This window comes from Rana temporaria, chromosome 3, assembly GCF_905171775.1.
Source record: "Rana temporaria chromosome 3, aRanTem1.1, whole genome shotgun sequence".
Classification (NCBI taxonomy): domain Eukaryota; kingdom Metazoa; phylum Chordata; class Amphibia; order Anura; family Ranidae; genus Rana; species Rana temporaria.
The window spans coordinates 349,386,075-349,530,253 of NC_053491.1; the positions used below are offsets into that span (position 1 = coordinate 349,386,075).

A 144,179-nucleotide genomic window follows, 5' to 3' on the forward strand; every position below is an offset into this window, starting at 1 on the left:
ATGTGATTTGGAGCAGCAGTAGAAAACCATGTTGACCCCTTTGAGGTCAAGAGATCCTTCATACTATGAGATGTAAAGGGGTCCAGTGATGCAGGGTGCTGTGTAATGTAAAGGGGTCCAGTGATGCAGGGTGCTGTGTAATGTAAAGGGGTCCAGAGGTGCAGGGTGCTGTGTAATGTAAAGGGGTCCAGAGGTGCAGGGGGCTATGTGATGTAAAGGGGTCCAGTGTGTGCAGGGGCTGTGTAATGTAAAGAGGTGCAGGGTGCTGTGTAATGTAAAGGGGCCCAGAGGTGCAGGGTGCTGTGTAATGTAAAAGGGTCCAGAGGTGAAGGGGGCTTTGAGATGTAAAGGGGTCCAGTGATGCAGGGTGCTGTGTAATTTTAAAGGGGTCCAGTGATGCAGGGTACTGTGTAATGTAAAGAGGTCCAGAGGTGCAGGGTGCTGTGTAATGTAAAGGGGTTCAGTGATGCAGGGTGCTGTGTAATGTAAAGGGGTCCAGTGGTGCAGGGGGCTATGTGATGTAAAGGGGTCCAGTGGTGCAGGGGGCTGTGTAGTGTAAAAGGGTCCAGAGGTGCAGGGGGCTATGAGATGTAAAGGGGTCCAGTGATGCAGGGTGCTGTGTAATGTAAAGGGGTGCAGTGATGCAGGGTACTGTGTAAATTTAAAGGGGTCCAGTGATGCAGGGGGCTGTGTAATGTAAAGAGGTCCAGAGGTGCAGGGTGCTGTGTAATGTAAAGGGGTCCAGAGGTGCAGGGGGCTATGTGATGTAAAGGGGTCCAGTGGTGCAGGGGCTGTGTAATGTAAAAGGGTCCAGAGGTGAAGGGGGCTGTGAGATGTAAAGGGGTCCAGTGATACAGGGTGCTGTGTAATTTTAAAGGGGTCCAGTGATGCAGGGTACTGTGTAATTTTAAAGGGGTCCAGTGATGCAGGGTACTGTGTAATTTTAAAGGGGTCCAGTGATGCAGGGGGCTGTGTAATGTAAAGGGGTCCAGTGATGCAGGGGGCTGTATAATGTAAAGAGGTCCAGAGGTGCAGGGGGCTGTGTAATGTAAAGGGGTCCAGTGATGCAGGGGGCTGTGTAATTTTAAAGGGGTCCAGTGATGCAGGGGGCTGTTTAATGTAAAGGGGTCCAGTGATGCAGGGGGCTGTTTAATGTAAAGGGGTCCAGTGATGCAGGGTGCTGTGCAATGTAAAGTTGTCCAGAGGTGCAGTTGTGGAGAGGGGTACACAGTAGTAACAAAAAGATATTGAAGGATGCAGAGGTATGCAGGGGGCACAGTGGGGTGTTTTTACATTTTAACGTGGGGGTGCCAGATATTGGATCCGGCCCGGATGCCAAATGCTCTAGGTACGCCCCTGGCCTATAGGCTCCTGAGATGTGAATTCCGGTTCTGGAGAAAGAGAGGTGGGGGAGGGGACAAAGAAAAATGGAGAGAAAGAAGAAGGGATAGAACGCACAAGAAAGATGGATATGGAGAGAGAGAAAAGGGGAAGAAAGGAGAACAGAGAGCAAACAGTAGGATAAAAAATATTTGAAAAATGTTATTGGGGGGGGTGACACCATATTTTACCGCACCAGGTGACACCAACCCTAGTGACGCCACTGGTTCAGCTTTAGTGCGGGTTCACACTGATGAAAATTTGTTGCGAATTTAATATGTTAATAAAAAGCCTAGATTCACATATCATCCAAAAACACCCCCAATGGGTTCAATGACGGTCGTTCATATACTATAGGTTGCGATTGCGATGCAAATGTGATGCGGCAACAAAAATGGTCCTGTGTGAATTTACTGTGGTGCGGTGTGATTTTACTCTCCATAGACATCAATGGAAACCTCACTGAATTCGCATCTTGTGTTCAGATGTGTGCGAATACTGCTTTTTTCTGTGTATATTTTTACTTATTTGCCCCCCCCCCCCTCCTCACTTCCTATTTTCTGTCTAATGTTTGAAAACGCATTACAATCGCACTGTCTATAGCACAAATAGATATGCAAAATTGCACTGAACTCCAGTAGTGTGAGAATCGCACCCATTTGGATCAAATCATTGTGAACCCAGACTTAAAGTGAAACCAAAGTCTCTGTTTTTTTTTTAGCTAAAAATAAAAAACATGTTATACTTACCTGCTCTGTGAAGTGGATTTGCACAGAGCAGCCTCCTCTTCTCGGGTCCCTCTTCAGTGCTCCTGGCCCCTCCCTCCTTTGGAGTGCCCCCACAGCAAGCAGCTTGCTATGGAGGCACCTGAGCTGAGACACAGCTCCGTGTGCCCATTCAGACACGGAGCCACATCCTGGCTCTGCCCCCTTTCTCTTTTCATTGGCTGACTGCCTTTGATTGACAGCAGCGGGAGCCAATGTCGACACGTTGCTGTCTCAGCCAATGAGGAGGGAAGTCCTGGGCAGCAGAGGCAGTCCTACAACATTGATGGATCTAGATGGGCTCAGATAAGTATTGGGGGGGGGGGGGGGCTGCACACAGAAGGCTTTTTATCTTAATGCACACAATGCATTCTGCCTTTACAAGCATTTGTTAGTTAATGTAGCGCCTGTGTACTTTTCAGTACAGGTGCTATGTCAAATTTAGTGGGATGAGAGAGTTATTTGCTCTCATCCATGTTAATTTGTTTAAATTCGGCTGTTGCCAGCCCTGAACTGTCCGGTGGGTCATCCTGTGCTCCAGAGGTGTAGTTCCACCTCTGGATGGCAGGTGGCGCTAGAGGGGTCCAGGCGGAGGCGCCCTTTCTCCAGCAGCCAATTAGAGGAGTGTTTCCCTCGCGGGACATGCTGGGGGAGGGTATTTCTGTGGCAGACGCCATTTTTCGGGGTTCTTCACGGGTTTCTGGTTTCAGGTGCGGCACCCACCTTTAGGGTGTGCGCACATCACGGGCCCCCGGCAATATGGCCTACCAGGTCGGGGCGCACGTGCTACGCGGAGTTCCTGACTCTGGGCATTAATGGCCCTGAGCAACTGATGCTGCCAAGGGGCCCCAGTGACTTACTGGGTCCCCCATCTCTATTAAGAAGATCCCAAGTGAGTTGTGCTGTTCGGTGGGGAATCGGTCTGAGGAGAACCCGGAGGCAGGTGATTCAAAAGGGCTTAGACGAACCATTGGGGATCTGGGTGACTGGACACTGACAGGTTGTATGCTGCAAACTGTCAGTTGGTGGCCCCAAATATAACAAGTCTACCTGAGGAGGATTCAGGCAAATTCTTGACTGGGAGGATTCGCTCTACCATCCATGTTCTCAAGTACTAGGCCTGTGGCAGAGGTCTCATCACAAATCCTAATTCTATTGGAGCCAAGTCAGTGGCAGAGACTTGTCCCTTCCCAGAAGTTCTAAGTGACGCTCTGGCTGCCAGGCCTGTGAGAGGGACCTGTCCAGGGGCACTTTACCCACTTCGGCTGGAGTGGCGATGAGGAAAGTGTTGCTAATAGAAGCAGGACTGCTTCTGTTTATCCATAGGCCTGAATCTGAAAAGTTTCTCCTTTTCACCAACCTGCTTCTATCTACCTCATTTGACTGTTGGTCATGTTGGACCAGTAATAAAGCATAGAAAACTTCACCCTGCTATCTGGACATTCCGTTATTGCTTCTAACCATCATCATCCCTAGATACATCACAGAGGTAACATAATTATACCGATCCCAAATCTAACCAGCGGTCCCTGAGGCCTCGTACACACGACCGGATCTGTCCGTTGGGATTTATCCGCGGATCAGTTCCAGCAGACAAATCCGGTCGTGTGTACGGCCTAGCGGACATTTTTCGGCGGACATTTCTCCAGCCGACAGTTTTCAAGCGGATAAAAATTTCTTAGCATGCTAAGAAATCTATCCGCTGGAAACCTGTCCGTTGGACTGATCCGGTCGTCTGTACAGACTCACCGGATAAGTCCAAGCGATCCCCATCCCTCGCATGCGTCGAAGTGATTCGACGCATGCGTGGAAGTATTTACCTTCCAGGGTCGCGCACGTCGCCGCGTCATCGTTGCGGCGACGGCGCGGCCACGTCACCGCGTATGTTTTCCGTGGGGATTTTGATCTGATGGTGTGTACAGCCATCAGATCAAAATCGGGAGCATAAATGTCCGCTGGAAACGGTCCGGCGGACCGTTTCTAACGGATATCCTCCCGTGTGTACAGGGCCTGAGGGGGTAGCGCTACATTAACGAAAAACTCTTAGTGAATTGCACTTTCACAATTGATTTACCACAAGCGTTTTTCTTCCTATGTGCCAGATCCTAATCCATGTGTGTCTCTACAATAGATGTGACCCATGCTAAGGCATAAATCTCCCCCGGCTTATCGGTAATTGTTGATTTTCTTCTTTTACTTCAGTCTAAGATTAGTAAAGATTTCAGTGGTAATTAAAGAGGTACCGACTGGCATTTGGCCACAACGATGAAGGAAGCTTCATGCGTGCTCTGCAAATTGGGTATCAGGAATGAAGCTGTAACCTCACCCTACCATATGTGCCAGGAGGGATATTTTAGGGCCAAAAGAATGTGTAAAAAGCTCTTTCCCTTACAAAGGGCACCTTGTAATGAATCTCCATATGGAGGAAGCTGCTACAGGCCACAGCATAGGACAAGAGGCTCATCTACCCACAATGCTGCGGGTGTCAGGTTTCCGGCACACAAGGCCATGGCCAAGAAAGATACTATTTTAAAAATCTGTTCACGAGACCAGAGGCAATAGAAGAGGAGCCCTGAAGGACTGGTCATTATCTCTGTCCTTCTTACACCGTCCAGAGGAACTACTACAGGTAACGCTTCTTCCTTTGAATTAGGAATACCAATAATCACATCAGTTACGTTATTCTACATGTTAGTCTATTACTGTCAATTTTGGATTTTTTATTTTTTTTGCTGTTATTGTTGCTTATCTGGCTAAAATGTTGGTGTAATTATTACGTTCTATTAAAATAACATTTGTTGTCAAATGTATAGAAATATGTATATATTTTTTAAGTTTTGTGGTTTGTTGTAGTTTAATGTATGTGTGTGTGTGTGTAATATATATATATATATGTATGTGAAACCACTAATAAATTAATAAATAGACTTTGTTAACTAACACAGATTCAGCTTTTTCTTGTTTCAGTCAATGTGTATATTTTTTTTAACATGTACATATTTGTGTTACTGCGCATAAAAGGTTAGTCAACTCAAAACTGATATTTGAGTTATAGTTAGATCCCTATGGTCTTGGCTTGGTCATGGCTTCTTATATGTTTTGGATGTACCAACAGTGAGATCTCTCTGTCAACTCTGTTCCTGTCCACCTGGGAGTTTTTTCTCTTGTAGCATGCCTGTAGTCTCTGATTAATTCTTGTAGCATGCCTGTAGTCTCTGACCATCTCTCTGACCATCTCTTGTAACATGCCCACAGTCTCTGACCATCTCTTGTAACATCCCTGCAGTCTCTCAACATCTCTTGTAACCAGGGCTTTTTTTCAGTGGAAACACTGGGGAACGCACCTCCTGGACTGACTGTATGTAATGGCAAGGGGTGCTGGGGTGTGTTGCAGGGTATTGATGCTCACTGCTGGGATCTTTTGCAGGGGGGTCTATTGTTTCTGGGGGGGGTCTTATGTTGCTGGGGGGTCTGTTGTTTCTGAAAGAGATCTACTGTTGGGGGAGGGGTCTATTGTTGATGGCAGCCAGAGAGTCTATTAATGCTGGATGTGCGGAGATCTGTTGATGCTGCCGAAAATCTATTGTTTCTGGGGGGGAAATTTTGTTATGGGTGGTCCATTGTTGTTAGGGGGATCTATTGTTGCTGTCTGCGGGGGATTATACTGCTTTTCTTGATATCATTACCAAATTCCATACAAATTACTTAGCGCCACAAAATGATACTTGGTTCTATATTGTCTAAAAGGGACGGTACTGGGAGGTGGGTAGGGGCGAAAAAAAGGGGTGACTCGGAAAGAGGGAGTTCCTGCACCTATTGTCTGAGAAAAAAACCCCTCTCTGTAAACTCTGTTCCTGTCCACCTGGGAGTTTTTTAACATCTCTTGTAGCATGCCTGTAGTCTCTGATTAATTCTTGTAGCATGCCTGTAGTCTCTGATTAATTCTTGTAGCATGCCTATAGTCTCTGACCATCTCTCTGACCATCTCTTGTAACATGCCCACAGTCTCTGACCATCTCTTGTAACATGCCCACAGTCCCTGATCATCTCTTGTAACATGCCCGCAGTCTCTGAACATCTCTTGTAACATGCCAGCACTCTGACCATCTCTTGTAACATCCCTGCAGTCTCTCAACATCTCTTGTAACCAGGGCTTTTTTTCAGTGGAAACACTGGGGAACGCACCTCCTGGACTGACTGTATGTAATGGCAAGGGGTGCTGGGGTGTGTTGCAGGGTATTGATGCTCACTGCTGGGATCTTTTGCAGGGGGGTCTATTGTTTCTGGGGGGGGTCTTATGTTGCTGGGGGGTCTGTTGTTTCTGAAAGAGATCTACTGTTGGGGGAGGGGTCTATTGTTGATGGCAGCCAGAGAGTCTATTAATGCTGGATGTGCGGAGATCTGTTGATGCTGCCGAAAATCTATTGTTTCTGGGGGGGAAATTTTGTTATGGGTGGTCCATTGTTGTTAGGGGGATCTATTGTTGCTGTCTGCGGGGGATTATACTGCTTTTCTTGATATCATTACCAAATTCCATACAAATTACTTAGCGCCACAAAATGATACTTGGTTCTATATTGTCTAAAAGGGACGGTACTGGGAGGTGGGTAGGGGCGAAAAAAAGGGGTGACTCGGAAAGAGGGAGTTCCTGCACCTATTGTCTGAGAAAAAAACCCCTCTCTGTAAACTCTGTTCCTGTCCACCTGGGAGTTTTTTAACATCTCTTGTAGCATGCCTGTAGTCTCTGATTAATTCTTGTAGCATGCCTGTAGTCTCTGATTAATTCTTGTAGCATGCCTATAGTCTCTGACCATCTCTCTGACCATCTCTTGTAACATGCCCACAGTCTCTGACCATCTCTTGTAACATGCCCACAGTCCCTGATCATCTCTTGTAACATGCCCGCAGTCTCTGAACATCTCTTGTAACATGCCAGCACTCTGACCATCTCTTGTAACATCCCTGCAGTCTCTGACCATCTCTTGTAACATGCCCACAGTCTCTGACCATCTCTTGTAACATGCCAGCAATCTCTGACCTTCTTTTGTAACATGCCCGCAGTCTTTGACTGTCTCGTGTAACATGCCAGCACTCTCTGACAATCTCTTGTAACATGCCCGCAGTCTCTGACTATCTCTTGTAACATGCCCGCAGTCTCTGACTATCTCTTGTAACATCCCTGCAGTCTCTGACCATCTCTAGTAACATGAAATTTGTTATGTGCAGTCCTTGGAGCCCTCTATATAAAGTCTTTGACCACCGCTGACATACAGTGTTATACCATTTTAGATTCTGTCTAAATAAATTCAACTTTATCAGTGAGTTTTGTGCCCGGCTTGTCCTTTGGCTGCACACATTTCTGGGCTCATTAATCAAAGTGTCTAAAATGTCATCTCATCATTCTGTATGTCTTCCATTTCACAGCTGTACACACATCGCCATCATGTCTGACAGGTAAGCCTAATTTATATTCTTGCTCAGTTTATTTGCACTGTGTGATCATTCAGAATCCCAGTAATACAATGACTCTACTAACATGACATTCTGACGGCCTGGATACATTTATTTTACTTGTTTATAAAGCGCTGATGCTTTTTTTCCTGCCGAAAATTCACAAGAAGCATTACACCGCTCTACCTGCCTGCCACAAAGGAGCTCACAATCTAATATCTCTAACATAGTCACGCTAGCCATAAGCAGGGCCATATTTATCCATCGTGCTGATCTAAGTACACCTGAATAATGGGCACCCTTTTGTACAAGTGCCAGCCCTTGTGCCATGTCACATACCGGTACATGCTAGAATGAGCTATTGGCAGAAGCAAGATGTCTCAAGCTACTTTTAACTGTGCGGGTCAACAAAGAAAAAAGGGATATGGTGTCATATGCTGGTCTGACCTTGAGCATATTGCAAGGCAGGTTTAGTTACATCTGCTTCAAAGTGTCCTGATAGTTAACTTCAAATAGTTAGCAATGGCCCAGATTCAAGAAGCACTTGCGCCCGCGCAACCATAGGTTACGCAGCGCAAGTGCTTACTTGCTCCGGTGTAACGAGTGCTCCTGATTCAGGAACCTCGTTACACCGACTGCAGGCTAAAATCTGCGCGGCATAAGGCTCTTATGCCTCGCAGATTTTAGGCTGCATTCTTGCGGGGGCCGCTAGGGGGCGCTCCCATTGTGTATCAGCGTGTAGTATGCAAATTGCATACTACCACTGATTCACAAGCTTGCGCGGGCCCCCGCGCAAGCCAGGTACGGAGTTTCCGTACGGCTACTTTTAGCGCAAGGCTGCCCCTTCTAATAGTAGGGGCAGCCAATGCTAAAGTATAGCCGGCCTTCCCGCGCCGTGAAATTTGAATTTCACGGCGTTTGCGTAAGTGAAACGTGAATGGCGCTGGACGCCATTCACGTTCACTTAGAAGCAAATGACGTCCTTGCGACGTCATTTGCCGCAATGCACGTCGGGAAAGTTTCCCGACGGAGCATGCGCTGTACGCTCGGCGCGGGAGCGCGCCTAATTTAAATGATTCCCGCCCCCGGCGGGATCATTTAACTTGCGCGCGCTTACGCCGGGCAAATTTGCCGGCGCGCCCTCGCAATTCACGGAGCTACTGCTCCGTGAATCGAGGGCAGCGCAAAATATTTGCGGGGGCACAGGGCAAAATCGTTGCCCTGCTCCCCCGCAAATATCGCGCAATTCTACTTGAATCTGGGCCATTGTGATTAACAGGCAAAAGGCTAACAAAGCAAAATATGAATCCTTATTCTTTAAAAAGTTAGTTATCCTAAAAAAAAAAAAGTTACAGTTATTTTTTATCTGAGTGCAGAGGTAAGAAAATTACATTCATATGGATAAAACAAATAACCTTATCCCTGTGTTAAAGCTTTGTGATTTTATCCAATTGCATGCATTAATATTGTAAGGAATTAATAAGCAAAATAGCTTTGTTATCCTGCGTGAGTTGTAATAAATAATAGTGCCCCATGCTGTCATCTAGTGGTTCAAAATCATATTACTAACAATACTAGTGCCCTGTGTTGCCATCTAGTGGTTGAAAGTAATAAAAAAAATATTATTATTGTAATTTCTACTACAGTTACTACTATTACTACTACTACTAATAATAATTATTCTCCTTATTATAACAACAACAATAATAATAATAATAATAATAATAATAATAATAATAATAATATTATTAACATTTACAACTGTTGCAACTGACAAAGAATACAAACAACTGCAGAACAACACATTGACATGCCTTGACATATGTGCAATTGATCCAATTCTTCCACATTATAATAAATATCTACACTTACATAAGTACACCCAAATCAAATATAAGTTTAGATGCACATACAGAGGGGAAAATAATTATTTGATCCCCAGCCAATTTTGTAATTTTGACTACTTACAAAGAAATAAAGGGTCTATAATTGTCATCATAGGTGTATTTTAACCACTTCAGCCCCGGAAGAATTGGCTGCTCAATGACCAGAGCATTTTTTGCGATACGGCACTGCATCGCTTTAACTGACAATTGCACGGTCGTTCGACGTTGCACATAAACAAAATTGGCGTCCTTTTTTTCTCACAAATAGAGCTTTCTTTTGGTGGTATTTGATCACCTCTGCAGTTTCTATTTTTTTGCGATATAAACAAAAAAAGAGCGACAATTTTAAAAACAAAATGAAAATTATGGGACTACAGCGCTACTAAATCCAGATACACCACACAATTAATGATTAAATGTAAAAAGCTGCAGTATGTGAAAAAAGGTTACCAACCAAACAACAAATGTGAAAAATATGTTCATATTTTTCAATTTTGAAAACACAATATTTTGTACTTTTTGCTGCTTTTTGTACTTTTATAGCCCCACTTATAAAAAAAACAACACCTGTTTTCTCAGTTTAGGCCGATATGTATTCTTATACATATTTTTGTCCATAAAAATTGCAAAAAGCGTATATTGATTGGTTTGCGCAAAAGTTATAGCGTCTACAAAATAGTGAATAGATTTATGGCATTTTTTTAACTGCGATATTGCGGCGGACAAATCGGACACTTTTGACACATTTTTGGGACCAGTGTAATTTATACAGTGATCAGTGCTATAAAAATGCACTGATTACTGTATAAATGACACTGGCACGGAAGGGGTTAACACTAGGGTGTGTTCATTGTATGAACACACAATCAGTCTCCTTGCCCCTGAGAGAACCGGGATGTTTGTGCTTACACACACACATCCCCGTTCTCATTCTGTAACGAGCAATCGCGGGTGCCCGAAGGTCATCGTGAACACTGGGCACTCGCATCGGCCCCGGGGAAATGCTTCGGGCATGCGCACCTCCGGTGGTATGCGCATGCCACTGGAGGCGTCTTAAAGAGCAGACGTACAGCTGCCATGGCTCGCGCAGGGGAGCCAGCCTGCCACAGTATAACTGTGGCGGCTGGTCTGGAAGCGGTTAAATGATAGCGACAGAATATCAACCAAACATCCAGAAAAACATATGATGCAAGTATTATAAATTAAGTTGCAGTTCAGTGAGTAAAATAAGTATTTAATCCCCAAGCAAAACATAACTTAGTACTTGGTGGAGAAACCCTTGTTGGCAAGCACAAAGGTAAGATGTTTCTTGTAGTTGGTTATCAGGTTTGCACACATCTCAGGAGGGATTTTGGTCCACTCTTCTTTACAGATCTTCTCTAAATCCTTGATGGTTCTTGGCTGTCGTTTGGCAACTCGAAGTTTCAGCTCCCCCCATATCTTTTCTATAGGATTAAGGTCTGGAGACTGACTAGGCCACTCCACGGCCTTAATGTGCTTCTTCTTGAGCCACTCTTTTGTTGCCTTGGCAGTATGTTTTGGTCATTGTCGTGTTGGTAGACCCATCCACAACCCATTTTCAGTGTTCTGGCTGGGAGAAGAAGGTTCTCATTCAAGATTTTACAATACATGGCCCCATCCATTGGCTCCTCAATGCGGCAAAGTCAACCTGTACCTTTAGCGGAGAAACAGCCCCAAAGCTTAATGTTTCCACCTCCGTGCTTGACTGTAGGGATGGTGTTCTTAGAGTCATAGTCAGCATTTTTCTTCCTCCAAACATGGCAAGTCAAGTTAATGCCAAATAGCTCAATTTTGGTCTCTTCTAAACCCAACACTTTCTCATTATCCTTCTCTGAATCATTTAGGTGTTAATTGACAAACTTCAGATGGGCCTGTACATGTGGCTTCTTGAGGAGGGGGATCCAATGAGAGAAAGAGCTGGAAACACACCGCTCAAAGCCATCTGTGAGGATCTGATGAGCTGCTGAAGAGATCCGGGTGCCTGCCTGGTGCACAGCCAGAGAAATCCAATGAAAACAAAGAAGAATGGCGGCACATCCGGAAGTAAAATCAAAAGAATTTCAGGAAGTTCATAAAATCAAGCGAATATGACAAACATCAATCCAAAAACTGAACACCTTTTTTGGATTTATGTTTGTCATGTTCGCTTGATTTTATGGACTTCCAATGAGTTCTTTTGATTTTACTTCCGGATGTGCCACCATTCTTTTTTGTTTTCTTAAGGAGGGGGACCCTGTTGCAGGATTTAAATCCATGGCGGCGTATTGTGTTACCAATGGTTTGTTTGTGTGACTGTGGTCCCAACTGCCTTGAGATCATTCACAAGCTCCTCCCGTGTAGTTCTGGGCTGATCCCTCACTTTTTTATGATCATCTTTACCCCATGAGGTGAAATCTTGCATGGAGCTCCAAACCAAAGACGATTGATGGTTATTTTGTATTTCTCCCATTTGCGAATAATCGATCCAACAGTGGTCTCCTTCTCACCAACCTCCTTGCTGGTGTACTTGTAGCCCATTTCAGCCTTGTGCAGGTCTATAGTCTTGTCTCTGACATCCTCTGACAGCTCTTTGGTCTTGCCATGATTGTGGGTTTGAGCTTCTCTGCCTTTTGGCTAAGATCAAGTTTAGTATCTGTTCTTATCAGTTGCCAGTAGGTGGTGCTATGCTAACTGTCCTGAGTACATGGCGAGGTGGAAAGGGATGGCAGTTGGCAGAAGCTAAACCTGCCGGCGTAGAGGTGGAAGCCTTCTGATTTGGACGGAGAAACATGAGGTCAAAGCTGCGGGGCCGGGCCCCTGGCCTTCAGCCTGGATTTTGTGTTGCCTGCCCCGGTCAGTTGTTCGGGAGAGAACACTTGCTCCTCCTTCCCCTTGGGGGGAGCGGTTAGTATTTCCCGAACGTGATTAGGAGGGAGTGATGGGAATAGTGGGAGTAGCCTTGTAGAGTGGGCTCTCCTCAATCTCCCAGAACTCCTACCTTCCTGGCTGGGATGGGTGCTGCTGGTCCGGGCTGGGGGCCAGGGTCCGTTGAAAAGCCTGTGGAGATAGTGTCCCTGGAGTGGCAGTCCAGGGGTGCCATACCTTGCACAAGTGTTTCGAGAGGGCACTTTCAAGTGTGGCACCGTGGTCACATCTCCACTTTTTTAGCACCTGCCTCTAGGGCCGGGCCTTTTGGTTGGGACCAGAGGAATTTTTGTTTCCTGTCGGAGGGCCGGCCTTCCTATTGCACGATGGTCACTTTCTACTCACTCTCCCACCTTCCTTCTCCCCCACTTTCTTTTTTATTTTACCATTGTTTTTCACTTTATGTCTTTTTTTGTTTGGTGCACTTTATGTACACTATGTGTGATTAGTAGGGTGCCGGTCCTCTCATGGGGTCTCCCTTTGGGGGAGCCCCACCTAGTACTGGGATGGTTCTGTTTTGGCAGACCCTCCAAGGAAGTTGGGTCCGTGTCGGCTTCTGCTGCTCCGGGTGGAGTTTTTGGGTTGTGTTTTGCACACCACAGGCTTTTCATTAGAAAAAAATAAAATAAAAAATGATTGTGGGCTTGAGCCTAGGTTCACAGTAGAACTCGCATAATTTCAACCCGGCAATGCAGTCCGACTTCGGGAAAGACATCTGACAGAGATCTGTGCGGGTTCATGCACAGATGTCTATATAAATCGCCTCCCGAAGTCGACAAAAGTAGTACAGTAACTACTTTTGGGAATCGGTGCGGCGCCACAAAGTCGGAGTCGCACCGATTCGGACAGTGCCATTGCCGGCAATAGCTGATGATTTGGCATGCGATTTGACATGTCAAAGTTCAATGTGAACCTAGGCTAAATGGAAGAAACTGATTCTGTGGACAGGTGTCTTTTATACACTAACAAGTTGTCATTAGGAACACCTTCTTAAATTGACAGGACTAATCTGTGTACCACATGAGCACATACTGTAGCCAGTCTGTGGGAGCCAGAATTATTGTTGGTTGGTAGGGGATCAAATACTTATATTTCTCACTGAACTGCAACTCAATTTATAACATTTTATTTCATGTCTTTTTTTCTGGATTTTTGGTTGAAAGTAAGTGGCCAAACTTACAAAATTCGCAGGGGATCAAAATTATTTTCCCCACTGTAATCACTTTTAATTTTCAGTCTGTAAACACTTCTACATCTTCATCTTCTATTTCTACCTCTTCCACTAAACCTGCTCATCTCATTTGAGAACCATTAGTGAGGCATCTGGGAAAGGTCAACCACTGACCTACCTGACACTTGCATATCAGAATACCGCATAGTTTGGGGGTACTCGAGAATGCATAGGGTGGAATGTGCAGACTTTGGAGAACATTTGCTATGCATTCCTGTAGCCGATTTAGCATATCTATATATTGAAAGGATTGATTTATTGTATGCGATAAAACTGCTTTTGAACAACCAGAGCTGTCAAACATAAATTATTTATAATGGAATTCCATTCTATTTTTGGGGGGACAGATGGGGTAGGGGACATACTGGGGGGGGGGGGGTAGGATAGAACTTCTGTTTTACTTCTGCCTGCATTACCATTGAAGAAAATTCCTTTGCTAAAAGAAGAGTGTGAAGTGAGACAAAATCTCCATAACAGTGACACAGACAGCAATAAGACACATTTTTGGGACAAACTAGGCTTTCTTTTGGCACTATTGCCTAATGCCTGGCAAAACATTTAATTTTTTTTTTTTTTATATATATATATAAATGCATTTTTTTCTATTTTGACCAGTGTCACTGTAAATAAAAAGTATGATTTGTCCTGTTTGTTTAAAATTACACAAGAATTATCCCTAAAATTTCCTTTTTTAACTTGGTTTTCTTTCTTCTTTGTTGCGTTCTTGAAACAGAGAGGTAAGTTAAACATTTATTTTTGTTTAATCATTAAATACCCCTTGCAGTCTACCAATGTCTAATGTTTGATTTTCATTAATTTCAGAGGAAATCTAAAATCCCTGCTTCCAGGAAGCTTCTTCTGAAGGTATGTTGCATTAAAGATTAATAAAATGAACTGGCTGATGTAGTACCGAACAAAAATGTTCTCATGTTTGGTAAGCAGTACATATGTAATGCAAGACATTTGAAATTAAAACTCAACAAATAAAGTCTTTATTTTGTTTTAAATAGAAAAGGGATGGGTTAAAACTACAGTTGAGTTTTATGTCCCCATCAGATCAGGGAGATTATTCTTAATTTTCTGTTCTGTGGAACACAATACACTAATACACAAAATGAAAAAAAAAAATCTCCCCAAGAGGACAAACTTGGATATTTTTTTAACTATATACACTTACTCTTTTTTTTTTTATCATGAACGTCAGTGGTAGCTATACTCAACGTTAGGTTTATTTTTATGGTTAGTCTACCTAGACTTTTTAGCCGAGTTTTTGGTTGTACAGTATTCAGTGTTGTATGAAAAACCAAACAATAAACAAAAAACAACTACCAGAAAAGTACTCACATTTGCAAAAAATCTAAGCTAAAGTTCTACCTGTGTCCCCGTTCGCTCTGTTTGTCTTGGTACCATGGGCGTAGCATAAGGGGTTGCAGGGGTCACAATCGCAACCCCACCCCTATCTCTAGGGGGCCCCTGAAGCCTTCCTGTCATATTATCATATCCTCCACAAAGTCCAGCTCTGATCTGATGAAGGGCTGCACAGCCATGCTCCAGTACTAGGCTTCCACTTTGCCTTCCACAGTCCACACCCATCTGTTCTCATTGGCTGGGGACAAGCTGTGAGCCATTTCCTGATTGAAGAGGAGCACAGGGTAAGAACAGCACAGGGGCCAGGTCAACTTTTGCATCGGGCCCACAAGCTACGCCTCTGCTTGGTACTCAACGATATCAGGAATATAAGTAAGGGAAAATACTAAACTTTAAGTTTACTGCAAGTCACCAGAACAGCAACAGAGGAACAATCCTCCAATTGAAAAGTGACAACTGTGTGTGTGTGTGAGTTCCCCCAAAATTGGAGATTTTCTCCTACTTCTTGTTGTGTCCATAGGAAGTGAAGAGAAATCTCTCCAGCAATCTATAAAGACACATTTTTTAACCCTTACACACTCTGCCTGTCACTTACCTTGGTGGAGGCCAAAGTGATGAGTGGGCTTCCCTTGCGGATCTGGTCCAAACACACCTTAATGTGAGAACAGGAATGCAAGGCTCAATTTAGCATGGCTGTCAGAAACCTGGAGGGCAGATGATGATTAGTAGAGATGGCGTGCGAAAATAGTGACAAATACAGCAGAAGGACACCTCATGATCAATTGTGGCAGGCAGTCCGCGCACTGGTAGTACAGAATTGCAGCGTAGGAGCAGGATGGTAGGCAGGGTAGCCAGGACCTGATAATAGTAGACAGGCAGACGATATCTGGAGGCTGTGCCAAGGTCATATATAGTCAAACAACTGGAAGAGGGGTCGTGGTCAGGAGTCAGGCCAGGGTCAGACACAGGTAGGCAGAAGTAAAAGAGGCAGGGTCCAGTGGCAAGCCAGAGTCATGCACAGATAAGGAGCCGATAACAGAAGCAAGGTTTGGAGATCAGACAGGAGTGAGTTCAAGCAGGAAACCAAGGTCAGGATCAGGAGAGAGTCAAAGAGGTATTCAGGAACAAGCTGAGTCAGAAATGGGTTGTCAAACAGCTAGGTTACCAGGAAGCACAGGGACAAGAATCACAGGTGGCTGAAGATCATCCAGCGATTAATGGTCACCCTTCCATGCCTTCAATAGGTCGCTTGGCGCCAGACCTGAGATTGGACGTGCACAGAGGTGCACCAGTGCTACAGCAGGAATCAGAAGATTGCTGCCGCTACAATTCACACCGAACTTATTTGTGAATGTGAAATTAGCCTAAAGCCCCATACACACGGTCACACTTTTTGCCTACCAACTTCAAAATCTGCAAGTTTTCTAATTTGTCTGACCGTGTGTATGCTCCATCGCACCAACTTTTTCGGGTTTCATCCAACAAAAAGTTGGGTCTGCAAACGGACCAACTTTTCGGCAACTTTTCGGCAACAAAAGTCCGATGGTGCCTTGTCTGACTGTGTGTACAGCAATCCAAACAACTTTTGGACAGAGTGCAAATACGCATGCTCAGAACCAATGTTAAAAGCAACAAAGTCTGACTGTGTGTATGCTATGGGTGTGGCCGGACAAATCAATTAGGATAAAAATCCAAGGGAAATTTTGTTGGATGTCTAACTGTGTGTATGAGCCTTTACACTTCGAGCCAATGAGACCATGGAGATTCTCTGGGGTGTAAAAGCCACCTGCCTGGGAACCAGAAATTCACATCAACATCAGTACTTTAAGATCATAGGTGTGCGCAGCCTATTGCATTAGGGCAGGGGTTTATGAGAAAAAAAAACTAATTTTAACGTATATCCCTACAGGGTGATACAGGGGGTATAATAATGTGCCATCGTCCTGGTAATGTATAGATTTTGACTGAAGACTAAAGTTGTGGACTTTAAAGGCACATGGTAGATATATTAAGAGACTAGATAATTTATTTTATAGAAATGTCATAAAAAACATTTACAAATATAAAATCAAAGAAATTAGATCAATAACTGGTCCACAGAGGTTATCACAGTCATAATACAGTTGTATCATAGAGGACTCAAATAAGAGTATAATCAATAATTAGCTGTACGATGTGTAACCAGGCGGCGGGTCCAGAGCAAAAGGAGGGCTCGCGCTACATGTTACGCGTTAAAAACAACGCTTCCTCAGGAGCATAGACATATGGATATGGTTAACCGTGTTGGAGGTCGACAACAGTCGGTCTTTTTTTACCCTAAAAATGGTTGTGGTTTAAGAACCGTGTCCGGTTAGGGAGATGTTATCATAAATATAGAATGATGGTGGCATTTAGCAGGGCAGTCATGTGCTGGTAAGCAACAAATCAACCAACAGGGAACGCAGGGCTGGTCACGTAGCAATAGCTGTATTAATAAGGCAAAACAGCAGTAATAAAGGAGGGTATGTGTGCGCATGTGTGTATATATACTGATGATGTCAGTAGGGCAGAGATGAGTGTCTGTAGTTTTTAATTGTATTATTAAAAAAAATATATATTTTTTATTTTTAGGAGCCCTGTTAGGGGGTATTGGAGAAATATCAGGTGTTTAAACAGGGGGAATCTGCGCTTCACATGGTGATTAGGGTGTACCCAGGCACACCTGGCACACCCTGTGCACACACCTATGTTTAAGATAGTGATACCAATAAGATAACCTTACAGGTTACAGGTTATTTTTCCACTTTCCTCAACTACTCTTGGTCTGTGGTCTCCTTTACAAAGCAGTCTTCCACAGATACAGGCAAGTTTTATAGGGAGGGGCTACTCTTGAATGGAAATGCATTGTGTGCATAAACTTGACAGAATTGGGATATTATTGGATATGTACTTCATAAACTGCTCCAGGACAAACATTCTGGAACAATGTGATTATGTACCAATCAGTGAGTCTAAAGACGAGACTTAAGCACAGGTAAAAAGTTTAGGGCTTTACATATTATTTGTCATCAACACTAGCAATGAAATAATTGAAGGCCCGAAGCAGATATTTATTTGCCAGAGAATCCAGTAGGCACATGTGGAAAATTCCAGAGTGATTTCAAGTTAGGAAAGAAAAACAGGCTTTATTATAAAAAAATTGGCATAGGCTCAGAGTTCTGATTGACAGGTGTGAGTTCAGCAGATGTGACAACAACCTCAGGGCAGCTTACTACACATCACTTCTGCACCAAGTGTCTTTGAAGAGCTCACTAAGCGTGAAAGGAACGCTTCTGTACTGTGTTTATGGTGACAGCAGATGGGCCTAATGTGTGTGACAAATACAGTCTGAAGCCATTTTGGTCTCTTAAAGCAGACATATCACTTCTGGACTGGCCATGGTGCCATTTTGTACCAGCATTACTATTAGAGAGGAAGGGAAGGAAGAAAAGAGGGGGGTAGGGATGGTAGGAAGGAAGATGGGAGTGAGGGGGTATGTAATAAAGGAAGGAAGGAAGGAAGGAAGGAAGAGAGAGGGGGAAGGGAAGGAAGGTAGGTAGGATAGAAGCAGAGAGGAAGTAAAGGTAGGTAAGAAAAAAAGAGGGAGGAAAGGTAGGAAGGAAGGAGAGAGGAAGGAAAGGTAGGAAGAAAGGAGAGAGGGAGGAAAGGAAGGAAGGAAAGAGAGAGGGAGCAAAGGTAGGAAGGAAGGAGAGAGGGAGGAAAAGAAAGAAAGGAAGGAAGGAGAGAGGGAGGAAAGGTAGGAAGGAAGGCGAGAGGGAGGAAGGGTAGGAAAGAAGGAGAGAGGGAGGAAAGGTAAGAAGGAGAGAGGGAGGAAAAGAAAGAAAGGAAGGAGATAGGGAGGAAAGGTAGGAAGGAAGGCGAGAGGGAGGAAGGGTAGGAAAGAAGGAGAGAGGGAGGAAAGGTAGGAAGGAAGGAGAGAGGGAGTAAAGGTAGGAAGGAAGGAGAGAGGGAGGAAAGGTAGGAAGGAAAGAGAGAGGGAGGAAAAGAAGGAAGAAAGGAAAGAAAGAGGGAGGAAATGAAGGAAGGAGAGAGGGAGAAAAGGAAGAAAGGAAGGAGAGAGGGAGGAAAGGAAGGAAGGAGGGAGAGATGGAGGAAAGGAAGGAAGGAGAGAGGGAGGAAAGGTAGGAAGGAAAGAAAGAGAAAAGGAGGAAAAGTAGGAAGGAAGGAGAGAGGGAGGAAAGGTAGGAAGGAAGGAGAGAGGGAGGAAAGGTAGGAAGGAAGGAGAGAGGGAGGAAAGGTAGGAAGGAAGGAGAGAGGGAAGAAAGGTAGGAAGGAAGGAGAGAGGGAGGAAAGGAAGGAAGGAAATAGGGAGTAAAGGAAGGAAGGAAAGAGGGAGGAAAAGAAGGAAGGAAGGAGAGAGGGAGGAAAGGAAGGAGAGAAGGAGGAAAAGTAGGAAGGAAGGAGAGAGGGAGGAAAGGTAGGAAGGAAGGAGAGAGGGAGGAAAGGTAGGAAGGAAGGAAGAAAAAAGAAAGAAAGAGAGGTAGATAAGGAAGCAAGGCAGAGAAGGAAAGTGGGATATAGTGAAAATATGAATGAAGAGAAGTAGAATGGGAGGTGTGAGGGTGGGAAAGAAGGAAGGACATCATGTCCCTTATAATGAACAATTATGGCTGCAAATGTGTTTCTTCTTTTTGTTTTCTATAAAACAGAGTTAACATTATATTAATATGTAACATAAGAAAATGATTCCGGACAGCTGCACTTCCAAAAATCCTTTTATTGAAGCTTCATATGACAAGTGGTTGACAGATGGAGCAGGGGACAAAAAGGTAGACACATTTCGCGCAAATGTTAGCGCGACTAAGCGCTAACATTTGTGAGATACACGTCTACCTTTTTGTCCCCTGCTCCATCTGTCAACCACTTGTCATATGAAGCTTCAATAAAAGGATTTTTGGAAGTGCAGCCGTCCGGAATCATTTTCTTATGTTACACAGCATGCGAGCTGGGCTAGCACCTGACTAGTGTGTGTGGAGATTAACCAGAGACTCACTCACCTGGAGCGGATTTTCTTGTTTCATAATATTAATATGGTGAGACAAGTACTAAATTTACATTTTGAGGAAAATCATTATACAGTATATCACCTTTATTAATAATTTCTCACCAGAGAAATAGGGGCTATTTACTAAAAGCAAATAGACTGTGCACTTTGCAATGTGCAGTTGCACTCTGCAAGAGCAGTTGCTCCAGAGCTTAATTGCCAGATTCACTTTGCAAATAATACACAATCACGTGCAAGGGGGAAAAAAACAGCATTTTTGCTTGCACATGATTTGATGATAAAAGTCAGCAGAGCCTCTGCTCATTTACTAAGCTCTGGAGCAACTGCTCTTTGCCTTTAGTAAATCAACCCCATAGAGTCCGGTGCTGACTATCTGAAAATGCTAGCTGCCTGGCTAAGGTTATCCTCCAAATTCAATACTTTCTGTACCACAGACCTGGACCAAGCATTTAGAAAATGACAGAGCAAAAGTCCTGATCAGTATGACAGACAGAAAAGGGTTATTCTGGCTGGTTGAGATGAATTATTACATTTGGCTTTTAGCCATATTAATTATGCCCCAGTGTCTATTTCTCAATGATACCATTCGTTTAGCAACTATGGGAATTCACTAGCTTATAGGCTTTTTGCTGATTCACGGCGTTGCTTCTTAGTGTTTCTGGTTAGAAAGATAAGGCCTGACCTGCCTTCTAAGATTCTCCACTAATATATGTTCACTGATATGTCACCAAACTGCTTGTTTTCTAGCAGAAAATACAAGGGCTGAGTTTTGAGCTCTATATCACTCATAGACATTCATGACTACTTTGTGAAAATGCTAATTTCCCTGCTGCTGAGGAGGGCAGCCAACTTGTGTCTTAGGCCTCGTACACACGACCAGTTTCCTCGGCAGAATCCATCAAGAAACTTGGTGGGAGAGCTTTTTTGCAGAGAAAACTGGTCGTGTGTACGAGGCCTTAGGCTTTTTACAATTTTTGGATGCACAGTTTAATATCCAAGCATAATGCCGCGTACACACCATCACTTTATGTGATGAAAAAAAATGACGTTTTTAAAAACGTCACTTTAAATGACCGTGTGTGGGGGAAAACGTCGTTTTATGTCTTCTAAAAAACGACCAAAAAAAATTGAAGCATGCTTCAATTTTATGTGTCGTTTTTCAAAACGTCAACTTTTACTTCACAGAAATTGACCATGTGTAGCAAAAACGTCGTTTAAAACGACGTTTTTTCATCCGCGCATGCCCAGAAGGTACTTATGAAGCGAGCTTCAATGGAAAAACGTGGTGAACGTAACCTCGCTTTGCTAGAACATTGTGAGAAAAACGATGGTGTGTAGGCAACTTCGTCTTTAAAAATTGAAGTTTCAAAAACGTCGTTTTTTACTTCACAGAAAATGTCGTTTTTTTTCATCACATAAAGTGATGGTGTGTATGCGGCATTAAAGCATGAGTTCTATAGCTCCAACCATTATTCTTAAATGCATGCTTTTTCTTCTTCTTATAATTGTGTTGCAAACAGAGAAGTGTAAGAACCATGCATATTAAAATGTCAGTGTTGTACCTGAAAGTGTAAATCTAAAACTAGGAGCAAAAGTGTAATAGAGAAGTTTTGAGAATGACACAAATATACATTTTCACAAAGTCTGCAGCTTTAGTGTTTTTAGATCTTTTTATCAAATCTTACTGAAGTATACTTTCAAGCATTTCATAAGTGTCAATGGCTTTTATTGACAATTACATTAAAGTGATACTAAAGGTTCCTTTTTTATTTTCTTTAAATAACAAACATGTTATACTTACCTCCACTGTGCAGCTCGTTTTGCACAGAGTGGCCCCGAACATCCTTTTCTGGGGTCCCTTGGTGGCTCTCGCGGCTCCTCCCCGCTAACCTCCTTGGAGAAGCGCTCTCCCGAGGGGGTTACCTTGCGGACGCACTCCTGAGTTATACACTTGACATCCATAGACGCCGAGTGTATGACTCAGCCCCCCCCACCGGCGCCCGCATCATTGGAGTTGATTGACAGCAGCGGGAGCCAATGGCTGCGTTGCTATCAATCTATCCAATCAAAGCAGGGACACCGTGGAGAGGAGGATGGCAGGGATGCGCTGAGGAGACAAACAGGCTCAGGTAAGTAAAACGGGGGGGGGCCAGTGATTGCCAGGTATTATTTCACCTTAATGCATAGGATGCATTAAGGTGGAAAAACACAAACCTTTACAACCCCTTTAAGTTTATGCTAAAAGTCAATATTTGCAGTGTTAACTCTTCTTTTTCAAGACATCTGTTATTCACCCTGGCATGCTATCAACCAAGTTCTGGACCACATCTTGACTGATTGCATAATCAATACTTGGATTTTTTCAGAATTTGTGGGATTCTTTTTGTTCACCCGCCTCTTGAGGACTGACCACAAGTTCTCAGTATGATTAAGACCCGGTTCACACTGGGGCGACTCATCAGGCGACGCAGCCGCCTGACAAGTCGCGTCCCATTCTAGTGAATAGAACTGTTCTAATAGGAGCGACGCAAGTCGCTCCGACTTAGAAAAAGGTTCCTGTACTACTTCGGGGGCGACTCGGGGCGACCTGCATTGACTACTATACAGAAATCATTTTGAAAGTCGCCTTAGATGTCGTCTTCATGTCGCCTGGCCGAGTCGCCTGGCCGAGTCGCCCCCGAAGTCGTGCCTCCCCTGTGTGAACCGGCTCTAAGTGTAACTTTGAAATTAATTGCAATTCATCTGATCACTCTCCATAACATTTTGGAGTATATGCAAATTGCCATGATAAAAACCGAGGCAGCAGACTTTGTAAAAATTTATATTTGTGTCATTCTCACGGCTGTATACTGCAGCTTTTCAGTCCTTATGGTGTGATGGCTGCATTCATTTTCTCTGTTCAGATATTTTTTCTCTTATTCCTGGCAATTACATATTTCCTATTCTAGGATTACAACACACACTCCGTACTGCATCCATCAAGGAACAGTGTTGTCACAGGACATACAGAACACCTGCCCTCATGTTATGGAGATGAGGAGAGGCAGAGGTGTTCCATAGTCCTAACATATTTCCTGTCCTAGGGTGACAACACCACTCACTATATTGTAACTATGGAGGAGCAGTCATGTCACCATAAGACAGGAGATATTTTAAGACTACAGAACACCCTGCCCTTCCCTCTATGGTCCACAGACTGTGAACTGGGAACAATTCTAGCTAATATGTACAGCAAAGACAGAATACACAGGAAGTTATCAAACTTTTTCTATTCAGTCAAATATTATTTTTAGATATATTTTAAACAACAAAAAAAGTAGTAATGAGAGATCACCATTTTTTTTTTTTTTTTAGACTCTTATGCTTCAGAAAGCCACTGAAGATCTGGAAAAAGAGTACACAGAAGCGGAAGCGGAGAAAGCCCGAACCCTTTCAGAGAAAGTTCCACCCTTACAGTGTGGAGGCCTGAACCTTCAGCAGTTACAGGTAATTAATACAATGCTACTCAACACCTTGCTGATTTCATAGTTGCTTTTATTTTATTGCAGTCTGCAAATTGACCACTTTTATTTAGAATACGTGAATCTGTGGGCAGGCTATAGACATTCAAATGTTTACATAATTTAGGCAGTAACCAAGCTTAAATATCCATCTTTCTGACCATGTTTTATTTTACGGCCATATTTAGGGTGTACCATGAAACATGGTCAGAAACTACAACTACCCACCTTCAAACTGCCCCCCCCCCTCCATTTACGGAATCAATGGGTTTCTTCTTCACACAGGCTTGTCAAATTTGAATTTGGCTCCACCCACACATCTGTGTCATTTTTTGGCAGAGATCTGTGAACAAAAAGACTACGGGCCAGATTCACAAAGAGATACGACGGTGTATCTACAGATACACCATCGTATCTCTGACGTAAACTGGTCCTATCTATGCGCCTGATTCATAGAATCAGTTACGCATAGATAGGGCTAGATCCGACAGTGTTACAATGTGTTACACTGTCGGATCTTTTTTTCAATTTAAAAATGGCGCCGGGGGCGTTCCCGCTGATTTACGATAAATAATATGTAAATCAGCGAGATACGCAAATTCACGAACGTACGCGGACCCGACGCAGTCTTCTTACGACGTTTCCGTAGCGGCGTACCCGTCGTATACTTACCCCTGCTTTCATCAGGCGCAGCCAATGTTAAGTATAGCCGACGTTCCCGCGTCGAATTTAAATTTTTTAACGTCGTTTGCGTAAGTCGTTCTCGAATACGGACGGACGTCGTTTACGTAAGCGTCGCAACCACTGATGTCCTAGCGACGTCAGTGGGAGCAATGCACGCCGGGAAATTTCGCGGACGGCGCCTGCGCATTTAAATCGGCGCGGGAACGCGCCTGATTTAAATAGTACACTCCCCTAGCCGCGGAATTTGAATTCCGCCGGGGGATTTAGGATCCGCCGTCGCAAGTTTGGAGGTAAGTTGTTTGTGAATTAGCCACTTGCCTCCTAAACTTGCGGGAGCGGATCTTAATTCACGTAGAACGAGCGGATCTATAGATCCGCTGCGCTATGTGAATCTGGCCCTACAAGTGTAATTTTCCACCGTGACAGAGGGATTTATAGATATCAATGGAGCACAGATGCAGTGATATTACTTCACTTGTAGTCCATCAATACTTCCTCCAGTTCCCTAATTGAAGGTCTGTACTTTGGTAGAGCTGAATGAATAGTATGCAGGAGCCAGGGCACTGCTTTTTTGCAAAAGGTGAAATTAGCCTCTAAGATAAGGCCTTGCTGATATCTGTAGCTGCAGGCACTGTGAAGCAATTCATCCTCAAAGTTTTTACACATTTATAGAAGAAACATACAAGTCCTTCAAACATTTATCTACTGGAGGCAGATCCGAAATAAAGTTTGCTAACATAATTCAGTTTCTAAACAAAATTTTCAACTAAACCTGAGTAACTTGCCTTAAAGTGGAAATAAGGTCCACGTTTTAACTTTTATCTGCAGGTAATACCACTTACCTGTAGGTACAGTGAATATCTCCTAAACTTGCACTGTATAGGTGATATTCACATGGGATGCAGCCAGTGATGTCACAAGCTCTAAAGGGAAGGCTGCTCAGGGGCGGACTGGCAACTCATGGGGCCCCCGGGCAATAGAAGACTATGGGGCCCCTGGGCTTACAGATGGCCACCACGCCAGGAGGCAGTGCAGAGGCGGGGCAGCTAAAATCTCTGGATTTTCACATCAGAAGCATGTTGGTTTCAGACATATCAGGGACAGATGTAAAAAAAAACATAGATTTTTACATACTGTCCCTGGTTTTACTGGGCCTGGCAACCCTGATGGGGCCCCCTAGTGACATGGGGCCCTCGGGCAGTGCCCGAGTGACTCAATGGTCAGTCCACCCCTGGCTGCTGGTGAAGTCATCACAGCCCCAGCCATTCACACAGCAGGCAAACCCAGAAGGAAGACCGGGTGAAGGTGGAAGCACCGGGGAGCCGTGACAGCGCTGAACTGGAGAGTTCCTTGTACAGGCAAGTCTGGCATAATGTGCTAGTACATTATGACTTAGGCCTCGTACACACGACCGAGAATCTCGTCGTAAAAGAAACGTAGTTTTCCTCGATGAGGTTCTTGTCAGGCTTGATGAGAATCTTGTCAAGCTTTCCTTGCATACACACTGTCAAGACAAAATCTCGTCGTTCTCAAAGGCGGTGACTTTCAACACGTACGACGGCACTATAAAGGGGAAGTTCGATTCCACTGGCGCCACCCTTGGGGCTGCTTTTGCTTATCTCGTGTTACCGCGTGTTAGTAAAAGTTTGGTGAGAGATGATTCACGCTTTTCAGTCTGTTACAGCATGACGAATGTGTTATCTCCATTACGAACGCTACTTTTACCGAAGGTGCGCTCCCGTCTCATACTTTATTCTGAGCATGCGCGGGTTTCTAAACCAGCCCGACGAGGAAATTGAGACTCCGGACGAGAAAAAGAGAGCATGTTCTCTTTTTTTCTCGTTGGATCCACGATTTCTCAACGAAAAACATACACACGACGAAAACAGTCGTGTGTACGGCCTTAGACCTCCAGGGGGGGGGGGGGGGACATTTTTTAAAATTTTTTGTGGCAGTTTACTACCGCTTTAAATTCTCTCTTGGCTTGTTCACTGGGTTATCCTCAATAAACGTACTTACACATCCAGCGAATCCAGTTTTGTCATGATGTAATTCACTGCTTTACCACTGCACACCTGGTCCTGCGCTGCCATCATTTTTATCTATGTCTTTGGGAGCTGCCTATCTTTTCTGAGTCTTTTCAGGCAACCCTCTGATGACAAGCATGCACTGAAATAGATCAGGGGGAGCTGTAAAAAACAGAAAGTGACACCCACCCCCCTGATGACATGCAGCGATGCATGCGCTGTAGAGTACCCTGCCTCCTCATGGGAGGTACAGTATGATGTCAATGACCCAGAAGGCTCCGGGCAACTGAGATTTCATTCTCACCTAGGCGAATATCCTGGAAATGCTAAAAGATGTAAAAAAAAAAGTCTGATTGTGTGAGAGGAGGGGGGTAGGAATTAAATGACAAAATGTGGGTGGGAAGGGTGAAGGTCCACTCTAATTACTAAGTTTATTTTATTTCTCTCTCTAGCAATTGTGCCATAAACTTCATAAACAGATCGATGCTGTAGATGAAGAACGCTATGACATTGAAGTAAAAGTCAAAAAGAATGATTTCGATGTAAGTCAGCATATATATTTTTATATGTTAAAGTGTTTGGTCAAAAAATTGTGAAACATCTCTTCAGTACATAGAAATTTCCAAGCATTAAAAATGCTGCAAGCACAGAAAATACCTGACAGAAATCCAGGGAACTCAAGTGACAATGCTACATCACCCCCACTGAAATGTAAAGCATGCCAAATTCTTCATTGTTGGACTACAGAACACCTCCCCATTATGATGTTATGTAGATAAGGGGGGAGGGGGAGGGTTACCACCTTTTCCCATATGGCCAGAGTGAAGTTGAAATTCTCTCAAAGCTGATCTTTCAAGTTATTCTTTTCAGATATGTAAGGAGCTAGGAAGTTATTCATCTTGCCAGGAACCGCACAAAACTGAAAAACGTGTTTTTGGATGGAGTTAGCTAATAAATAATAGACAAAGATATGTGCATAGCATAGGAGTGCGCAAACCCTAATCACTCTATACATTGCTGACTACAGTCGGCGGCTATGCCCGCCGCTGTATCACGGGAGCGCGCCCGCAAGAGCTTTCCACCATGCTCGCTCGCTCGCATGAAGGTGGAAAGCTCTTGCGGAGAGGGAGCCATGACAGCCACCGAGGGACCCCAGAAGACGTGGATCGGGAGGTAAGTATAACATGTTTGTTATTTTATTTACAAAAAAATATATTTTCTTTAGTGTCGCTTTAACAGTGTCAGAAGCCACCCGAACTCTAACTTTACATGTTGTCTCCCAGCTCCTAAAAATACCGGGTACATACCAGTGTTAAATTGCAGAGGCATGTAAGGCTGCTTTCACACTGAGGCGTGCAGCCGCGGTAACGGCTACAAATAGCGTGGCTATACTGTCGTATTTACCGCTATATTCGGGCGCTAGCGGTGAGGTTTTAACCCCTCGCTAGCGGCCGAAAAAGGGTTAATACCGCGGTATTACCGTGCTTTCCCATTGATTTCAATTGGAAGGCGCGGTGAACACACCGCTCCTATACCGCGGTAAAGATGCGGCTAGCAGGACTTTTGGTGCGCTCCTGCTAGCGCACCGCTTCAATGTGAAAGCCTTCGGGCTTTCACATTGAACACTACAGGGCATGATTTTTCATGCGGTATAGCAGCGCTATTTTTAGCGCTGTACCACATGAAAAATGCCCCAGTGTGCAAGGGGCCTTACTGAAAAAACAATGTAAACAACCACAAGGCAGTAGTTATGCATACTAAGGAGCAGGGCAACAGTGAGGAAGATGATGTAGTTCAGAAGCATTGACTGTCTGACCTGAAATGTCCTCCAACGTATGACACTAAGCCGAAGAGCTAAGAAAGAGCAAATATATATAAAAATAAATAAAAATACAAGTTTAGGATCAAATATGCAGATTTGTGCATCTCTAATGCCGCGTACACACGATAATTTTTCGGCATGAAAAAAAAGAAGTTTTTCGGCATGTAGAAAAAACGAAGTTTTTCCAACTTCATCATTAAAACGAAGTTGCCCACGCACGGTCGTTTAAAAAAAAATGCTCTAGCAAAGCGCAGTGACGTACAACACGTACGACGGCACTATAAAGGGGAAGTTCCATGCGGATGACGCCACCCTTTAGGCTGCTTTAGCTGATTCCGTGTTAGTAAAACACGATTCAAGCTTTTCTGTCTGTTACAGCGTGATGAATGTGCTTACTCCATTATGAACGGTAGTTTTACCAGAACGAGCGCTCCCGTCTCATAACTTGCTTCTGAGCATGCACAGGTTTTTAACGTCGTTTTAGCCCACACACGATCATTTTTTACAACCCGAAAAACGTCATTGTTTAAAACGTCGTTAAAAAATGCAGCATGTTCGAGAACGTTTTTTGTCGTTTTTCAGAACCCGAAAAATGATGTGAAGACCACACACGATCATTTTAAATTACATTTTTTTAAAACGACGTTTTTTTAATGCCAAAAAATGATCGTGTGTAGGCGCCATAACATTTAGGCTTCCCTAGAATTTATATTTCAGTTCTTGGTGAATAAAGGTGCATTAAATTACTCTCTGGATTTTTACATCTCTCAAGGACACCACTGGAGAGTTATACCTGCTGGGATTGTTAGTGCTGCCTCCCCACTACTGGCCTTTTATAGGCAAGCTTGAGCTTGTCTCGCTCCTCCTGCTGCATTCTCTGTAATGTATTACAAATGATCAAAGGATTAAATATTTATTTCCTAATTTCATAGATCAGTGGTTTAAACCAGAAGATTTTTGACCTTAAGGGAAAATTCAAGCGTCCCAACCTGCGCAGAGTGCGTATCTCAGCCGATGCCATGCTTAAGGCCCTCCTTGGATCCACAACTAAGGTTTCCCTAGACCTGAGGGCTAACCTGAAGTCAGTGAAGAAGGAAGATGAAAAGGTTAGTAGTTTTCAGCTAACATAGTCATGCTATATTACACCATCTATGAAAGTGTGGGCTTATAAAAACTTAAACTAGGGGAAATGGAGATTATGGCCCAGATTCTCAAAGGGCTTACGACGGCGTAACGCCATGTACGCCGTCGTAAGTCCTAATCTGGGCCGTCGTATCTATGCGACTGATTCTTAGAATCAGTTACGCATAGATAACCATTAGATCCGACAGGCGTAAGGCTCTTACGCTGTCGGATCTTAGATGCAATTTTTTTTTTCGCCGCTAGGTGTCGCCTCCGTCGTTTTTCCTGTCGTGTATGCAAATTAGCAAAATACACAAATTCCCGAACGTACGCACGGTCGACGCAGTGAAGTTACGACGTTTACGTTAGATTTGCAACGCGTAAAGTTGCCCCTGCTATATGAGGGGCAACCAATGTTAAGTATGGCCGTCGTTCCCGCATCGAAATTTAAAAATTTACGTTGTTTGCGTAAGTCGTCCGTGAATGGGGCTGGACGCCAATAACGTTCACGTCGAAACCAATGACGTCCTTGCGACGTCATTTAGCGCAATGCACGTTGGGAAATTTTAGGGATGGCGCATGCGCAGTACGTTCGGCGCGGGAACGCGCCTAATTTAAATGATTCATGCCCCCTACCCGGCTCATTTGAATTAATCGGGCTTGCGCCGGGGGATTTACGGTACGCCGCCGCAACTTTACAGGCAAGTTATTTTTGTGAATAAAGCACTTGCCTGTAAAACTTGCGGCGGCGTAGCGTAAATGACATACGTTACGCCGCCGCAGTTTTACGCCCAGATACGAGAATCTGGGCCTTTGACTGTAGCAACAAACCAAGTCCAGCTTTCTTTTGTTTTGCCAGCAGCACTAACTGGAATAGCTTAGTGAAATGAATGTATAGGCCAAGGCTTATGGGCTGCGATTTGAGCACTTTGGACCCAGCAGCTGACAGGGTGGCAAAGCATAAACCTGCAAGAACAGCACAAAAATAAATATATTAATTTTCCATCCTTCATTGGTTGCCCTGGACAATATCGCTGCTTTAATTCTTTACAGTTTTTAGACATTTATTAGAATAGAATGGAAAAGTGTTGCTGTGGTCATACAGCAATCCTGCTGGAAGTTAAATTGAGCCTGTGTTGTCCTTATTAAAGGAGAAGTATGGCCAAAGTTCTCTCTGCACTCCTGTGACCCATTTTCAGCCAACAGCGAGCTTTAGCTGGTCCAGGCTGGTGAAAGATGCTGACTTTACAGTTGGGATCCCCTCAGATTCCTGAACCGGCAGCTAGCTCAGCCTCTCAGCTGTGCCATTGGGAGACTGAGCCAGCTGCTTCCTCCCTTCCCCAACCCAGCTCTCCAGTGAGTACTGGAGGGACAAAGCAGAGAGCAGTGACTGACAGTCACCGCTTTCTGCTCAGAGCAGAGAGCAGAACTAAGAGATCAACGTTGTTTTATCGTTAAGTTCTCAGTACAGAGGCAACAAAGTACAGATGCACCGTGATTCCCCGAAAATAAGACCTAGCGTTATTTTCAAGGAGGGCTGCAATATAAGCCCTACCCCGAAAATAAGCCCTAGTTTAAAATGCTTGTAAAATCCTATAATCTACTCTATTGCAGTAGTATATAATGTACAATGTGTGTTTTTGTAATATAAATGCTGGGAATAGCGCTCTAGCGGGTCACAGAAGCGCAGAGCGGCGATATAATGAAGATATTTGGCACAATTATATTACAGAAACACACACATCCTACATTATATATTACTGTAATAGAGTGGATTATAGGATTTTACAAGCATTTTAACTCAGTACACACTGGGGATTCCTTTCAGGCAGGGGGAGAGAGGGGGAGAGAAGACCTACCCCGAAAATAAGCCGCACTATGTTTTTTGTTGTCAAAATTAATATAAGACCCGGGCTTATTTTCTGGTCACAGTAGCATCGGATTGATCGATAATGTTTTTTTTTTTTTTTTTTGTCCATTTTATTTTAAACACAAGGTAACTTGTTCAAAACAACAAAATGTGCTAATGGAATAAATGTCGGCTCAACAGCTGGGCTCCTGTTTGCGCCCAATTAATAATCCAAAAATGAAAATCTGGAGTCCCACTGTGATCCTTATGAAAAGTTTATTAGTTTAAAAAACCAAAGGCACCCAATATCAACAGTAATGCTAAGGCATTTCAACTATACAGCCTTAACAAATAGCTCCTAGCTATTGTTAAGGCTCTGTAGCTGAAATATGTTAACATTCTCGATAATGTTGGATGCCCTTGGCTTTTAAACTAATAAACTATTCATAAGGATTGCTGCCAGACTCCAGCTTTTTTGTTTATTAAAGTAAAAGATTCACTTAAGAGCTCACCCACACTGTTGCTAATAATTATGTTGCCTGTGCATCCCCTAAGAGCCATTTTTTCCTGCCAGAGCCCTATGAGTAATTCTTGTGTAAGTATGGGTTGGTGTTGGTAGGGACTTATGCGTGGCTAAGGCCGGGTTTACACTGGTGCGACAAACTCTCTGACATTGCGAGCTCATGTCGCATGGCGTGTGAAAATCAATTTTCCCTATGGGAGCTGGTCCGACACAAGTCAGTCCGACTTTGAAAATACTCCCTGTACTACTTTATCCGACTTTGATCCTACTTCAGCCCATTGAATATCATTACAGCCGGATAAAAGTCGCAAAGCCATCTTGCATGCTCTGACTTTGACATACGACTTGTGCTCTGATGATCTTGAGGGGGAACTCCACGCCAAATTTTAAATAAAAACCCGGCATGGTTCCCCCTCCAGGAGAATACCAGGCCCTTGGGTCTGGTATGGATTTTAAGGGGAACCCCTACACTGAAAAAACAGCGTGGGTGTCCCCCCAAAATCCATACCCAACCCCTTATCTGAGCACGCAGCCCGGCCGGTCAGGAAAGGGGGTGGGGACGAGTGAGCGGCCCCCCACCCCAAAGCACCCTGTGACCATGTTGAACAAGGGCCTCGTCCCGACAATCCTGGCCGTTGGTTTCGGGGGCTGTGGATGGGGGGATAATCGGAATCCGGGAGCCTCCTTTAATGAGAGGGCCCCCAGATCCCAGACCCTCATCCTATGTAATTGAGTATGGGGTACATCGTACCCCTACCCATTCACCTGGGGAGGAAAAAGTGTCAATAAAAAAATTACACTAGGTTTTTAAAGTAATTTGTCAGCTCTGGGGGTCTTCTTCTGACTTTGGGGGTCTTTTCGGCCTCTTCTCCTGCTCTCCGGCCTCTTCTCCCGCTCTCCGGTGTCTTCTGCCGGGCTCCTCCGCTATCTTCTGCTCTTTTACCCGCTCTTTTACTAGTGGTGGCCAGATCTTCTCTTTCGTCTTCTTCCCTCTTCTCTTCTTCCGATGTTGATACAACGCTCTCTCCCATTGTAATGCTGTGTGCGCGGCGCGCAACAACTTATATAGGCATGGGGCGTGATTATGATGTCACCGCCCGTGGCATGATGGGACTGTTACGTCATAAGGGGTGGGGTCACTGGGTGACATCACCTGGTGACCATGCCCCATGCCTATATAAGTCGTTGCGCATCGTGCACACGGCATTACAGCAGGAGAGAGCGTCGTGTCAACATTGGAAGAAGAAAAGAGGGAAGAAGACGGCGGAGAAGACCAGGCCACCCTTAGTAAAAGAGTGGGTAAAATAGCAGAAGATAGAGGAGAACCTGGCAGAAGACACCGGAGAGCGGTAAAAGAGGTCGGAGAGCAGGAGAAGAGGCCGGAAGAAGACCCCCGAGCTAACTAATAAATTACTTTAAAAACCTGTCTAGTGTGTTTTTTTTATTGACACTTTTTTACCCAGTTGAATGGGTAGGGGGGGGTCCCCTTATTAAATGGTACGGCTCGGGGGGGGAACTCCCTGGTCCTCACCCCCTTTCCTGACCGGCCAGGCTGCATGCTCTGATAAGGGTCTGGTATTGATTTTGGGGGGACACCCACGCAGTTTTTTCGGCGTAGGGGGTTCCCCTTAAAGTCCATATCAGACCCAAGAGCCTGGTATGCTCTTGGAGGGGGAACTCAAGATTCATACCAAACACAGTGCTTGGTATTGGTGGGGATCCAAGTCGGATCCCTGTTCATTGAAGTTGGACACGTCTCTGACATCAAGTCGCAGGGCAAAGTCAGGTCCAAAGTAGTACGACTGTCGTGTCATACCAGTGTGAACCCAGCCTAAAGCCTCATACACACAAGCCCTCAAAATTTACACTCGCCTGCTCGCATTTTAAGAGTAAATTTCGAGGGCTGGCGAGTGTGGGCTGCCTGGGAGCAGGGGGGGCGAGCAAGGAGAGGAGAGGACAGTCGCTGCTGCAGCTGCTGTCGCCGCCACCGTCTGGTTGTTCAGAGAGCAGGGAACATTACAGCTTTCAATTCAATAGCTGTGTTCCCCGCCGCGCGTGTCATATACAGCCCCTCCCCCTTGTCCGGGCACTTTGATAGACAGATCACAGGATTGGATGGGTGATCTGTCTATCAAAGTTTCCCAGGCAAGGGAGAGGGGCTGTATATGACGCACGCGGTGGGGAACACAGCTATTGAATTGAAAGCTGTAATGTTCTCCGCGGTTTGAACAACGCGGCGGCGGTTCCGGCTCCTCTCCTACCCAGCATAGGTAGGCTGCAATGTGGGGGGAACTCTGGCTGCAATGTGAGGGGAACTCTGGCTGCAATGTGGGGGGAACTCTGGCTGCAATGTGGGGGGAACTCTGGCTGCAATGTGGGGGGAACTCTGGCTGCAATGTGGGGGGTACTCTGGCTGCAATTGTGGGGGGAACTCTGGCTGCAATTGTGGGGGGAACTCTGGCTGCAATTGTGGGGGGAACTCTGGCTGCAATTGTGGGGGGAACTCTGGCTGCAATTGTGGGGGAACTCTGGCTGCAATTGTGGGGGGACTCTGGCTGCAATTGTGGGGGGACTCTGGCTGCAATTGTTGGGGGACTCTGGCTGCAAAGTGGGGGACTCTGGCTGCAAAATGGGGACATTTATCTGCACTGGGGACACATGCTGCATTGGTAGACATGGGCAGGCTGCATTTTTGGGCATGGATAAAGTTGTTGTTAATATTTATTTTTATAACTTAATTCTGCAAAAAACATTTAAGTGTCATTTCATGAGATTTATGAGGGCGTGTCTAGGGGTGGGATTAGGGGGCGGGACATGGTAGGGGTTGGGCGGGGCAACTGGTGGCGAGTACATTTAAGGCCTGGCTAGTAGCTCAGGACTTGAAATTTTGAGCCTTGATACACACGATCGTATTATCCAACAGGAATTGTGTGCTGGCAGACTGTTGTCGGATGCATCGGACAATTGTTGTCAGATTCTCCGCGGACAAATGTGGGATAGCATGCTTTAAAATTGTCTGCCAAGAAGTTGCCCAAAGGGTGGCGCTAAAAAAAAAACACGTAGTTTCGTGTTTGCTGGCTGACAATTCTTTGCCATTTGTATGCAATACAAGTTTCTGGCCAACGCCCTTCAGACAAAAGTCCTACGCTTTGTCCGCAGAAAATCCAATCGTATGTATGAGGCTTAAGAATTCTCTCTCTGCCCCACTAGTTTTAACCCACTTTAAAATCATGCAGGCTATTATGTAGGCATACCCTATGTGCGTGGCACATGGTTTCATGGCAAGGAACTTTGTTAAATACCTTTTTATGAGATGCTTTAGCAGGTATGTGACTGTAGCACATACCTGCTTCCAGGGCTGGACTGGGACAAAAATTTGGCACTGGACTTCATCCAGAATGGCCCACTTTGATAGGTCTCTCCTATGACAACTCCCGCACCCCCCCCCCCCCCGGCCACCCAAACCCCCTCTCCCCCTTCACTAGCCAGTAGCCATTCTACTTTATTAGATACTGGTACTCTTATAGGCAGTACCAGTGGGGAAGCTAGACATTATTTCACCCGGGGCAAAGAATCAATTTCCCCCTCCCCCCTTATGGGACAAGATTAGGCAGAAGTGAGAAACCCAGGCCATAGCTGTTGAGTCAGCTATCTGTCCCCTCCCCCATGCTTCTCTGTTCCCCCAGGTAAGCGATGCGGTAAGGGAGAGACAGAGGAGCGGAGGGGGGCAGCGGTCCACTGTCACTGAAGCCGGCCCACTGAGCCATCGGCCCACCGGGAAACTCCCTGTAGTCCCAATGGCCAGTCCATCCCTGCCTGCTTCTGGGTCTACAGGGCCATGTCTTTTTTTGGGTGAAGATGCTATTACTTGGTAGCAGCATTTCCCATGCTCCTTTGCTCCTGTATGACCATGTGGCTAAGGAACTCTGATCCATCAAGAATGGTAGAGAAGTAGGAGCTCATGGGCTGGCCGAGGTGTGCTGACTAAAGGGTAGACTACAGGCATAGAGTGACAATGCTACTGCTGCATTACAAAGAAGTGGGTTTGAGTTGTTACCCTGTTCCAGGAAGCCTATTAGTCAGCGGTAACTGGTTGGTTTTCTAACTAAAGACCCGTACACACAATCGGATTTTCCGACAACAATTGTGTGATGGCAGGGTTTTTGTCAGATAATCCGACCGTTTGTACGGTCCCTCGGACAATTGTTTTCGGAATTTCCGACAACAAATGTGAGATACCATGCTCTCAAATTTTCCGACAACAAATGTGAGATACCATGCTCTCAAATTTTCCGACAACAAATGTGTTCCGTCGGATTATCCGATCGTGTGGACACAAGTCTGTCGGACTAAAATCCAAAGTGCGAACACACATGCTCAGAACAAAATGGCTTCTGAATAAAATGTAGATTCCACAGCTCCTTTAGGAATACATTTGGGTTTCATTATTCTAGAATAAAAAAAAAAAAATAATGAAATGAACTGACTAATATTTTATAAACCAAATGAACCTGTTTATGTTGTTTCTGTTTTCCTTGCTTGGGAAAAGCAACCCCATAAGCCAACCAGCTTGGATAAGTTTCCGGTAGGCCCCAGGCTGCTTACTTATGATTGTTATTCCACTACAAGAATAGTATAGCCAGCTTCATTAACAAGAGCACTGCATTGTTACTGAGGCCTTTATAACAGAAGTGCCATTAATATGGATGTGTTTTTTATTAACGTATTCAAAAGGGCAAATGGCAGCAGCCTAACTGATGCAGATGCTCGTATGCCACAGTGTTTGTTGGCGCCAGCTTTTGTGCATTAAAATGCAGTTTCAAATGTTTCTGTTATTAGCAAAGGGGAATTGAGTTTCTTGGCAACTATGAAAAGAAGAAAAGTAGAGGGCATTTATTTAAAGTGAAATCGACAATTTTAGCCCCTCCCCCAGCAATTTATAATTACCATTAAAATTTTAAAATCTTGCGAGCTACCAATAAAATATTAGGCTCAAAGTCTTGCTAGAAGCATCCTATTGATGCAAGGAAATATAATAATGCCTTTCAACCGCTGACACCAGTCACACTCCCATATGTTGTGTTTAAGGGCCCTTTCACACATGTGGACCGTATGTCCGTTTTTCATCCATCCGTTTTCTGATGAAAAACAGACATACATGTATGGGATGAACATCCACTGCACCCGATCTCATCAGTGTCCGCTATGCTCCATTTCTGCAGACGGAGGAAAATCCTATTTTTCCATCCGTTAGGGGATCAGATCGGATGAACGCGGACAGGTGGACCATGTTCATCCGATCCCCCCCATAGATGCTCCTATAGAGGAGAGCGGAGATCTGACAGGGCGGTCCCTGCATGCGCCGTCCGTGGGGGTATCCCAGTGCGCATGCTCGAAATTAACCCGCAACAAGCCAATGCTTACGACGTGAACGTCATTCTTCGCAAAGCCCTATTCGCGAACGACTTATGCAAACGACGTAAAATTTTCAAAATTTGACGCGGGAACGACGTCTATACTTAACATAGGATACGCCTCATATAGCAGGGGTAACTATACGCCGAAAAAAGCCTTACGGAAACGATGAAAAAAAATGCGCCGGACGGATGTACGTTCGTGGATCGCCGTATCTAGCTAATTTGCATACTCGATGCGGAAATCGACGGAAAAACGCCACCTAGCGGCCAGCGTAAATATGCACCTTAGATCCGACAGCGTACTAAGACGTACGCCAGTCGGATCTAGCCCAGCTTCAGGCGTATCTTGTTTTGTAGATACAAAACAAAGATACGCCAATGCAAACTAGAAGTTACGCGGCATATCAAAAGATACGCCAGCGTAAACGCTTCGTGGATCTGGCCCTAAATATTCAAACCTGCTTTTAGTCTATAAAGTGCAAGTGCAAAAATAAATAATTGTTGTGTCCCACTTCATGAATGAATCTACTTCAATATAACACAATGAATATAAAAATAATTCCAACTCATATGGTGCAAATACAAAAGAATATATAAAAATATAGAATATTTAAATATGTACTATGAATAGTCCAGTGCAATAAATCAATGTGAACAAACTTTACACATAAAAAAATTCAATCTTTAAATGATCGATCGATATATATATAGTGTTTTTAAAGAAAATTCAAGGATGGATGGTGCTATATATGTGATATAAATATATAAATGTATTTATTTTTGCACTTGAACTTTATAGATTGATAGCATGTTTGAATATTTAGTTTGCAGTATTATGTAGAGATATTTACACATCGCGGCACTATATTTATCTAATTTATAATTACCAGTCCAAGGTTCCCACTCTATTGAAGCCTTTGCTTGATGTATGTGGTGGATTTTGACCTTTTCATGTGACAGGAGCTGGACCTAAGCAGCCACATGGGGGGAGCGTCCACAGCGTGAACTTTTGCAATGGGAAGTTGATTCTAACATGCTAGAAGTGCCGATTCTGTCACTAGGCAAACTAGGCAGCCGCCTAGGGCGCACTGCTTCCTAGGGCGCCTGGCCACCGGTGTTCCTACTCTGTTCTCTCTGCAGCAAGAAGCTAAGTTTACCCATCAGCAGGCAGCTGCCGCTCCACTGGCACATAGTATCAGAGGTGCGGCGGCGGTGGAGGACTGACTCCCGAATCAATGGAGGCAAGCAAACATTCATTGATGGGCACTAGCGAGTCTGCATTGATGGGCTCTGGTAGGCTGCATTGATGGGCTCTGGTAGGCTGCATTGATGGCCACTGGTGAGGTTGCATTCATGGGCACTCGTAGGCTGCATTCATGGGTGCTATTGAGGCTGCATTAATGGGCATTCGTAGGCTGCATTGATGGGCACATATTACATGGATACCTTTCCTGGTGTCGCTCACGTGACAAAATGTTGATGAGTTGCCTTAGGAAAGGTACACACCACCAAAAATTGAATACATAAATACTTGAGTGTGGTAAACATTTACCAGCAATTCCCAGACATCATTTTGACAGTCAGGACTTTATATATTTACAGATGTCAGGAGAAGTTCTTTCAGCTTCCATGGAAACACTCAACACAGTGCAAAGAAGAGATACAGGGAAGCAATGTTATTATTGCTTCATTGTAACTTTTCTTGTTCATTCATAGCAGATCAAAGGTGTGAAAGATTTTTGTTCAAACACCGGTCAAACCAGAAAAAGTGCATTTTTTTTTACATCTTTTGGCTATAGATCAGGGTTAGGCAACCTTTTGAGCACAGTGTGCAGAAAAATGTTTTCAAAGAAATTGAGCGTGCTGATTTTTTAACAACACACTCTCAATCACAAAAAGGATTTTTATTACAGTAAATGCTGTAAACTAATAGTGAGAAATTAAAATCCTGCACTCTCACGCCTCAGATCAGCCCCGATTCCTACAACTCCACACCTCAGATGTGCCCCAATTCCAGCACCTTCACACCTCAGATCACTGTCCCTCCTGCAAATCTGTTTCACCACTGTACCCCCCTGCTCATCTGTCCAACCACTGTACCCCCCCCTGCTCATCTGTCCAACCACTGTACCCCCCTGCTCATCTGTCCAACCACTGTACCCCCCCTGCTCATCTGTCCAACCACTGCACCCCCCCCCTGCTCATCTGTCCAACCACTGTACCCCCTGCTCATCTGTCCAACCACTGTACCCCCCCTGCTCATCTGTCCAACCACTGTACCCCCCTGCTCATCTGTCCAACCACTGTACCCCCCCTGCTCATCTGTCCAACCACTGTACCCCCCCCCTGCTCATCTGTCCAACCACTGCACCCCCCCCCTGCTCATCTGTCCAACCACTGTACCCCCCTGCTCATCTGCCACACCACTGTACCCCTCTGCTCATCTGCCCCATCACTGTACCCCCCTTTCTCATCTACCCCACCACTGTAACCCCTGCACATCTGCCCCACCACTGTAACCCCTGCACATCTGCCCCACCACTGTAACCCCTGCACATCTGCCCCACCACTGTAACCCCCTGCACATCTGCCCCACCACTGTAACCCCCTGCACATCTGACCCACCACTGTAACCCCTGCACATCTGCCCCACCACTGTAACCCCCTGCACATCTGCCCCACCACTGTAACCCCCTGCACATCTGCCCCACCACTGTAGCCCCCTGCACATCTGCCCCACCACTGTAACCCCCTGCACATCTGTCTCACCACGGTACCACCCTGCTCTTCTGCCCCACCACTGTAACCCCCTGCACATCTGCCCCACCACTGTAACCCCTGCTCATCTGTCTCACCACTGTACCACCCTGCAAATCTGCCCCACCACTGTAACCCCCTGCATATTTGCCCCACCAATGTTCCCCCTTTCTCACCTGTCTAACCACTGTACCACCCTGCTCTTCTGTCCCACCACTGTTACCCCCTGCTCATCTACCCCACCAATGTTCCCCCTTTTTCATCTGCCCCACCACTGTACCTCCCTGCACATCTGCTCCACCGCCATACCCCCATGCTCTTCTGTCTCACCGCTGAACCATCTTCTCATCTGTCCTAACACTGAACGTATCTGTTCATTTGCTCCACCACTGTAACCCCCTTTCTCATCTGCCCTACCACTGTACCCCCTGCTCATGTGTTCCACCGATGTACCTGCTTTCTCCTCTGCACCTCTCTGTCCCACCTCTGAACCCCCCTGCTCCTCTGCCCCACTACTGTAACCCCCTGCTCATCTGTCCCAACAATGTACCTCCCTTCTCCTCTGCCCCAACACTGAACCCCCCCGCTCATCTTTCACACCACTTTAACCCCCAACTCATCTGGCCCAACACTGAACCCCAAAGTTCAGGAAAAGCGAGATGGGGATGTGAGGGCAATTGCTGAAGCTGACCAAACACCCACCACAAAGAATATATAAAAAAGTAACATACAAAAGACAAACAAATATGCAATAAAATAACCACTTGTGAAGTGGAGATAGACAGGTCTTTTCTCAACTAGTTTTGCGGAGTGGAACCGCTTCTTTAGGAGGAGTTTTCTAAGAAACAGATATTACAGTAAGATACAAAATACATATAAGATAATAAAATCAATACAAGCATCATAACACAGCACATACTATAATGTAGAATATAGAGATCCGCTCACCCAGCAGGTCAAGACCTGCTATACAAACAGGCCATTCAAAAAGATTCCCCCGTCGCGGACAGGGGGGATTGTACGTAACACAATCTGATTAAAAAAATATATGATTTATAATACATAAAATTAAAACTGATTAAACAGTGTAGTGCTCAGGCCGTAGTAACATCTTTAGGTGGATCACCAGGGTGTGATGGCGTGATGGAAGGTTGTGGGGAGAGGGGAAAAGGAAGGGGGAAAGGGAATGGAAAATTATAGGGAAAAGGGAAAAGGGGGAGGGGAAATAGGAAAGGAACATGGGAGGGAGGGGGGAGGAAAAGAAGAGGAGGGAAGGAAGGAGAGGAGGAAGGGAGGAAAGGAGGTGGAAGGGAAAAGGGGGGTAGTGAAGGAAGGGAAACAAGGTACGTGGAGGATGGGAGGGGGGAGGGAAAAGGGGGGAGGGGAAGGGGGGAGAAGTAGGGGAAGGAAGGAGGGAAAGGGGGGGGCAGGGAGGGGACTGGGGGAGGGGGAGAAGTGGGAAATGCTGAGATGCTCTATTGGATAATGGGATGGCTGGTTCTCATTCATTTACATACAGTTGGCACCTTGTGATAAAATGTGAATAGCTGTGCTGAAGGAACCATTAATTCAATTTTTCATATTTTTTCAGGAAAAGAATGCTGAAGTTACTGACTGGCGTAAAAACATTGAAGCTATGTCCGGAATGGAAGGCAGAAAGAAGAAGTTTGACACCACTACTGCATAGGGATGGTAAGTAGTTATGTCATTTTACATTTACAGTATTTCTTTCTTTGCTCTCTGCAGCCACAGTTGCACAAAATGGAGCATGAGAGGGTGGTTGCACAGCATTAAATCATATGACAAGAGTGTGCAATCCCATCCATAAGCACTTTGACAAGAATGCAAAATTAAGCTGTATTTTTTTTCTGCAAAATACAAATGACATTAAATACAAATTAACCACGCCGATATATGTCGGCAGAAGGGCACGGCTAGGCACAGGTACGTCACCTTCAAGAGCCCAGCTATGGGTCGCACACGCGCCGCCGCCGGCACGCTCGCCACCTAGTCCTGAGCTCCGTGCCCGCGAACCCGATCGCCGCCGGTGTCCCACGATCGGATCACAGTAGCTGAAGAACGGGGAGAGGTGTGTGTAAACAAACCTTCCCCGTTCTCCGTGGCATGTCACTGATCGTCTGTTCCCTGTCATAGGGAACGACGATCAGTGACGTCACACGTCCAGCCACGCCCCCCTACAGTAAAAAAAAAAAAACACAACAGGACACACTTAACCCCTTAGCGCCCCCTAGTGGTTAACCCCTTCACTGCCATTGTCATTTTCACAGTAACAGTGCATTTTTATAGCACTTTTCGCTGTGAAAATGGCAATGGTCCCAAAAATGTGTCAAAAGTGTCCGATGTGTCCGCCATAATGTCGCAGTCATGAAAAAAATTGCTGATCGTCACCATTACTAGTAAAAAAAAAAAAATATTAATAAAAATGCCATAAAACTATCCCCAATTTTGTAAACGCTATAACTTTTGCGCAAACCAATCGATAAACGCTTATTGCGATTTTTTTTAACAAAAATATGTAGACGAGTACATATGGGCATAAACTGAGTAAAAAAAAAAAAATGTTATATATTTTTTGGGGGGATATTTCTTATAGCAAAAAGAAAAAAATATTGATTTGTTTTTTTAAAATGTTGTTGTATTTTTGTTTATAGCGCAAAAAAAAAATCCGTAGAGGTGATCAAATACCACCAAAAGAAAGCTCTAATTGTGGGAAAAAAAGGACGCCAATTTTGTTTGGGAGCCACGTCGCGCGAACGCGCAATTGTCCATTAAAGCGACGCAGTGCCGAATAGCAAAAAGGGGCCAGGTCCTTTAACAGCGTGATGGTCCGGGTCTTAAGTGGTTAAAGATATATTATGTGGCCTATGCACAGTTGTAATATTCGCTAAATAACAGCAGTTTGCTAATTAATGGGATATGATAATGTACAGAATACAACAAATTATTATTATTATTATTATTTATTTGAAAGGAATTTTTTTACTATTAGGCTCGCAGACCAGTTTCCGCGGACATGTTCGGTCATATGTAGGGCCGACCGGACAATTTTCCGGCCGATCGGACAGGTTTCCAGCGGACAAATGTTTCTTAGCATGCTAAGAAACATGTCCGCTGGAACCATGTCCGCCGGACATGTCCGATGGTTAGTACGACTCATCGGACATGTCCGCTCGGCCGAAATCCCTCGAAGTGATTCGACGCATGCGTGGAAGCATTGAACTTCCGGGGTCGCGTACGTTGCCGCGTCATCGTCGCCGCCACGTCGCAGCGTCGTCAACACGTCGTCACCGCGTAATCTCTCCGCGGGGAATTTGGTCTGATGGTGTGTACAGCCATCAGACCAAATGATCCCAGCGGACATATCCGATGAAAACGGTCCGCGGACCGTTTTCATCGGACATGTCCACTCGTCTGTACGAGGCCTTAGGTGTTACATGCTTTCTGTTTGAAATCAGTGTACACTGTAACAGGTCCTCCTTTCTAAAGCATGAGGCTTATAGGGACTGGAGGTATTGTGGGTGGCTTGCCTGGTTGAAAGTGCTCTTTTTCTGGGGTGTTGTGCTGGTTCTCGGTGTGGAATATGGAGTTATAGCAAAGTGTCTGAAGTTAATACGGTGAGTTTCCCAGTGTAAGTGGTATGCTGGATCCTTGTGGGAGAGAAATTCAGCAACAGGAATATAAACAGGCAAGGTGTGGTACACCAGATCATGCAAGAAATGGGCTTGTAAACCCTGTGATGGACTCCTGACACCCCGACTGGGTAGCCTCGCCAGAGAGCTGCTTCCTCACCTCTGGAACACAGGAACAAGGCATTATAACTTGAAATTGCTGCCAAGAACTAGATGACACTAGCTTAGGTGCAAACAGGAACAACCTTTATTGGAAATTCACACAGAATTTCTACCACACAAAATCAGATAAGAGCTTGATCACATTATCCTAAACAGTGCCTACTCCAGATAGCCCGGTGCCTACATAGAAGTACATGGAACAGAGACACCCATACAGTATATTATCAGTCATTTAGGGGGGATTCCGAGGGAGCGACGGCAATCCCAGGATACCATTCGATAGCTCCAATCCCCAAGATGATATAGTCCAAAAAGTGACATCCTCTGAGGTCCGGGAACATCTCTTATTTGCTGCCTTTTGGTCTGTTATATATACCATTGGAAGCATTTTGTTGTATGGGTTTAATAAATGCAAAACAACTGTTGATCGTCTCATAAATTTAGAGCTGTCCTGTTTCCTATCTAAAATTCCCATGTTATCTCAAGAAGTCATCATAGTTTTTGGACTACAGAGTTGGCCTTTAAATTTTAGAGTTTGGAGAGTAGCAGTGGCTGAATAGTTTAGTAAAAGATAAATGGGCAGGGCTGACACCGCCCAGTCCGAAAAAAAGGCTGTTTGTTATAAGCCCACAGCAGGTCTTTTTATAAAATGGGGCAATTCAAACTCAGTATAGTAAATGGTGAAAAAAAGGCATATAGCTAGATTCACATAGAGTTAGGACAGCGTATCAGTAGATACGCCGACCTAACTCGGAATCTGCGCCGACCTAAGTTTAAGTGTATTCTCAAACAGAGATACACTTAAACCTATCTAAGATACGACGGCTTGCGCCGTCCTATCTTAGGGTGCAATATTTAGGCTGGCCGCAAGGTGGCGCTTCCATTGCGGTCGGCGTAGAATATGTAAATCACTAGATACGCCTATTCACGAACGTACGCCCGGCAGACGCAGTACAGATACGCCGTTTACGTAACGCATTATCAGGCCTAAAGTTATTCCAACAAATAGTTGGAATAGTAATGTTAAAGTATGGCTGCCGTTCCCGCTTCGAAATTCGAAAATTTTACGTCGTTTGCGTAATTCGTCCGTGAATAGGGATTTACGTCATTTACGTCCACGTTGAAACCAATAGGCCCATGCGGCGTACGTTGCCGCAATGCACGCCGGGATATGTAGGAGGACGGCGCATGCGCCGTTACAAAAAAACGTCAATCACATCAGGTCAAGCCCCATTACCATAAAACACGCCCCCTCAGCTAAATTTGAATTAGGCACCATTACGCCCGCCCGATTTATGCTACGCCGCCGTAACTTAGCAGGCAAGTACTTTGTGAATCGTGTACTTGCCTCGCTAACTTACGGCGTCGTAGTGTAAACACGCTACACTACGCCGCCGCAAAGTTAGGGCAGCCTACCTGAATCTAGCTAATAAACATAGTTACATAGTTAGGTTGAAAAAAGACAAGAGTCCATCTAGTTGAACCAATATAAAAAAAAAAAAATATAGAAAAACTCCATATACAATACTATATGCACAGCTGGTCCAGAGGAAGACCAAAAAAATAAAGAGTGATCCAATTTGTTCCAGGCAGGGAAAAACATTCCATCCTGATCCCCCAGGAGGCAATAGAATTTCCACTAGATAAATGAAAAGAAAATTGGGCGCACCAGCCTAGGGCATTATCCCACATGTATTTATTTTGTATAAAAAAGGTAAAAACTACTCACAGGCATGAAGATGGGAATGAGCTCATATGCCTCGTACACAGGACCGAGAATCTCGTCGTAAAAGAAACTTTGTTTTCTTCGACGAGGTTCTTGTCAAGCTTGACAAAGTTCTTGTCAAGCTTTCCTTGCATACACACTGTCGATACAATCTTTCATCGTTCTGAAACGCGGTGACGTACAACACGTACAACGGCACTATAAAGGGGAAGTTAGATTCCACTGGCGCCACCCTTGGGGCTGCTTTTGCTAATCTCATGTTACTGCGTGTTAAGTAAAAGTTTGGTAAGAGACGATTTGCGCTTTTCAGTCTGTTACAGCGTGACGAATGTGCTATCTCCATTACGAACGCTACTTTTACCGAAGGTGCGCTCCCGTCTCATACTATATTCTGAGCATGCGCGGGTTTCTAAGCATACACACAAACATGTTTCTCTTCGTAAACCAGCCCGACGAGAAACACGACGAGGAAATTGAGACTCTCGACGAGAAAAAAGAGAGCATGTTCTCTTTTTTTTTCGTCGAGATCCACAACAGTTTTCTCGACGAAAAACATACACACAACGTTTTTACTCAGCAAAAAAGCTCTGCCAGCATTTTTCTTGATGGTTTTTGCTGAGGAAACGGTTGTGTGTACGAGGCAATACAGACTACTCATTCATGGCTATACAGTCCTGGAATCAGCAGTCTCCAGATCATGGGGGGGGGGGGGGGGACCTCACAGGGGCCCCTGCTGCCTGGCACATTTCAAAGGTTTCCCTTCTTCCTCAAAGCCTGAGCCAATAGGTTTTTCTTTGGATCAACTGCCCCTGGTGTTATTACCTATAAATGTTAATATTCAATAAAAAAAAAATGCATTTAGGAATGATTCCATCTCTTTTTTTTAAAACAATATACTAAGCTGACCAAAATTAGTCCTTGAGGAGTCTATTCCACATTTTCACAGCTCTAATTCCGCGTACACATGACAGTTTTTCATGATGAGAAAAATTCTATTTTTTAAATTGGTCGTTAAAAACGAGGCTCCAGAGCATTTTTCTCGACGAGAAAAATGGCCATTAAAAATGTAGAACCTGTTCGATTTTTTCTCGTTGTTTTTGTCGTCGTGAAAAACGGTCGTGTGTAGGCTTTAACGAGGGGGAAAAAAACATGCATGCTCAAAAGCAAGTTATGAGAAGGAAAATTTGCATAATCAGCCCAAAGGGTGGCACCATTCAAATGGAACTTACCCTTTATAGTGCCATCGTACGTGTTGTACGTAACCGCGCTTTGCTCAAGCATTTTGTTATCACGATCGTGTGTATGCAAGGCAGGCTTGAGAGGAATCACGTCGAGAAAAACTTTGTTTTTTTCCATAACATGAAAAACGGTCGTGTGTACGCGGCATTACTGTGAAAAAGCCTTTGTGTATGTGAATTTCGTTTGCTCCAGATTTAGGCCCCTTTCACACTTGTGCTACTCCAAAGTCGCGCGATTTCGCGGCTGCGATTTTGACAAGACAGTAATACGACTGTGGATGCGACTTTGCCCTACGGCTTGAAATACGACTTCAATGACCAGGGACGCAACTTTGATCCCCCAATAATTAGGGGGAACTCCACACCAATTTAAGAAAAAAAACGGTATGGGTTCCCCCTTGATGAGCATACCGAGCCCTTCGGTCTGGTATAGTTTTTAAGGGAAACTCCCCACGCGGGAAAAACGGCATGGGTCCCCCCAAAATCAATACTAGACCCTTATCTGAGCACGCAGCCCGGCAGGTCAGGAAAGGGGGTGGGGTGAGCGAGCGCCCCCCCCCCTCCTGAACCGTACCAGGCCGCATACCCTCAACATGCCCCCCCTGCCCCAAAGCACCCACCGCCCCATGTTGAGGGCATGTGGCCTGGTACGGTTCAGGAGGGGGGCGCTCGCTTGTCACCCCTCTCATTTTTTTTATATTTTATTATATCTTTTCATGTGACAGCACTGAAGAAATTACACTTTGCCACAACGTAGTAGTGAGTGTACAGCTTGTATAACAGTGTAAATTTGCTGTCCCCTCAAAATAACTCAACACACAGCCAATAATGTCTAAACCACTGGCCACAAAAGTGAGTACACCCCTAAATGAAAATATCCAAATTGGGCCCAAAGTGTCAATATTTTGTGTGGCCACCATTATTTTCCAGCACTGCCTTAACCCTCATGGGCATGGAGTTCACCAGAGCTTCACAGGTTGCCACTGAAGTCCTCCTCCACTCCTCCATGATGACATCACGAAGCTGGTGGATGTTAAAGACCTTGCGCTCCTCCACCTTCCATTTGAGGATGCCCCACAGATGCTCAATAGGGTTTAGGTCTGGAAACATGCTTGGCCAGTCCATCACCTTTACCCTCAGCTTCTTTAGCAAGGCAGTGGTCATCTTGGAGGTGTGTTTGGGGTCGTTATCATGTTGGAATACTGCCCTGCAGCCCAGTCTCTGAAGGGAGGGGATAATGCCCTGCTTCAGTATGTCACAGTACATGTTGGCATTCATGGTTCCCCTCAATGAACTGTAGCTCCCCAGTGCCGGCAGCACTCATGCAGCCTCAGACCAGTGGTTTAGACATTAATGGCTGTGTGTTGAGTTATTTTGAAGAGACAGGAAATCTACACTTTTATACAAGCTGTACACTCACTACTTTACATTGTAGCAAAGTGTCATTTCTTCAGTGTTGTCACATAAAAAGGTATAACAAAATATTGACAAAAAAATATATGTCAGAGAAGGACTGCAGGTAATTGTCGCCTGAGGCTGTACTGTACATTCTCTGTACTATAAAGGGCAGTGCTTAGAACTACGGAACACATAAGAGGCATATTTATAAAGCACTTAATCTGACATTTGCCAAACAACCACTTTAGGTAAAGCTATTAGGTGCATGTGTTTTAACAACTTGCCGACCAGCCCCCGCAGTTTTACTGCTGCAGCATGGCACGGCTGGGCAAAACGACGTTATGTTACGTTGTTTCGCCCAGTGGCCACTAGGGGCGCGCGCGTGCCAGATGCTCGCCCCTGGAGCCGGCGCGATCGCTCGTGACACAGCGAGAACCAGGTGTAAACACACAGATCCCGTTTTTTTCAGGGGAGAAATGACTGATCGCTGTTCATACAAAGCAGTGGCGGCTGGTGCTCAAAATGTTTGGGGGGCGCAAACGGAAAAAAAAATTGCAGCCTCACTGTGCCCATCAAATGCAGCCACTGTGCCATCAAACACAGCCACTGTGCCATGCCATCAAACGCAGCCACTGTGCCATGCCATCAAACGCAGCCACTGTGCCATGCCATCAAACGCAGCCACTGTGCCATCAATTCGCACCACTGTGCCATGCCATCAAACGCAGCCACTGTGCCATGCCATCAAACGCAGTCACTGTGCCATGCCATCAAACGCAGCCACTGTGCCATGCCATCAAACGCAGCCACTGTGCCATCAATTGTCACCACTGTGCCATGCCATCAAACGCAGCCACTGCGCCATACCATCAAACACAGCCACTGTGCCATCAATTGTCGCCACTGTGCAAATTGTCACCACTGTGCACTTTAATTGTCGCCACTGTGCCCATTGATGTCACTGTGCCCTTTAATTTTCGCCACTGTGCCCATTCATGCCGCTGTGCCAATTGTCCTCACTGTGCCAATTGTCCCCACTTTGCCTATTGTCGCCACTGTGCCTATTGTCGCCACTGTTCCCATTGATTATTGTGCCCTTCGTCGCCGCTGTGCCCTGTAAAATGCCCCTGAATGATCTGTATCTCTCAGGCCGGGTACTCACGACCAAACATGTATGGTGAAAGCGGTCCGTCGGACCGTTTTCACCATACATGTCTGCCAGAGGGCTTCTGTACGATGGTTGTACACACCATCGTACAGAAGTCCGCGCGTAAACAATACGCGGGGCGTGTCCGCGGTGTCGCCGCGTCGATGACGCGGTGTCGCCGCGACAATGACGCAGCGACGTGGGCGGCCCGCCTTTAAAATGCTTCCACGCATGCGTCGAAGTCATTCGACGCATGCGAGGGACGGCGGGCGCCTGGACATGTACGGTAGGTCTGTACTGACGACCGTACATGTCCGAGCGGGCAGGATTCCAGCGGACTGTTTTAAAACAAGTCCAGGAATATTTGTCCGCTGGGAAAAGGCCCGGCGGGCAAATGTTTGCTGGAATTCGGCCCGCTCGCGCCCACACACGACCAAACATGTCTGCTGAAACTGGCCTGCGGACCAGTTTCAGCAGACATGTTTGCTCGTGAGTACGGGGCCTAATGGGTAAATGATTTTGGGAGCTTTAACCAGACATGTCCAGAATGAAGAGGCTATGTGAGACTGCATATAGCTAAAGACCACACACAAGACTTTCGCTCAAGATCTGAATATGTGACAGGACCACAGATGCATACAAACCTAGTCCAAGCATTAGAGGCCAACTAAAATGATAGTGATCATTGGCAAAACACAGATCAAATATGAAAAACAAAACCCCAGACGGCATTGTATGTCTGCCAGGAGGACTAAAGGCTGCTTTATTAAGCCTAGGAAATTATAATTAATACTCATTGGCCCAGATTCAAGTAGAATCGTGCAATATTTGCGTGGGCAAAGAGCAATTTTTTTTCTCTGCGCCCACGCAAATATTGCGCTTTGCCCGCGATTCACGGAGCAGTTGCTCCGTAAATTGCGCGGACAATATGCTAAGCAGCCGGGCGCAAGGCTGCCTAATGTAAATGATCCCGCCGGGGGCGGGAATCATTTAAATTAGGCGCGCTCCCGTGCCGAGCGAACAGCGCATGCTCCGTCGGGAAACTTTGAACGTGAATGGCGTCCAGCGCCATTCACGGTTCACTTACGTAAACGACGTGAAATTTGAACGTCGCGAGCGGGAGGCGCAGCTATACTTTAGCATTGGCTGCGCCTGCTATTAGCAGGAGCAGCCTTATGCTAAAGGCGCCGTACGGAAACTCCGTACCTTGCGTGAGAAGGGCCCGCGCAACTTTTGTGAATCGGTGGTAGTATGCAATTTGCATACTATACGCCGATCACAATGGCCGCGCCCCCTAGCGGCCAACGCAAGAATGCAGCCTGGGATGTGAAGGCATAAGGAGGCTTATGTCTGTCACATCCTAGGCTGCAGTCGGTGTAACAAGGTTCCTGAATCAGGAGCACTCGTTACACCGGAGCAAGTAAGCCCTTGCGCCGCGCAACCTATGGTTGCGCGGGCGCAAGTGCTTCTTGAATCTGGGCCATTGACTACAGAACTAGTAAAAATTAAAAACACCATGGAAATGTACTGAAATCCACTGACAACATCTTCTTGGCACAGAAAATAACATTTGTATCCTGCCCTTCCCCCCGCCCGGCACTTACCTTTACTGGAGTCAGCCATCCACGTCCCTCGATGTCTCCTCCCGCCCTCGAAGACGCTCCAGCCAATCAGGTTACCGATAGCCAGAACCGGTGAACCTGATTGGCTGAGACGCCTGTCAGTCTTATCCAAGGAACGCACTGCCGGTACGTCCCGAGGATAAGCATTCGAAAGCCGAGTACAGCCCGCTGGCTCTGATAGGCACTTCCGTACAGTCAACCAGCTGCCGTTATTCAGGTGGCCGGCGCTCTAGGTCCGGCCATCTGAATTAGACCAGCGGTAGCTGCGACAATAACATAGATTTGTGCAATGCAATGAATCTATGTTATTAGTCAGTGGCAGTGCGGAGCCAGAGGGGGCGGCGCTCCAGCACCCACTATGAACGAACCGCCACTGATGAACAGCGATCTGTCATTTCCCCTAGCAAGTCCCATCCCCCCTTCAGTTAGAACACAGAGAGGGAACACAGTTAACCCCTTGATTGCTCCTTGGTGTTAACACCCCTTCCCTGCCAGTGACTGACATTTTTACAGTAATTCTATCCCCTATTTTGTAGACGCTATAACTTTTGCACAAACCAATCAATATACGCTTATTGCTATTTTTTTTACCAAAAGTATGTAGAAAAATACATATCGGCCTAAACTAAAATTATAATTTTTTTAAAAAAAAACTGTGATATTTATTATAGCAAAAAGTAAAAGATATTGTGTTTTTTTTTAAATTGTCGCTGTTCTTTTGCTTATAGCACAAAAAATAAAAACCGCAGATGTGATCAAATACCACCAAAAGAAAGCTCAATTTGTGGGAAAAAAAGACACAAATTTTGTTTGGGTACAATGTCGCATGACTGCGCAATTTTCAGTTAAAGCGACGCAGTGCCAAATTGTAAAACGTGCTCTGTCAGGAAGGGGGTAAAATCTTCAAGGGCTGAAGCGGTTAAATTACAGTGATTGGTTCTTAACCACTTCAGCTCCAGAAGATTTTACCCTCTTTTTTTGCTATTTAACACTGTATTAGTAATTGCTCAGTCATGCAACACTGTACCCAAACAAAATAAATATCATTTTTTTCACACAAATAGAACTTTCTTTTGGTGGTAATTGATTTATTTTGATCACCACTGGGTTTCATTTTGTATTATATAAACGAAGAAAGACCAATAAGTGTATATTGATCGGTTTGTGTGAAAGTTATAGCATCTACAAACTAAGTTATACACAGCGACTTATAATGGGACTGTAATAATGCAGTGGGAAAACCTGAGGCCCCGTACACACGACCGAGTTTCTCGGCAGAATTCAGCCAGAAACTCGATCGGAGCCGTATTCTGCCGAGAAACCCGGTCGTCTGTACACTTTTGGCCGAGGAAACCGACGAGGAACTCGTCGAGCCAAATAGAGAACATTTCCTCGTTATTCTATGGGGAAACTTGGCTCGCCGAGATCCTCGGCGGCTTCACAAGGAATTCGACGAGCAAAACGATGTGTTTTGCTCGTCGAGTTTCTCGGACGTGTGTACGGGGCCTGACACTAACTGACGCTGGGGGGGGGGGGGGGGGAACTGACTAACAGCCACTGACCACTGATATAACCAGTGAAACTAAAACAGTGATAATACTTGCCTGGGGTATTGTTCAAGTCCCGGCTGTTATGCCAATTACCCAACTATTAACTTAATTAAACCTCCCCCCCCATAAAACAGACTGCACACTTTTTGGGTTTAAATGGCCATAGCAGCCTTTATTACAATAAACAAACCAATGAAAAACAAATACCTTTTATACATAATTCAAGAAAAAACACATCCCATAATATCTCTAACTGTAAATAACTGCCTGTTTTTACGTCTTAGGATTTTGAAGGCACCCTTTACTGACCACTAGCTGTATCAGTGACCACCGTGCCTTTTTAAGGGGCCCCCGCCGCAACTTACGCCAGCTCAGGGACAATGGCTTGGCCAACTCCACTAGCCGATACAGCCTACTACCCCACCTGTGTTACTTCCGCCCTTCTTAGGGCAGGTAAGCCCATACCATAGATGGGCCCAAAAACCATCGTTCTCTAAAGAACGAAACCATCCCCGCCTTCAAAAACCCTACGACCTCTGCCTGCTGCTACGACACTGCACACCCCACTACTCAGAGCCGAAAAACTTGGTAATATTACAAAACCACCGGGCGGGCGGGAGAATCTGTCCCTTAGCTGTCTCCTGGTCGGACTGTTGCCAGTGTGTCACCTCCCCCCTATACAAACCTTAGGGACCACCCTGTACACACCCTACCCCACCCTATTATTAGCCAATAAGGTGATAACCCATTATTTTATCCTCCCCACAATGTTAACCCCTCACTCCCTGATGCCTTTCTGAACAAACCCCATCATGTAGGCCCTACGCTATGCTTCGCCTGAGCTTCTGGCCTATGCTATACATGTTAATTGTACTAATGACACTGACTGGGAAGGGATTAACCTCTAGGGTAATCAAGGGGTTAAATGTGTGCTGCTTTTTATTAAAGATCTCTTTTTTTTTATCCCTGCTTTGCAGGGATAAAAAAAACTGAGGGGTTGTTACCTCTGTACAGAGCCCTGTGTTGCAGGCAAGAATAAAGTCAGGTTAGGTTACAGAATTAAAAGAATGCAGCAGGTATCTCTTATACAAAAATTTAGAGCACTGCTTAAAGCACTTCAAGACTTTCCCCTGTAACCCAAAGCACATATTGGGTGTCGCCATTTAAACATTCAGGCTAGCAGAAACAGATTGGAAAACAGAAGGTGGAACCCGCACATACCGGACCCACCCACTATTTAGAGAGGTAAAAACATGGCTTCCGCCTGAACTGCTTCCGGCTATGCTTGTCTGACGTGTTTCGCCATGTTTCAATCTCTATGATTATGCCCCGCAGGCGGGGTGAAACATGTCAGAGGTACATAGCCGGGAGGAGTTCAGGATGAAGCCGCATCTTTACCTCTCTAAATAGTGTCTGGGTCCCGGTATGAGGCGTTTCCACCTTCTGTTTTCTGATCTGTTAATGCAGCAGGTAGGCTGCTGCTTGAATGGAGTTGGCCTCAAATGACAGCACATAGAAGAACCCATGTTTCTTATTCGCTGATTCAGTTTGATGAAAACATGATTTACAGTGTTGATTTACAGCTGTAATAGTTGACTCTTAGCCAAGGATTATAGTGTTATGTAAGTTGAGTTACACCCATATCTACTATAATGGAGAAAACAATGACTTTACAATTTGGCACAGTCCTTCCGCCTTCTATAAAACAAAGTTAAAGTTAAAATGTAAATAAATCACCAGGCCCTAAAAACAGGGTGGCAGTATTGTTATTTTTTTCAGGTATTTTTTTTCTTTATTTTTACCTGGTTATCATGGCAGTAACCCACTTCCAGTCCTAGGGTGACATCACTCACTGACTGTATTGTATAAAAGAGCAGTGGTGTCACTCTAGAACAGGACTACAGAACATCTCACCCTCTCTTCATTTTTATCACATGGGGTAATATAATATAACAAAATTCTTTCAACAGTATATTTAACAGACCAAAATGGGAGCTAGGATGGCATTTCTCATTAAAGCGGGAGTTCACCCATTTATTTTGTTTTTGACCTTTTCCCCTTAGATTCCTGCTTGTTTTGTCTAGGGGAATCGGCTAGTTGTTTTAAAATATGAGCAGTACTTACCCGTTTTCGAGATGCATCTTCTCCGTCGCTTCCGGGTATGGGTCTTCGGGAGCGGGCGTTCCTTCTTGATTGACAGTCTTCCGAGAGGCTTCCGACGGTCGCATCCATCGCGTTACTAGTAGCCGAAAGAAGCCGAACGTCGGTGCGGCTCTATACTGCGCCTGTGCACCGACGTTCGGCTTCTTTCGGAAAATCGTGACGCGATGGATGCGACCGTCGGAAGCCTCTCGGAAGACTGTCAATCAAGAAGGAACGCCCAGTCCCGCAGCCCATACCCGGAAGCGACGGAGAGGATGCATCTCGTAAACGGTAAGTACGGCTCATATTTTAAAACAACTAGCCGATTCCCCTAGACAAAACGAGCATTCATCTAAGGGGAAAATGTGTTCTCTATGGGTGAACCTCCGCTTTAAAAGTTTTCATAGCAATCCAAGACAATATTGTGTTACTTTTTACACTGATGGTAGATTAAAGTTCTACCTGTCCTGTTTGTGAATATAAATCCAAACCAATGAGAGTACCAAACAAATATCCAAGAGTTCAAGGTAATTTAAGGATAAAAATGTTTCACAGCCAAATAAAGCCAATGCATTTTGGGGGCCAAACGTTCTCCCCCTACATCCAGGTTTTTACAATTAGGGGCACTCCCTTAGATGAGCAAGGAACCTATTCAGTAACAGATCTCTTACTGAATAGGTTCCTTGCTCATCTAAGGTAGTGCTCCTGATTGTAAGAGCTCTGCTGAAGGGGGAGAGTGTTTGGCACCCAAAACGTGTTAGCTCTATTCTGCTATGAATCTATTTATCATTAAATAACCTTGGACTCTTGGACATTTGTTTGGCGCTCTTACTAGATTGTCTTTGTGTGGATTCTCAACTTTGGGTCTTTTCCCTTTTTCCTGAGGGTGTTCCCTGTTTTGTGGAGTGCTACCGAAACTGGAGCCAGTGTATCCGGTGACAATTGGACCCTTATGAAATCTAAATCTCCATTTGTTCTTGTGTTTGGACTGTTTTTGAACATTTGTAGCATTTGTAAATAATGGTAACAGAGATGAATCCGCCCTTTCTGTGTTCCCACCACTGCGCTTATGAACATATAATGTTAATCAAATTGGCAAAAGAGTGAAGCAGTTACTTTGAAAGAAATCAAACTGTGAAAAACATATTCTAAAACCCCAAAAATGTGTGTAATAAAATATAAGCAGCGCTGTAAACAATGTAAGATGAAATATCCGTTTTCACAGGTATTCAAAAATAATGCTAATGTCCATAAACATCACCATGTGACAAAAGTGAATAGTGCACAAATTTCAAAAAATATGTAAATGTATTTAAATATTAATTAAATATAAGTCCATATAACACATCAAGTAGGCTTGTGAAAAAATAATGATAATAGCTTCCAATCTTCCACCACACCCGGTGTCAGTGAATCCTCTCCCTTCAGATGCAAAACTCACCAACTCAAATTGCCTTACACTCTCTCTTCCTTGATCGGCCTTGATACGTCACACGTTCACTTCAGATGGTTGCCGCACAGCCACGTCCCGACATGTTTCGTCATAAAAGACTTAGTCGTGGGATTGATTCAATCCCATGACTAAGTCTTTTATGACGAAACATGTCGGGACGTGGCTGTGCGGCAACCATCTGAAGTGAACGTGTGACGTATCAAGGCTGATCAAGGAAACAGAGATCCAGGAAGCAACAGCGGGGAGGTGGTGAGCGATCAGGTGACACCTTGGGTCTGCTGTGACCAATATACTCGGTCTTCGGTTCATCTCTGAACGAGTGTTTGCTGTGCAGTGTATTGCTCTATTTTTTGAGATTCATGTGAGTGCTATATTTGAAGATTTAAGTGTGGTATTATACTGATTTTACGGTATCACGCTATTTTGAGCACTTCTTTTATTTACATGCGGAGCTTTCTGGCAGTGAATTGGTTGGAACTGGGATTATCTGCTATACCTACAAGTGAGGTCTTTTTGTACAAGTTTACAAGCAAAACACGAGAGTATAAGGCAATTTGAGTTGGTGAGTTTTGCATCTGAAGGGAGAGGATTCACTGACACCGGGTGTGGCGGAAGATTGGAAGCTATTATCATTATTTTTTCACAAACCTACTTGATGTGTTATATGGACTTATATTTAATTAATATTTAAAGACATTTACATATTTTTAGAAATTTGTGCACTATTCACTTTTGTCACATGGTGATGTTTATGGACATTAGCATTATTTTTGAATACCTGTGAAAACGGATATTTCATCTTACATTGTTTACAGCGCTGCTTACATTTTATTACACAATTTTTTGGGGTTTTAGAATATGTTTTTTCAGACTTTTAGCATTGTTAACCCCTGCGGGGCTGCTTTAGGGCCCATTCACACCAAAGCAATCGGTTGAGGTGTGTTGACACATGTGTATTGCGTTCAGACAGTCCATAATTATCAATGGACTGCCATGATCCACAACGGATGGAAAAGAATGCACATGACCCTTTTTTAGCATTGCAGTGCGCCACAATTCCTGGTATGTGTGTTGTGCTGCTGTGCATCATGCATTTCGCTTTGCTGTACAGAGCATTGGAACACCATCACAATACATGACAAAACAATGCACTGCACATAGAGCCAGCATGTTGTAATGCATTGTGGGAATGTGACTATTTTACTTCTCATTGCTGCAAGAAACAAGTGTGAAGGGGCCCTTAAACCATACTGTAGCTCACAACTGTCCCTGATTTTGAGGGACTGTCCCTGTACACACGGTCGGTTTGTCCGATGAAAACGGACCGATGAACTGTTTTCATCGGACAAACCGATCACGTGTGGGTCCTATCGGTGGAAAAAAATAGAACATGTTTTAAATTTCTCCTATGGATAAAAAACCAATAGAAAAAAACGATCGTCTGTGTGGAACTCCATCAGTCAAAAATCCACGCATGCTCAGAATCAAGTCGACGCATGCTTGGAAGCATTGAACTTCATTTTTCTCAGCACGTTGTAGTGTTTTACGTCACCGCGTTTTGGCACGGTCGGATTTTTGACTGATGGTGTGTAGGCAAAACTGATGAAAGTCAGCTACATCTGATATCCGATGAAAAAATCCATCGGATTAGATTCCATCAGATGTCCGGTCGTGTGTACAAGGCTTAAGTGTAGCAATATGGTTACATTTAATGAAGGTACAACATTTTAGTAACTTATTGCTACACTTAGAGGCGCCTCTCTTCTCTTTTATACTGTACTGTAAAAAAAATGCTTTGATATACAAGTGCTTTGGATTACAAGCATGTTTCTGGAATGAATTATGCTTGCAAACCAAGGTTTTATAAAATTCACTTTTTAGCTATCAAAAAGTGTTTCCCAGCACTAAACCTTTCATCTGATTTCTAAATTGCTGCATTTGTAAATTCCAAAAGCCAATCTAAGGAATAGTAGTGGTAAAGAAAAGCACTTGTGGGTAGGGTTGCTACCCTTTCTTCAAGCCAAACCCGAAATCTTTAGCGGCACACAGAAGTTTTTTCTTTTTTGTTTGTTTGCTTTTTTTAAAAGGGAACACTGTGGACTGGTTTGGGAGTTCAGAAAAATCATTTATTTGATATATTGGTTCTCCAGTGGTTTTTTTTTATGCATGTGTAACAACCTACCTGAAAACCAGATCTCCATTTCCATTAACCTGGCTGCCTGTACATGGTAAAAATCTGGTGCTTTGTTTCAGAATCCAGAGTGACATAATTACCTCACTCTGAAAGCAGGCACCACAAGTCTTGCATGGACAGGTAAGTACAGCTGCAGTGCTTCATGAATATCTGTATACCTGATGAGTACTGACTGAGTAAATAGTTTCTGATTAGGCCTTGTTCCTGCTTTAATGCGCACAGCGGCATAGTTTGTGGTAACCTTTTTTTTCTGTATGCTGTGATGTGTTCCATTCAGCTTCAACAATTACAATTTTTACTATTTTTATTTATTACAGAAAAGAAGAAAATAAAGATTTTGAAGATTTGCAACAATCTCCGTATCTCCCAAAGACTACCATCATTTGTGATTATTAAATATTGTTTATCTTTATATCCAAATCCCTGAGTCTCTTTTCTAGAGGTATACATATACAGTAGGAGATAATGGTTATTTTAGGAGAATGTGAGCATATTTATCATATGGTATTCTAAAGGTTACCTTAAAGTAAATCCATAATCAATTTTCTGGTATTCTTGGCAACTTGCCTCAAGGTATACACGCTGTACAGTAACTGCCTCACTGGCAGTTAGCAGCAGCAATGCCAACTTGCTGAGTGAATATCTTAAATTGAACATTAGGTTGTTAATCTGATACAACTAAAAGCAGGGCTTTTTTTCAGCAGGAACTAGGGGGAACTCAGTTCTACCACCTCTGACTCTGGTGTTCTGCTCCCTCTTCATCACTATCACTTGGTAACACTGAAGTCCAGCTTCTGCATTTACAAGTGATAGCTTATCTCCCAGTAGCTCACACATGTCAGATCTCCTGCGCAGTTCCCACTGAGTACCAGACAGGGACAAGGGAGATACAGAACAGGTGCCCAGGGTTCAGTGCAGTCATGCAGGAGAGGGTGCATGGTAGGCTGCACCCTCTGTGGTCTCCATTTTTTTCCTGGTGACCAGTTGTTGATGATCCTACTGCATGATCTCCCTTGCAAGTGACTCAGGGGCGGATCCAGAGTCTAGTCTTGTGAGGGGCACTATCAGAAAATATTTATTTTGGGGGCAATTTATCAGGGAAATGGCTGGTTTTAGCGCTTCAATCATCACGGCGCCATGGTTGTTATGGTGTCAGGATGATTGAAGCGCATTATTTATATTATTACATTGTAATATAAAATGAAATGGTTCAACTCACCATAATGTAGAATCAGTGGGAGCCCCGAGTGTGTCACTTGCCACGCCACCTGCCACCAGATGCAGCTTGTCACTTGCTACGTCGCCTGCCACACGTTGTGGATTGTCACTTGCCACACATTGCGGATTGTCACTTGCCACGTCACCTGCCACACATTGCAGATTGTCACATCACCTGCCACAAGTTGCGGAATGTCACTTGCCTGCCACCAGATGCAGATTGTCACTTGCCACGTCACCTGCCACATGTTGCCGATTGTCACTTGCCATGTCACCTGCCACATGTTGCGGATTGTCACTTGCCATGTCACCTGCCACATGTTGCGGATTGTCACTTGCCATGCCACCTGCCACATATTGCGGATTTATATAGAAAACAAAAAGCCGCGCGGCTTTTTGTTTTCTATGTTTATTTGTGTACTTCACACGATAGCTGCTGCCTTGGTGTTCATTGGTTTGTAGCGCAGTTTTTTTGTTTATTAAACATATTGCGGATTGTCACTTGCCACGTCACCTGCCACATGTTGTGGATTGCCACCTGCCACAAGTTGCAGATTGTCACTTGCCACGTAATCTCTCTGCTGCCTGCACAGTGAGGGCAGAAGTTACTGCAGGGATGTAAGGTGGGCGCAGGGCGGTGAGAGATGATGTCATCACTCTGCTCCCCCTCCCCCTGCCATCGGCTTGTTGATTGGCCAGCTGCCCTCCAACCCACAGAGCCGACCAGCTGACCGCCCACTCGCTGACTCTCACTCGCTGCTCAGACTCTCCGTCGCCAGCGAATTCCACAACTACCACCCACTCCCACTCAGACTCTCCGGCGCCCGCGAATTCCGCAACTAACACAAATTTCTCGGGTGCCAATTGCCCTGTTGCCCCTCACCTGGATCCGCCCCTGAAGTGACTGTAGTATAGTATAGTATGCTGGCAGGTACTACAGCCAGATAGGTGTTTTAGCTTAATATTGCAACAAAGGTAAGACATATGACAGATGGTGGAGCTTTTAGGAGGGGGGAGAAGATGAGGGCAGTGGAGTTCCTGCACCTATTCTCTGAGAAAAAAAGCCCTGCCTAAAAGGCAGCCTGATCTTCAACTGAAGAAGAATACACAGTGGGGGTGACAACCCGGATGATAACTGCAAGGCAGTGGCATAGTGTAATAAGAAGTAATGTAACTGACATTATGCAAAAAAAAATTAAACGTTTTAATCAATATTACTTTTTTATTAATTGTGGTTAGTGTTACACTTGGGGAAATTTCCCTTCACGTCCTGTTCAAGTAACAATGACCACTGCGACAGGAAGTGAAATTTATTTAGTGGATACACAGCAAGAATAAAATCTGAGTTGGCTTTCCATCACATCGGTCCTGTCCAGGGGTAACAAACAGAGTAATGCCTCTTACACACGACCGTTTTTTTCTTCCTCTCAGGCCTGCCTTGCATACACACGGTCACACAAAAGCCCAGTGAACTTTTGACTGCCAAGAACGCGGTGACGTAAAAGACTACGACGAGCCAACAAAATTAAGTTCTATGCTTCCGTGCATGCGTTGAATTGTTTCCGAGCATGCACTTTTTTTTACCTGTCGGTTTTCCCGCCAGGATTTTTTCCTGATGGGAAAAAAGAGATCCTGCTCTGTCTTTTTTCCCGTCTGAAAAACTGCAATGGAGAATACACGCGGTCGGGATTCCCGGCCAAAAACTCTCATTGCAGGTTTCCCACGGGAAAACCGGTCGTGTGTATGAGGCATAATACATTTGGAACGTGGGTATTAACCCTTACCTACACCATCCAATAGAAAAACAAAATTGATTGGAGTAACACGTTTGCTGTAGCTTGCCTGCTGTACCATATTTCCATTGCTTTATTCCTTATACAGATTTGTAGATGAGATCTCTATTAGATATCTAAATAATAATACAATCAATTAGGGGGAATATTTAAAAAGTACTGAGTGTGACATTCATCAAACATTCACTGCAGGCGAATCCTTCCAGTGCATGTGTTTTAAATTACTGATTAATTCACCTACAGTAAAAGTTGTCACATTCATTGTGTTATAATTAACATGCCTTTGAGCTTTTATATTCAACAATGGCTAACTGTGCATTGATTCCGGTCAGTCAGAGCTGACCCATGAACTTGCACTGAAGCACAGTCCCTGTGTAGCCCAGCTGAGCAGGAAGTAGAGCCTGCATATGTAATGATTAAATATGGCTGTCCTCTATACGCTACTGTAAAAAAACTGTAAAAAAACAAAGACCACAAGACCACAATTGCCCTATAAGTACTGTTCATTGATGATACAATATACAGTACCTACTATATTGTGGAGAATGAAAGTGTCCCATAATTCTTATCACTCACACATAGAGACAGCACATTATTACCAATCTCTTCTCTCAATCTTCCACAGAAAAACTTCTTTAGCTAGCCAAATTGACCATTTATTTAAATATAAACCTCTGATCTGATCTTAACACAAGAAAATTATAGGAAGCCTCATTTTATCAACAATAGCTTGTTCTTGTATATGGGTTACCCAAAATGTGTTTAAAGAAATAAAGGTACCTGGAAGTGCTCTTGAGTTCCCCAGAGTTGATGGAGCCCCCTTCCTGGACACACTTGTCCCTGCTTGTGTATTCAGACAAGTGCGGATGCTGCGACTGTTTAAATACAATAGTCAACAGTATATATTCCTCTATCCGATTCCACACTGAACAGGAATCGAAGTTGTTCAGCACCATCATAAATGTATATGACTAGCCTTAAAGGGGTTGTAAAGGTACAATTTTTTTTTCCTAAATGGCTTCCTTTACCTTAGTGCAGTCCTCCTTCACTTACCTCATCCTTCAATTTTGCTTTTAAATGTCCTTATTTCTTCTGCGAAATCCTCACTTCATGTTCTTCTGTCTGTAACTCCACACAGTAATGCAAGGCTTTCTCCCTGGTGTGGAGTGTCGTGCTCGCTCCCTCCCTTGAACTACAGGAGAGTCAGGACGCCCACTAACACACAGCTCCTTTCTCTATCTGCAATGTAGAGAACGTCATGACTCTCATGTAGTCCAATGGAGGGGGCGAGCATGACACTCCACATCAGGGAGAAAGACTCGCATTACTGTGTGTAGTTACAGACAGAAGAACAGGAAGTGAGGATTTCTCAGAAGAAATAAGGACATTTAAAAGCAAAATGGAAGGATGAGGTAAGTGAAGGAGGACTGCACTAAGGTTAAGGAAGCTATTTAGGGGAAAAAATTGTACCTTTACAACCCCTTTAAGCTGACACCCCTAAGTGATAAAGCAATAGATTTCTTTCATTGAGCCAGCAGATTACTCGACACTACAGCATGAATAGAAGAAAATCCCCTGCTGCAGCTATTGTGGGCACTGTTCGGGCATTCTGAAAGCATACATCTCATTGGATGCAGGACCTGTTCAACTGTCAATTTTTTTTCAATCGAAGTATGGCAGGCAGAACTGTGCCAACAGGTCCACTAATACTAATTGATCAAACTTGGGCTGGTTCAACTAGCCAAAATTCGTCACTGCATGGTCAGCATAAGGCTCATCATCACCACTTGTCTGGGATGGAGCTTCTGAAAAACCTTTTGGAGGATTTAAAAGATACTTTGCCAACTCTTCAACCATATATATTTTTTTATATATTAATATGCATATATCAGGTTTGATTTATTAAAACTACAGCAACAAAAAAGATTTTGAAGTTAAATCAATGTTCCTGTTATCATTACTTGTATCACTATACAAAATATAGACAGTTAGATACCTTTTGTGTCATGTTGTCTTCTTTTTAAAATCTGATCATGAAATATATACATCATTCATTGGTTTCTTCCTGGGGTCTCTAGCGGTAAGATATTACTAGTCCTGGCATTGGTCTCCTGCTGAAACTAATACAAGGCTGCCACACAGTTGTCTCTGGGTTTCCCCACACAGAATCCAGAAGTGAGAAAGTGATTATTTTGATTGTCTTTGTATAGATTGAGGATAGAGGCAGAATTTGTAATTTTGCAATGAGATTCTGCCAAGAGAGTGCTCAAAGATACAGTATAAGAAGCTGGTGGGTGATTCTGCCCACCATTGTCTACCTATAAACAAAATGTATTTATTTTGGGCAATAAACTGTATTTTTAAAATTGCCACCACTTTTCCTGATTCTCAGTCGCTGGCTTAATGACTTAGCTGTTGAAGCCCAGGTTCTAAAGAACAGGGGCCTATAGGATTCAATCATCACTACAATTTTAAAAGCTGGGAAGTCGGCTTCTTGCAAAATCTTCTATTGCACCTGGAAAGCCTATGTAGGGAACTGGATCACCTACTGGTGGCACTGTAGTTCCTGAACCTGAGGGGTGTAGTTCAGGTGTCCATCAGATGTCTCTCATTAGTCATCACCTGATGCTGGCTGCTGGGAGGGTTTTTAGTCCCTTCTCTACTATTCTATAATGCCTCAGTGTTTGGCCTGTGCACTCTTATGTACTTTGCTCCCTATGACCTGTGACTCTGTTCCTACCTCTATTCCTGCTCATGCTCCTGTGTACATTCTCCTCATTTTAGCTTATTCCTTTCTCTTCAACCTGATCCTGCTCTGTCATGTTTATCCTGCCATCTGTACATAGCCTAGTTTTGTTTAGGTTGGTTTGCTTAGTTGTTCTCATTTCCACTGATTAGGTTCACCAGATTTTATATTCTTTGGGGTATTGTATTTATTGTTGTGTTTATCAGATGTGTTTTTTTCTTAAAAAATCACATTTACTTCCATTCAGTGTGGAGTCTGGTGATCTCTGTGCAGATCCATACATATCTGGTCATGCCTGTTTCACAGCGTACCAGCACTTCGTATCCCGAAAGCCTACTTTGCGTAGTAAGAGGCTATGAAGTTCCATCCTAGGAAGTACGACATGAAATGCCCCATATCTTTCCTCCAGTCTTGTCTGGACCACACATTGTTCCTGCATGTTTTGTCCATACCCCTGTGACTCTGTGGAATCTAACCTAGTTCTTTTTGGCCTTTCAGAGGCTGCCCTTTAAACCTCTTGAAGGTATTTCCTTTTCTCACCCTACTCGCAAGGTGGTCTTTTTAATTGCTATCACCTTTATGCGATCTTTGAATTGGTGTGGCAAGGTTGTTGTTAGGCCTGAAGACTCTTTTCTCCCTAAGGCTGTTTCCTTCTTCCACCTCAGCCAACATATTTTGCTTCCTTCTTATCTCATGTCCTGCTCCAAAGCCTCAAAAGAAGGCTGGTAGAAGCATCCTGTGGGAGGCTACCTTTCAGCTACAACTTATTTTCAACAATCTGATTCCCTATTTGTCCTTTCCGAAGGTTCCAGTAGGGTGCTCCCTGCTTCTCGCTCCACCATTGCAAGGTGGATTTGACAAGTCATGGTTTGAAAGATGGGGTTCCTCCCTTCCTGAAAAAAGTCACACTGTACCAGATCTGTTAGTGCTTCATAGGCTTTTCAATATCAGGCAGGGCTGTCTTAATAGCATCATGGGCCCCTGGGCAAAGTAATGCTCTGGGGCCCCTACAATGGAGACAGTGCAGGTAAACATAAATCAAGTAGGTATGAGGTAGGGGATATCTAGGGTGTAGAGGGGTCAGAGTGCTGGGGGGATACCTGGGATGTAGAGGGGCAGCTCGGGCTCAAGGACCAGCTGCTTTGAGGAAAGGGCAGGGGCCCCCATGCAGCTGGGGCCCCTGGGCAGTGCCCAGGTGTGCCCTCTCATTAAGACAGCCCTGATATCAGGCATCTGTTTTTCAGATTTGCAAGGCTGGCACCTGGTCTTCTGTTCACACATTTTACCAGCTAGTTATACCAGGGCTGCTCTCTGAGTTTTGTCAAGTCCTTCTTGACAAATGTCTAACGCTTGTCAATATTTGTTTGCTGTGTTGCTCATCTTAAGTTGGACTGCTTTTGGATATTCAATGGTTAAAGAATAAATAAATATCTTGTGTCCTGTACTGTAAGATTAAGAAATTATAAATCTTTTTCTTGGAGCAAAGTACAGGACACAGGTCCCTCCCCTCTTTTTATATGATCCCCCTATTGCTTGCTAGAAATCTAAGGCTTACTGAGAGTGAGGGATTTATATAGGGGGATGCCCCTGCTAATGTTTAATCACCTGAAGGTAGCGGCATATAACTTATGGTTAAAGACTAAGATCCTGTGTCCTGTACTGCAGTGGTCATCAACCCTGTCCTCGGGGCCCACTAACAGGCCAGGTTTGCAAGATAACTGAAATACATCACAGGTGATATAATTTGCTGCTCAGTGATTGCAGTATTCTAGTTTCCCCAAGGTAATACATAAAACCTGGCCTGTTAGTAGGCCCTGAGGACAGGGTTGATGACTACTGCTGTACTGTACACAAAGAAAAAATTGTTACTGGTAAGTAATGTTGCCGCTAATTTATTTGTACTTGAACCTTAACTCATGATTAGTCGTGGATCACACGCTCAATCAAAGAAGGTATGTTTACTGATAATGACTGGAGCAGTGGGTCACAACAATAGCACTCTCTAAATTCCATATTGTTTGCACGGTGTAACAAAAGACTGAGATAAATATGTTTATGAGTAAATATGTCATTTGATTTTTGCTGGTGCATTTTTTTTATACTAGGCTAGAGATCACCTTTAACCACTTGACAACTGGGCACTTAAACACCCTTAATAACCAGACCAATTTTCAGCTTTTGGTGCTCTCACGTTTTGAATGACAATAACTCAGTCATACAACACTGTAACCAAATGAAATTTTTGTCCTTTTTTCCCCACAAATAGAGCTTTCTTTTGGTGGTATTTGATCACCTCTGCGTTTTTTTTTTTTTCGCTATTAATGAAAAAAGAACGAAAATTTTGTAAAAAAATGAATTTTTCTTCATTTCTATCATATCATTTTGTAAAAAAGTAATTTTTCCTCATACATTTGGCCTAAAATGCATACTGCTACATATTTTTGGTAAAAAAAATAAAAAAATTTGGATATTATTTAGTCTGGGTGAAAGTTATAGGGTCTACAAGCTATGGTACCAATTTCTGAAAATTGAACAATTTGATCACACCTGAAGTACTGACAGCTTCTCTCATTTCTTGAGACCCTAACAAGCCAATAAAGTACAAATACCCCCCAAATGACCCCTTTTTGGAAAGTAGACATTCCAAGGTAGTTAGTAAGAGTCATAGTTAGTTTTTTGAAGTTGTCATTTGTTCCCACAATTCTTTGCAAAATTAAGATTTTTTTTTTTCATACCAATATTGTCATTATAACAGGTTATTTCTCTCACATGGCATGTATATTCCACAAATGACACCCCAAAATATATTCTGCTGCTCCTCCTGAGTATGGCGATACCACATGTGTGAGACTTTTACACAGCGTGGCCACATACAGAGGCCCAACACCGAAGTAGCAACTTCAAGCATTCTAGGAGCATAAATTACACATCTAATCTCTCAACCACCTATTACACTTTTGAAGGCCCTGGAGCACCAGGACAATGGAAACGCCCACAAAGTGACCCCATTTTGGAAAGCTAACACCCCAACGTATAATCTATGAGGCATAATGAGTCTTTTGAACAGTTCATTTTTTTGGAAAATGTGGAAAAAAAATTAAAACGCATTTTTTTTACACAAAGTTGTCCATTTATAGGATATTTCCAACACATAGCATGTACATAGCAAAAATTACACCCCAAAATATATTCTGCTGCTCCTCCTGAGTATGGCGATACCACATGTGTGAGACTTTTACACAGCGTGGCCACATACAGAGGCCCAACACCGAAGTAGCAACTTCAAGCATTCTAGGAGCATAAATTACACATCTAGGGCCAGATCCACAAAAACCTGGCGTAACTTAAAAAATCCCATTTAAGTTACACTGCCTTAAAGTTTCTACCTAAGTGCCTGATCCACAAAGCACTTATCTAGAAATTTCAGGCTGTGTAACTAAAATTCCGCCGGCGCAAGGCGTTCCTATTCAAATGGGGCGAGTCCCATTTAAATGAGGCGCGCTCCCGCGCCGGCCGTACTGCGCATGCGCGAAGTTACGTTACGCCGAGTTTTGAGGATCGCGACGGCTTAAAAAAGTTGCGTCGGGGAAAAAAAAATAAAAAATTACAGCGTCGCTCGGCATGCATTCCTGAGAGGGAGAACTCCATGCCAATTTTCAAAGAAAAAACCGGCATGGGTTCACCCCCCAGGAGCATACCAGGCCCTTAGGTCTTGTATGGGTTGTAAGGAGACCCCCCTACGCCGAAAAATCGACGTAGGGGGTCCCCCTACAATCCATACCAGACCCGTATCCAAAGCACGCTACCCGGCCGGTCAGGAATGGGAGTGGGGACGAGCGAGCGCCCCCCCCCCTCCTGAGCCGTGCCAGGCCGCATGCCCTCAACATGGGGGGGTTGGGTGCTCTGGGGCAGGGGGGCGCACTACGGGCCCCCCCACCCCAGAGCACCCTGTCCCCATGTTGATGAGGACAGGACCTCTTCCCGACAACCCTTGCCATTGGTTGTCGGGGTCTGCGGGCGGAGGCTTATCGAAATCTGGGAGTCCCCTTTAATAAGGGGGCCCCCAGATACCGGCCCCCCACCCTAAGTGAATGGATATGGGGTACATCGTACCCCTATCCATTCACCTGTAGGCAAAAAGTAAAAGTTAATAAACACACAACACAAGGCTTTTTAAAATATTTTATTATTCTGCTCCGGATGCCCCCCCTGTCTTCGTTATTAGCTCAATTACCAGGGGGGGCTTCTTCTTCCGCTCTCCGGGGGTCTTCCACTCTCCGGGGGTCTTCCGCTCTCCGGGGGTCTTCTCCGCTCTCTGGGGGGGGCTTCTCCGGACTCCGGGGGGCTTCTTCCATCTTCTCCCCTCTTCCGCTGTTGACTCGGCGAACCCCGGTTCTTCTGCAGCTCTCCGGTGCCTTCTTCTTCAGCGCTGGCTGCCTGCTATGTTTGTGTGTTAGCTCGATTTCAAACAGGCAGCCGGCGCGGTCTTCTGTGGCGTCAGGGTCTTCTCTTCCTTTCTTCCGATGTTGCCTCGTCGCCTCTTGTCGCTGCAATGATGGAAGCGCGCCTTGCATCCCATTTATATAGGCATCACCGTCCCATCATGCTCCGGTAGGTACCCACGTGGTGGGTGCACGTGGGTAGGCACCCACCACGTGGGTACCTGCCGGAGCATGATGGGACGGTGATGCCTATATAAATGGGATGCAAGGCGCGCTTCCATCATTGCAGCGACAAGAGGCGACGAGGCAACATCGGAAGAAAGGAAGAGAAGACCCTGACGCCACAGAAGACCGCGCTGGCTGCCTGTTAGAAATCGAGCTAACACACAAACATAGCAGGCAGCCAGCGCTGAAGAAGAAGGCACCGGAGAGCTGCAGAAGAACCGGGGTTCGCCGAGTCAACAGCGGAAGAGGGGAGAAGATGGAAGAAGCCCCCCGGAGTCCGGAGAAGCCCCCCCCGGAGAGCGGAGAAGACCCCCGGAGAGCGGAAGACCCCCGGAGAGTGGAAGACCCCCGGAGAGCGGAAGAAGAAGCCCCCCCTGGTAATTGAGCTAATAACGAAGACAGGGGGGGCATCCGGAGCAGAATAATAAAATATTTTAAAAAGCCTTGTGTTGTGTGTTTATTAACTTTTACTTTTTGCCTACAGGTGAATGGATAGGGGTACGATGTACCCCATATCCATTCACTTAGGGTGGGGGGCCGGTATCTGGGGGCCCCCTTATTAAAGGGGACTCCCAGATTCCGATAAGCCTCCGCCCGCAGACCCCGACAACCAATGGCAAGGGTTGTCGGGAAGAGGTCCTGTCCTCATCAACATGGGGACAGGGTGCTCTGGGGTGGGGGGGCCCGTAGTGCGCCCCCCTGCCCCAGAGCACCCAACCCCCCCATGTTGAGGGCATGCGGCCTGGTACGGCTCAGGAGGGGGGGGGGCGCTCGCTCGTCCCCACTCCCATTCCTGACCGGCCGGGTAGCGTGCTTTGGATACGGGTCTGGTATGGATTGTAGGGGGACCCCCTACGTCGATTTTTCGGCGTAGGGGGGGTCCCCTTACAACCCATACCAGACCTAAGGGCCTGGTATGCTCCTGGGGGGGAACCCATGCCGGTTTTATTTTTACAAATTGCCGTGGAGTTCTCCCTCGGGAAAGCATACCAAATGCCGTCGCTGGAATGGGCTTTTACAAGGTGTGACTAGTTTACACTTTGTAGAACCAGCCCTAATTTTACACTTGCAAAATAACACTTAAGGCGCAAAAAGGAAGCTGGAAAGCTTTGTGGATCGCCTTAAGTGCTAATTTGCATACTAGAAACGGCATTTCGACTCGAAATGCCACCAGCGGCGGATGCGGTACTGCATCCTAAGATTCGGCAGTGTAATTCAATTACACATGCCGGATCTTCTGCCTAACTTTGGAAAAAGCCTTTTGAGGATCGTTTCCAAAGTTACACACAGACTGAACAGCAGTTAAGTCGGAGTATCTCTTTTGTGGATCTGGCCCCTAATCTCTCAACCACCTATTACACTTTTGAAGGCCCTGGAGCACCAGGACAATGGAAACGCCCACAAAGTGACCCCATTTTGGAAAGCTAACACCCCAACGTATAATCTATGAGGCATAATGAGTCTTTTGAACAGTTCATTTTTTTCCAGATGTTTTTGGAAAATGTGGAAAAAAATAAAAACGCATTTTTTTTTACAGAAAGTTTTCCATTTATAGGATATTTCCAACACATAGCATGTACATAGAAAAAATTACACCCCAAAATATATTCTGCTGCTCCTCCTGAGTATGGCGATACCACATGTGTGAGACTTTTACACAGCGTGGCCACATACAGAGGCCCAACATCCAAGAAGCACCATCAGGTGTTCTAGGGACATAAATTACACATCCAATTTCCTTACAATCTATCACATTTTTGAAGGGCCTTCATATTTCTAACACAGCATGTACATACCAAGAATTACACCCTAAAATACATTCTGCTGAGTAATGGGTAAAAAAAAAAGAAGATTACCTGTGGTTTTAGTAGTGCAATTGTCCACAGAAGGAGAGCCCCGATCCAGGCAGCAGGCAGGGACGTGGTCACTGGTCAGCGACAGTGAATGGAATTGTCCAGGCAGCAGGCAGGAATATTGTCCATAGTCAGTACAGTGCCAGCAGTGGCAAAATATTCGTCCTGGTAGGAACATGGTCAAAGTAGCGGGCCAGGAAAGAATGGGGACAGGGGTAGAGGCTTCTCCCACCCAAATCTCTTTGAAGCCTCCGGGCAACCAGACCCTAATCCGGGAATGAGAAAACTAAAAAATTATTTTTTTCATCCAGAAAAACAATTCTGGAGCCCCTCACATATGTGAGACCCCTGTGTTCCCACTAGTATAGCAGGGTAAAAGATCAATCCAAGGGGCAGGCAAAAAACATGGTCAAACAGTCCAGGGTCAGTTCCAGAGCAGGCAGAGGTAGGTACAGTTTAGGGTTAGGCAAAAGAGTGGTCGTATAACAAGCCAGGGTCAGTTCCAGAGAAGGCAGAGGTATGTTTAGGGTTAGGCAAAAGAGTGGTCGTATAACAGGCCATGGTCAGTTCCGGAGAAGGCAGAAGTATGTTTAGGGTTAGGCAAAAGAGTGGTCGTATAACAGGCCATGGTCAGTTCCGGAGAAGGCAGAAGTATGTTTAGGGTTAGGCAAAAGAGTGGTCGTATAACAGGCCATGGTCGGTTCCGGAGAAGGCAGAGGTATGTACAGTTCAGTGCAGTGGCATTAGGGGTGTGGGGGGAAATTACAGAAAATGAGAATTGCGTTTACCATACGTCCCTAATAATGTAGAAACATATGGTAACGGCGGAAACATGTTCCAATACAGAGGCCTGGTTGGGAAGGACAATCGGGACAGTAATACGTGGTGTCTTTTCGAATTCCTCTTCTGGAGCACACCCGGCACCTCTTCTGATTTCTGTTGCCTGTTTCACGGGAGGGGGTTTGCTCAGGAAAGTGACGCTTGTGCAGTCTGCTCACAGAATCAGAGCGAATATTTTCCGGTGGGTTTTCAGGGTACAAAAGGGCGGTGATGACTTCTTCTTGATAGTCCAGATATGATACGGGGTTCTCTGATGATTTTTTGTAAATTACATAGGAATTATAGAAGGCCAAACTAAAAAAATAAATGGACACTTTCTTATACCAGTGGCGGGATTTTCTTGTGGGCAGGTAGGGTTCTAACATCTGGTCATTGAAGTCCACTCCCCCCATGAACAAATTATAGTCATAGATGCATTTTGGTTTTTGGATTGGGCCGGTTCTTTTGGGGACTTCCACGCAGGTGTCGTTGTGGATTGATGTAAGCATGTGGACGTTCCGTTTGTCCCTCCACCTGACAGCCAATATCTCCTGGTTCCTCAATGCTGCAGACTCCCCTCGTCTGAGCTTTTGATCCACCAGTTTTTGCGGGAAGCCTTTTCTGTTGAGTCTTATTGTGCCACATGCTGGGGTATTCCGAAGGTAAAGACAGCGAAACAGGGGCAAGCTGGTGTAGAAATTATCCACATAAAGGTGGTATCCCGTTCCAAAGAGTGGATAGATCAGATCCCAGACCACTTTTCCGCTGACTCCCATATACTCTGGGCATTCAGGGGGATGCAGTTGGGAGTCCTTCCCTTCATACACCATGAATGAGTAGAGGTACCCTGTGGCTCTGTCGCAAAGTTTGTACATTTTGACCCCATATCGGGCCCTTTTGCTGGGGATGAACTGCTTGATGCTCAGCCTGCCTGAGAATTTGACAAGGGACTCGTCCACGGATATGTTTTGTTCAGGGGTATATAATTGGGGAAATTGTTGAGCGAAAAAATTTAGAAGTGGCCGAATTTTATATAGCTTGTCAAAAGCAGGGTCATTTCGGGGAGGGCACTGGGCGTTGTCGTTAAAGTGGAGGAACCGCATAATTATTAAATATCGGGATCTTGGCATAAGGGAGGAGAAGAGTGGCATGTGGTGAATGGGTTTGGTGGACCAGTAGGAGTACAATTGTTTTTTTTTTTAAAGTGCCATAGTAAACGTTAGGCCTAAGAAAATTTTGAATTCGTCCACGGTTAGTTCTCTCCACTCATGGGCGGGCATATCTGGAACCAGGGTTACTTCTTATGTACTGTTGTGCGTAGAGATTGCACTGGGCCACAATGAAGGATAGCAAATCTTCGGTGAAAGGTAAATTAAAAAAATTAAGCATGGAAAAGTTTTCGGTGTTCACCTGGACACCTGGCTGGGCAGTGAAGGGGGGGATATTTGCTGCTCCGGAATTAGGGGGAAGCCACAGGGGGTTTTGAAGGCCATAGGGAAGGCTGGCATGGCCCCTATCCCTTTGGGGCTGAGATGACACCCTACTGGTGCCTGGGCTTTGTTGCAGTGGCACATCGCTTGAGGTGGACGGCACAGCTCTTGAGGTGGACGGCACAGCTCTTGAGGTGGACGGCACAGCGCTTGGGGTGGACGGCACAGCGCTTGGGGTGGACGGCACAGCGCTTGGAGTGGACGGCACATCGCTTGAGGTGGTAGGCACAGCGCTTGAGGTGGACGGCCCTGCGCGTCTGGGAGTAGGCCGCTTCTCCACGCCAGCACCCCTTCTTTTCCTGGGCACACGTTCTTCTTCAGATTCTGAATCGGACCCACTGTCTATAACGGGTTCATAGGCCGAATCAGAATCGGACAGAGACTCCTCGCTGCTCTCATCGCTCATGGCTAGTAGACGCTGTACGGCCTGCTCACCGGTAAAGAATTTTTTTGCCATACTGGTGGCTGGTGAGGCTGTACTGCAGAGCACTGTGGTGGCACTGGTGGACATAGGTGGGCACAGGCGGCACTTATGTGCACTGTAGTGGCACGGGTGTGGCTCTGGTGGGCACAGGCGGCACTGGTGGGCACAGGTGGCTCTGGTGGGCACAGGTGGCTCTGGTGGGGCTCTGGTGTGCACCGATTAGCAGAACAGGCAGCACTGGTGGGCACAGGCAGCACTGGTGGGCACAGGCAGCACTGGAGGGCACAGGTGGCACAGGTGGCACTGGTGGGCACAGGTGGCCGTGGTGGCACAGGCGGCACTGGTGGCACTGGTGGCACAGGCGGCACTGGTGGGCGCAGACGGCACTGGTGGGCGCAGACGGCACTGGTGGGCACAGGCGGCACTGGTACGGCACTGTTGTGGCACTAATATAGGACTGTTGTGGCACTGGTGCGGCTCTGGTGACACTGGTGCGGCTCTGGTGACACTGGTGCGGCTCTGGTGACACTGATGCGGCACAGGTGGCACAGATGTGGCACTACTGGGCACAGATGTGGCACTGTTGGGCACAGATGTGGCTCTATTGGGCACAGATGTGGCACTTTAGGCACAGATGTGGCACTATTGGGCACAGATGTGGCACTGATGTGGCACTATGGGCACAGATGTGGCACTATGGGCACAGATGTGGCACTATGGGGCACTTTTTAACTATGTTAACACTCACAGTTTATCTCCTCTTCTCTCCCGCTGATACTGTGTGAGGAGAGGAGAGGAGGTAAACTTTCCCTGACCTCCTTTGTTTACATTGTGATCGCGCCGTCATTGGACGGCGCGATCACATGGTAAAAGACCGCTGTTACTGGTCAATTACCTTGATCTGTGTAGCGCCGGGTCTCATAGACCCGGCGCGCACAGAATTTTCTGTGTGCGCGCCCGAGGTGGCGCACATTACTGCTTCTGCTGGGCGCCGTTTCAGAACGGCGACCCCCAGTTAAGCAACCACCTTGCCGCCGTTTTTCGACGGCGGCCGGTGGTTAACTGGTTAAAGCACCTGTAGCACTACCCCTGAAGGAGCTGCTGGTTTAGTTTGGGTTTTGCACGTTACTTCTATGTTCGTTGTCCAGGGGAGAAAGTCTGTAAGAACTGCAATGTCCACACAAGATGTAAAACCTTCAACTCTCAGGTTTTATTTTTGCTGCATAAAACTTGTGAAGGAAGTAGAGATGTATAGATAGAAGGGGAAGGTTCAGGTACGCGGTACAGAATGCACAAAAAATCTCAAAAGTTCCAATATTCACTACTCACTCCTGAGTGGGTATTGCTCACCCGGATAGACCCCTCTCACATGGCCTAGCAGCTGGTCCTCCCCCGGTCTTCTTTGTTAAGCAGCTTCCTCCATTTCGACGGACAGCTTGGGATCCCCTTCAGAATCATAAGCCCCAGCCATCATAGCTGGGCCTACTGACCAACGTGGTCCCGGGGCTGGAATCACACACACACATACCTCGCGCCAGAAGGGCCACGAGGTGAAGGACCCCGAAAAAAAAAAGTATCCTTCCCAGCATGCACAGCGGGGCACCACTCCCACTGGGCTGCTGCCGAGAAGGGTCACTTAACACAACATGGTTAACCTACAGGCAACAGGGGAAAACTTCTACCAAGCATAACCATAGCCAGAACAGAGGCCAATTTTAATGGTTTAGTGGTTAGTAAGTTAGTAATTAGTAAGTCTGTCCAACTATTGGCTCAGACGCCCCCTAAATTTACAATAGTGCCCCTATCGTTGGGAGCAGGGCGCTACACACCAATAAAACATTGTACACCATTCAAACAAACAACATTTTATGCAAATGTTCTATGAATTTGAAAGTTATTCAGTATTTAGTATTACTTCCCGTATGAGCACGCTCCTCCGTGTTAAAGTGTTACTAAACCCAGGACCCTGCAATCACTCTATCTGGTCTCCCATAGTACAAATGTAGCGCTACCCCCGCAGGAGCAGTTGGTTAGAATAGGGATGGCGTGTTACCTCTGTGAGCGTCTAGGGGTGATGATGGTGATGAGAGCAATGATGGAATGTCCAAGCAGCAGGTGTCTTTTCTTGTAACTTTTATTACTGCCCAACACGGCAAACAGTAAACTTGAGGTAGATAGTAAAAGATGGGTGAGAAGGAGAATTTGCAGATTCAGGCTTGAACAAGAACGAAGCAGTCCTGCTTCAAATATCACTTTACTTTCGTCGCCCCTCAGCCGAGGGGGTATAGTGTACCTGGACAGGCCTCTCACACAGACCTGGCAGCCAGGTTATCACTCGGAGCACTGGGAGGAAGAACAAGTCTCTGCCACAGATTTGGTGCGAATGAATATCAGGAAAGAACCTCTGCCACAGGCCCTTCCCTCGAACGTAGAAACATAAAGTGAATCTTCCCCAGTGAATTTAAGGCCTGAATCCCCCTCAGGTAGTCTTTCAAATGGTCACCGACTAACAGGTTGCCATCAAACAAACTATCAATGTCCGGTCACCTTGATCCCCGGTGGATTGTCTAGGCCCTGTCGGATTGCCTGCCTCCGGGCTCTCCTCAGACTGACTCCCCACCGAACAGCACAACTCGCTTGGGATCTTCTTCAAAGTTTGGGGGACCCAGTAGATCACTGGGGTCCCGCCACAGCTTCAGTTGCTCCGGGCCAACATGAAAATGCAATTGTTTTAGTGATTAAGGGAGACCTCATCTGGGTATTCACATTGCCCTGCGAGAAGATATGAAAAATTGTTTGCTAAACCTGCTACATCTGTATTTGTTGTCAAGGTATCTTTGTTGTTTAGAAGCTAATTTTAGGGGATGAGAATTGTAACGGAATGACCCGTGACACCCAGAGACTTTTGAAGGATGGGGGTACTCCTGTGCCAGTGTCACTAATGACTCTTGGGTCTAGGGCCATCCTGTGCCCCTTTTGGGGCAATGATAATTATAAATTACATGAGATGGGACATTACTGATAATTCATGTTTTGCAGGATATCTTGGATTACAGTTTGATTTCATGATGACCCCCAACCGGTCAATAAGAGTGTCCACTTCAATGCTTAACCTAGGCTGTTGAGATGCTAACTAAGTCTGCTATTATGGGATGTTAAAGTATCTTGCTGTGAATACATTCTGTGTCCATTGTACTAATTAAGTCTGAAAGGTCAGATGTCTCCTTTAAGGGGTAGGGAATTAGCATGTCAATTATGTTTAGTAAAGGAATGTGTTTGTGTAATAGGTGAGGGGAACTTGTCGGAGACGGAACATCTGGGGGATAATTAACTCCTCTGAATGTCATTATCTAAAAGAATGTGATTGAAGCCCCATTGTGTGATGTGTGGGTGGAGTGTGTCTTTGTCCCTGTGATTAACTGTAACATGCTTGTACTGTATATAAAAAAGCTAAGATACCATTAAAAGTGTTCATTCATACATTTTGAAACCAGTACCAGAGCTGTGTGAGTCTCGGTTATTCTGGGGAATGGAATGGATTGTGTCTGTTGGATGGTTGGAGTGTCAGATAAGCTGTCGTGGTTGATGGAATGGAAATCGTAAACGGTGATGATCGTTATAAGAATATTCAATTTTTTTCTCATTTTAAAGTTCTCTTAAAGGAACAGCTGTGTTTTTTTCAGCCTTTGGTACCTCTGCTATCACGCCAGCACCTGCTACAAATACCTACTTTATGTGGCAAGAGTGCAGAAAATATTAAATCTAAGCTAGCTAATGTGCCTTGCTTTTGTAGGCAGCTTTATAAACATGTCTCATGTGGTAATTAAATATTAAAATATTAATATTATTAATAATATTATTATTATTATCAATATTATTAATAATAATATCAATATTAAAATAAAATATTTAAATAAAGACTATTTAAATAGTCATTCCGTTTCTTGCTTCTCTGCATCCTCTGACAGCCTAGTATTTGATAGTATAGGAATACATAGGCTGCCTGTTGCTGCAATGTGTTTCACATTGCATGGAGAAAACAATATTCACTGTTTTGCTCTGTCACTGTTTCCCTGCAACGTCGTTTAAGGTCACCAAGTCTGTTAGGCAGCGATGAGTCTTCCTCCTGATTAAACACATTTGTCTGCTATCAGCTGCTATTCAGCAACTAAGAATGTGCCCGTCTATTCCTTGCTCTGTGCGCACATGGCATTAGACAGTGGGAAACCGCACTGTCCAGATGGCGGGAGTGGGGGAATTATTTATTCTAGGTTAACTGTATACTTAACAAGGAGACAGTGATGATTCACACTAAAGAGAGTCAGCAGAATGAGGACAGTGCCAGATACCCAGAAGCATAAACATGTGGATGCTCTGCTATAGCAACTTGAAGCAAACTTAGGTTTTGACCATTCAAAACATAGGTTCGGCCACCAGGGTTTTGAGAATTGGTACTTCCAGGTATGGGACAAAACATGACCCATTCCTCTTCTTCTCCATGATGTAACACTATTAGTAATTGGCTGCTTAGGCAACTAGAGCTCTGACATTGTGGCAGAGAAATAATCACCAGCCCTGTATAAGCTCCAAGGGCTAATTCCTGCTTGCTCCTGACCAGAAAATATTTAATGTAAACAGGTAATCAGTGTAGAGCAACCTTTTCAACGCAGAGGAACCCTTGAAATAGTTCTCCAGTCTCAGGGGAACCCCTGCTCAAAATTAGAGATCTACAACGCATAATACATTAGTGTGATAGTCAGTGGGAAGAATGGTCCTTACAATTGTGGTAATGGGGAAGAATTACCTCTTTACAGATAGCTAAAAAGATCAATGGTGTCAGTGGGAATTTATCTGAGAGGCAGAAATTGCCCAATGCCTAGCAACCTCTGGAGCAGGGCCGGGACAAAGGGTGGGCAGGATGGTTTATTGCAGGATTGGGGGGCACCCTGACTAGGGTGACCACATTTCCAAACTACCATTCAGGGACACCCCCTTCCCAAAAATCAGCTTGTGGTGTAGCGAATCACAGCACAGTGATTGGACACGAGGCGGGATTTATGATTTTTTCCAATCACAAACATAGGGCGGGGATTGTGCTCCTCCAGGCATTCCCGGCCAGGACAAGTACTGTCAGTGAGCAAAGCGGTGATGTGGCGGCCTTCTTTGGGGTCATCAGATTGGCCCAGGGGGGTGGCTGTGTCAGTTTCATTCTGGGACACTGTATTGTCCTGGAATGAAGGTGCCCGGGACAGACCTGCAAAATGTGGGACTGTCCCGGGCAATCCGGGACACGTGGTCACCCTAACCCTGACCCTAGCCCTAAGGGAAAGGGGGGGCGCAGCTTGGCATCTTTTGCCCTGGGTGCTGGATGACCTTGTCCCGGTGATCTGCCAAGCTGGTTCCAGCTATCGTGGAAGTTCCAGTGCAGGCGCAATCTGATGTGCCGAGATGGTTCCGGCTAACGGGAAAGTTCCTTCAAGGACTGCGCAGGCGCAAACTTGCTGACGGAAATCTCCGAACCTCGGATGGCATCCAGGGCGACGTGGATTTCGAGGTAAGTGGCCAGTCGGCCTTACGTCCTCGCTTCGCTCGGACGGCCTCCTGGCTCTTTTTTTAACATCCTCCAATCCACGGGGATGTTAAAGAATGAGCCTGGATGCCGGGCGAGGTTCGGAGATTTCCGTCGGGAAGTTTGCGCCTGCGCAGTCATTGAAGGAACTTCCCCGTTAGGGGAACATTAAGGACAAGTCACCCGCACTGCTCTGGAGGAACCTTAAAGAAGTTGTAAATAAAGAAAAATGTTATGCTGAAATGACTGTTTACAGGGTATAGAGACATAATAGTTAACTGATTCCTTTTAAAAACGATTAAAAATAGATAAAAATCAATCATATAATGTACCTGTAGTTTCTAGTTTCGTTTTTGCATGTTGTTTCCTGCCTCTCTGCTGTACAGAGCATACAGAGCCAATACAGGGCAGTGGTGGTTTGGAAAACGAAACTGATCTAAAGGGGAGGTGCTGTGGGGTTTTAGACACACAGTAATCACACCTTCTTGAAGTTAGTGACCACATAGAGAAAGGTCCCAGCACTGTGGTTATCAGGAATCAGACAACCAGGAAGTGTGGAGATCAGAGAAGAATTACAGCAACTTGAGAGCAAAAATGAACAATGAGGACATGAAAACAGCACTGCATTAAGGTAAAGGAAGCTATTAAGATAACAATTCATTCAAACAAACTGCAATCAATGGGCCAGATTCAGATAGGAGATACGACGGCGTATCTCCTGATACGCCGTCGTATCTCCAAGGCCGGCCGGTCGTATCTATGCGACTGATTCATAGAATCAGTTACGCATAGATATGCCTAAGATCCGACAGGTGTGAGTGACTTACACCGTCGGATCTTAGGCTGCAATTCCAGGCCGGCCGCTAGGTGGCGCTTCCGTGTCTTTTACGCGTCAAATATGCTAATGAGCATTTACGAGGATTCAGAAACAAACGCCCGCCCGTCGCTTTTTTTTACGTCGATTGCGTTCTGCTTTTTCCGGCGTATACTTACCCCTGCTATGTGAGGCATATCCTATGTTAAGTATGGCCGTCGTTCCCGCGCCGAGTTTTGAATTTTTACGTCGTTTGCGTAAGTCGATTCAGAATACGGCCGGACGCAAATTACGCTCACGTCGAAATCAATGACGTCCTAGCGACGTCATTTGGAGCAATGCAAGCTGGGAAATTTAGCCGGCGGCGCATGCGCAGTTAAATCGGCGCGGGGACGCGCCTGATTTAAATAGTACACTCCCCCTAGCCGCGGAATTTGAATTCCGCCAGGGGATTTACGATACGCCGCCGCAAGTTTTGAGGTAAGTGCTTTCTGAATTAAGCACTCGCCTCAAAAACTTGCGGCGGCGGATCTTAAATCAGATAGGTTACGCGGATCTAAAGATCCGCTGACCTATCTGAATCCAGCCCCATGTATCTAAACGTCATTGGTATTCTATGGTCCATTAAAAACCCAGCCGGCTGCGGTTCACCTCCATACTGCAAAAGACAAAATGGAAATAGTTGGGTGGTGTTGGCACCATTTTTAGGATAGAGAAATGTTGACTAATTTGTTTTTCTGCTCAGAAATACAGCGAGGTTCAGTTTCCCATGAAGTCAATGATTTGTTTTTCTACAGCTAATATATCTTAATGACAAGAGGAAAACAGTGACTCAATATAAAAGGGTCTGGGATAATACTGTGCACCAGGTCACAGCTGTAAGCTACCATCCAAAGCAGCAGAGAAGATGAACAAACAAAATGGATGCTTTGGGATGTTGCTGTGTTCTGTAAAATTTAATTTTGTACATTTCAGAATGGGGTGCCTTAAAGGGGTTGTAAAGATTTGTTTTTTTTTTATCTTATAAATAGGTTCCTTTAAGCTAGGGTTGTCCCGATACCACTTTTTTAGGACTGAGTACAAGTACCGATACTTTTTTTCAAGTACTCGCCGATACCGAATACCGATACTTTTTTTAAATGTGTCCCCAAATGCAGCCATGTCCCCCCCACAGATGCAGCCATGTCCCCCCCACAGATGCAGCCATGTGCCCCCATATGCAGCCATGTCCCCCCCATATGCAGCCATGTCCCCCCCATATCCAGCCATGTCCCCCCCATATGCAGCCAATCCATGTCCCCCCCCATATGCAGCCATGTCCCCCCCCATATCCAGCCATGCCCCCCCCCCCATATGCAGCCATGTCGCCCCATATGCAGCCATGTCCCCCCATATGCAGCCATGTCCCCCCCATATCCAGCCATGTCCCCCCCATATCCAACCATGTCCCCCCATATGCAGCCATGTCCCCACATATGCAGCCATGTCCCCCCATATGCAGCCATGTCCCCACATATGCAGCCATGTCCCCCCCATATCCAGCCATGTCCCCCCCATATGCTGCCAATCCATGTACCCCCCATATGCAGCCATGTCAATAACATTGTATTGATACCCGCAGTTGTTCGCAGAGGACAGTGTGAACTGCCTGCGGGAGAGATGCAATGTGGGAACCGGCGCTGGAATCGCGATGGTTCCCGCATCGCTACAGTGTGAACTTAGGCTCAATGGACCAGATTCACAGTCGAGATACGACGGAGTATCTCAGATACTCCGTCGTATCTCTCAGAGTATCTATGCGACTGATTCATAGAATCAGTTACGCATAGATATCCATAAGATCCGACAGGTGTAATTGTTTTACACTGTCGGATCTTAGGATGCAGTACCGCGGCCGCCGCTGGGTGGAGTTTGCGTCGTAAACCAGCGTCGGGTATGCAAATTAGCAGTTACGGCGATCCACAACGTTTTTTTTTGCGTTCGCTACGTCGCCGCTACTCTAGTTTCCCGTCGCAATTTTAGTAGTTGTTTGACCTGCCCTAACGTTACACAGCAATCGTATTGCTGTATAAAGTATGGCCGTCGTTCCCGCGTTGAAATTTAAAAATTAACGTCGTTTGCGTAACACGTCCGGGAATACGGAAGTACGCTACGCGCGTCGACGTTCGAAAAAATTACGTCACTTCGCGCAAAGCACAGCGGGAGTTATGAAACGGAGCATGCGCAGTTGGTCCGGCGCGGGAGCGCGCCTAATTTAAATTGTACCCGCCCATTAGAATTGGAACGCCTTGCGCCGGATGTATTTACGATACACCGCCGCAAGTTTCCAGGTAAGTGCTTTGTGGATCGGGCACTAAAACTGGAAACTTGCGGCGGTGTAACGTAAACGGGTTACGTTACACGGCCGCAAATGTATGTGAATCTGGTCCAATGTACGTATATTATTTAGTCTGTATGAACGTTATAACGTACACAAACTATGGTATACAGGCATACCCCGCTTTAAGTACACTCACTTTACATACACTCGCGAGTAAGGACATACCCGTGAGTGTATGTAAAGTGCCTTACAAGCACTGTACAGACATTTTGCAGCCGCAGTAGAAGGAGCTGAAGCTCAGAGAGCATTGCCCGCCCTGTTCCAGTGTGCCCCTGACACCCCCACTACAGCCCCTTAGACCTTAACTACAGCTCCTAACACCCCCACTACACCCCCTGACCCCCCACTACACCCTATAAGTGAAAAAAGGTATTGTTTCACTTTAAGTACATTTTCGTTTTACATACATGCTCTGGTCCCATTGTGTACTTAAAAGTGGGGTATGCCTGTATACAGTATACAGTATTTGACAATTGATCAATCCTGATGTACTGAGGGCCTATCTAATTTCTTGAGGTTCTAAAATGTCAGGAAAATACAAATATCCCCCAAAGGACCCTTTTTTGGAAAGTAGACACCTCAATCTATTTAGTAAGAGGCATAGTGAGTTTTCTGAAGCTGTAATTTTTTGTCACATTCTCTGGAAAATTAAGAAATTAAATATTTTTTTTTATATACTGTCAGTGCAGCATCACCATGAAAGAGAGTCCCGGAGCTGAGAGTGAAGCGATAGGAGGAGGGAAGGCATGACAGGGAGGGACAGCTCAGGAAATCAGGATTTAGAACAGCAGGTTGCTTTAAGGGAATAGGAGTGGCCAGGGAAAGGAGGGGCTGATGCCTGGAAGGAGGAAATGACGTAGCGTCACTCCTCCATTTTACAGCGAAGAAGAAGCGTCCCACCCACCCTCCCCATGTTGTAGGCAGAAAGAAGGGGATGGTGGTGTTGGGTCTCTGGAAGAGGAAAAAAGGCAGGAAGTTTTTGGAAAAACGGTGTACCCATAGGTGGTATGGGGGTTACAGGGACCTTTCGGTCAACGAGGGTTGACCAGGAAGGAGTTAATATGTAGGTCACTGCGGACAGGTATACTGCCTCTGAGTCGGGGGCTTGCGACTGAGGCCGAAGTTAAAATAGTTTATTGTCCCAGTGTCCAATTTGAGTTGTGGTCTCTCAGACCACCCGGATGTTGTAAAGTTTTGTATAAAGTTATTTAAAATGGTTATTTATATTAATTATAGAATTTGTGAAATAAATAGGCCAGTCGTTTATTGGACTAGTGGGAGGTGGGGTAGGTTATGTAAGGGATGGTCACTAATCTGAGGATCGGTCCTTAACATGTCATGGTGTTTTGGTGATCAGAAACACTGGGGTAGATTCAGATAGGTTAGCGGATCTTTAGATCCGCGTAACTTATCTGATTTCCGATCCACCGGCGCAAGTTTCTGAGGCAAGTACCTAATTCAGAAAGCACTTACCTCAAAACTTGCGGCGGCGTATCGTAAATCCCCCGGCGGAATTCAAATTCCGCGGCTAGGGGGCGTCTACAATTTAAATCAGGCGCGTTCCCGCGCCGATCCAACAGCGCATGCGCCGTCCCCGATTTTTCCCAGCGTGCATTGCTCAAAATGACGTCGCTAGGACATCATTGGTTTCGGCGTGAACGTAAATTCCGTCCATCCGTATTCGTGAACGACTTACGCAAACGACGTAAAAATTCAAAACTCGCCGCGGGAACGACGGCCATACTTAACATAGGATACCCCTCACATAGCAGGGGTAACTATACGCCGGAAAAAGCGGAACGCATATTCGTCAGGTGTAAAAAACGAAACGCCACCTAGCGGCCAGCGGGAGATTGCAGCCTAAGATCCGACGGTAAGCCACTTACACCTGGCGGATCTTAGGGAGATCTATGCGTAACTGATTCTATGAATCAGTCACATAGATCCGACCGGCCGAACTCAGAGATACGACGGCGTATCAGGAGATACGCCGTTGTATCTCTTTCTGAATCTGGCCCACTGACTGGGGACAGTATGTAAAATAAAAATAAAAAACAATTACAATTTTTTGTACATACTGTGACCAGAGCAGTACCACCGTGTCACCATGATACAGGACTACTCTGGGAATGTGATCAGGTTTTTTTTTTACACTTTGGTGGTGATCACTGTAATAATCAATCACTAACACTGTTCAAAGGTTTAAATCATGAAACCTTGCTTACTACTGTGATACTGTGATTGACCACAGCTATCAAAATTGTATAGGTCTGCTGTGATTGCCCCCTGTACCATGTGATCACTGTAACCAATCACAGAGATCCCAATAGTAAACACACTGGGCCAGATTCACGTAGCTCAGCGGATCTATAGATCCGCTCGATCTACGTGAATTAAGATCCGCTCCCGCAAGTTTAGGAGGCAAGTGGCTAATTCACAAACCACTTACCTCCAAACTTGCGACGGCGGATCCTAAATCCCCCAGCGGAATTCAAATTCCGCGGCTAGGGAAGTGTCATATTTAAATCAGGCGCGTTCCCGCGCCGATTTAAATGCGCATGCGTCGTCCGTAGAATTTCCCGGCGTGCATTGCTCCGACTGACGTCACTAGGACGTCAGTGGTTGCGACGTGAGCGGGACTTGCGACGCGCGTGTTCGTGAATCGGCGTACGCAAACGACGTAGGAAAATTCAAATTCGACGCGGGAACGCCGGCTATACTTAACATTGGCTGCGCCTGATAAAAGAAGGGGTAAGTATACGACGGAAAACCGCTACGGAAACAACGTAAGAACACTGCGACGGGTCCGCGTACGTTCGTGAATTTGCGTATCTCGCTGATTTACATATTATTTATCGTAAATCAGCGGTAACGCCATTTTTAAATTTAAAAAAAGATCCGACAGTGTAACACAGTGTAACACTGTCGGATCTAGCACTATCTATGCGTAACTGATTCTATGAATCAGGCGCATAGATAGGACCAGTTTACGTCTGAGATACGATGGTGTATCTGTAGATACACCGTCGTATCTCTTTGTGAATCTGGCCCACTGGCTATGAATGAAAACCATAGTTGACAAATGACATGTGATCTTTTGACATGATACCAGGGCCACGCATATCGGCCTACAACAATCTGTGTTGGGTCACAGATTATGAAGCTGCACGCCCCCTAGGTTGTGGGACGTTTTTTAACTATAGGCCAGGTGGCAGGTGGATAATTGTGGCTGCATTCATTTCATTTTGGTCGTTTTTCCCCCCTTTTGTTTTACCAAGTGATTGGGCCAGTAAAACACTTCTAGGTAGATTCACAGAGATTGGTATAAACTTGCGGCGGCGTAGCTTAGCGTGTTTAGGCTACGCCGCTGTAAGTTAGCGAGGCAAGTACTTGCCTGCTAAGTTACGACGGCGTAGCCTAAAGCGGGCAGGCGTAAGGGCGCCTAATTCAAATGTGTTATAAGGGGGCGTGTTTTATGTTAATGGAGCTTGACCTTACGTTTTTGACGTTTTTTTTAGAACTGCGCATGCGCCGGGTGCCTACATTTCCCAGTGTGCATTGCGGCTAAGTACGCCGCACGGGCCTATTGATTTAGACGTGGACGTAAACGATGTAAATCGCTATTCGCGAACGACTTACGCAAACAACGTAAAAATTTCGAATTTCAAAGCGGGAACGGCGGCCATACTTTAACATTACTATTCCATCTATTAGATGGAATAACTTTAGGCCAGATAATGCCTTACGGAAACGGTGTAAATGTACTGCGGCGGCCGGGCGTACGTTCGTGAATTGGAGTATCTACTAATTTACATATTCTACGCCGACCGAAATGGAAGCGCCACCTAGCGGCCAGCCTCAATATTGCAACCTAAGATAGGACGGCCGTCGTATCTTAGATATGTTTAAAGCGGGGGTTCACCCTGTTAAAAAAAAAAAAAAATGTTTTTTTTTATTAGACCATTACTTTCGGCATCGTAGCGCGAGCTACGGTATGCCGGTCTTAAATTTTTAATCCCCGTACTCACTGTGCTATCGATGATTGAAGAATCCGGGGAATGGGCGTTCCTATGGTGAGAGAAGGTGATTGACGGCCGGCCCTGGCACGAAATAGGCTTGGCTATTCACGGCGCCTGCGCATAGCCTGTGCGCAGGCGCTGTGAATAGCCGAGACCTACTCCGGCTGTCTTCGGGGAGCGTGACGTGCCAGAGCCGGCCGTCAATCATCCTCCCTCTCCATAGGCACGCCCATTCCCCGCGGGAGTCGGATTCTTCAATCATCGATAGCACAGTGAGTACGGGGATTAAAAATTTAAGACCGGCATACCGTAGCTCGCGCTACGATGCCGAAAGTAATGGAATAATGAGGTGAAGGAGGGTGAACCACCGCTTTAAGCGTATCTCTGTTTGATAATACACTTAAACATAAGTCGGCGTAGATTCTGAGTTAGGTCGGCTTATCTACTGATAAGCCGGCCTATTTCTTTCTGAATCTACCTAATCCTGTCTTAGGGTGTGTGTGTGCTCTGGATGTAGGATGTAGGAGTAACAGAGACACCTTTAGACAGCTGCACTGCCACTATTTGGAGAGGGCAGTGTTAAGTTGGCCATAAATGGATCGATTTTTGTCTGGTTTAGCAGGGACCATCTATGGCCAGCCTAAGATGCGCTAGTGAATTTAGATGGACTTGACTAACAAATGAAATTTGAACTCCACCTAATACTTTTTAAGGAGTTACAGCAATAATTTTTGTTCCTTTTGGGATAAAGGTTTTACAATAAATTTTAAGCAACACTGTCAGTGTTAAATGGTTTATATCAGCCCTCTAACTTCCACAGCTTGGTTTGTTAAAGGAGGTAAAAAAATAAATAACAGACTAACTGGCCTAATCACTAGGGGCCAGATTCTCGTAGATATCCGGCGGCGTAACGTATATCCTTTACGTTACTCCGCCGCAAGTTTAACGGGCAAGTGCCTGATTCCCAAACCACTTACCTGTAAACTTGCGGCGGCGTAGCGTAAAATCCACCTGCGCAAGCACTCCTAATTCAAATGATCCTGGTAGGGGGCGTGGATCATTTAAATTAGGCGCGCTCCCGCGCCGATCGTACTGCGCATGCTCCGTCGGGTAAATTACCCGACGTGCATTGCGCTAAATGACGTCGCACGGACGTAATTTGTTTTGACGGTAACGTAAATGGCGTCCAGCGCCATTCACAGACGACTTACGCAAATGACGTTAAATTTTAAAATTGCGACGCGGGAACGACGGCCATACTTAACATTGAGTACGCCACCTAGGGGGCATGTTTATCTTTACGCCGCGTATCGCTTACGGAAACGACGTAAAAACACTACGACGGGCAAGCGTACGTTTGTGAATCGGCGTGACTAGTCATTTGCATATTCTACGCTGACCACAAAGGAAACGCCACCTAGCGGTCAGCGTAGATATTGCAGCCTAAGATACAACGGCGCTGGCCGTCGTATCTTAGGCATGTTTAAGTGTATCTCAGTTTGAGAATACACTTAAACATACGACGGCCTTAGATTCGGACTTACGTTGGCGTATCTGCTGATACGCCGGCGTAATTCTTTGAGAATATGGCCCTAGGTAAAATGCAGAGGCCACATCTAAGGATTGGTAAACTACACTTTATTAAAGAGTAACTCCACCTTTGTTGAGAAAAAACATTCCCCTTCGGGGTTATCTATGTACATTGCAGGGAATTTAACAAACTTTGTTGCAGATTCCTACCTTTTGTTACTCAGAAGAAATCCCTGTGTGTTTTTCTGTGCCCATGTTCTAATGGAAGTGGTTTCATACAGTAATTATCAACCAGCTGCTGCACATGCAGGGCCCTAATGAGGAAAATTGTAGGGTCTGCATCCCTTTAGACATGATTTTATTATGGGATTATCTCACCAAAAATTTAATTTTTGTTGCAGGGGATGCAAAGAAGCTGTATCTTAATGCAGACTTCTGAGAAAATCAGTGAGCCAATCACATGAGCAGGAAATGTCATATCTGGGGGGGGGGCGTTCTGTACACATTCTGGGCCAAATTCCCAAAAACGTAGCCTAACTTAACTTTCAGCAGTTAAGTTACACAGGCGTTAAATTTCTACCTAAGTGCCCGATCTTCAAAGCACTTACCTAGAAATTACGCGCCGTGTAACTTAAGTGCCTCCGTCGCAAGGCGGTCCTCCTCTCCGGGGGGCGATTACAATTTAAATGAGGCGCGCTCCCGCGCCGGCCGTACTGCGCATGCGTGTGACGTAATTTTCCCGACGTGCAGCGCGCGAACGTAATTTACGCTGGGCTTTGTGGATTGCGACGGGACAATAAAGTTGCGACGGGTGAAAAAAAAAATACGCGCCGGGAAAAAAAAAATTGACAGCGTCGCTCGGCATGCATTCCTGAGAGGGAGAACTCCATGCCAATTTTCAAATAAAAAACCGGCATGGGTTCCCCCCCCAGGAGCATACCAGGCCCTTAGGTCTGGTATGGGTTGTAAGGAGACCCCCCCCTACGCCGAAAATTCGACGTAGAGGGTCCCCCTACAATCCATACCAGACCCGTATCCAAAGCACGCTACCCGGCCGGCCAGGAATGGGAGTGGGGACGAGCGAGCGCCCCCCCCTCCTGAGCCGTACCAGGCCACATGCCCTCAACATGGGGGGGTTGGGTGCTCTGGGGCAGGGGGGCGCACTGCGGGCCCCCCCACCCCAGAGCACCCTGTCCCCATGTTGATGAGGACAGGACCTCTTCCCGACAACCCTGGCCGTTGGTTGTCGGGGTCTGCGGGCGGGGGCTTATCGGAATCTGGGAGTCCCCTCAAATAAGGGGGCCCCCAGATACCGGCCCCCCACCCTAAGTGAATGGATATGGGGTACATCGTACCCCAACCCATTCACCTGGAGGCAAAGTGATAGTTATTAAACACACAACACAAGGGTTTTTAAAATCATTTATTAGTCTGCTCCGGAGGCCCCCCCTGTCTTCTTTAGCTCTAATACCAGGGGGGGGCTTCTTCTTCCGCTCTCCGGGGGGGGCTTCTTCTTCCGCTCTCCGGGGGGGTCTTCTCCGCTCTCCGGGGGGGTCTTCTTCTTCCGCTCTCCAGGGGGGTCTTCTCCGCTCTCCGGGGGGGCTTCTTCTATCTTCGCAGCTCTCCGCTGTTGACTTGGCGCACCTCGGTTCTTCTCCAGCTGTCCGGTGCCTTCTTCTTCAGCGCTGGCTGCCTGCTATCTTCGTGTGTTAGCTCAATTACTAGCAGGCAGCCAGCGCGGTCTTCTGTGACGTCATCTTCTTCTCTTCTCTTCTTCTCCCTTCTTCCGATGTTGACCCGACGCCTCTTCTCGCTGCAATGATGGAAGCGCGCCTTGCATCCCATTTATATAGGCCTCACCGTCCCATCATGCTCCAGTAGGTACCCACGTGGGTAGGCACCCACCACGTGGGTACCTACCGGAGCATGATGGGTATGGATTGTAGGGGGACCCCCTACGTCGATTTTTCGGCGTAGGGGGGGTCTCCTTACAACCTATACCAGACCTAAGGGCCTGGTATGCTCCTGGGGGGGAACCCATGCCGGTTTTGATTTTACAAATTGCCGTGGAGTTCTCCCTCAGGAATGCATACCAAATGCCGTCGCTTGAATGTGCTTTTACATGGTGTTACTAACTTTCCACATTGTAAAACCAGCCCTAGTTTTGCTCAAGCAAATCGGAACTTACGCAGAAACCACAATGCTTAAAAGCTTTGTGGATCTGCTTAAGTCCTCATTTGCATACGCAAAACGGCATTTCAATGAGAAATGCCCCCAGCGGCGGATGCGGTACTGCATCCTAAGATCTGACAGTGTGAGGCCTCGTACACACGGCCGAGGAACTCGACGTGCCAAACACATCGAGTTCCTCGGCCAGTTCAGCCCTGAAGCCGCCGAGGAGCTCGGCGGGCCGAGTTCTCCCATAGAACAACGAGAAAATAGAGAACATGTTCTCTATTTTCTCGACGAGTTCCTCGGCGGCTCCATCGGGCCGAAAGTGTACACACGACAGAGTTTCTCGGCAGAATCCGGCTCTGACCGAGTTTCTCGCCGAATTCTGCCGAGAAACTCTGTCGTGTGTACGAGGCCTCAGTGTCTTACAGATGTCAGATCTTCTGCCTAACTTTGGAAAAAGCCTTTTGAGGATCGTTTCCAAAGTTAGGCACAGAGATACGCAGGCTGAACAGCAGTTCCGCCTGCGTATCTCTTTTGAGAATTTGGCCCTCTGTGAATAGAACAACTCCAGGTAGCAATATTGCATTGCATTTTACAGAAAATGAGAGCACTGCAGATTAATAAGGAAAGGTATTTCCTAATAACATTCAATTGCAATATGACTTGTGTCGCAATTGTATACGCTATATTAAAGTGGTTGTAAACCCACTTTTTTTACTTTTACCTACAGGTAAGCCTATAATAAGGCTTACCTGTAGGTAAGGAGAATATCTCCTAAACCTGCACGGTTTAGGAGATATTCCCCTCGCAATACGCTGCAGCGCATGCGCAGGGGGGATCTACGGCGAAAGGACCGGCAGCCGCCGGACCTTGCCGAATTTAAATCTCCCGCGCGCACGTGCGGGAGTGACGTCATCGCCGCTCCAGCCAATCACAGAGCTGGAGCGGCGATACCCGGAAGACACGCCAGGCAAGAGGACATCTCGCTCGGCGTGGACCAGGTAAGTTCCACACACCTCGTTCCGAGGTAAGTATTTCATAATGAGCTAATATGCGGTGCATATTAGCTCATTATGACTTTTGCCTTGCAGCAGAAATTTTTTTTTAAAATTTTGATGCGGGTTTACAACCGCTTTAAAGCAGAGTTCCACCCTAAAGTGGAACTTCCGCTCATCGGATTCCTCCCCCACAATTGGCACCTTTCAGGGGGGAGGGGGGTGCAGATACCTGTATAATTCAGGTATTTGCACCCACTTCCAGGGAGAGATATTCGCAGAAAACCGCCCCCCCCCCCCACTGTGTTCTGGGAGACACACAGTTCCCCGAACACAGCGGGGACCAATGAAAATGTGCGGCGCAACTCGCGCATACGCAGTAGGGAACCTGGGCAGTGAAGCCGCAACGCTTCACTTCCTGGTTCCCTCACCGAGGATGTCGGCGGGGGCAGCCGAGAGACAAGCAATTGCTTGTCTTTGGCTGTCGACATCGCGGGCACCATGGACAGGTAAGTGTCCATTTATTAAAAGTCCGCAGCTGCAGTATTTGTAGCTGCTGGCTTTTAATACTTTTTGTTTAGGCGGACCTCCGGTTTAACATATATTTTTTTGCAATTTTTTTGCCCTTAAAATTTTGTTTTTGGTGTTAATAGTGTTTTAAAGGGTTTGACCTGGACAAAAGCACGTTGGATTCTTGTTTTCTTTTCAGTTAGTAACAGCATTTACAAAAGTTATTAATAATTCAAAATTATCATACAGGTAAAAATAAGTAGGGGTACATCATAAACCTATTGTATGTTAACTAGAGCTGCATGATTCTGGTTAAAATGAGAATCACAATTTTTTTGCTTAGAAGATAGATCATGATTCTCTCATGATTCTTGCAGCGTAACATCATCTTTCACATTAAAACAAAAAAAAAAAAACTTGGGCTAACTTTACGTTTTTTTTTTTTTATTCCTTGAAGTGTATTTTTCCACAAAAAAATGCATTTGAAAGACCGCTGGGCAAATACAGTGTGACATAAAATATTGCAGCAATTGCCATTTTATTCCCTAGGGTCTCTGCTAAATTATATAGAATGTTTGGGGGTTCCAAGTAATTTTCTAGCAAAAAATATTGATTTTAACTTAAAGCGTTAGTAAACCCGCTGCCGTTTTTTTTTTTAACACCTGAAAAGCAAAAGCCATAATGAGCTAGTATGCACCGCATACTAGCTCATTATGAAATACTTACCTAGACAAGAAAAGTGAGAGGAACTTACATGGTCCACGCCGAGGGAGATGTCATCTTGCCGCGGCGTGTCTTCCGGGTATCGCCGCTCCAGCGCTGTGATTGGCTGGAGCAGCGATGACGCCACTCCCGTGCATGCACGCTGGAGACTTCTCACCGGCAAGGTCCGTCGGCTGCCGGGCGTTTAGCCGAGGATCTCTGATGTGCATGCGCCGCTGCTGTCAGCGGCGCATTTCGAGGGGAATATCTCCTAAACTTTACAGGTTTAGGAGATATTCTTTATACCTACAGGTAAACCTTATTATAGGCCTACCTGTAGGTTAAAGTGGTAGTACAGAGTTTACTACCACTTTAAGAAACAAGTGTCAGAAAAAGATTTAGGGCCAGATTCATGAAGCACTTACACCGTTTTTTTGGTAGATGCACGGCGTAAGTGCAGATTTGCGCCGGCGGATCGCTGCGCCTTACCCAGAGAACCAGATTACGCCTCCAAATAGACTTCATCGCCTCGGTGTAACCTTTCCACGCCGGCGCGGCGTTTGGCGCAGATTTACGCTGGTCAGATCTGGCGCGGCCATGGTTTTTGTGTTTTAAATATGCAAATGAGGTTTTTGGGCCGATTCATCAACTTAAGCTTGACCGGCGCAGGCTACTCCCGGTGAGCGGAGCTGAAATTTCCGGTGCAAAGTTACACCTCATAAAAGCAGGGGTAACTTTGCACCAAACTTGCAGAGGTCAGCTGGAGAGCAGCTAAAGCAGAAGCGTTACAAACGAACTGAGCAACAACACTTGCTGGACAACACATAGAGGCGGTCCCCATGTTGGGAGAGGCCCTCAATAATTACAGCCCTCTCCTCTGGGCTGAAATTGGTCATCCGCCCACCTGAGGATTCCTCATCAGCCATAACTGCCCCACCACAATGCAAACGACCTAGCTTAGAAAAAAAAAAGCTTCAGTACATTTGCACCTGCAGGGCGGAAGTCTGGGCTGATTCATGGACTGGGCTTTGGTAGTGGGTCGGCGTAGCTCAGGGATCACGCCGGGGCGCAGTTCTGAGCATGTGCAGATTGGGGCATTTACCCCTGGATGTCACTGAGCATGTGCGGTCTAAGATGCGCCCCGGCGTGACCCCTGCGCCACGGTCGGCACTTCATTAGCATAGGGTGACTCCCAGTTGGCCTTACCCCGCCTTACGCCGTCTAAAATCCGCCCCGCTGGGGCATCGTAGACAAAAAAAGTTTCTTGAATCACCTAACTGCCTCTCCGCGCTGGACCGGTGTAGTCTAAAAATGATGCACCACGCCGGTGCAAATCTGCACCATTGTTCATGAATCTGGCCCTTAGACTTTAAGTGGTTAAACTTCATGCATTTACACCCAAAAGTTTGATCTAAGAAAGAAGTTAGGGCCAGATTCACAAAGCACTTGCGCCGACTTATCTCGAGATGCGCGGCGTAATTGAAAAATGCGCCGCGCGTATCTTTGCGCCGTATCCTCAAAACAAGATACACCTAAAATCCATTTTTTTCCGTCCTACCTACAAAAATGACACCGGCGCTTCTTCGAGCGCAAAATACGATAGACACACCGCTGTTTTGATAGGCAAAGATGCAAATGAGGGAGATAAGGCGATCCACAAAATTAAGTGTGTGCATCTGCTAGTTTCATGGTGTAAAATTACATTTTATAAAAGGTGCCCTAACTTTACACCAGCCGTGTAAATGTCAGCTAAAGCAACACCATGAAGGAAGAGCTGAGCACACACACTTGCAGGACAACAATCTGAATGCCACCATGCCAGGGGCATCCATGCGCATAGCTATACTAGTGACTTTAGTAACCAAGGGTACCCCCTCTTCTGAGGGCACAGCAGTCAGGAGACGCCTCGCAGAATGCATCTTTGCACAGTAAACACACACATTAATCATGGCACAATGAGAATGCATGCATGCACACCCACTGTGGTCCCTAGCACAGACACATCACATGCACATCTAATTGGATTAGATCCAAGTACCCCCAATGGTACTTGGGAGCAGTAACGCCACGCCACGGCTCCAATTATGTCACTGTGCATTCATACACCATTCACATGGACCTGGGATCACTTCTCCCTGGTCCTGGGGATCCCTACTCCACCAAAACTGAGGGTGACACCCTTATTTAATCAGGCATGCCACCCCCACATTCATACATCATTCACACACATAAAACAAATCATAAGTACAGTATAATAAAAAATAAAAATAAAAAAAAGTACCCCAAAACTTAACGGCGGGGGCGTGAGCTACGCCTGGGCCGGCCACGGCCAACCAGGGGAGACTCCTGGGGGGGGGGGTGAAGCAGGGGTTGGAGGAGCCTCCCCTGGTGACTGTCCTCCTGCTGGCCTGCCCTCCAAGGCCACTGCAATTCTGTTCAGACTGATTGTGAGGGCTGCCGTATTGGTCTGGACAGCCCGGGTGTTGTCCTGGACAGCCTGGGTCAGGGCACTCACCTCCTGGGCCACGCCTGTTGTGGCGGTCTTCAGGTCACAAAAGCATGTGATGACCGCCAAAGGAGTTTGTGGCCACATCAGTGAGTGACTCCTTAATTGAGCCCAGGCTGTCCTCCATCTGGGTCAGAGTCTGGTTGATCTGACCCAGATGGCGGGTCTGCCGGGCATTGTCCCTCTGCAGATTGGCCGGCAGACACTCGGCCACCCCCCTGGTCCTCTGGGTCGCCACCCTGCCTGCAGCTGAGTCTTGTGGCCTGGGAGGAGGGGAGAGAGAGAACCTTGTGGGGGAGGCCTGTTGGGGGAGGAGTGGGAGGGGCTACCCCTGATGGAGGCCTGACTGCTGCCAGCCTCAGGGGTAGCCTCAGGGGGAAACACATCCGAAGCCAAAAGGATTTCCCTGGCAATGTCCATATCTTCATCCTCATCCTCCCCTCCCTCATCCCCCCCCTCAACCTCCTCATGAGGGGAGGTGTGGCCACTCCCCTCCCCTGGGGACTCCTGCCCTTCTTGGGGCTCTTCTGCAGCCTGTTGTCCTGGGGATGCTGCAGCCTGGCCTGATGGCCCAGCAATCTCCTGGCCATCTGTGGAGGACACAAAACATTCACAGGTTGGAGGATCCACACACTTGGCACATCTTCCCTTCCCCCACCCACACATGCTAATCACCAGATAGAAAAACCCCAAAATTACCTGTCTTCACAGGAGAATCAGATTGAAAGCCAGGCAGGCCCACCACCTGCTGGCTATGGAAACACCGGGCCACTGCCCATTCCTCCTCAGTCAGCCTGACGGAGCAGGGTGGGCCTCCTCCAGTGCCCGTGGCATGGGCATTTATTTTGGCCATCTTGTCCCGGACCAGGCTCACTGTCCCACTGGGGGTCCTCGTCTCCCCCCCCCCCCCGCCGCATTAATCTGATCAGTAATTTTTTTAATGATCGCCTTCCTCCTGGCCGGGGTGGTGTTCCAGGTCTCAGGGCCATGCAAATAACGCCCGAAATGGGTGATGGCCCTAGCAAGTATCTGCTTTTCTGTGTTGGAAAAATTAAGCTTCCTGCGCTTCGGTGCCATAACACCCAACACTCAGCACCAACGAAAAACAAACACAACAAACAAACACAAATACTCACAGAAACACACACAAAAATCAAACCACACAAGCAGACAGCTAATACAATTTCAAAAACAAACACGGAAAAACAAACAGAAAATACACTCAGAAAAAAAACAATCAGAAAAAACAAACAGAAAAAACACAGCTACTACACTCTACTACTCCTCCAAATCTTTTATCTAACACTAAACTCACCAACACACACCAACAGACGACAGAGCAAAAGCAACTTGCTCTAGGAAAGGGGAACACAGGGATGTACTTTTGCAAGGGAAGTGTGTTTGTCTGGGGCTATTTATACACAGGGCGATTCTCAAAGTAAGTACGCTTGGCCTTTTACCTATCTCACTGATTGCGCCGAGCCGAGTTCTGCACATGCCCAGTGAGGTGCAGATTCGTGCGCGCATGCGCAGTACGGCCGGCCCTTCATTTGCATGGGGTCACGGCTCATTACAATGGAGCACGCCCACTTCCTTCCCACTTGCAATAACCCCGCCTTACGCCTCGGGATTTAAGTTACGCTTGCGCAATTTTGGGCGCAAATGCGCTGTGGATACGGCACTTACGACACAAAATTAAGGCGCCGTAACTTAAATGACATACGTTTGGAGTAACTTAATTTGCGCCGAGCTACGTGAATCTGGCCCTTAGTTACAATATTTCATGTTTTCAAAAACTTGGCAGTCTGCCCTTTACACACACAGAACTTTGGCCCAGATTCACAAAAGAGATACGACGGAGTATCTCAGATACTCCGTCGTATCTCTCAGAGTATCTATGCGACTGATTCATAGAATCAGTTACGCATAGATAGCCCTTAGATCCGACAGGTGTAATTGTTTTACACTGTCGGATCTTAGGATGCAATACCGCGGCCGCCGCTGGGGGAAGTTTGCGTCGTAAACCAGCGTCGTGTATGCAAATTAGGAGTTACGGCGATCCACGACGGTTTTTCACGTTCGCTACGTCGCTGCTAGTCTAGTTTCCCGTCGCAAAGTTAGTCGTTGTTTTTGGTGCCCTAACTTTACACAGCACACATATGTGCTGTATAAAGTATGGCTGTCGTTCCCGCGTCGAAATTAAAAAATGTTTCCTTCTTGCGTAAGACGTTCGGGAATACGGAAGTACGCTACGCACGTCGCCGTTCGAAAAAATGACGTCACTTCGCGCAAAGCACGGCGGGAAATTCAAAAGGGAGCATGCGCAGTAGGTCTGGCGCGGGAGCGCGCCTAATTTAAATGGCACATGCCCCTTTGAATTACGCGGGCTTACGCCGGAGGCCGCCGGCGTAGGTTTTCATTGCAAGTGCCCTGCGATGAAAACTTGCGGCGGTGTAACGTATGTACAATACGTTACGCCGCACTTCTACGTGGCCCTTTATTTCTTTGATCTAAGAAGGAAGCATTAGTTACAATGTTTCCTGTTAAAACAGCCCTGATATTTTCTTTTGACAGCTGATATGTTTCTCCACTTGTTATATGAAAGAATCATCAAACTTTGCATTGGAGATCGTCAGGGGGGTTGAATCGAGATCACGATTTTTTCACAATTAATTGTGCAGCTCTAATGTAAGACCCAGCAATGATTTTCCTTTTGCGCCCTATGGTCTGGTAAATATATCCCTGATAGTGTCTGATAAACACAGAATTATGTGAAATACCACAAAGTAATAATAATTGGAATTTTAAGAGATCAATGGTGGTGCCAATACTTGCTAACAAAGCCTGTGCTGCACTCTTATATTCCCTTTTCCATTCTTAAATTGTTAAATTTTCTCTCAGTGTACTACAAAACACCTCCCCTGTGCTGTGGAGAAGGTGAAAGGGAGAGGCGTTCTGCAGACCTAAGGGCATGTCCTAAGGGGATGATTTTGCTCCATAGATACAAGACAGTGAGTCAGTGTCATTATTCTAGGACAAGAAGTGGCCAGGTAAAAATGAAAGTGGCTGTAAACCCCATTTATGAAATTTGACCTAAGCACATATTTCTCTAGTGTTTACTTATCTCTCTCCAAAGCTTTAAGTGCTGTTTCTCTCTGGTGGTTCATTCCTCTGTTATCAGCAGAGTCACTTCTGACAAGTTCTCTGACACATTAAAGAACAGCAGCTGAAAATTGGTTTCGCGCAAGTTCTGTATTCAGAAAGAACTTGCTCCCTAAGTTACGGCGGCGTAGCGTATGTGGTCCGGCGTAAGCCCGCCTAATTCAAATGTGGATGATGTGGGCGTGTTTTATGTAAATTTAGTGTGACCCCACGAATCCCAGTGCGCATGCGTCGGATAGAATGCCTAAGATACATCGGCTCAATGCCTGTGACGTGAAACGTAACTTACGCACAGCCCTATTCGCGTACGACTTACGCAAACAACGTAAAAAGATAGGCCTGTTCTGACGTTCATACCTTGCATGGGCTGCGCCACCTAGGGAGCAGCTTTATCTTTACGCCGGTGTATCTCTTCCGTAAACGGCGTAACTAATTGCGACGGGCGTACGTACGTTCGTGAATCGGCGTATCTTGCTCATTTGCATATTCAGCGCAGAAAACAACGGAAGCGCCACCTAGCGGCCAGCCTAAATTTGCACCCTAAGATACGACGGCGTAGGAGACTTACGCCGCTCGTATCTTAGCCTAATTTAAGCGTATCTGGTTTCCAGAATACGCTTAAATTTACGACGGCGTAGATTCAGAGTTACGACGGCGTAACCCTACGTGAATCTAGCTATTAGACTACAGATCTACATGTTCCTCTATTCCTCTGCCTATGTCGAGTAGGGGGGGGGGGGGGGGTCCCTTTCCTCAAAACAGCTCTCACACAGTGTAAACCCAGACTCCCAGCCCACTGCTGAAAGAGGAAAAAGATTAACACAATCTGCACTTTACAAAGAGTATAAAAAATTGAAGACAGTAGATATACATGTAAAAATTATGTAGGGAGATTTGTTTAATCTCTGCTTGTCATTTGAGTCTTTTCACTTCACTGGGTATACAGTATTTCACAAAAGTGAGTTCACCCCTCACATTTTTGTAAATATTTTATTATATCTTTTCATGTGACAACACTGAAGAAATTAAAATTTTCTACAATGTAAAGTAGTGAGTGTACAGCTGGTATAACAATGTCAATTTGCTGTCCCCTCAAAATAGCTCAACACACAGCCATGAATGTCTAAATCGCTGGCAACAAAAGTGAGTACACCCTTAAGTGAAAATGTCCAAAAAAAGTGAAAATGTCCAAATTGGGCCCAAAGTGTCAATATTTTGTGTGGCCACCATTATTTTCCAGCACAACCTTAACCCTCTTGGGCATGGAGTTTACCAGAGCTTCACAGGTTGCCACAGGAGTCCTTTTCCACTCCTCCATGATGAAATCATGGAGTTGGTGGATGTTAGAGACCTTGTGCTCCTCCACTTTCCATTTGAGGATGCCTCACAGATGCTCAAAAGGGTTTAGGTCTGGAGACATGCTTGACCAGTCCACTACCTTTACCCTCAGCTTCTTTAGCAAGGCAGTGATCAGACCATGTCACTCCCGCCACCACCATGCTTGACTGTACGCAAGACTAACTTGTCTTTGTACTCCTCACCTAGTTGCCGCCACGCACGCTTGGCACCAAATCTGAACCAAATACGTTTATCATGGTCTCATTAGACCACAGGACATGGTTCCAGTAATGTTCTTAGTCTGCTTGTCTTCAGCAAACTGTTTGTGGGCTTTTTTGTGCATCACCTTTAGAAGAGACTTCCTTCTGGGATGACAGCCATGCAGACCAATATGATACAGTGTGCTTCGTATGGTCTGAGCACTGGCAGGCTGACCCTCCACCCCTTCAACCTCTGCAGCAATGCTGGCAGCACTCATACGTCTATTTCCCAAAGACAACCCCTGTATATGACTCTGAGCATGTGCACTCAACTTCTTTGGCAACCATGGCGAGGCCTGTTATGAGTTAAACCTGTCCTGTAAAGTCGCTGAATGGTCTTGGCCACTGTGCTGCAGCTCAGTTTCAGGATCTTGGCAATCTTTTTATAGCCTAGGCCATCTTTATGTAGAGCAACAATTGTTTTTTTCAGATCCTCAGTTCTTTGCTATGAGGTGCCATGTTGAACTTCCAGTGACCAGTATGAGAGAGTGAAAGTGATAACACTAAATGTAACACACCTGCTCCCCATTCACACCTGAGACCTTGTAACACTAACAATTCACATGACACCGGGGAGGGAAAATGGATAATTGAAACCCAATTGGGAAATTTTTACTTTGGGGTGTACTCAGCGGTTTAGACATTAATGGCTGTGTATTGAGTTATTTTGAGGGGACAGCAAATTTACATGGTTATACAAGCTGTGCACTCACTACTTTACATTGTAACAAAGTGTAATTTCTTTAGTGTTGTCACATGAAAAGATATAATAAAATATTTACAAAAATGTGAGGGGTGTACTCACTTTTGTGAGATACTGTATATCTGTAGTGTTTACTTATCTCCAAAGCTCCAAGTGCAGTTTCTCCCTGGTGCTTCGTTCCTCTGTTATCAGCAGAGTCCCTTCTGACAAGTTCTAATGCCGTGTACACGCGGTCGTTTTTCGGCATGAAAAAATCAACGGTTTTAAAAACGTCATTTAAAATGATAGTGTGTGGGCTTCACATCGTTTTTCGGCTTCTGAAAAACGGGCAAAAAAAAATTTGAACATGCTGCATTTTTTCACGTCGTTTTTTAAAATTTAGTTTTTCGTGTTGTTAAAAATGATCGTGTGTGGGCTAAAATGACGTTTTAAACCCGCGCATGCCCAGAAGCGAGTTATGAGATGGGAGCGCTCGTTCTGGTAAAACTACCATTCATAATGGAGTAAGCACATTCATCACTCTGTAACAGACAAAAAAGCGCAAATCGTCTTTTACTAACAAGGAATCAGCTAAAAGCAGCCCAAAGGCGAATAGAACTTCCCCTTCAGAGTGCCGTCGTACGTCACCGCGCTTTGTTCATCATTTTTCAAAAACGATGGTGTGTGGGCAACATCGTTTTTAATGATGAAGTTGGAAAAACATTGTTTTTTGGACATGCTGAAAACGTTGTTTTTTTTTTTATTCCCAAAAACGACCGTGTGTACGCGGCATCAGACACATTAGAGAACAGCAGCTGAAAATTTGTGTCGGGGAGGGAGTTTAGAGGAAGATTAGCACAGCGTTTGTCTACTCAGGCTACAGCTCTGCACATTCCTTTATTCCTCTGCCTATGTGGAGTGGTGGGTGTGTCCCTCTCCTTCAATCAGCGCTCACACAGTGTAAACCCAGACTCCCCGCCCACTGCTGAAAGAGGAAGAAAGATTTCTAACACAATCTGCACTTTCCAAAGAGTGTAGAAAAGGGAAGACAGAAGATATACATGTAAAACTTATGTAGAGAGAATTGTTCCATTTCTGTGTGTCATTTGAGGCTGTTCACTTCACTGGGTATATGTAAGGGTTTACATACACTTTAAGGGGAAAAAAGCAGCTGCCACATTGGAGAACTGTAAGCTACAACATGCCACATTTTTGTTCTTGGTTGGTAAGTTTTAGTTTAAAATATTCAGTGGGAGCCAGGGGCTCCTGGAGCCATACACATTAACCAATACCGTCTGTCACTGTACACCCAAAGAGATGAGTAATACAGTGACGCTCCATCCGTATAAAATGAGTTGAATCCGTGCATTCCTCTGTGCTATTACATTCTGGTGTTTCCAGTCCCATGTGTTTGTTGGCTGTGTAAATCACATACTTATTGTGACAGAGTGGCTTGTGGTGACAAGACTTGACATGACATACGGTTCGCCCAGCATGCACTCGACGCTGATACGTGCATGCCACAACCAGCTAAACAGACCAGAGGAACTGTTTACATATGTGGGTAGAAAGTTTATTAGTACAAGGAAGATGACTGTGACAATAAACTGACTTCTACTTACAAAAAGGTTATTTTAGACAATTTCAGGAATATATTTAAACATTTTATTGTTTCCCAGCAATGTGTTTACAATAAATGTCTGTTGGCATGGAAAATAGTATTGCAAGAAGGCTTAATTTTACTGGAAGAATGGTTGTTACAGCTAAACTCCAGGCAAACAGCAAAATAGAAAAAAGAGGAAATATTGCGCTAACAAAAACAAATTAAAATGAAAACTAAAGCAGCCACACTACAATTCGACAAATATTGAATAGTGATGTGGATTTTTTCCCCACAAACAGCAAAATAGACAGATGAAATACATATACGACTGCTGTTTTACCTGCCAAAGGATTTGCATTTCTGTCCATCCTGTCCTGAGATTTACACAGCTGTGCCATAGAGCACAGTCCTGCCTAACCTAACCCTAACACTAGACAATAAAGCAGCACATTGATATGCTTGTCTCTCTGTCTTTTCCACCTATCAGCACTGCAACACACAAAACTGACTCCTGGTGCTGCTTCTCCCTCCCCCTCTCTAGACTCTGCTGTAGAGGGCCTGCAGAAGGCTGATATCAAGTCGAATTCAGGTACTTAACCTCTTGCCGACCGCGCTATAGCAAAAATACTGCTACAGCGCGGTTGAGTTACTGTGACAGGACGTCCCTGGGACGTCCTCGTGCACTTCCGCGTTTGCGCGTCCCCTGGGGCGCGCTCGCGGAAGTGTCTGTGCTCACCGGGTCTAGAAGACCCGGCGCATCACGGATCACGGTAAATTGCCACTGATAGCGGCCGTTTACCACGTGATCGATCCGTCAAATGACGGAGCGATCACTTGTAAACAAACCGGCGTCATTTGATGACGCCGGTTCCTCCCTCCCCTCTCTGTACCGTTCGGTACAGTGCGAGAGGAGAGGGGGGGGGAGCGCGGGGTGTCAGCAGTGCTGTGGCTGGACAACTGCAGTCACAGTTCCATCCCAGCTCAGCTATCCCTGCGCAATACTCTGCAAATACCCCATGCTCTTGCAATACCCCATGCTCTGGCAATACCCCATGCTCTGGCAATACCCCATACTCTGGCAATACCCCATGCTCTGGCAATACCCCATGCTCTGGCAATACCCCATGCTCTGGCAATACCTCATGCTCTGGCAATACCCCATACTCTGGCAATACCCCATACTCTGGCAATACCCCATACTCTGCAATACCCCATACTCTGCAATACCTCGATACTCTGCAATACCCTGCACGATACTCCGCAATACCCCAATACTCCGCAATACCCCAATACTCCGCAATACCCCAATACTCCGCAATACCCCAATACTCTGCATATATAATGTTTTGGGGTTCTATGTAATTGTAAGAATTGGTCTGGGTGCTCCAGAACGCCTGATGGCGCTCCCTGCATGTTGGGCCTCTCTATGTGGCCACGCCGTGTAAAAGTCGCACACATGGGGTATCGCCATACTCGGGAGGAATAGCAGAATGTGTTTTGGGGTGTAATTTGTGGTAAGCATATGCTGTGTGTGAGAAATAACCTGCGAATATGACAGAAACAATTTATTTTTATTTTTTTTACAGAATTTTCTGTCGTTTTTCTTTTATAGCGCAAAAAATAAAAAACCCAGAGGTGATCAAATACCACCAAAACAAAGCTCTATTTGTGTGAAAAAAAGGACAAAAATTTCAAATGGGTACAATGTTGTATGACTGAGTGATTGTCATTCAAATTGTGAGAGCACCGAAAGCTGAAAATTGGTCTGGTTAGGAAGGGGGTTTAAGTGCCCAGTGGTCAAGAGGTTAAAGCGCTTGTATTTAAAAAAAAAAAAACTTGGACAATGCCTGCGGATTTCTTTTTTTTTCTCACTATTCACCTACAGTATCTCACAAAAGTGATTACACCCCTCACATTTTTGTAAATATTTTATAATATCTTTTCATGTGACAACACTGAAGAAATGACACTTTGCTACAATGTAAGGTAGTGAGTGTACAGCTTGTATAAGGGCCCTTTCACACCTGCGGACTGTATGTCCGAATTTCATCCATCCGTTTTCGGATGAAATACGGACATACATGTATCCCTATGGGATTGCGGATGTCAGCCCGATCTCATCGGTCCGCGTTATGTTCCGTTTCTGCAGACGGAGGAAAATACTATTTTTACATCCGTCTGCGGATCAGATCGGATGAACACGGACAGACGGTCTGATCAGGGCAATCCCTGCACAGTATGCAGGGACCGCCCTGTCATCTGCTGGCTCAGCGGGGATCAACGGAGCGATCCCCGCTGAGCAAGCGGATGATAAAGGTACGTATCCTCATGGGATCCATACATGTGAAAGCTGTGTAAATTAGCTGTCCCCTCAAAATAACTCAACACACAGCCATTAATGTCTAAACATTGGCAACAAAAGTGAATACACCCCTAAGTAAAAATGTCCAAATTGGGCCCAAATAGCCGTTTTCCCTCCCCGGTGTCATGTGACTCGTTAGTGTTACAAGGTATCAGGGGCCAGATCCTCAAAAGAGATACGGCGGAGTAACTGCTGTTACTCCGTCGTATCCCTGGTCCTAACTATGGAACTGATCCACAGACTCAGTTTCCCATAGTTAGGACGAAGATCCGACATGTGTAATTGAATTACACTGTCGGATCTTAAGGATGCAATTCTAGGCCGGCCGCTAGGTGGCGAGGCCATTGAGGCCGGCGTAGAATATGCAAATGACCAGTTACGGCGATCCACGAACATTCCGACGGGCCCGTCGCTCTAAATCTACGTCGTTTACGTCGAGTTCCGCCGCGTAAAACTAGGGCTAAGCCCTAGTTGTCTTAAGCCATGTTAAGTATGGCCGTCGTTCCCGCGTCAAATTTTAAATTCTACGTCGTTTGCGTAAGACGTCCGTGAATGGCGCTGGACGCCATTTACGTTAACGTCTAAGCAAATGACGTCGGAGCGACGTCAGTTAGCGCAATGCACGTCGGGTAATTTACCCGACGGAGCATGCGCAGTACGTCCGGCGCGGGAGCGCGCCTAATTTAAATGGGACTCGCCCATTTGAATAGGAACGCCTTGCGCCGGACAGATTTAAGTTACAGCGCCGCAAAATTCCAGGTAAGTGCTTTGTGGATCGGCACCTAACTTGGGAATTTTGCGGCGGAGTAACTTAAATCCGAAAAGTTACGTTGCGCCGTGGCTTTGTGGATAACCCCCCAGGTGTGCATGGGAAACAGGTATGCTAAATTTGGTGTTATTGCTCTGTATTGCATCTGATGTGTTTTAATGTATATACATGGAGACGTATGTACAGTATATGATATGTATATTTACACTGTATTTCTTTGTGTGACTATACCTGCCTGACATTTAGACATTTGGGGCTAGATTCAGTAACACTTACGACGGGCGTATCAGTAGATACGCCGTCGTAAGTCCAAATCCGCGCCGTCGCAACTTTAAGCGTATGCTCAAATTGAGATACGCTTAAATGTTGCTAAGATACGACCGGCGTAAGTCTCCTACGCCGTCGTATCTTAGGGTGCATATTTACGCTGGCCGCTAGGTGGCGCTTCCGTTGATTTCAGCGTAGAATATGCAAATGAGCTAGATACGCCGATTCAGAAACGTAAGTGCGCCCGGCGTTTATTATACGTCGTTTGCGTAAGGCCAGGGGCGTACCTAGAGCATTTGGAACCCGGGGCGGATCCAATATCTGGCACCCCCCCCCCCACGTTAAAATGTAAAAACACCCCACTGTGCCCCCTGCATACCTCTGCATCCTTCAATATCTTTTTGTTACTACTGTGTACCCCTCTCCACAACTGCACCTCTGGACCACTTTACATTGCACAGCCCCCTGCATCACTGGACCCCTTTACATTACACAGCCCCCTGCATCACTGGACCCCTTTACATTACACAGCCCCCTGCATCACTGGACCCCTTTACATTACACAGCCCCCTGCATCACTGGACCCCTTTAAAATTACACAGCACCCTGCATCACTGGACCCCTTTACATCTCACAGCCCCCTTCACCTCTGGACCCTTTTACATTACACAGGACCCTGCACCTCTGGGCCCCTTTACATTACACAGCACCCTGCACCTCTGGACCTCTTTACATTACACAGCCCCCTGCATCACTGAACCCCTTTACATTACACAGCCCCCTGCATCACTGGACCCCTTTAAAATTACACAGTACCCTGCATCACTGGACCCCTTTAAAATTACACAGCACCCTGTATCACTGGACCACTTTACATTTCACAGCCCCCTTCACCTCTGGACCCTTTTACATTACACAGCACCCTGCACCTCTGGGCCCCTTTACATTACACAGCACCCTGCACCTCTGGATCTCTTTACATTACACAGCCCCCTGCACCACTGGACCCCTTTACATCACATAGCCCCCTGCACCTCTGGACCCCTTTACATTACACAGCACCCTGCACCCCTGGACCTCTTTACATTACACAGCCCCCTGCATCACTGGACCCCTTTAAAATTACACAGTGCCATGCATCACTGCACCCCTTTACATTACACAGCACCCTGCATCACTGGACCCCTTTACATCTCATAGCCCCCTGCACCTCTGGACCCTTTTACATTACACAGCCCCCTGCACCACTGGATCCCTTTACATCACATAGCCCCCTGCACCTTTGGACCCCTTTACATAACACAGCACCCTGCATCACTGGACCGCTTTACATTACACAGCACCCTGCACCTCTGGACCTCTTTACATTACACAGCCCCCTGCATCATTGGACCCCTTTAAAATTACACAGTACCCTGCATCACTGGACCCCTTTAAAATTACACAGCACCCTGCATCACTGGACCCCTTTACATCTCACAGCCCCCTTCACCTCTGGACCCTTTTACATTACACAGCACCCTGCACCTCTGGGCCCCTTTACATTACACAGCACCCTGCACCTCTTTACATTACACAGCCCCTGCACCACTTGACCCCTTTACATCACATAGCCCCCTGCACCTCTGGACCCCTTTACATTACACAGCACCCTGCACCTCTGGACCCCTTTACATTACACAGCACCCTGCATCACTGGACCCCTTTACATTACACAGCACCCTGCATCACTGGACCCCTTTACATCTCATAGCACCCTGCATCTCTGGACCCTTTTACATTACACAGCACCCTGCATCACTGCACCCCTTTTACATTACACAGCCGCCTGCACCTCTGCACCCCTTTACATCACATAGCCCCCTGCACCTCTGGACCCTTTTACACTACACAGCCCTCTGCACCCCTTTACATTACACAGCACCCTGCACCTCTGGACCCCTTTACATTACACAGCACCCTGCACCTCTGGACCCCTTTACATTACACAGCACCCTGCATCACTAGACCCCTTTACATTACACAGCCCCCTGCACCACTGGACCCCTTTACATCACATAGCCCCCTGCACCTCTGGACCCCTTTACATCGCATAGCCCCCTGCACCTCTGGACCCCTTTACATTACACAGCACTCTGCACCTCTTTACATTACACAGCCCCCTGCATCACTGGACCCCTTTACATTACACAGCACCCTGCATCACTGAACCCCTTTACATCTCATAGCACCCTGCACCTCTGGACCCTTTTACACTACACAGCCCTCTGCACCCCTTTACAATACACAGCACCCTGCATCACTGGACCCCTTTACATCTCATAGCCCCCTTCACCTCTGGACCCTTTTACATTACACAGCACCTTTGGGCCCCTTTACATTACACAGCACCCTGCACCTCTTTACATTACACAGCCCCTGCACCACTGGACCCCTTTACATCACATAGCCCCCTGCACCTCTGATTCACGTACAGCGGCGTATCTTTGAGCGGGCGTAACGTATCCAATTTACGTTACGCCTACGCAACTTAGCCGGGCAACTTAGACGGGCAAGTGCAGTATTCTCAAAGCACTTGCTCCGTAAGTTGCGGCGGCGTAGCGTAAATAGGCCGGCGTAAGCCCGCCTAATTCAAATTGTGAAGAGGTGGGCGTGTGTTATGTAAATTAACCATGACCCGACGTGATTGGTGTTTTTAACGAACGGCGCATGCGCCGTCCGTGGACATATTCCAGTGTGCATTGCTCCAAATCAGCGTACACGCTCCTAGCGGCCAGCGTAAATATGCAGTTAAGATCCGACGGCGTAACAGACTTACGCCGGACGGATCTAATAGAAATCTATGCGCAACTGATTCTAAGAATCAGGCGCATAGATACGACGGCTCAGACTCAGAGATACGACGGCGTATCTGGAGATACGCCGTCGTATCTCCTTTGAGAATCTGGGCCTTAATGTCCACGTCGCGGCCGGTTGGTGCACGTGAGAAAATTTTAATCCAAAGTGGCAATCAATGAGGGAACTTAAACAACAGAATGTCTGGGACAGCAACATTGGTGAACTAACACTCGTCAGTGTCGGTCACTACTATGAACACTCAAACGGTTAACTGGGCCTCTGAGTCTTCTATTGGAGGCCAAAAACGTGTCTCCGGCCTGTGAGGTGGCTCTAGGTGTCTGCGTAAACGGAGAGTCAGAAGTTGAGCAAGTTCTCTCTCCCCCGGCAGGCCGATCCGCCTGAGTTCTCCTCAGAAGGTGTGCTGGTAAATCACTGCTCCACAGCACAAGGGTCCTGGACGAGGGTGCTCCACTGGTTCAGTTGACAGCTGGATTGCCTCTACGATCTCCGGGTACACGGGCTGGATGCTGAAGTCGTGCTCCCTTCCAGATGGCTGGTCTCTAGGTGGATTAGGCCCAGGCTTCTGGCCTAACAGCACGGCTGTACTCTGTCAGCAGCTCCGCAAAGGAGAGAAGTGCAGGTCCCGACAGAGCGAGATCAGCCACACCCTTTCCTTAAATAATCACCGGGGATGACCTGTCTTAAGGTTCTGACATGACCAGTGTAGTCAAGATAGTAGTCAAGCTATCTCCAATTTTCTTACCACCCCCCTTAAACCCCACACTCACAATACCATACCCCCCATTCAATGATAATACCAGACAAGAGTTTTGGAGTATAAATGGCCATAACAGCCTTTTTATTAACCAAAATATTTTAATAATTTCCAAATAACCTTTGTAACGACACTTTTAAACACACAGGGCCAGATTCACGTAGCGCAGCGGATCTATAGATCCGCTCGTTCTACGTGAATTAAGATCCGCTCCCGCAAGTTTAGGAGGCAAGTGGCTAATTCACAAACAACTTACCTCCAAACTTGCGACGGCGGATCCTAAATCCCCCAGCGGAATTCAAATTCCACGGCTAGGGGAGTGTACTATTTAAATCAGGCGCGTTCCCGCGCCGATTTAAATGCGCAGGCGCCGTCTGCGAAATTTCCCGGCGTGCATTGCTCCCACTGACGTCGCTAGGACGTCAGTGGTTGCGACGCTTACGTAAACGACGTCCGTCCGTATTCGAGAACGACTTACGCAAACGACGTTAAAAAATTTAAATTCGACGCGGGAACGTCGGCTATACTTAATATTGGCTGTGCCTGATAAAAGAAGGGGTAAATATACGACGGAAAACCGCTACGGAAACGACGTAAAAACACTGCGACGGGTCCGCGTACGTTCGTGAATTTGCGTATCTCGCTGATTTACATATTATTTATCGTAAATCAGCGGGAACGCCCCCGGCGCCATTTTTAAATTGAAAAAAAGATCCGACAGTGTAACACATTGTAACAATGTCGGATCTAGCCCTATCTATGCGTATCTGATTCTATGAATCAGGCGCATAGATAAGACCAGTTTACGTCAGAGATACGATGGTGTATCTGTAGATACACCGTCGTATCTCTTTGTGAATCTGGCCCATAGCCTGTTGGTCTTTGACGGCACCCCGAACTTCACATTTTCCACCACCACACTGCGGGACCTTTTTACCATACCAGGCCTCCAGCCGAATCCAGCTCGGAGACAACCCCTTTTCCACAGTGCCACCAATACCATATTCCAGCAGACACCGTTCCACTGGAATACCCCAGAAGGGGCCCATACCACGGATGAGCCCCCCATCACTTCCATCACTTCTGTTTTCTGCCACCATCAAAGACCAAAGACACCGCCACAGCCCGCAATGGTAACACCTTACCCTTAAGGGCCCCTCCACACCCCTCCAGGCCCCGCTGACTCCCATCCAGGAGACCCAGCGCCCCTGGCTCCATCCCCCAACCTAGAGTTAAACTCTATAAAGCCTCAGGTACAATTCCCACATTAAACTCCAACTCTGTCTGTCCAATAACCCAAACCCCCATTATGTGCGTTCACTTCAAGTCGAGCCTAATAACCTCACCTCACCTTGCAACAAACCACCAATTACCCACCTCCCTCCTGAGAGATGCCCCCAACTGACTATCAAAGGTCTAGCCTCGGTACTCCCAGCCCCCCCCAAAACCATAAGCATGCCCCAATATCCAGACGTGTGTAACCTACATCTGGAATGACATAAACAAACAGACAAACAATTAAGGAGAAGCACCAGCACCAACACAATACCCATAACATAACTGCAGTAAAAACCAACCAGTGGAATTTTTTTTTTTAAACTCAAAATGTAATATTTAAATAAAATTAAATAATACCAAATAATCCAAAACTTTATTCATTAACATTTTTAACCTGCCTCCCCACGTCGTTAGTAGGTTGCACGTGCGATGTCTGTATATCGCTTGTTTACCCAAAATAATGTTTGTCTTGATTTTCCTCCCAGACACTGACCCTTATTCATCCATGCCCCCTTTTACGCCATATACCATCAACAACCTTGCCCCAGACCCCCCAGCTCAGCACCCGCCAGCCGTGTGAAAACAAACCGCTCCCTCCATAATTGGATTGACCCATCTCCTGGTCCTTTTCCTCCTACCGCCCGCACCAGCTCCCTAAACTTGTCCCTTTAAAACTAGGCAGAGCATCCGCCCCCGTGACTTCAGTGCCCGGGAGCTGCACGGCCTACGGAAAGAATTGGCCTAACTGTAAACAATGCCAACTAAATGGCGCAGCAACCATACCACCGTCTGTAACGACACGAAAACTGGTTCTAAAACTTGAACCACCCCCCTGTTGTCACAGTATCCTCCAATCCTAAAGTCCCAACATGCCTCCCCCCTGCACCATTGCCAGGACCACTGGAACCATCCCCACAGTACCTGTACCGAAGGAACCACGCCTATATCCAGTCACTAGATAAAGATTCCGCACCCCATAGCCATTGCCAGAACGCCGCATACACGCAGACCCTGCAGCCTCCGTGATGAACTTTAAAATCACATTACACCCTGATCCAGCCATCCCAGGCAATGGCCCGTTGTACATCCCAAGACAAGTGGCAAAAATTCCCCCCTAAGCACCTTGTGCAATATGCTGACATATATCAATCAATTCAACATGCAACTGGACTTACCCACCAATCCCATAACATCCATTGCACGCCAAGCTTCGCCCTCTTCCTAGTAATCCCACGCCTGAAACTCTCTACCATGGCTCTCAGCAGTAGCCCTCCCAGCCCCCCATGTCAACAATGCTAGAAACCAAGTGCCGTAGACGGGCCCCCCAGGCTTACCAGCAGGCAACCGACCCTAAAACTTAACCTCCATGCGCGCAAACGATGACAGCAAATAGTTCACACCTTAAAGGAAGGCCCCCCCCCCCCGGCAAATAAAACTAGGGGATACCAGACTCCCAGCCAGCCCCATCCTGAACAACCTTTCCCTTGAACGAAACCTTCGTAACATGGCGCAGGTAATGGAGCGACCAAAAAATGGGCTGACCTAAACACATCCTACCACCCGCACCCCGACAGCCTAAAGCTGTCTGGGTGACCCCTTGTACATATCGCCTAACCCACCCCCCAGCAGTGTCAAAAGCATAAGACACCGTACAAACCCTGTGTCCATGAAACAATAACATATTCCCCCGTTACAAAATGCGAGGTGGTGAGTAAGTTGAAGGAATTACATTCTTCCTTAGGTACCACCCCCCAGCCGTGAGCCCCTCGAAACCTCACTGGCATAACTGTACCTGCCCCCCCCTGCGTTACGTCCAGTACAAACGTGACCGCAACCACCCCTGGATACTTATAGAAACAGATCCCCCGAAAATCACCACAATAAGCGGAACCACAGTCGAGGAACCCTTCCATTGTCCCATCACCCTACGAACAAACCCTGAGGCCCAGCATACTAGCCGCCACCCCCATACTTATCCCTACCTAGGAAAAGGCCAAATCCCCCCCACCGGATTAGTACCGCTTGCTAGCAAACACCGCCATGTTAAACAGCGGGACGGGGGGTGTGTGCCTGCCGCCCCCCCGGGGGCCCCATGCCGAAACCCGTCGAACCCCCCCAAAACATACAGCAGACCCCATGGTAAAATGTCCCGCACAACCCCCGCCACGTTCTTGTTGGCAATCCATGGGCGGGCGTCCCCCCCCCTGCCGAAACTGCTTTGAGGCCCGCATAGGGGAAAAGGAAATCATGCTGGACAACAAAAGAGAACCCCAGAAGCCCGAGCCCACTGCTAAAGTCAGAGCAATCAGTGATGATGAGGGAGACAACTAGGTGGAACTTTTGAAGGCCCAAGTGTCTCAGTTGGTAGAATTGGTGGCCGCCCTGACGAACCAAGCAACCATGTCGCCCAACAGAAATGCTCCAGCAAAACCCAAGAAACCTCCCAGTTTCAACACTGACTTATCAAAGAAACAGTGGAGTCCAGAAAGAGCTGCAGCACAGTACCGCCAGCCGGCAGAAAACTTCAGAGGGCCCCGGTGAAGGAGTCAACCGGGTGTCCACGGGTCTCAGTTGACTCCAAGACATTCTCTGGCAAGAGAGGACAGCGTCGGGGGTACGAGTCTTTGCCATGCACCCCCGTTGCTGCCTCTGGGTGATCAACTGCTTTCCGTTCCATGACCCAAACTGCTTAACGGCGGGAGATCGGTGCACACCAGGCCCAACAAGGGTCCAGACCCAATAAAAGTTCACAGAAGAAAGGAGTAAGAGTACAGACAGTGGAACCAAACAAGAAGATCCCTAAAAAGAAGTTTCCTGCCAAGTTAGTGGGCCTTCCCCAGTGGTTTCAGTCCAAAGTAGAAGGAATCTACACCAAGGGCCTCCTTGACACTGGAGCCCAAGTGACTCTTCTATATAGGGACTTCTATGATAGACACCTTAAGCACCTACCACTACGCAAGCTGGAAGAGCTGGAGATCTGGGGAATCGAAAATCAAAACTTCCCCTACGATGGATACCTGCCAATTAAGTTGACCTTTGACCCTTCAGTGACAGGGGAAGCCGAAACCTTCGACACTCTGGCAATAGTCTGTCCTCATCCACCGGGAGTCGGAAAAAGTTCCCTCATCATAGGGACTAACACCGACTTAGTCCAGAGGCTTTTGGCACCTTTAGCTCAAGAGCAGGATACCCCACCTGCAAGAGTGCATCCAATGCTGAGGCAGGCCGACCAGCATCTAGTCTTTGAAAAAAAAGGCTCCCACAGAAGGAGTCGGCAAGATCTGACGGCTGGATAAAGGGGAAAGAATACTGTAGTCAGGAGAAGTGACCTGCCTGTAGGCTTCTGTCAAGCTCACCTGGGAGCAGCCGGGCCCCTTCGTTGTTCTTGAAGCAGATCCACAGAGAAACAAAGGGATAGAGGTGATCCATGAAGTGATTCCATTGAAGGCACTGCAGAGGAACCATGGGAAGGTCTCAGTGAGCATCAGAAACACTATGACCACACCTGTGAATGTACCGGCCAGAATGCTGCTAGGTCAAGTGAACTCAGCCACCCCCGTCGCGCTATCCGATTGGAAGAAGGAAGAGGGGGGCGAAGCAGCAGTAGAGAAGCTTTTTTCAGGCAACATGGCCCTCCCACTGGAATGGAGAGAAAGGGCCAGGGCTCAGTAGGCCAGATGGCAGAAGATATTCTCCAAGGATGAATATGACGTGGGGTGTGCGAGGATCCACTTAGAGGAAGACAAACCGTTTAGGGAAAGAATCAGATGGATCCCTTTAGGCGACCTAGAAGATTTGCTTGAACAGCTGGCGGAGCTTAAGAGGACAGGAATAATCCGAGAGTCTAGAAGTCCTTATGCCTCCCCAATCGTGGTAGTTTGAAAGAAGAACGGATCCCTAAGGCTATGTATCGACTACCAAACATTGAACCAAAGAGCTATCCATGACCAGTATACTACCCCCAGGGTGAAAGCTGCCCTGCAGAGTCTGTCGGGGGCCAACTGGTTCAGTGTGATGGACCTGAAGAGTGGGTAGTATCAAATTCCCATGCATCCTGAAGACAGGGAAAAGACAGCTTTTATTACTCCAGTGGGATTCTTCGAGATCAACCGCATGCCCCAGGGTCTGTCAGGGGCCCCGGCCACTTTCCAGAGACTGATGGAGAGAACAGTGGGGGACATAAACCTGATAGATACCTAGATGATGTCATCGTGTTTGGCAGAACTCTAGAAGAGCATGAAGAGAGGCTGGAAAATATTCTAAAGAGGCTTCATGAAGAAGGACTGAAACTCTCCCCAGAAAAGTGTTAATTTTACCTAATTTTTACCTAAGAAGTTGGAGTCTCGCCTGCTGGAGTACCCAAGTGCTACTGTAACGTGACCCAGGTGAGAGAAGAAGGCCTCCCAAAGCTGTCGAAGACGAAATTAAGGATAGACCAACAGGAAGACACCCTGAGAGATTAGTACTGAAGGCTCTGGAAGAACAAAGCCCAGATGTGCTTCTCACAGACTCTCCTAAAGAGGCTCGACTGGTGCATAAGGAATGGGATCGGTTGCAGTTACATCAGGGGGATGGTCTACCGAAGGGGCCCTCCGATGGTTTGGAGGAAAAGTGGCAGCTGTTCCTGTCTGCCAAGCACAGAGAGACAGCCTTAAACGCCCTTCATGACAATCATGGTCATCTAGGATCTGAAAGGACCTTCCAGTTAGTCAGGGACAGGTTTTACTGGCCCCACATGCGGGCTGAAGTTGAAGGTTACTGTCACTCCTGCATGCTGTGTATACAGAGGAAGACCTTGCCACATCGAACTTCCCCAATGGGCCATCTTCAAAGCCAAGGGCCCATGGAACTGGTGTGCATTGATTTTCTTTGCCTGGAGCCTGATATGAGTGGACTGGGGAATGTCTTGGTGGTAACTAATCACTTTACCCGATACGCCCAAGCATTCCCAACCAAAGACCAACAAGCTTTCACAGTGGCGAAAGTGTTAGTAGAAACGTTTTTCGTCCATTATGGATTGCCCCAACGCATACACTCGGATCAGGGAAGAGACTTTGAGAGCAATCTCATTAGGAAACTGTTAAGCCTTGTACACACGATCGGATATCTGATGGAATCTAATCCGATGCATTTTTTCATTGGATATCCGATTAAGCTGACTTTCATCATTCTTGCCTACACACCATCGGTTAAAAATCTTATCGTGTCCAAAGCGGTGACGTAAAACACTACGACGTGCTGAGAAAAATGAAGTTCAATGCTTCCGAGCATGCGTCAACTTGATTCTGAGCATGCATGGATTTTTGACCGATGGATTTCCCCACAGACGATTGTTTTTTTCTATCGGTTTTTTAACCATAAGAAAAATTTAAAACAGGTTCTATTTTTTTTCACCGATGGATAAAAAAAATCGATGTGGCCCACACACGATCGGTTTGTCCGATGAAAACGGTCCATCGGTCCGTTTTCATCAGACGAACCGATCGTGTGTACAGGGCTTAAGATTTGTTGGGCATAAAAAAGTCCAGAGCCACTCCTTATCACCCCCAGGGGGATGCTTAGCCGGAGCGCTTTAATCGCACTCTCCTAGACATGCTAGGAACTTTGAGTACTGAGAAGAAGCAGCAGTGGAGTAAGCACATAGCCGCCATCGTGCATGCCTACAATAGTACCACAAGCGATGCAACAGGATACTCCCCCTACCGGCTGATGTTTGGAAGAGAAGCTCGGCTCCCAGTGGAGTTGGCCTTTGGTATTTCCCTTGACAATGCTTCAGCCACTTCCCACAAGGATATCTAGACAGACTGAGGAGGAGTCTGAAAATGGCCTATGAAAAAGTCCAAGCTACCTCAGACCAAAGGGGACAGAGGAATAAATGGATGATTTGAAGGTCAGGGTCCAAGACCTGCAACCAGGAGGCGGAGTATTGCTGAGGAATATGGGTGTTCCTGGATGGGAGGGAGTACGGGGCCATTAAAAACCTGGCACCGGAAACATTTATTACCTCTCTCCGAAGCAGTTTGTCTACCTCCCATGTCAGATCCACAAGTAACCCCTTCAACCTCTCAAGGGTCACGGCCAGTTACCAGATCTCAGTCTTTTCCCCAAGATCAGGAGGATGAAGACCCAGAGGAGGAAGGGATGGAATCAGATTGGCTATGGCTGTCTCAGTCTCAAGAGACCACCGACTCCTCTCCATCCCCTCCTGGAATGACTGACAATGGGGCTCTCCGACCAGAGGCTCCTGAATTTGTGCCTCGTGCTATGCTTCTTGAGGACCTGGAAGCTAATAGGACACCCTGAGGAAACTTCACATCTCTCAGAAGAAGTTTCGGATGAAGAAGCAGATGCCCCGGGAGAGGAAGAGGTTCCAGAAGAATAAGTTCCAGAAGAAGGAGTTCCAGAGGAAGATGCTCCAGAGGAAGATGTTCCAGAGGAAGAAGTTCCAGAGGAAGAAGCCCCAAAAGAAGAAGTTCCAGAAGTAGAAGTTCCAGAAGTAGAAGTTGAACTCTACGTGCCTGAGCAAGAAGGAAAGGGAAAAGGAGTCATTCATCCACCAAAGAAACTGACTTACAGCCAACTGGGTGAATGCTCTGAAGAGGCAGTTTTTACTTCTAAAAGAACAGTTGATATGCCTGGCCCTTCCACTGTACATTTAGAGGAGGGCAACCCTAGCTCACCCCCTGGCACATCTGGTGGGGCCGTACCAGTTCAGGTGGCCTGTAGACAGAACAACCCCCCTTTCTGTGACAATTGATGGGAGGTTCCTCTGTCAGCTTTTGTGTTATGATATGAGTTGTCTAAGTTTGGGCTCCTCTTATGGAAATGTAGATTATTTATTATAATGCGTGCATTAACTTAATTTCCCTCCGCGTGAAATTGAGAAAGCATGTACCAGGTTACAAACTGTTGCTATCTTTGGAGGACCAAAGATTTTCGAGTGGGGGGAATGTGTAGCGGGATATAACTCTTTATGTGATATAAAAGACTACCATCTGCTGATCAAGAAGGATCTCAGCTCCCTCCTGTGGCCAAGTTGTGTTATAGCCACCGGATGTTTACTTTTTGTCCTGGTACTGCAAGGAATGGTGGGAAACTGAGTACATGGAGAAAAGAGACTCCATTGCTCTGGCCTATTGACAAACTACGTTTCATAGAGAGCAACTGTACAATTCCAGAATGCTTTGCTCCCCGCACAGCCTTCTGGGGGAGGTAATTTAAGGGAGAGGACGTGTTTGGCGCGCTCTCTCTGGACCACCTCTTAAACTCAGGAGGACACCTGTGCGGGGGGTCTTCCCGGAAGTCTAGACTGGAGCTGTGGCCCATCTATGCCCGGGCGGAGCGCCATTGATGAGAAGAGACAACCAAAACCTCTGCCGGAGTGACCAGATGGTGTCCCAGTTCAGCATCGACCTGTCTGAGAACCAGAGACTGTCATCCTAAAAGACTGTGATCAGAGATTTGCGACGGAGTGTTTTGGAAGTACAAGGCCTGAACTGATTGGGTGAGACGGGCACCTGCCCAAAACCTACTGACTGTGTTGTTGGAGGGTGGATCGCTCATATTAATCATTGTGGTTTGACTATTCGGGCCTCTTCCACCAGTTTTATCTGTTCCCCATTGGATTACAAATTATTACCTCTTGTGCGCCACTGCATGCCAACGCATCAGTGCACAAACGTTTTTTCTTTTGGATAATTTGAACTGAGGTTTGGTCTGATCAACCAAACCACGTTAGTTAAGTATACTATTTAAAGACTGCGGGGCAGATCCACAAAGGTATTACGCCAGCGTATCTCTTGATACGCCGCGTAGTTTCAAATTTTGCGCGTCGTATCTTTGTTTTGTATCTTCAAAACGAGATACGACGGCATCTCGGCTAGATCCGACAGGCGTACGTCTTAGTACGCCGTCGGATCTAAGCTGCAATTTTTCGGCGGCTGCTAGGTGGTGCTTCCGTCTAATTCCTCGTTGAGTATGCAAATTAGCTAGTTACGGCGATCCACGAACGTACGTCCGGCCGGCGCATTGTTTTTACGTCGTTTGTGTTCGGCTTTTTCCGGCGTATAATTAAAGCTACTCAATGTTAAGTATGGCCATCGTTCCCGTTAAAAAAAAACGTTGTTTACGTCGGGTCACAACGTATTTACATAAAACAGGCCCCCATTACATCCATTTGAATCCCGCGCCCTTACGCCGCCAAAGATACACTACGCCACCGTAACTTACGGCGCAAATTCTTTGAGGATTCGAAATAAAAAAAATAAGTTACGGCGGCGTAGTGTATCTTAGATACGCTGCGCCCGGCGTACAGATGCGCCGCTGTACGTGGATCTGCCCCTGCCTGTTTAGTTATTGCAGACTGTTGATTTCTATCTTCATACTCTTTAACTGAGTAATTGGTTCCATCAAACTGTGTAGTATTGTTAATAGAGAGAGCTGGGTGAGGCTTGGCAAGAAGGTGCTTCAGTGTGGATGTCTTATTGGAAAAAACCTTGGGAAAAACCCTAGGAAAACACTGCGCTATCTAGTGAAGAGCATATATTGAAATATGATAAGGTGACAAAGCAGCTAGTACCTATTGCTCAAAATACCTAAAGCAAAAAAATACATACAAAAAGAAGGTACAGCGCTAATTAATATGTGAAATTTCAAAAATGTGTGAACAAAATGAAAAAAGATGAATACCAAAAGAATGAATATTCAATGTAATGAAGTGATAAAAATAGAAGTGATAATAAAAATATATATATAACAGTCCATAAAGTGTCCAATAGTGAAAAAACGAAGTTGATAATCTTCCACCAAAAGAAAACACCAGTGTGGTAAAAATCCAATCTGCTTACCAGATCCACTGACCGTTTGTTACAGCGGTCAGTTGAGCCCAGAGAAATTTATAGTCCTCTCAAGCAGGACCATCCCCGACGACGTCTTACGACGAAACGGACGTAGGAGTGACCAATGCGCAGCTCGTCATCGCCTGTACGGAAGAGAGCCACACACACGGAGAACAGCTGTTAGGATTTGATTGACCGCACACGCTGTGTTTATTCTACTGAATTGTAAGTGCAATACTTTACATTAAAGACCTTTTACTCGCAGTACTTCACCATGGAGCATCTTTGTTCTTCCCTTTTTTTTTTTTCCCTAATCATATGAGCGTTCATTTCTCATTCATTGGAGTTTGAAGCTGCCGATTTGATTCTCCCCTCCTTTTCACCTGCTGGATATTAGTCTGCTTGAGAGGACTATAAATTTCTCTGGGCTCAACTGACCGCTGTAACAAACGGTCAGTGGATCTGGTAAGCAGATTGGATTTTTACCACACTGGTGTTTTCTTTTGGTGGAAGATTATCAACTTTGTTTTTTCACTATTGGACACATTATGGACTGTTATATATATATTTTTATTATCACTTCTATTTTTATCACTTCATTATATTGAATATTCATTCTTTTGGTATTCATCTTTTTTCATTTTGTTCACACATTTTTGAAATTTCACATATTAATTAGCGCTGTACCTTCTTTTTGTATGGATGTCTTATTGATGGAACCCCCTTGCCGCGTGCTTACACAGTCTGCATAGCCGTTATAATTGAACCTGTATTTATTTGTTATCACTGATTCTGACTCTTGCAGGGCTCTGCAAGAAGTCTTTTAGCATTTTACCCATGTTACCTTTGCTTTTATCTTGTCCAGTAAAAAGTTACATTGTTTAAAGCGGAGGTTCACCCTCAAAATGAACTTTCCAGCATCCTTAAAGCGGAAGTAAATCCATCAATTTAACAGTTTGAAAAAGCAGTAACATACCTGGCATGCCGGGAATGCTTACTGTCACATTGGTTGTGCTCTAAACCAAACTGTCAAACCATCCAATGGCTGGTGTCATAACTGATCACATGTGCAGCATCATGGCAGTTGAAGATTAAACAGAGGCCAAGACGTGCCTTAGCAGCCGTCAATCAACTCCTCTTCGCTTAGAAACGCCCATTCCCCGCAGGATTCCCCGCTCGGAGCCGGAAAACAAGGGCTCGTATAACGATAAGTACAAGTAAAAAAAAAAAAAACAGCATACTGCAGATGTTAGCAGTATGCTACAGCTAATGTCAAAAAGTGGATTTTTGGGTGAACCTCCGCTTTAAGCTGAAATTTGTGTACAGTCTATCTGTCATCCTGCGGGATCGATACAACTCAAGGTAACCATTATTTTACATAGTTTACTGTGGTGTAACAGGAGATTGTGCTTTCCAACATTTATTGGGGTCCATAATTCCAACTAATACCAGTTATGCCAAGGGAGCGTTCAAGCCACCTTTAGGGGTTGATAGCCGGAGCGTAGACCGAAAACAAACCAGCAGCTCCTTTGGGGGTAGTGCTACATATATAAAGAAATTGGCTTGATTAATGTCAGAATAATCACCATTATTTGCCTATTATGTTTATTTGTTATGATTATCAGCACCATCTAGTGAACATAATGCAGTATTTTTCTGAAATACAGCAATCAGAAAGATACTGCATTATGGCCACCAGGTGGAGCTGACGATCATGGGAAACCAGTGTATTACCAAAATTTACAGTGATTCTTCCTGACAGATGGAGGCAATTTGTCCATTGAAAATATAATAAATAGACTATGTGATTTGACAGTTCAAAATCACATGACAAGTCGCACCCTATTTTCGGCAATGGAACCGTTCAAATCTCTAGTGCTTCCCTGCATTACTTTTTTGCAATTTTTTTGCGACTTGCATTGACTTCTGTTAAATTAAGTCACAAGCCACAATAAAATTAGCGCAATTTCAAAGCCGCACTGGTGTGAACCAGGGCTAATCAAGTCTATAAAATGTTTTGTTAAAACTAATCTTTTTTTTTTTTTTTTTACTTTTTTTGTTGTTTTAATTTTTAGACAAAAATATTTGTTTCATAAATAGATGTCAAATTTAGGTGCATACATTAAACTGGGGTCACATCATAGGTTTTGACAGATGGTGAATGAAGTAAAAGCTGTTTGCTTTCAGACCATCTCTCCTTTATTGCAAGTCTAAATAGATAGAGCAAAAAGGAGTGTAAGGAGGGTGATGAGTCCTAGTTATTTAGCTATGTGTGTTGTGAGAGATTAATACCACGCAATAAGCGAAAGAGGCAGGGGTCTTAGCACACCAATCCACACACACTCTTTTTAGCACACTTTGAAGATAGAAGCACCAAGGTAAGTCAATATAAAACATAGCTTGGTATCTTATCCACATGTGTTCTTCAAAATCAATACATAAAGTCTTTCCATATGGGGTACACTAAACACAACTTAAAATCACCAGATTTCTGGCCAATAATTCCTAATATTTGATGGTTTACCTTGTCATTCAGTTAAATGTGGAATATTGCTGAACAGCCTGAGCATTAGCCCCAGGAGCACCATAGGTTTGGCTCTCTTTTATGACACCTTTTATCAGGATCGATGACTTCTCAGCCAGGTGCACAATCTATTTTAGAGTGGAGGACAGGGAAACACAACTAATCATAACTGACCAGATTCCAGAGCGTAATGAGTCAGACATTCAGTTTTTTGCCCTGTGTGTCTTCCTCTGGGGCCTGTTCTAAATTTAGAAGATAGAATGCAGAAAAAAATAAGTTGTTTGCAGAGTCTGCCTTTTTTTTTGTCTGAGGATTGACCTATGTTTATCACAAGTATGTTTAAATCTACTTATTATTTGACTCACTATCTACTCTGAAAGTCTGTTCCAAGCATCAGGAAAATAATACTTTCTGATGCTACTCCTAAACTTTTCTAATATTAGTTTGACGTCATGCTCATGTGTTCTTTAGCTTACCTGTACATTTAAAATGTTGCCTTCTTGAAACCTAGGCCCCTTTCACACTGGCGGAGTCACCTGCTCAGCAAGGGATCTCTCTGCTGATCCCCGCTAAGCAGTCGGATGACAGGTTCGTGTCCGCTCCGGTGATGCAGAGCGGACACGGACACATCCTGTTGCCCTCTATGGGCTGTCAGGTGGAAACACACTGCCTTCCGGTTTCCACCTGACTGTCATCCGATCTGCCAGATGGATCAGATGACAAAAGGTAACTAAACTAATCTCATCAGTCATTAAGAAAGGAAAAACTGACAGGCAGACCTAAAAAAACTGACACGCGGACCTGATTGATCCATCAGTGTGGAAAGGGGCCTTATTCTCTCCCTTAATTTATTTAAAACTTTCAATTAGTGATGAACTAAAGTTCCTACCCACAGGAAAATGGCACATGATAGCATGCAGCTGGCCTGCAGCAACATATAACAAAGGGGCATGGATGCTGGTGTTATCATTGATCTCATGGTATATTCATGATAGATTATTCCCTAGCTGCAACCAACTGGGCCTGCAGGAAGTTATCATGAGACAGTCTCGGGAATATTTGGGCCATACCATATTAGGCCTAAACCTTAGCTTATTACTTGTTTCAACCATGCTACCATTTTCCCTTCTTTCTTGGGGCTCTACATTTTAAAGCACAATTGCCACACTGCAAGGTTTAACTGTTCATTTTTGTCTAGGGGATTGGAGAAAGGAGATTTACTTACCCAATCCTTTGATCTTTCCCACACAAGACCAGTCCCTGTGGCTCCTGCCACCCAGTGCAGTGTGAAAGAAAAAATGTGATAAGCGCTACATACTGTAGCAAAAGCTACCAAGGTAAGTATCCACAACAACCATCCAAACCATCAACAACTAAATCAGTGATGGCTAGTGGTAAATAATATACATAACAGTGAAAAATAAATAACTAGTGAAAATACATATATAACGGTGAATGCTAATCACAAAAGTGAACCAAAAAAGATAATGGAGATGTGCAATATCCTATGGCCCAGATTCTCATACATTCGCGCTGCTCCTGGGCAGCGTAATATATGAGCTCTACGTTACACCGCCGCAGGTCTACAGGTTTACATCCTGATTCTCAGAACACTTACCTGTAAACTTGCGGCGGTGTAGCGTTAGATTGCTCGGCGCAAGCCCGCCCAATTCAAATGGGGTGGGCACCATTTAAATTAGGCGCGCTCGCGCGCAGAGCGTACTGCGCATGCTCCGTCGGGTAAATTACCCGACGTGCATTGCGCTAAATGACGTCGCCCCGACGTCATTTGCCTAGATGTATACGTAAATGGCGTCCAGCGCCATTCACGGACGTCTTACGCAAACGACGTCATTTTTATTGAATTCGACGCGGGAACGACGGCCATAGTTAACATTGGTTGCGCCTGCTAATTAGCAGGGGCAACCTTACGCGTCGGGTACGCTACGCAAACGATGTTAATTCGCTGCGTCGACCTCGCGTATGTTCGGGAATTACTTAAAAAATTACTTTTAAGATCTGACAGCGTAACAGCCTTACGCTTGTCAGATCTAATGGGTACCTATGCGCAACTGATTCTGAGAATCAGTCGCATAGATACCCGGGGCCAGATGAGGTGTTACGACGGCGCTAATGGTGTTGCGCCATCGTAACGCCTTTGAGAATCTGGCCCTTTGTATGTTAAAGGACACTTTCTCCCTACATAGGATATTGCACATCTCCATTATCTTTTATATATATATATATATATATATATATATATAAATGTAGCGCCTGTTTACTTTTCAGTACAGGTGCTCTACTAAATTTAGTGGGGAATGAGAGAGTTACTTGCTCTCATTCATTGATTTGTTAAATATGGCTGTTGCCAATTCTGGATCGTCCTGTGGGTCAGTTTGTGCGTCCAGGGAGACAGTTTCATCTCTGGATGGCAGATGGCGCCAGAGGGGTCCAGGCGGAGCCGCTTCTTCCCAGCAGCCAATGAGAAGAGTTTGGACCCCGCTGTGCATGCTGGGAGGGGTATTTCTGTGGCGGAGGCCTTTGCCAGGGGTTCTTTTTTCGCGGGTTCCTGGTTCCAGGTGCTGCACCCACCTTTAGGGTGTGCGCACATCACGGGCCCCCGGGTTATGGCCTACCAGGCCGGGGCGCACGTGCTACGCGGAGTTCCTGACTCTGGGCTCATTAGGCCCAGAGCAACTGATGCTACAAAGGGATCGGTATGAGGAGAACCCGGAGGCAGGTGATCCAATAGGGCTTGAACGAACCATCGGGGATCTGGGTGGCCGGACACTGACAGGTTGTATCCAGACTGTCAGTCGGTGACCCCAAGAAAAGAGATACATTGGGAGGATTCGCTCTACCGTTCAAACTTTCAAGTACTAGGCCTGTGGCAGAGGTCTCATCTTTAAACCCAAATTTAATTAGAGCCAAGTCTGTGGCAGAGACTTGTTCCTTCCCAGAAGTTCTGAGTGGCGCTCTGGCTGCCAGGTTCGTGAGAGGGATCTGTCCAGGGGCACTTTACCCACTTCGGCTGAAGTGGCGACGAGGAAAGAGTTGCTGTAAAAGCAGGACTGCTTTTACTTATCCATAGCCTGATTCTGCGAAGTTCATTCTCTTTCACCAACCTGTCCTGTCTACCTCAAGTTTGACATGACCAGAAAATTAAAGCATTGAAAACAGTCTGGACAGTCCATTACTGCTCTCATTGCCGTCATCATCCCTAGACACATCACTGAGGTAACTTAAACACGCCGATCCCAAATCTAACCAGCAGCTCCTCCGGGGGTAAGCGCTATATATATAATTTTTTTTTTTTTTTGATTAGCATTAACTTTTGTCTCTTTAGAGGAGAGCTAGCATTTTTAAAAGTTGACATAATATCCAGGGAGTGTCCGCCTGTATGTGACTGCTTTCAAGTACGGATGGCAACGCTGATAATTTAGCATACATGTCACCTCATAGAAGATAAAAGTATAGTGCAGTTTGCAGTGTGAAGATGGACAGATTAATTCACATTAGCACATTGAACTTTTTTTTAAATGTATCCTTTGATAGTTAAGGACTAACACCTGGATAGACATTCTCTCCCATGCATCCATATGATAGGCGTTGTGTCCTGGGCACTTATGGAGGAAAGATAGACAATGCACCCTTGGGCTATGAATATATAATATACTATATTGTTATTTTTTTATTAATATTTTTGATAGTTTTTTCCTTTGTTTATAGGCTTACATGTGATGTTAATATCTATGCTCCTGATGTACTGGTGCAAGTGCTCTCCTGGAGGCTCTCTCGTGTATATACCCGGCACAGAAAGGCCCCAAAATTCAGTTGGGGCTTACCCTTTTCTCCAAAATGTACTGAGGTTAATGGAATTATCTTCCACACTCAGACACTGGAGACATTCTGTGTTAGTGGCTCTTTTGTCACTAATAAGGCCGCTATACCGGTCTACGGATATTATCATTGCGGAGATCGGATATGATGCAGCAACGCATTACGTCCTGATGATGCGCATGCGCATATAGAGGGATCCCGGGGATTGCAGTCAGCGCCATTTCTCTCTCCACTGCTGTTGCAGTGGATAAAATAATCTAGTTGCATCTATCTACCTTGATGGTTGGGAGATGGTGTGAGACCAGAGAAGTCACGAGCGACCGCACTAATACTGGGCGTGTAGGTACAGAGCGAGTGTCCAGACATCAAATATGTTTTCAATGCTTTATTCCAAGGCCCAACATGGCCAAAATCAACATGGCACACAATAGAGAAAGGTTGATGAGCATAGAGAGAACTTTAGTATCAGGCCTTGGATATAAAGGAGTGCAAGCCTGCTCTCGGCAATAATTTAGCTCAGCTCGTCGCCACTCCAACTAGAGTGGGTAAAGTGATCCCGGACAGGCGGTTATCACAGGCCTGGCAGCCGGAGCCACACTTGCAAATCACTGGGAGGAACAGACCTCTGCCACAGGCCCGACTCAAGGCCTCTGCCACAGGCTCAACAATTTTGGATATGAAGGATTGAATGGAGCTAATCCTCCCAGTTAGTTTAAATAAGGGTCACCAATTGACAGCTTTAGTGTACCTGTCATGCAATGTGATGATCGGATCCCCGATGGTTCGTCTAGGCCTCCTGGACAACCTCTATCTCTAGGTTCTCCTCGAGCCATTCCCCCACCGTGCAGCTCTCAGCTTAGAATCCACTTAATGAAGGTCCCGGGACCCAGCAAGTCGCTGGGGCCCCTCTCAAGGTCAGGGTGATCGAAGCTCCGCATGGTGCGCAACTTCAGTCAAATAGACCACGGTGGCGGGGCCCATGGATGCGCGTACCCTGAAGGTGGATACCGCATCTGGAACTCTGGCCCCGCACAGAACAACAGCTCAATGGCAGTTCCCACAGATATACCCCCCCAGCATGCCCAACAAGGGAAAAACTCCTCTGATTGGCTGCTGGGGAAGATGGGTCAGTCAGAACCCCTCTAGCGCCAACTGTCGCCCAGGGGTGGTAACGCACCCCTGGAACGCAGACTGACCCACAGGACAGTTCTGAATTGACAACAGCCCAAATTTCAATAAATTGTGAATGGGAGTAAACTAATCCTCCCATTTCCCACTAACTTTAGCGTAGTGCCCATACTGAAAGTAAGGGTCGCTACATGGAGATCCCACCAACCAGAGCCTCGTGGCATCTCCAGACCACCGCCAGCACCTGCCCATATACAGCCATCCACCCAGCAGTCAGTCGCCATCCATGCAGTGGCCCGACCGGCTATACCTAAAGTCAGTGACAATTACTAAGGCAGTGAAACTGATCAAATCACTTGTGAAAAATAATGGAAAGCCTGAAATCTGTTAGTACGCCTTGAGGAGTTGAGAAACACTGGACTAAGCCATCACCTCACAACCTCTAGCATTTGCAATGTACCCCTATATGGTGGTATATATACATTATCATATCCAGCAAAATACCATAATATGTACATCCCTAATTCTAAAACACGTGCTATGTAATACCACTCACACCCAGTCTCTAGAGTCAATAATTACAAATTTATACATCAAATACACTAGTAATATACCTCTTGGTAAAAAGATGAGGGATGGACAGCCGCACTCCAAACCAAACAGGTTGTCTTTATTCAAATCAACAGCAAGAACACAGCAGATCACAGCAATAGGAACAGGAGAATACCGACGTTTCGCACTGGCTTCAGTGCTTATTCATGGCTGAATACCGAAACGTCGGTATTCTCCTGTTCCTATTGCTGTGATCTGCTGTGTTCTTGCTGTTGATTTGAATAAAGACAACCTGTTTGGTTTGGAGTGCGGCTGTCCATCCCTCATCTTTTTACCAATATTTGCCTTAGTGCATTGCCTGCACCCTTGGAGTCCTATATTTTTGAAACGACCCTACAATAGACCTACCTTGAGCGGTGATCTTCTCTCTAATATACCTCTTAAAACATATCCAAATTCCACTGCTGACTGTTTACAACCAATTATATACATAGGGGCAGATCCACGTACCTTTATGCCGGGCGCAGCGTATCTAAGATACACTACGCCGCCGCAACTTATCTTTTTTATTTTGAATCCACAAAGAATCCGCGCCGTAAGTTACGGCCGCGTAGTGTATCTCTCGGGGCGTAAGGGCGCGGAATTCAAATGGCTGTTGAGGGGGGTGTGTTTTATGTTAATACGTCGTGACCCGACGTAAACAAAGTTTTTTTTTAACTGCGCATGCGCCGTCCCTGGGGGTATCCCAGTGCGCATGCTCGAAATTAAACCGGAACCAGCCAATGCTTACGACGGTGACGTCATTCTACGCAAATTCCTATTCGCGAACGACTTACGCAAACGACGCAAAAAAATCAAAATTGTACGCGGGAAGGACGGCCATACTTAACATTGAGTACGCCTCATAATAGCAGCTTTAACTATACGCCGGAAAAAGCAGAACGGAAACGACGGAAAAAAATGCACCGGCCGGACGTACGTTCGTGGATCGCCGTAAAAAGGTAATTTGCATACTCGACGCGGATTTAGATGGAAACGCCACCTAGCGGCCGCCGAAAAATTGCATCTAAGATCCGACAGTGTACGAAGACGTACGCCTGTCGGATCTAGCTGAGATGCTGTCGTATCTTGTTTTGAGGATTCGACGTGGGAATTTTGAAATTACGCCGGCGTATCAATAGATACGCCGGCGTAATTTCTTTGTGGATCTGCCCCACAGTCTACATTAATAGCTCCTGAACTCCTAATCTAATATATAAAATGTATGATAACCCTCAAACCCCAGAGAAAGATATTAATGCCGCGTACACATGACCGTTTTTAATGTCATGGAAAAAAACGATGTTTTTCTCAACGTGATTCCTCTCAAGCCTACCTTGCATACACACGATCATGATAAAAAATGCTTGAGAAAAAAGCGCGGTGACGTACAACACGTACGACGGCACTATAAAGAGGAAGTTCCATTTGAATGGCGCCACCCTTTGCACGACGAGAAAAACATCGACGTGAAAAACGACGAGAAAAATAGAGCAGGTTCTAAATTTTTAATGCCCATTTTTTTCATCGAGAATATTGCTCTGGAGCCTACACACGATTGTTTTTAACGACCAATTAAAAAAATTGCATTTTTCTCGTCATGAAATACGGTCGTGTGTACGCGGCATCAGTTATACATACAAATTGGAACTGAGGGCTGGATATTTGGGTTATTTTAGGTACACCTATACTATTGATTCAGAATCTTTCCCCCTCCTTTTGTAATGTGTTTTATGTGTAATCTTTTTATATTATATAAAAATACAATTATGTACGTTGCTATGTGGTTGTCATTATTTCATTCTTGGTGTCTTAAAAGCCCAAGTGCTTTAGTATTGGTGATTGTAAAAATGTTGGGGTAACATACACTTTAAAGGAGAAGTAAAACCAAAGCTTTTTTAAGCTGTACTTCTCCTATGGATCACAGGAGTGTAGTTCGTTCTGCACTACTGTCAGGGGTCAAGTCCTGGGGAAAAAAGTGTGGGAACTCCCACCCAAGATCCACTCCCCCACCAAAAAAAAAAAATTATATGCTCATATGCATAATTACTTATAAGTTCTTTCTAAATCCCGCGATAACTCGCGGCAGACCTCCACAATGTCTCCTAGGAACAATGACAAAAGCTCCCAGGAGACATTGCGGCATCGAGGAAGTGACGGAATACCCGCACACTACCCGATGAACCAATATACAGGAAGCGGCCAGTAACAAAGGATTACTAAGGTTCGCCTTCCCCTGACAGTGACTCGAGCTGGGCATCGCCACTTAGTGAAGGATTGGCTCGGGCGGCTCGTCTGCTCTCGGCTGCTCTAGTCCTGCAAAGGGAACTGCGTTCCTGCTGTGAAAAAAGTGCAGGAACTCCGTTCCCACGCATTCCCACAGGACTAGAGCCCTGACTACTGTGATCTGTTTTCAGCTAACAGCAGGCTGAAAGTCTGCTGTTGGCTGATGTTACAGAGCCGGTCCAGGTTCTGAAAAGATCCTGACCATATGTTCGAGATCCACCCAGAATCCTGGGCAATCCACTGAGAGCCTGAGCCAGCCGCTCCCGCCCCTCCACAGCCCAATGCTCCAGTGAGCGCCGGAAAGGAGAGCAGAAAGACAGAGACTGACAGATATGGCTCTCCGCTCAGAGTGGAGGGGAGAACTGAGCGATCAGCAGTGTTTGATTGCTCAGTTCTCACTGCACAACTGGTGGGGGGCAGATGTGGCATTGAATAGAAGCCATGCCTCTCTTTTAAAGTGGTTGTCAACTATTATCTTATATTTGTACCTATAGGTAAGCCTATAATAAGTCTTATCTATAGGTACTCCCATTAGAGAGATTTGTTCTCACTTCCTGTCTAAAGACAGAGCAGGAAGTAAAAGCAAATCACTCCAAAGTAAGAAAAAATCTTCTTTCAGGTTTTACTGCTACCGACCGCCCACCTGAACTGTGTAATGGTGACTGGAGAGAGTAGTACATATTGCTGCAGCTGGAATGTTTTGTTTTGTGGTGAAGGAAAACTCATACAGCATGTTGTGTTTGGAAGGCAGTACCACAACCAAACCCATTCAAGTGAATGGAGCCACAACCACAAGCCAAACAGTGGGCTAGTGATTGCGGCACAGTATTTCAACAGAAAAGCCCTGTTTCCAGAAAGCAGCTGCTCTGCTCTAGAGTGGCAGAGAGTGCTGCAAGATTGAATGAGGCCTTACACAATTGTCAACAGAAGTGTTTCTATTGAAAGCTTTCCTCTGTATTCCTTAACCAGTGACAACAGTTTTAGATGTTCTCTCACTTTCACTGACAGCGAAATTGGTCACCAAGTCAATTAGCGAGGGTGAACCTCTTTGAAGGAAACAGAGACAGCAATACAAACTAACACAGGTTCTAACCTATCATTATTCTATTCAAAACACAAAAAAAATGGTTTTAGATAAACTTTAGGGCAGGGGTGCCCAACCAATGGCCCGGGAGCCACATGTTGCCTGCCAGCTCTGGGATGGCTGATTGGCAAGCCCAAATCGTGGGTCGCCGATCTGCTATACCAGAGCATCAGTGTTGTGAATGAAACTGGTGGTAGAGGAAGCAAGTGGCCGCCGAGCAGAGCCTCATAACCAGATGCTTCCTGTATTGCGCCATCTCCTGTCACAGGCAGAGTGATACCAAATGCACTCTGGCTGGGACAGCAACAGCCGACGATACCCGAGCAAGGAAAAGTCCTGGACGGCCGCACACCGATGCAACACCTTTATTTGTAAATTAAAATCCAAAACGGTCAGTCTATGTTATGCAGAGACAGAGGCAAATACTAACGCGTTTCACACCGTATGTTGGTGCTTAATCATAGCTAGTATGGCATGGTTTGGCTGTGCATATATATATATAGGGGTGGATAGCCAATCAAAATGAATTTCATTAAAATCACCCTCTCTGCACAATCAAAGCAAGAATAAAGAACACCTGGGGGAGAACCCATAAGCAGATGCAAGCACGCAAAATCCTATCAAGGAACATATTCACACACTGCACCCCCCTCAAAGGACCTCCCACCTAAGGTATTCACATTTATTGAATACTCAAATTATCACATTATGGTTAATGTGTAAATCACCATCCATACTATGCACCATCCATACTAAACGTAACGGACAGTCACTATATATGTGGATGTGAGACAGACACTTACTAGATGTCAAATGAGAAAAGAACAACGGAGAAGCACTAATCAAAGAAAAAGAAAAACTGCATGAAGGATATAGATACATAATCATAAATATAGACTACTCCATCAATGTATTAATTACGATATGATAAAGGAGCAAAGGATGGATAATAAAATTATGAATAGTGACATTAATCAATGTAAATATTCATATTGCTGATGATCCCATCGTTTAATAAATGGGTCAGCAAATAGAGAGATTCATAGCACCAATCTTGGTTATACTGATCCTGTCAGTGATTAATTGACCGGTAATAATCTGCAAAACGCATTAAATATGATAATCAATGGAAAAATGTATAATCAATCGCATAAATATAAACAAAGGAAACATAAGGGAACAAAAAAGCAGGGAACAAGAAAACCAAAGCGCATTTAAATAGGGGAAGTACTTATCATATAGCATGGGACATAGTTGTGTTATCAACCCTTGTTGATGGCAACAATGGGGGATCTATGGTTATATTGAGAGACACTGAGAATGTGTTTCATTCATAAAAGTGATTAAATGAAAGATGGGTTGGGAATAGAGAAGGGAAGGCTGAAGCGAAAAAAAGGAAAAAGAAAAGAAGGGAGGGGTTGAAATACAAGGGGATAGCACTCACATGGGCCACATCTGTATATATAGTAAGGGGGAAACAACAACTACAAGTAGATATTGATGGTCAGACTTTAAGGCCAAGGAAGTATATTAAAAATAAAGTTTAATATCATATTGAATTACAAACAAATACATAGTAATAAATTACAATTACAAAAAATTACCACTGTGTACAAAATCCTTAGAAGTCGCCGACGCACGTTTCGCCGTGGGGCTTCTTCAGGACGATAACAAGGATTTTGTGAGATAATGTGTAACAGAGAACAAGTAGTTATCTGTAATGATACAGGGTAATGAGTTATTTACATTGCTAAAATTGTGTATATACAAAAGAATAAATGAGCATTGCAACGTATATTTACATAACAGATGGTCTCTCGATGGATGCATCCATAGGGCACATATAGCAAACAGTGACACAAGATCGATAAGGAACTTGTCCACAATTTTAGAAAAGGATCTCGTAGTGACTTTGAGGTCAAAACACAATTCACAAGCTTCAGTTAGGTGTCACAGGTATAATCACACGTCGTCTAAAATAAATGGTCCTGTGGCCCACTGGGACAACAAACACCTCACAAACAGCAGGATAGAATATCATCCGCACACAATAGGTCCCCAATGTGCTGGTTCCTATGCTGAACAATAGTGTTGCAACCTATAGAGGTAGTGTCATGCGGCTGTTAGAAGGTCGGGTATGTGCCCCAGGGTGTACACACATGTAACAAGGGGCGCTTCTATTGATTTACGCGTCAAATATGTAAATGAGCAAGATATGCCGACTCACGAACGTACTTGCGCCCGTCACAGTAAGCTACGCTGTTTACGTAAGGCGTACGTCTGGCGTAAAGATAAACCACCAAAAAGCTGGTCTAAGTCGTTTAGGGTATGTAGGCTAAATTTGCCCCCAGCCTAGCCAATTCATTTATGGCTTACTGGGAGCGAGACGTTATTGATGTACAGACACCTCCACAACTACGTCTCTGGAAACGCTATATAGAGGACGTGATAGTTATATGGGAGGGAGATGCGACATCACTTGAGGCATTTTTTTCTAAACTTAATTCTAATACTAGGGGGATCTCTCTTCAACACGATATTAGTACCTCCCATATTCTTTTTTTGGATTTAAATATTTTTGTTAAAGAAGGAAAATTGAGTACTAACACGTTTTTTAAAGACACTGATCGAAATGCCTTCATTCCTGTCACAAGCTGCCATCACAGTTCTTGGCTGGCAGCAGTACCGAAAGGCCAATTCCAGCGTATAAGGCGGAATTGCACAGAGATCGGCGACTACCATGAGCAATCTAATACCCTCAAGCTAAGATTTCTGAACAAAGGATATCAAGAAGATACGATCAATGAGACGATCAACAAGGTGGAACAGATGGACAGGGATTCTTTACTGACAAGGAATAACAAAACGAGTGCCATCCCCTCAGATGAATTTAGCTGGTCTATGACCACTAAGTATTCCAATCAGCATTTCTCAATCAAAAACATTTTGAAAAAACATTGGGATATCCTCAAAAGTTATAAGATCCTAGGGGCTCACATCCCTGAGAATCCTGTTTTGATCTTTAAGGGGGCACCATCTTTACGGCACAATGTAGCACCAAATATCATTGACCCTCCAAAAACCCTGTTTTATTTCCAGTCCCTCAAAGGTTTTTTCCCAAGTCGTAAATGCAGTATCTACAAGGTAAATTCCTTTAAGGAACGTAAATGCATCAATTTCCAATCTTCGGTTACAGGGAAAACTTATGAGATTGAATCATTTATCACTTGTTCAACTAAATATGTAGTGTACATGATACAGTGTCCATGCTCAAAGCAATATGTTGGTCGCACTAGAAGAGAACTACATATTCGCTTGAGTGAACACATTGGTAGGATAAAAAGTGGATTTCCCAAACATAATCTTTGCAAACATTATGACAAACACCATGGTAGACAATTAAAGGGGACCAGTTTCTTTGCCATGGATAACATCCGTCCACATTGGCAAGGTACCAATATGGTTCGAGCCATATCTAGGCTGGAAACTCGCTGGATCTTCTGTATGAAATCTTTTATTCCCTTTGGACTTAACGTGGATTGGGATATTAATTGTTTTTTAAACAATTCTTAACATGATTTTATAGAATTTTCTACTATCCAATCTTTCCCTAATCAGAATTGGCGATTGATTTTTTAATATTAATCCATATTTTTTATGAATTTATTAAAATTTATATACATATTAATTTTATTACGAGTATGTACATATATGGCCTGTATTTTAATTGATTTATTTTAATTGATGTATTTAGTGGTTGCCTCCGATTACTTGTTTTTCTAAAATCCGATGATTTCCTTTTGTTTTCAAAAAGGTTTTATTTGGAAGACAAGTAATAATACAATACAATACAATACAGTGCAGTGTGTAAAAAAAAGAAGAATTTGGGGTATACCAAGAGGGAGACAATGATCGGGTGGGTAAGGTATAAAAATCATACAGGGGGGGAGTGACAAATACCTGTGCACAGTAAAATATAGGTATATAGAAATGTAAACATACACTACAGGGTGAAATAAGATATTATGCTCTATACTAATATAACAATGAGGGAGGGCAAAAAGACCCATGTTAATCATGAAGTGTGGGAATGAAAAGCTAAAAGATTATAAGGAGGGCGTAGACCAGTAGAGCCACTTATTAGAGAAGATATGCATGCTGTCAAATAAAGTGTGGTGGATTCTTTCAGAGAGTTTGATGGATTCCATTCTAGATATAACCTGAGGCCATGGGAGGGTCTGTGATTTCCAGTTGCATGCAATCATCCATTGCACAGCACTGATAAGGGAGTGAATCAGTCTGTTACAAGGGGGTGGAACATCAGGGACTGTGGCGAATAATAGGCATATATGAGGAGTGAGGGTGATTTTTTTCTTGAGGGAGATCTCAAGTCTATCAATAACCGCCAGCCAAATGGGTTGCAGCTTTCCACAATCCCAGAAAATGTGGAAGTAGTTGCCAATCTCTTGGCAGCCTCTAAAACAGTTAGGGGAGACATTGGGGTAGAAGGAGTGAAGTTTAGCCGGGGTCATGTACCACCTGGTAAAGATCTTTAAGGGAGTCTCCCTGAAGGCAGCAGCACGGTTACTCTTTCTAAGGTTGTCAATCATAACCAACCACTGGTCCTCCTGGAAGGAGCAGTTAAGCTCAATGTCCCAGCGTTCCATGGGGCCTGATTTTTCTGGTTGATGTAGGGAGTTGAGATAGTTGTAAAAGCTGGATATTAGGCCTTTGTCTCTGGGGTTAGATAGGCAGACATGTTCAAATAAGGTGCTAGGGGGGGAAATGCGTGTAGAGAAGTGTCTCGCGTAAAAGTCATGGATTTGGGTGTATTGAGGTAGGTCGGAGGGAGAAAAACCGTGTCTGGCCATCAGTGCAGAGAAGGGGAGAAAAGATGAGTTAGAGGTGAGTGATTTGAGAGTGGTGAGTCCCCTAGTAGTCCACCCATTGAATAGGGACAAGTCTGGGGAGGAAGTAGAAAATCTGGGGTCGCCTATGTATGATGCGAGGGGAGGGGTGGGGGAAGAGAGGAGATGTTTGTCTTTAATCTTTCTCCAGAACTGCACCATCTGAGCAACTATTGTGTTTTTCTTGGAGAGGGTATGGTAAGGTACCACATTGGCCCACAGAATCCCTTTGAGGTTGAGAGGCTGTATAGAGGATGATTCAAAACGGAGCCAAGGGATATTTACAATGGGAGAGAACCATTGGGCCAGTTGTACCAGTCTAGCTGCTAAATAATAGTGCCATAAATTTGGTAGGCCAAGGCCACCTCTAGTCTGAGATCTGTGCATGAGGGAATAACTGCTTCAAGGCTTTTTATCATTCCATATAAATTTGTTGATTTCTCTTTGCAGCGCTTCTAAGCGTGTTTTGGGGATATTAATTGGCAATGCCCTAAAGAAATAAAGAAGCTTAGGGAGAATCGTCATCTTAAAAGCACATATCCGGGAAAACAAGGGGAGATAGTTGGATTTATAGAGTTGGTTGTGTGTGGCTGTGATATTGACCCCGAGGTATTTAAAAGATAAGGGGGACCATATAAAGTTGAAGTTTTGTTTCATTAGGGCGGTTAGATCAGGGGGACAGTTGATGGGGAGAATGGAACATTTGTTAGTACTGATAGATAGGCCCGAAAGTTCATGGAATTTGTGGAGAACGTGGAGGTGTCACGGAAGCATGAATCAGACGTACAACAACAGATAAATGAAATAGGAAGGCTTTATTAAAAACCAAACAGCAAGGTTAAAGTCCAAACGGATGATCAAACAGTAAGCAGAGTCTTCCACCGGAGCCAGGGATCAGGAGCCAGAAGGGTAGTCCGAACGAAGCCAGGGATCAGGAGCCAGAAGGGTAGTCCGAACGAAGCCAGGGATCGGGAGCCAGAAGGATAGTCCGTGGAAGCCGGGTCGGTAACCAAAAGCAGCAGCACAATCTCAGGAGCATGTGTATACAAGAGGACCAAGCAGGGAACTGAAGGAACCGACCTCCTATATATCTGCAAGGCATCCAGCTCCTCCCAGTGGGAAGGAGGAGCCGCAGGGTGTGGTAAGTTATAAGAAGCCCAGGAACCAATATGGCCGCCAGCACATGTCAGATAAAAGGAGCCTGCAGAGAGGTAAGACCATGACAGGAGGTTAGGGATAGAAGTGTGTGGATTTGTTAAAAATACAAGGGCATTGTCTGCATATAAGCTTAGTTTATATTGGTGGGAGTTTTTAAGGTAACCATGGATATCTGGATTGGACCTGATAGCATGAGCCAGTGGCTCAATGGCTAGGGCAAAGAGGAGGGGAGAGAGGGGGCAGCCCTGTCTGGTGCCTCTGCTAAGGGGGAAGAAGTCTGAATTATTGCCAGGTATCTTGATTCTGGTTTTGGGGAGATGATAAAGGCCATTAAAGCCATGGATGAATTTTGGTGATATGCCAAATTTAGGGAGAAGGTGGTTAAGGTAAGACCAGTTGACACTGTCAAAAGCTTTGTGGATATCCAGACTAAGTAAGCATAGTGGGTGGGAGCGAAGGTTAGCATTTTGTATAACGTTAGTGACTAATCTGATGTTGTCGACAATTTGTCTTCCTGGGATAAAGCCAGTCTGATCTACATGGATGAGAGATGTGATTACTGAGGATAGTCGGTTAGCGAGTAGTCTGCCGAATAGTTTAAGGTCATTATTAAGAACCGAGATCGGGCGATAATTTTGGGGAAGGGAATGGTCTTTTTGGGGTTTGGGAATCAAGGATAAGTTCGCTAGTAACATCTCTTCTGGGAAGTACCCTCCCTGAAGGACATAGTTAAAGAGTCTAGTAAGACTGGGTACAAGCAGGGGAGCATACTTTTTTATAATAGATAGCTGAAAAGCCATCTGGGCCGGGGGCCGTTGAAGTTTTAATAGATTTTATGAGATCAGTAATCTCATTTTCTGAGCAAGGTTCGTTAAGTGAAGAGGATTTTGCCTCATTTAATTTGGGGAGTTGCAAAGAATTCAACCAGTCTAGAGCTGATGCTTTTGGGTGAGATTGAGGGCCAGAGAGGAGGTTTTTGTAAAAGGTAGTGAAGGCCAGGAGAACGTCTTGCGGGTGTGTGACCATGTTCCCTCTCGGGTCTCTTAACTTATAAACGTGAGGGGGTTTGGCATCATGGTTTAGTTTGCGGGCAAACATTGCAGATGCAGAGTTACCATGTAGCAAAAATGTTGCTTTAGAGAACCTGAGTGATTTTTCTGTGTCCTCAGAGAGAAGAGTGTTAAGGGCTTGGCGCTTTGAATAAATAAGATCGGTCAATGATTGGGATGTGGAGGAGTTAATCTTGTTATATAGAATGTTTAATTCCCTGGTGAGGCACTTTATGTCTGTAAGTTTGGCTCTATGTTTCGCCGCTGCTATACTGATTATGTGACCTCTTAGGACCGCTTTGTGGGCAGCCCAAGTAGAAGACGGAAGTGCGTCTCCAGGGATATTCTCTTGAAAATAGTTTTTGATGTGGGATCTAATTTGTTGGTAGGTAGTTGGGTCAGATAGGAGAGAGTCATTGAGGCGCCATTTAAATGTGGTAGGAGCGAGTCCAATGTGGGAGGTCTCAAATGCTGCTATGTTATGGTCGGACCATGGACAGGGGTGAATGGTAGCTTTAGAAGAGTTGGCCAAAAGTATGGGGGTACAGAAGATATAGTCTAGCCTAGCGAAGCAGTCGTGGGGGAAGGAGTAATGTGTGTAAGCTCTAATTCCAATGTTATGGGCTCTCCAAGTGTCGATCAACTGGGATTTATTCAGGGTTCGGTTTATAGTTTTAGTAAAGGCTTTCGAGGAAGGGAACGTTCTGTTTCTATCAAGAGTGGGGTGGGCTGCAAGATTGAAGTCCCCGCCAACAATCATGTGTGGGGAAGTGTAAAGTTCAAGTGTGTCGAAGAATTTTGTGAAGAAAGAAGTTTGGGCTTCATTAGGGGCGTATATGGAAGCAATAGTCACATTACGACGGTTAATACTGCCTTTAAGAATAATAAATCTGCTATCTACATCTTTGAAAAACAAATGTATTTCAAAAATTATAATCCGATGCTTTCCTACTGGTGGTAAAACATCCCCGCGTTCTGACAATTTCCTGTTTCTTTTCATCTGTTTTGGCCTGCTACATGTAGGATCTGAACTTATTTTTTGTCCCTATTGAACACTTCTCGCTATCTAATAATTGGAATTGCCCTCAGTTAAACATGAAGGCTTTTCTTGGCTTTCCAGTTTCAAAAATGGAATCCGCGGTTATTTAAACACAATGCGCGCTGACGTCCATATCCGGCTAATCCCCGTTGAAGTCCTATCGAGACAAAACGATCGTAGGGTGCCGTCATCGCGTTCCGTCCTGAACGCCGGCGGTGTGTTCGATCGAGTAGCGAGAAGCATCGGACTATCGGAGTGGAAGTGATTTCCTCGTTTTTACTACTTTTGTGCCCATAACTCATCGTATAATTGTAAGTGCAACCATTCATTAAATTCACCTTTTTGAATACTTAATACGCTATGAGAATCCCCTCTTTTCTTTTCGTTCATGTGTACATCCTGGACTTACTGCTGAGTTCCATTCTGAACATCTAGACGGATTGGTTACAGGGAGACCATACTTCCCATATGCTCCATGAGACTGATGCAAAGCAGTCTTCCTTTCTGGTAAGCAGGCAATCTTATCTCACGGGTGTACTGCAGAGATCTATCCCACCAGCAGCAACTTGGAGTTTGTCACATCACCTTCACTACAGCTTTTTTTAAGAAAATCATGCTGGACTAATCACTTATTCCTTTCACTTCACGGTTTTTGAGGTCTTATTTTTTTTTTTTTTCATTTGAATTTTTTTTTATTATTATTAAAGAGCAAAGTTGTACATGTTAATGCTCACAGTACATTCCGGAGCAAAAGAAAAAAGAAATAAACAAATGAGATTCAAACAAAAATGTACAGTACATCTTTGTCTTATTTTTTTAACACACCAAACATCTCTTCTATTTTTCTGGTCTCAATGTTCACTCCAGAATGAACTTTTATTCATATTATTTTACATGAACTTTTATTCACATTATTTTACATGAACTATATATTCATCACATATCAGCGCTGCACTTCCCTTTGTTTTTTTATGCTTTATTGAATTGTTGTACACAATTTTTAGTGCTAGCATCTTATTGTTTATGTAATTCAATTTTCAATCACCACTTTAATTTAGCACAGCGCCAGCCTTTTTTTTTTTTTCTGTTTTCGTTTAGGGTATGGACGTCGGAATTGCCGTCGGATTTTACGTCGTTTACGTAAGTCGTACGTGAATGGGGCTGGGCGTAGGTTACGTTCACGTCGAACGCATTGAGCCGTCGTATCTTAGGGAGTTATATGCAACGTGATTCTGAGCATGCGCGCGCATGCGCCGTTGGTTCGGCACTTGATTTACATGGGCCCAAGGCTAATTTTAATACAACACGCCCACTACCTTCCTAATTTGAATTAGGCAGGCTTACGCCGGCCCATTTACGATACGCCGACCTAACTTAGGGAGCAAGTGCTTTGTGAATACTGTACTTGCCTCTCTATGTTACGTCGGCGTAGCGCATATGAGCTGCGCTTAGCCCGCTTAAACATACGCTGCTCTACGTGAATCTGGGCCGAGGTGTCTAGTTGCTATGTGTACAATCCCAGCGTGTACATGTGCTCAGTAGGCACAGGTGCAGCGCCCAGCTCCACTGCCTGCAGCCTGTTAAAGTCTGCATAAATCAGTATGGAAATGTGATCATCGCCCAACAGTGTATTCTGTTACATGTTCCAATAATTATCAACAATGATACATCTCTTCTCTGACTTTATATACAAGCATATGACTTGTGTTACTCTGTGCAAATAGTTTATTGTGTTTGACAATTTGAGGGAGAGCCAGGATGATGATCGCATAGTGTTGTCTTACCTTCTTAGCCATCTGGTTTAACCAGCTTGCAAACATCAGTGTGTTACGCAACCAACTTAATAATCCACAAGCAGCAGGTTCAGTGCCATGTGCGTTTCTCCCTGGCTAGGTGGCTGTGTTTAAATTTTATTGATGATGCCAGGAAGATACATAAGGCTCAATTCATAAATCCAATGCACCTGGATCCAGGGAATTTTTTTAGCTGTGTACAATGAGACTGGAAAATTACAGTATCGCAGCTGAAATAAAGATCCTTATCCTTGTTTCAAAGCTCTGTGAATTGAGTCTACAAGCTAAATGAAGATCATTATCTTTGTGCTAAACTGAGCTCATTGAATTACTCTAAAGCCTCGTACACACGATCGGATATCTGATGGAATCTAACTTGATGGATTTTTTCGTCGGATATCCGATGAAGCTGACTTTCATCAGTCTTGCCTACACACCATCAGTCAAAAATTCCGATCGTGTCCAAACACGGTGACGTAAAACACTACGACGAGCCGAAAAAAATGAAGTTCAATGCTTCCGAGCATGCGTCGACTTGCTTCTGAGCATGCATAGATTTTTGACCAATGGAGTTCCATACAGGCGATCGGATTTTTCTATCAGTTTTTTATCCATAGGAAAATTTTAAAACATGTTCTATTTTTTTTTACCGATAGAAATCAAACCGATGGGGCCCACACACGATCGGTTTGTCCAATGAAAACAGTCTATCAGTCTGTTTTCATCGGACAAACCGATCGTGTGTACAGGGCTTAAGCATAGGTTCACACTTACAGTGGGAATGAAATTGCGCCAGTTTATCTGAACTTGCACGATTTCATTTCTCTGAAGTCACCAAAAGTAGTACAGAAACTATCTTTGGGAACCGGTGCGGCCCTGAAAATTTGGACAGGGATTTGGACGGTGCCATTGCCGATGTTCTATCGATTTGTGCCCTCCGTCGAAAAGTGCCCATGCATGCGCAGAACGGAACGGCACTCCAACTGATTTGCCAATCAGCTGGAGTGACGTCACTATAGCGCATGCGCTCATCGTAGGAGCCTTTTTTAGCAGGGAGATACCATTTCTCTGGCACAATTTAATGCTATGTAAACGGAGGGACACTGTATTTGTCATATTGTGCCTCGCTGTTGCGCCGCGGGTTTACAGCGAGGCACAATCTGACATCTACGGTGTTCCTCCGTTCTTTTTATAGCTTTCAATTGTGCCCGTGAAATGGTATCTCCTGTCGAAAAAACCCTCCTACGCTGTGCGCATGCGCTATAATGACACTTCATATTCCCATCACACACTTTCCTGGATAAGATCTCAAAGTTTGTTTGCTGCAGCAACACCGTGCCTGACAAATGGGTCCTGCATGACTCTGAAACCTTGCATATGCAGAGCAGACATGGACATGCCATGCACCTGCTCTTTGTGGCCCACGACCGGTTACCAAGTCACTTAAGTGGCCCTCGCTCTTCAAAAGGTTGGGCACCCCTGCTCTACAGTGTCTATAGAGAAAGTCATAGTTTTAATCCAGGCTGGACTTCAAGTATGTCTTAAAGTATTACCAAATCCACAACAGTAAAATAAGTCTGTATATGCAATAAAGCATGCTTGTTATACTCACTGTGGAACCAAAGAAGTTAATCCCCTGAATTGTGTATAAAGGCTGTTTGATCCTGTCTCTTTGATCCTCCTCTTCTTCCACTGTCTCCAAAACATAACTTGATATTTACAGAGCCAGGGGACAGGCTGCACATGCTCAGTTTGGTGTGTATTGCTAGAGAGGGATTCCCCCATCAGGGAATCCAGCGATTTTCCTTCTTTTCACCCGTTGTAGAAGGAAAGAAAATCAAATCATTTAAGGCTTGGCTTACTCTCTTTATTTTCATTACATGGAGGTTTGGGGGGATTTGTAGTTTACAGAAGAAATGAAACAGTTCACAGGAGGTGACAAGGACATAGGGGGTTATTTACTAAAGGCAAATCCACTTTGCACTACAAAGTGCACCTGAAATTGCACTGGAAGTGCACTTGTAAGTGCAGGCGCTGTAAATCTGAGGGGTAGATCTGAAATGAGGGGAGGCTCTGCTGATTTTATCATTCAATCATGTGCAAGCTAAAATGCTGTTTTTTTATTTTCCTTGCCCCCCTCGGATCTACAGCGACTAGGTGGGCCAGGTGGCCCACGCCGAGGGGGTCCATGGATGCGCGCACCCTGAAGGTGGATGCCGCACCTGGAACGGGGACCCCTTGAAAAAGGATCTAGAGCACATGACCCCTGTCACATATATACCCCTCTCCAGCACGCCCCATGAGGGAAAAAGATCCTCTGATTGGCTGCTGGAGAAACTTACTCCGCCAGAACCCCTCTGGCGCCAGTATCCTAAAGAATTTGAGCCCGAATGCTGACCTGATACCTGCCAAAAAAAATAGGAAAAGAAGGAAGGACAGAATTCACACATGGTAATACAAAATCTTAAAATGGCCTAAGACATACGACATACACAACCCTGCTATCTATCTGCCCATTCTCCGCAGTGTTTGACAGCAGGTGGGTCCAAAAAGAAACCTGTATAGGAAAAAAATATAAAGTAGCATACAGGTATATAATATGCATTCTGATGTCAAATATCATTTCTTATGTATTTACAACCTCCAGAGTTAGGATTGAGGCTGTGCACTCAAGCCCGAGCACAAAACTTTGATTTTCAAAGTTGCATGACAAGTTGCACAATGAATGGAGCCTTATGCCGCGTACACACGATAGTTTTTCGCGATGTGAAAGATTACATTTTTTAATGTCATTAAAAACGACTGTGTGTGGGCTTCAGAGCATTTTTTGCAACGTTAAAAATGGGCACAAAAATTTTTGGCCATTTTCACGTTGTCGTATTTAACGTCGTAAAAAATGGTCGTGTGTGGGCTTTAATGACGTGAAAAAAACGTGCATGCTCAGAAACACGGGAGTGCTCGTTCTAGTAAAACTAGCGTTTGTAATGGAGATAGCACATTCATCAGACTGAAAAGCGCGAATCGTCTTTTACTAACACGAAATCAGCAAAAGCAGCCCCAAGGGTGGCGCCATCCGAATGGAACTTCCCCTTTATAGTGCCGTCGTACGTGTTGTACGCAGAGCTTTTTTTCTCAGAAAATAGGTGCAGGAACTCAACCACGACCCCATTCAGATTTCACAAACAGTAGAAGGGTCTTAAAGGGGCATTAAATACCAGGATTACATTACATACAGAGTGCAGAGTTCAGGGGGGTTACACACAGAGTGAAGAGCTGTAACTTGTAAACACAGAAACCAGACTTCTGTGTTTACAAGTGATTGTGGTGAGCAGGCACCAAAGGGTCTGAGCCAAAGGTGGTGGAACCCAAGTTCCCCCAAGTTCCCCCTGAAAAAAAGCCCTGGTTGTACGTCACCGCGCTTTGCTAGAGCATTTTTTTTCATGATCGTGTGTAGGCAAGGCCGTTTTAACGATCGGGTTGAAAAAAAAGTTTTTTCTAGACCAATAAAAACTTAATTTTTTACAACCCGAAAAACGGTCGTGTGTACGCGGCACTAGACTGACAATGCTTCTGTCCAAAGGTGTCTCTGTTGATCCTCTATGGAGTGGAGACAGAAAGTATGTTACTAGCCACACCACCAAGCAAAAATAAAGGAAAAAGCATAAAGCAAAAACCTAATGCAGCCCCCACATCTAATGCCGCGTACACACGATCATTTTTCAACATGAAAAAAAAATATGTTTTTCAGCATGTTGAAAAAATGACGTTTTCCCAACTTCATCATTAAAACGACGTTGCCCACACACCATCGTTTTTAAAAAATGATCTAGCAAAGCGCGGTGACGTACAACACGTACGACGGCACTATAAAGGGGAAGTTCCATTCGCCTTTGGGCTGCTTTAGCTGATTCCTTGTTAGTAAAAGACGATTCGCGCTCTTTTGTCTGTTACAACGTGATGAATGTGCTTACTCCATTATGAACGGTAGTTTTATCAGAACGAGCGCTCCCGTCTCATAACTTGCTTCTGAGCATGTGCAGGTTTTTTACGTCGTTTTAGCCCACACACGATAATTTTTTACAACCCGAAAAACGACATTGTTTAAAACGACGTTAAAAAATGCAGCATGTTCGAAAAAAATTTGGGTAGTTTTTCAGAACCTGAAAAATGATGTGAAGCCCACACGATAATTTAAAATGACATTTTTTAAAAACGAGATTTTTTCATGCTGAAAAATGATCGTGTGTACGCGGCAGGAGGATTGATAAGCTGTAATATATTACATTTTTGACTTTGGATTTAATACTGCTTTTAGCTGAGCTTTAATGACAATTGAAAATATAATAAGCAGTTCCTTTTAATTCCCA

General features: G+C 45.5%; 1 protein-coding gene and 1 pseudogene across 1 annotated transcript; both read left to right on the forward strand.

The window, feature by feature from the left end:
• Positions 1 to 4,634: 4,634 nt before the first annotated feature.
• LOC120932635 (troponin I, slow skeletal muscle-like) lies at positions 4,635 to 58,444 on the forward strand. Its single transcript, XM_040345158.1, has 9 exons — positions 4,635 to 4,773; positions 7,569 to 7,598; positions 14,371 to 14,374; positions 14,460 to 14,501; positions 23,404 to 23,535; positions 26,713 to 26,802; positions 29,015 to 29,188; positions 41,342 to 41,442; positions 58,350 to 58,444. Exons 2-8 carry the CDS (start codon positions 7,588 to 7,590, stop codon positions 41,435 to 41,437), a joined length of 549 nt encoding a protein of 182 aa, XP_040201092.1. The 5' UTR covers positions 4,635 to 4,773; positions 7,569 to 7,587; the 3' UTR covers positions 41,438 to 41,442; positions 58,350 to 58,444.
• On the forward strand, positions 12,096 to 12,230 carry LOC120933997 (annotated as a pseudogene).
• Positions 58,445 to 144,179: the final 85,735 nt, after the last annotated feature.

What these genes read in the sequence shown, in the direction of transcription:
- LOC120932635 (XM_040345158.1), top strand. An exon ending in CCAGGAAGCTTCTTCTGAAG is followed by an intron (nt 14,502 to 23,403) that starts GTATGTTGCATT and finishes TTTTTTTTTTAG; the next exon opens with ACTCTTATGCTTCAGAAAGC. An exon ending in TGAAGAAGGAAGATGAAAAG is followed by an intron (nt 29,189 to 41,341) that starts GTTAGTAGTTTT and finishes ATATTTTTTCAG; the next exon opens with GAAAAGAATGCTGAAGTTAC.